Source organism: Phoenix dactylifera, chromosome 8 (genome assembly GCF_051530095.1).
Source record: "Phoenix dactylifera cultivar Ajwa chromosome 8, Ajwa_hap1_PhDact_Kaust_v1.1, whole genome shotgun sequence".
NCBI lineage: Eukaryota > Viridiplantae > Streptophyta > Magnoliopsida > Arecales > Arecaceae > Phoenix > Phoenix dactylifera.
In genome coordinates, this window is record NC_143197.1 from 8,291,048 (window position 1) to 8,433,530 (window position 142,483).

General features: G+C 40.1%; 10 protein-coding genes across 15 annotated transcripts in view; 4 read left to right on the forward strand and 6 right to left on the reverse strand.

Annotated features, from left to right (window-relative positions):
* The first annotated feature begins 1,594 nt into the window (after nt 1–1,594).
* On the forward strand, nt 1,595–3,199 carry LOC148702644 (uncharacterized). The gene is made up of 2 exons (XM_088702677.2): nt 1,595–1,924; nt 2,341–3,199. Exons 1-2 carry the CDS (start codon nt 1,688–1,690, stop codon nt 3,022–3,024), a joined length of 921 nt encoding a protein of 306 aa, XP_088558803.1. The 5' UTR covers nt 1,595–1,687; the 3' UTR covers nt 3,025–3,199.
* Nucleotides 3,200–14,959: 11,760 nt separating this feature from the next.
* LOC103720028 (RING/U-box protein) lies at nt 14,960–22,976 on the reverse strand. The gene is made up of 4 exons (XM_008809544.6): nt 22,924–22,976; nt 21,331–22,659; nt 17,320–18,130; nt 14,960–15,899 (listed from the first exon to the last, which is right to left on the reverse strand). Exons 2-4 carry the CDS (start codon nt 22,642–22,644, stop codon nt 15,661–15,663), a joined length of 2,364 nt encoding a protein of 787 aa, XP_008807766.4. The 5' UTR covers nt 22,645–22,659; nt 22,924–22,976; the 3' UTR covers nt 14,960–15,660.
* A 4,881-nt stretch (nt 22,977–27,857) lies between these two features.
* Nucleotides 27,858–46,378, forward strand: NDT1 (NAD+ transporter 1). The gene is made up of 9 exons (XM_039124513.3): nt 27,858–28,524; nt 28,649–28,744; nt 37,398–37,504; nt 39,076–39,124; nt 39,232–39,341; nt 44,910–45,004; nt 45,092–45,180; nt 45,320–45,414; nt 45,581–46,378. Exons 1-9 carry the CDS (start codon nt 28,455–28,457, stop codon nt 45,815–45,817), a joined length of 948 nt encoding a protein of 315 aa, XP_038980441.3. The 5' UTR covers nt 27,858–28,454; the 3' UTR covers nt 45,818–46,378.
* Nucleotides 46,379–49,179: 2,801 nt separating this feature from the next.
* On the reverse strand, nt 49,180–67,503 carry LOC120108414 (lysophospholipid acyltransferase LPEAT1-like). Of its 2 annotated transcripts, XM_039122013.3 has the most exons (9): nt 66,603–67,503; nt 61,886–62,005; nt 61,726–61,763; nt 58,106–58,170; nt 57,159–57,227; nt 55,571–55,704; nt 53,308–53,448; nt 50,040–50,103; nt 49,180–49,641 (listed from the first exon to the last, which is right to left on the reverse strand). In XM_039122013.3, the coding sequence occupies exons 1-9, from the start codon at nt 67,131–67,133 to the stop codon at nt 49,622–49,624; spliced, it is 1,182 nt and encodes a 393-aa protein (XP_038977941.3). In that variant the 5' UTR covers nt 67,134–67,503; the 3' UTR covers nt 49,180–49,621. The 2 variants fall into 2 exon arrangements, with proteins under 2 accessions (XP_038977941.3, XP_038977940.3); XM_039122012.3 differs by lacking the exon at nt 49,180–49,641 and having other exon boundaries at nt 49,723–50,103.
* Nucleotides 67,504–70,270: 2,767 nt separating this feature from the next.
* Nucleotides 70,271–73,279, reverse strand: PEX11A (peroxin 11A). Of its 4 annotated transcripts, none has more exons than XM_088702679.2 (2): nt 72,377–73,279; nt 70,271–70,288 (listed from the first exon to the last, which is right to left on the reverse strand). In XM_088702679.2, the coding sequence occupies exon 1, from the start codon at nt 73,136–73,138 to the stop codon at nt 72,380–72,382; it is 759 nt and encodes a 252-aa protein (XP_088558805.1). In that variant the 5' UTR covers nt 73,139–73,279; the 3' UTR covers nt 70,271–70,288; nt 72,377–72,379. The 4 variants fall into 4 exon arrangements, with proteins under 4 accessions (XP_088558805.1, XP_088558804.1, XP_038980437.1 ...); XM_088702678.2 differs by lacking the exon at nt 70,271–70,288 and adding an exon at nt 71,500–71,518; XM_039124509.3 differs by lacking the exon at nt 70,271–70,288 and adding an exon at nt 71,830–71,969.
* Nucleotides 73,280–90,638: 17,359 nt separating this feature from the next.
* On the reverse strand, nt 90,639–104,269 carry LOC148702645 (peroxisomal membrane protein 11A-like). The gene is made up of 5 exons (XM_089924621.1): nt 104,234–104,269; nt 102,794–102,923; nt 102,503–102,646; nt 91,695–91,747; nt 90,639–91,570 (listed from the first exon to the last, which is right to left on the reverse strand). Exons 1-5 carry the CDS (start codon nt 104,267–104,269, stop codon nt 90,782–90,784), a joined length of 1,152 nt encoding a protein of 383 aa, XP_089780747.1. The 3' UTR covers nt 90,639–90,781.
* Nucleotides 104,270–105,578: 1,309 nt separating this feature from the next.
* On the forward strand, nt 105,579–115,022 carry LOC103720023 (kinesin-like protein KIN-14F). The gene is made up of 19 exons (XM_008809537.6): nt 105,579–106,103; nt 106,931–107,097; nt 107,227–107,370; nt 107,863–108,117; nt 108,199–108,270; nt 108,361–108,429; nt 108,691–108,786; nt 108,973–109,110; nt 109,200–109,281; nt 109,381–109,476; nt 109,560–109,733; nt 109,817–109,923; nt 110,103–110,281; nt 110,549–110,710; nt 110,806–111,059; nt 111,155–111,318; nt 111,428–111,619; nt 112,386–112,906; nt 114,580–115,022. The coding sequence occupies exons 1-19, from the start codon at nt 105,986–105,988 to the stop codon at nt 114,716–114,718; spliced, it is 3,129 nt and encodes a 1,042-aa protein (XP_008807759.4). The 5' UTR covers nt 105,579–105,985; the 3' UTR covers nt 114,719–115,022.
* A 12,332-nt stretch (nt 115,023–127,354) lies between these two features.
* Nucleotides 127,355–137,408, forward strand: LOC103720021 (putative protein phosphatase 2C 33). Of its 2 annotated transcripts, none has more exons than XM_008809535.6 (7): nt 127,355–128,275; nt 128,361–128,532; nt 128,611–128,828; nt 128,922–129,029; nt 129,116–129,241; nt 129,347–129,585; nt 136,943–137,408. In XM_008809535.6, the coding sequence occupies exons 1-7, from the start codon at nt 128,057–128,059 to the stop codon at nt 137,169–137,171; spliced, it is 1,311 nt and encodes a 436-aa protein (XP_008807757.2). In that variant the 5' UTR covers nt 127,355–128,056; the 3' UTR covers nt 137,172–137,408. The 2 variants fall into 2 exon arrangements, with proteins under 2 accessions (XP_008807757.2, XP_088558806.2); XM_088702680.2 differs by having other exon boundaries at nt 127,371–128,275; nt 137,105–137,408.
* Nucleotides 137,409–137,510: 102 nt separating this feature from the next.
* LOC103720022 (uncharacterized) lies at nt 137,511–138,945 on the reverse strand. The gene is made up of 3 exons (XM_008809536.6): nt 138,444–138,945; nt 138,018–138,298; nt 137,511–137,863 (listed from the first exon to the last, which is right to left on the reverse strand). Exons 1-3 carry the CDS (start codon nt 138,597–138,599, stop codon nt 137,626–137,628), a joined length of 675 nt encoding a protein of 224 aa, XP_008807758.3. The 5' UTR covers nt 138,600–138,945; the 3' UTR covers nt 137,511–137,625.
* Nucleotides 138,946–139,116: 171 nt separating this feature from the next.
* Nucleotides 139,117–142,483, reverse strand: part of LOC103720020 (protein SAR DEFICIENT 1-like) — a 7,740-nt gene continuing 4,373 nt past the window's right edge. Inside the window, exons 4-8 of the mRNA XM_008809534.6 lie at nt 142,475–142,483; nt 140,981–141,141; nt 140,698–140,895; nt 140,041–140,200; nt 139,117–139,943 (exon numbers count right to left, since the gene is read on the reverse strand). The exon at nt 142,475–142,483 is cut by the window's right edge and continues 488 nt beyond it. Of these exons, the coding sequence (XP_008807756.4) occupies nt 139,414–139,943; nt 140,041–140,200; nt 140,698–140,895; nt 140,981–141,141; nt 142,475–142,483 (1,058 nt within the window). The 3' untranslated portion in view covers nt 139,117–139,413. The remainder of the gene's footprint in view (nt 139,944–140,040; nt 140,201–140,697; nt 140,896–140,980; nt 141,142–142,474) is intronic.

Below are 142,483 nucleotides of genomic sequence, written 5' to 3' on the forward strand. Positions count from 1 at the left end.
ATGGTTTTGTTGTTGTAATCAAATCATCCGATGCAGGTACCATTTCTAAGAAACCCAGAATTACGTTAGGTTGTGAGAGGGGTGGGACGTACCGAACCAAAAAAGAAAAGCGAATAAAGACTGCCTGTGGGACAAAGAAGTGTGGATGCCCTTTTGCATTAAGAGGAAAGAAATTGGATACTGCGGATGATTGGATATTACTGGTCGTATGTGGAGTGCACAATCATCCCGCTGCAGAGAATCTGGAGGGGCACTCATATGCAGGGAGATTATCTGAGCAGGAGACGGAATTGTTAGTGGATATGTCGAAGAGTTTGGTTCGTCCAAAGGACATATTATCCACATTGAAGGAAAGAGATGCCCTCAATGTTACGACTATCAAGACTATCTACAATGTACGTCAACGGTTTAAGGTTGTAGAGAAAGCCGGGAGGTCTGAAATGCAACATCTATTAGGTAAATTATCAGAGGCTAAATATATTGAGTGGCATAGGAATTGTACTAATACGGATGTTGTGCATGACTTATTTTGGGCACACTCTGGCAGCATTGATTTGTTCCGTGCATTTCCCCGTGTGTTGATAATGGATTGCACGTACAAGACGAATAGGTATCGTCTTCCGCTCTTAGAGATTGTGGGGGTGACATCTACTGACATGACATTTTCAATTGCTTTTGTATACTTAAATTCTGAGCGGGAAGAAAGCTATACTTGGGCATTAGAGAGATTGCGCAGTGTCATAGCTGATGATGTTTTGCCTGAGTTGATTGTTACAGATAGAGACTTGGCTTTGATGAATGCAATTCATAGAGTATTTCCTACTGCTAGACATTTATTATGTAGATGGCATATTAGTAGGAATGTTTTGGCCAAGTGCAAAAAATTTTTCGAATTGAAGGAGAAATGGGATAAATTTATTATGAGTTGGAATGTACTAGTGCTGTCCTCCACGGAAGACGAGTATAATGATCGCTGGAGTGCACTGCAGAGAGAGTTCGGTACCTATCCAGATGCACTACAGTATGTGTCAGATACTTGGCTGAGCAAATACAAGGAAAGATTTGTTGCGGCATGGACGGATACATGCAGGCACTATGGAAATGTGACGACAAATAGGTATCACAAATAAAGACTCATTTAATTTTAATTTGCCTCAATTGTTATATCTAACTTTCATTTGTTTACTAGGGTCGAGAGTGCACATGCAAAGCTCAAAAAGCAGCTTGGATCAAGCCAAGGAAGTTTCGAGTCATCTTGGACTAGAATACATGGATTGATTGAGTTGCAGCACAGCTCCGTTAAAGCCTCATTGGAGAAGAGTTTATTGGTAGTGCAGCACAACTTCAAGCCAGCTGAATTCAAAGAGTTGCGAGGTTTCATATCTATAAGTGCGTTAAATCATGTCCTCACCCAATCGAAACGAGCCAATTCAGTTGGGTTTGATGATTCAAATTGTGGGTGCGCTATTCGACACACACATGGTATACCATGTGCTCACCAGATTGCGCGGTACAGGGTAGAAGGTCGGCCCATTCCTCTCGACTGCATAGATCCTCATTGGAGGAAACTTGATATTCTGCCTACCCCCCCCCCCCCCCCGTGCAGCCAATTCAGTTGAGTTGTGATGCAGAGTTAGATTTGATTGCGCTACGATTCAAGAAGTTAGATGGGGCTTCTCAATTGCAGATGATCAAGAAGTTACGAGAGATTGTAAGTCCAGATAGTACACCTCTTTTAGAGCCTGCAAAACGGAAGACCGGTTCACGTGGGCGCGCTTCAATGAAGGTTGATACGTCTACTCGACGTGACCCGTCTGCGTTTGAGTTGGTTCTATCTGGACAGGATAGTTATTCACCTGGTGTTGAGAAAGTTACCATCCGCAATCCATCTACTCAGATTCAAAAGAGGCGGCCCAAGCAAAAGGTAAGTACCAAATATTTATTTCCTTACAATAGGTATCACAACGTCTACGGGACGGTCCGTGCCGTGCCGGTATGTGATGTGCCGATACGGGACATGTCGGGACGTGCCGTGCCGAGATGTGCCGATACGGGACATGTCGGGACGTGCCGTGCCGAGATGTGCCGATACGGGACATGTCGGGACGTGCCGTGCCGAGATGTGCCGATACGGGACATTTCGGGACGTGCCGTGCCGAGATGTGCCGTGCCGAGATGTGCCGATACGGGACATGTCGGTACGTGCCGTGCCGAGATGTGCCGATACGGGACATGTCGGGACATGCCGTGCCGTGCCGGTACGGGATGTGCTGAGACGGATAACTATTTGGATATTTCTGCCATTGTTACATATTTTCTATCATTTGATATTATTTGCAGGTTTTTCGTACTAGAGCCCAGTCACATACGCCCATTATCTATATTGATGCTATTCCTTCTGCCTTGAGACCATACATCCAGCATATCAAGGATGTAAAAGCTGATGGGAATTGCGGATTTAGGGCAATAGCTGACTTACTGGGATTTGGAGAAGATGACTGGGTGCGTGTTAGGAAGGATTTATTGCAAGAGTTGCAATGTCATTCGGACCACTATCGCACATTATATGGTGTGGAAGGGACGATTGCTGAGATCACTCATGCATTATCATATTATGATGATTGTCCACCATATGACAGATGGATGACTATGCCGGACATGGGTCATCTTATAGCATCCTGCTATAATGTTGTCCTATACCATCTCTCGTTGCAACAATGTCTGACCTTCCTACCTCTCCGTTCTGTGCCAGTACCTCTTCTATCCCGCAAAGATATCGCTATCGGATTCGTAAATGGAAATCATTTTGTTGAGGTACTACGTTCACAACACTTGCGAATATTTAATTTTGCTTATTTAATTTTGCTTATTTATAATTTTGTAGCTATTAATATTTTCTTATTTCTAATTTTGAAGGTGTTCTTGTTGCCGGGACATCCCGTTCCGCCAGTAGCGACCAACTGGCGAAAATATCATCTTCCTTGTGCTACCGGATGGAAAAATTCATATGAAGCCCGGATTTAACAGTTCAAAGAGAGCATCTCACCTAATGTTATAATTAGCGAGACAGTAGAGTTAGATTGATTGTTTATATATGTACAATTTTTGAAAGTTGTAAATTTTTTTGGGCTCTTAGAGTCATGTACTGTGAAACTCCATCATCAATATAAATCAAAAAATATCTGTCTTCGCATTGTTAGATTGATTGTTATGTGCACTGTTATATTTGTGTAAAATAGAACGGGCCAGGCTTTACAAAGATTACACGTAAATGTACCAAAAATATATATTTTTCATTAATATCAAAATAAAGGCTCCATCATCAATTCCTATGACGCCGTCGTCGACGCGTGTACTGCTGTACGTCCGAATGAGAGGGTGCTGGATCCGAATGAGAGGGTGCTGTACTCGGGCCAGGCTCATCACCCAGAAGTAACTGATGCATCTGACAAATAGCATGAAATAGGTGCCCGGCACCTAGTGACGTAGCCTCTGAGGGACCCATCCGTACAATGTCGGTACTGATACCGAGTGCATCTGCAATACGCCGCCGGTGCATGTCAGCATCATCATGACCTCCCCTATCTCCAGAATGAGTACTCGAGCGCAGATGAGGAGGCTGAACTGCAACGTGCGTAATACGGAGATACCACTCCATGTATCCCGGTACGCTGTCTGATGGCCGGGTAACTGGGTGGCTCCTGCTCGCCTGGCTCAGCACGTGGTCCTCCCACCGCTCCCAAAGCTAATCCATATAGGAGTAATGTATCCGGTACGAGCCTGCTGTGGAACCTCTGTTGGCTCGCGTAGGGGCTAGTGGCGCTCGAGGGATGGTCTGAATACGACCAAACTGTCTAAGAACCCTTTCTGAATGATAGGGTTCTACGATATCAAGGCACTTGATGGAGCCACTAAAAAATGCGATATCAACATATGGGCGATCTCCCCGAAGCCGATGATGGGGATCCCAAATAACCTGCAAAACAAAAGGTCCATTTCAGTTTTATACTATATCGCATATTAAAAGTACTGACAAACACAAGCAAATGGTAATATGATACGTACCTCATCGATGCTCAAAAGGTCCAATGACTCACGTAGAACCACTAAATGGTCCATCGTGGTACGGGATGGAGTACCGGGCATCCAGCGGTGCACGCGGGGACTGGCATCAGTATACTCAAGCGACGGGTGAGGACTGAGTGCTGGAAAATGCTCATAAATCCATGCCTGCAGAAGCGTCATATAACCACTGATCTGTCTCACTGATGACCTCGACGCAATCCCCAACTGCCGATACAAATATGCTAAGGCAGCTGTACCCCAGGCATATGTGCTCACCCTATCCAGATCCCGCAGTAAACACAGATACGCTATAGGCACCCTGGTCCCACTCTTATCAGCAAAGAGTGTGCAGCCTAACAAAAATAACAAATAGGCTCGTGCTGCACACTCTATCCTCTGCTGGCCGTCTCTATCAGATACAGAGTGAAACTGAGTCCTCAGCCACTCCATCCTCACAGACTGACCGCGCGATGACAGTACCTCCTGACGCGCGTCTCCAGCTGACACCCCCAACAACTCCACAAGTAGCTCCTCAGCATCCCGATCACTCATCCTCTCAAGAGAAACTGCTACTGAGGCACCTGCGACAGGAATCCCTAAAATGGCGGATACATCATCCAACGTGATAGTGATCTCGCCAAATGGTATATGAAAGGTGTTCGTCTCGGGCTGCCATCTCTCTACGAAGCCCGAAATCAGAATCTTATCGGTGAATCGATAAGAGCACTGTACTAACTCTATGAGGCCCGACTGCCTCAATAGTGCTTTGAACCTGGTATTTGGTTGGTTTGAAGACCACCACTTCCATTCACCAACCTTGGCAGTATGGTTCATGCACTTTAGTGGAGCCCGTTCCTGTAATATAAATGTATAATTACTACTACTTTATAAAACATCAATAAACAAAATATAATGCTATAACAAATAAACAATACCTGTTGCCTCCATATGGAAGCTGCTATATGCGTCCTGAAACTGATCAGGACGGACTCATCCTCTGGACCTCCTGGACATGGTCCAACGGACTCATCGTCTTCGCCCCTAGCGGGCATATCATCATGCTCTGACTCAGGAGAGGGCGATGGCATATGAGCAGGCTCGGGAGAAGCAATCCTAGCACGACGTCTCCTAGCTGACGCCGTAGGTCTAACTCTGAAGGGACCGGGATCCATGTCTGAAAATATAGAAATTCAATGTTAGGCTATATCAAAGAAAATAATTCAATTGCATACATAAATGAGAGGATCTGTTCGGCACAAAATTCAGCACGGCACGCGATTTGGCACCAGAAGCCTTCTGTTCGGCTGCACAGTGCCGAACAGAAGGCTTCTGTTCGGCTCAGAGCCGGACAGAACCCTTCTGTTCGGCTGAACAGTGCCGGACAGAAGCCTTCTGTTCGGCACTGTGCAGCCGAACAGAAGGCTTCTGTTCGGTTGAGGGTTGCCGAACAGAAGGCTTCTGTTCGGCACTGTTCAGCCGAACAGAAACCTTTTGTTCGGCGATCCAGTGCCGAACGGAGCACGAACCGTGAAAAAAAAAATGCCGGCGGGGGGGGGGGGGGGGGGGGGAGCTACCTCGAGGTGGTCGTGGAGGCGCCGGCGAGGTGCTCGTTGCTCGGGAGATGGCCGGGGAGGTGGTTCCGGGAGAAGCCGGCGAGGTGGTCGGAGATCGGGAGAATGCCGGCGACGAGAGGGAGAAGGGGGAACGGGGGGGTTTTGGGCGTTGCCGAGGTGCTTTGGGCGGAACAGTTCAAAGGGAGACGGAGGGGGTTTGGCCGCCGGCGAGGTGCTTGAGGCGAGGTTTTTTGGGCGGAAGGGAGAAGCCGGCGGGTGTTTTGGAGGGGAAGAGTGGGGTGGGGGGGGTTTGGGGGGTGTAGAGAGCAATTTAGGTGAGGGGGTGGGGAGGGTGGGGGGGGGGGTTTGGGGGGTGTAGAGAGCAATTTAGGTGAGGGGGTGGGGAGGGTGGGGGGTAATTTAGGAATTTTTAATTTTTTAGGGGTGTCCTTAGCAAATGGGGGGGTGTAGAGAGTATTTAATTTTTTTTTAATTTTTGGGGGGTGTCGTGAGCAATAGGGGCGGTGTATATAGAACCACCCGAAAGGACGCTATCGCGATCCCTTGTAATAAATAATCATCCAAAAACTTCGACAATATTACGGAAAGATCGTTCCCATTTATTTGAAGGGGGGGTTTTCGGAGTGGTACTCAGTACTCTTGTCAATATGCAATAAAGGAGCAAACGTTTTAGATTTTACGGATAGGGGATCCGATAGGAGTAAGGACTAGTAAAAGTGGCAATTGGATAAGATAAGATAATAAGATATGGATCAGAAAATAAGGTTCGAATTGGATTGGATAAAAGATAGAATATAAATTCGTCAATCTAAATTCAAATTATTTATTAAATATATCAAAAATTTGGACTTGAACTCATCTATTTTATTAAACATGGAACTTAATCTGACCTATAATGAGTTAAATCAAGTTAATTAGGTTAACAGTTAAGCATTAACATCTCCAAGGATTAGTCCACATCCGATGTTGATAGGCCATCTCTCATTTGCCGACCGAGGCCTCATCTTTTAATTGGATAATGATAGAATTGAGAGAAGCCCTAGCTTTCATTACTTCTTAATAAATTGATGGTGAGATTCACTGTATAAGTCCTCTTTGTTTTATATTGATGTATCCATCTAAATGATGCGGTGTGTTCACCAAATCAATAAAAAATGGTCCACCTTGTGCGATATTGTTTGGTGGCCACATCTTGGTTCCGTGAATGTGGCATTGGATTATCCTCACCATTCTTTTAAAAAAATATGGTTTTGGATTATAGGACACTATAGGAGATAAGTGGGGCACTAAGGAAGTGGGGGTGGCGACGATACCTTTAGATAATCCTCTTCGTAGAATTCTAGAGAAATATTTGCGATGATTTGGTGACACGTAGACACAAATAAAAAAAAGTAAAAAAAAATATATGAAAAAATAAAAGTTGTTGACAATCCCATTGACTTGTGCATCTGTTTGTCACCCAATCAAATCAAGTTAATATTAAGCAATAATTGGAGTTATTAGTAAACATGAGTAAGCCAAAAAATACTTTTTGAGTTTTTTAATTCTAGACTGAGTTCGCTTTGATACCATTTATAATAATTCAAAATTTCATTCAAAAAAAACCAGCCAAAAGATATTTTTAGAGTTTTTTAGTCATGTATAAATATACAAGATTTTTTTGGCGAATAACCGATGCAGAATTAAACACATTGGTACTTGAGCTTGTGGAGTTTTCTTTTAATGGATTTTAGTAGTTGATGCAAATATTGCTTCCCAGAACCTCGCATTCTTAAACAAAATAGCTAGCCCGAGTGCTCCCAATATGATGCAGAGAACTTGCACCGGCAGTATCCATAGATGACAATGCAATGATAAAACTCAATTTTGAAACTAATGGTATGCTTTTAAGGAATGAATTTACACAGTAAATTCTTTATGGGTAAAAAAAAAAACTTCAGCGTCAATTTGGGAGAAATGATGTGGGAGAAGTGACTTTTCTTAAGATTATGAAGGCTTTCTTGTCTGCATATTATTTTCCAGGTTACAATTTCTCCATATAGTTACATAGAGAAGAAAAAATGATAGATGAATTACCTAATTCCATGACTTGGGTCGCAGGTGACATTGGATGTGAAGACATTTCTTGATCCCGGAACAATGGAGATGCAATCGTCACCGGTTCCAGTAATTGAATCAACAATATTAATGTGATTCGTAATTCGGACGTGAATGCCTTGCTATTCACCAGATTTAGTCATACACCACCGAGTTTTTGACTACGTCGAACTTTAGCGTCTGCCACAGCAGCTTAATTATCACTTCACTGATCAAATTATTCTACAAACATGAAAGTGAAAACCAATTCTTTGTGGGCACATGAAAGATAGCATTTTTAATGTTTATTTCAAGATTTTTTTTTAAAAAAAACAACATTTAATCTTTAGAAATTCGGAATTCTATGAGTTGGGAAGGAAAAGTGTGTGTACTGTAAAAATTTATACGAGCGTATATTTAGTCCCACATAGGGTATGTGCTTATGTAAGGTTAAGGTTCTAAAATAATATTTTTTGACTAGCTTTTTTGAATGATTTTCTAGATTATTATAAATGGTATTAGAAAACTAGACCTATGGTTTATGTACACTAGGGGATACTGCAACATGAATCTATTTTGAGAGATTACACGTTGATATAGTATTTGTGATTGGATTTAAATGAATTTGGACATAAACAGAGAGAACATACAGATCCCACATAGGGTATGTACAAATTAAATCTTAAATACTTATATAAGGCTAAAGAATTCAAATAACATGTTCTTGCTGATATTTTTGAGTGAGGTCTTAGGTTGTGACATAACCTATAAATGATGCTAGTGAAGAGGGAAACGCTCAGTTCAAGCCACTGAACTTGATCCAGAATCATCAGGGAAGTCCTCCATCTCAAGAAGAGCCTTCACCATTCCCTTGGTCTTGACAGCCGGAGATATTCCAGTTTCGCATGGACCTTTGAACTCTACCGGACCGAGCACAAAGGTCCCTTCAAGGACCAAAAAGGTTGCATTCCCTTTGAACTTGCATGCCTCCATCCAAGCAACCAATTAAGAAAGCCAGGCATAAAAACTAGGATAGGAAAATTGTTCTAGGACATGGATACTTGAAAGTATGTCTATGTTCCAGACTGAAAAAGAGAGAGAGAGAGAGAGAGAGAGAGAGAGAGAGAGAGAGAGAGAGATTTTGTAAAGCTACAATTAGAATATTTCACTATATTAAGTCATATACTGCTGCTGAATTATTCAATATTTTTTTTAGGTGAAAAAAAATGTTACTAAATATTAGCAATATTATATTTGTGAATACATGTCTATTTATATGCGTATGTCTCTATGTGTACTTCTAAACAATTAGGCGAGAAAAAAACTATGTTGAAGAGAAAATAGAAGAAAATTTGTTATTCTCTTCCTATCTTCTCAAGTTGCCTGATCACCTAATTTAAATCGATAACAACAACAGTTTGGAAGCTTAAAATTCTAGCAATCTTGTTCATACCTGCACAAAAAGGTATGTTAATATGTTCCAATGTTAAAGTATGCCACTAACATTTATTTATAAATGTTAGCTCAGACCTATACTTCGCCTTCTAGCTCAAGCCACATCTAAAGACTTGGCCAAACAGAGAGCTTAGTTTGATTAGAAAGTAAGAGCTCAAGCTTGCATTGAGATTTTGCATGTTTAAGTGATTTATGAGCCAATGTCAAGTATGTATATATGAGCCTAGCTTGAGCTTGAGCAAAACTTAAACCCTCATGCAGGGCCGGCCCAACCCTTAGGCGACTGAGGCGGTCGCCTAAGGCTCCGGCCCAAAAAAGGCCCATCGTAGAAAAGGCTTTAAAGATAAAATGGAAAAAAAAAAAGGTCCTCTTGCAAGTTCACCTTAGGCCAACCTATTGCATGAAAGGCCTTACAGACAAAATGGCCTTAGGCCCCCAAATACATTAGGCCGCTTCTGCCCTCATGCTCAATCTTATACTTAAAAGCCTAATCTTGCAATCCTACTTAAGCTAAAACAATTTTGTTCTCTGAGAGAGAGAATTTTAGAAAGCATCACTTACTTTACCATTGTCTTTCTCCCGGGCGTTGCTCCAAACTGGGTTACATCGAAAACCCGAGGGTTGGCACAGACTATGGTGACAAAAGAGTACTATTACCGCCGAATCTAGACCAAAGTGGGAATGCAGCTCAGACGATCCTAAAGTCTACTAGACAAGAGTTAAGTAGGATGGTTAAGAAATCAGGTGCTCGTCTCCTCTGCTAGGTGGCCTGCAAAAAGTTCACTTGCCAGAGAGTTTCTGATGGAGGACCCTCCGATGCTTAAGACAGAACATGGAAGTGAGAGGGTTTCAACAGAAAGTCGCTCTATGACTGATATTGTTTATATGTATGTTGTGTATTGTATACTGTGTATTTGAGGTCTCTGGATTGCCAACCCTTTATATAGGAAAGCCAGTTTTGTCATTATCTGGGCCGACATGGCATATAATGATGGCTAGGCAACGACCGATGGTACGATCGTGATGCGGAGGTCAGTCTATATGGATGGCGTGTGGCGCAAGCCTAACGCAGAACGTGGTGCTGCCACGATTGCGGACTAACAGAGCTATCGGTTGTTAGGATTGTTAATCCTTGTAAACGCATGCTAATTATTCTCCTCGGTTGGTGGTTCCTCGATTAGTTTGCTCCTCGGTTGAGGTAGAAGTCATTTGCCTCGGTTTATATCCGAGGTCAAGAATGTCAGTCTAGTCCAAAATTGATATACAATATTTCCCCCATCAAGTACAAATAACATAGAGGAAGCTGCTCTAAGGCCAATGGTTTTGCAAACATAGGGGAGTGAAGTCATGATGTATCTTTTAGCACAAGAGACAGGAATGGCTCGTGTATTTTTTTTTTCTTTTACATCTATACAGAGTTCGTCATACCGGCCCAAAATGAATAATATGGAGCATACCATGTTGCATAAGTTTGGTACCAATATCCATATGGAAGGCGTACCAATAATCAGTATACCAAAAAAATTTTGTCCCTTATCTTTACCGATATAGTACCAGTATGGCATCGGTACGAGATATAGTACCATAATACCAAACCTTGATACAAACCTTTTTCTCTACCTGCTTGCGCTATTCATATGGTAGGGAAATGAATCAATAACTTCTGCTATTGTTATAACGTTACAACGAACGCTTCTCTGTGTCAATGTCCTTTTGAACGCAAGCGAGAGTAACTTCGAGAACCACTAATGGTTTATAAATGATGCATTAATAATAGTTGCAACCTGCAACATTAGGCCATAAACTATGGTTATGTTTTCTCAAAAAACTATGGATATGAAAGAGTCATAGGGTTAGATTATGGAAAATATATAAAAATAGATATCAAGTATGTTTTCTTAGATTTAGATCATCGGATCTAAGGAATGGGCAGTCTCATATACAATGGAGATATTGCATTATCACCGCACCCAATTTAGGACCCAATCTAAGGTCGGATGATCTTATGGCCATTTGGAAATTAAATTTAGGAGGAGTAGATTTAATTTATTTGTAATTCTGAACGGCCCCTGCTTTGTATTATCACTGGACTTGACTCCCATTCATGGCTTTTGGGTGCCATTTATGCAACTTAGATCGAGGCTTTTGTAACGCTCAATGGTTGTAAGTTGTGTTGGTTACAATTCCGGCGAGCTCTTAGCAATGAGTTGGTGAGGTTACCATGGGCTCAAACCCATGGGCTCAAACCCATGACCACAAGGTTAGGAGCCTTGCGCTCGCCCGACTAAGCTAGATGGGCTAGCTACAAGTTAGTAAAGTTTATTTTCAAAATTTTACAAATTTGCTCGCATTTAATATTAACAAAAAATGATCATATCGTGATTTATGAAATTAATATCGAAAATTAAATTACAAAATAAAATGCATTCATATTTGTCTATTTAAAACCACTATTTTTTTGGAATGTATGGTAGGTTTAAATTAGCAACCACTATCATATGTTTTATGGCTTATGTGGAGGCCTTGCTTTTTGTCATGAGATATTGCGATTTAGTTGTCATATTACAAGTAGATTTATGGTTACAGATTGATTATGTATACAAGGGTGTCAAACAAGGACTGCCCTTGAGATGCAACCACTTGGTGTACGCTAGTTTGATTGAAAGTAAAATTGTAACTGTGATATTAGCAAAGTGAAGTGAATAAACATAAACATAAAAGAAGTGTCAACATAAATATTTTCTAACATTTCATTTAAAAGGTGAAAAAGGGACTTGCTGAATAAATATCCAAAATCTCTCCGATGAATAACTGATATGGAACTAAACACACACCTATATGGGTCCTCACGATATCATATAGCTGCCAAAGCCTTTTGCACAAAAATATCCATGATATATAATCAATCAACAATCATAAATTTTATTAGAAAAACCATCTATATCATCTCAAAAAAACCTTCTTACATTTTTTTTTATTATTATGGACTACATAATAGGGGTAGCCTATCCCAGAAACTCCCAAACCGTCGACAAAGCTAAAATTTGGTCATAAGCAAACTAATCAGCAAACTTATTGTGACTTAAAAATATTTTTCTACTAGGCCAACACATCTCAATTTATAAAAAACAAACAGACCAGACAAAAAAAAAAAAAAAAACGTTTGTTCAATCCCTTGTAGAGACAGCTTTGCCTATGCCAAAAAGCCATCAATAAGAGAGGCTAGCTAGGAGTTGTAATCGCCTGGAAACCGTTATCACCCCAAGTCTTCTTGCAACATCACCTTGTCCTCCCCTTAGACCAACAGCAATCCATTTATATGTAATAATGCTGAATGTGGGCCCCTTGATGAAGGTGGAATGGATCCATTTCTTTGTGACATGGAACTACCGAACCCTTAAAAAAATATATATTACAACAATGCAGCCACATTTTCCATTGAAATAGAATATTTTGCTTCAGAGAATTTTTCCATTAAACAGATTGCAGCTGATGATTGTTTTTTCATTGATCAGAGATCATGAAACAAGAATTTTTAAACTTAATTAAATTACGAGCAGCTAGACCATACCATCATGGTAAGATTATGTCGGAACTATTCCCATTAAGGAGTGCACCTAATCTAATAGTAGTGGAAAGGTTGGCATGACCCTCTATCATTAAGTCTTAATAGATGTAGTGCAAGAATAACGTGCTATCTACCTCCTAACCATATTCTATCCCTTTAGTGCAAACTCTCTTTGATTGGGCGCTAAGCCAACTTTCTCGAAAACCTTTCTTCTTCATTATCATTTTAGAAAGGAAAGTAGGGATTTTTCTTCAGCCGATCTTCAATGGTACAGCCTTCATTAGTTTTGATTTATTTCATAATTTTTCAACTTATTTTCTTCAGTTCAATTTGTTGATCTTTCCAAGTATTTTATCAAATCAAATTTATGGAGAGGGATAGCATTGTTTAAAAAAAGTGGATAGTGCATATTGCTTTCCTTTACTAGAAGATCATCCTAAAACTTTCACTAAAATAGATCTGGTGAACTTAATTCTATACTCCAGCGAGCGATAACCGTAGCACCCTATAATAAGCTTTTCCTTTTTTTCTTAAAAAAAACAGAATCTAGATATTTTTTATACTCAGAGGCCTCACCGGTATGCTCTAAATCAAATTGTGGCGAGTCTAATATATGAAATATTATCTAGCATAAGTAGCTATATTGAGGAAGTGAATGCGCCCTTTAAGAATCAAACTTCTAATCTCTAGATGCTGCTAAGCCCTAGATTATGGTTATTATTCTCATTCAACATATTATTATGAAAAGTACAAATTTTGTGAGTAAAAAGTCTAAAGGTTGGGGGATATGGGAAGAGATTACAAGCAGGCCAAGCTCCAAAAAGTATGATGCAGTTGATTTTTCTGCCTCACGTCCGGCTTTGTGGGAGGCAACATTCTTGAGTGGTGATAATGCCAGAGCTAGTTAAGATCGATGGCTAGCCTATTCTTGAGTGGTGATAATGTCAACATGAATATATTCCAACAATTGATAGAGAAGGTGAAAAGTGAATATATTACATAGCTACCAAGGCCTGTTTCACTAATACTTATAATATATAGTTAGTAAACAGTCATAAGTTTAATTAGACAGCTGATTACAGCATTTCAAAAAAGAACATACTTACATTTTTTTTAATAACGAACTACACCATAGGGGTTTTTTTTCAATAATGAACTACACCATAGGGATAGCCCTTCCTGAAATTCCCACATCATGGGGATGAAAATATGAGAGGTGGAAGAGAAAGAGAATATTAGAGATAAATTGGAGAAAAAACATAAACAAATTAGGATTTTTTTCCTGGGCTGCATTCTTCCCTTACTTAGCATCATTACATACGAATACATGATAGAAAATCAATCAGTCATGTACATATGGCAGGTAATCTGGTTAACTTGTCATAATTACAAGATTATTTGGCATCCTCTAATTTTGTCAGGTGGCATCAAACCGTGTCTGAGATGGTACCAAATCATGTGAGATATGGAGATCTCCAATCATTCAAATAAATTACAATCTTTAACCAAAGATTCTAAACCTCCCCCTCAAGTTGATGCATCGAAACTCATTACACCCAACTTGCTTAGTATGCTCTTCGATCTGTTTCTTCTAACAGGTTTGGTAAATATATCTGCCAATTGATGTTTGGTAGCAACATATGGGGTATAAATTATCCCAGGTTGCACCTTCTCATGGATAAAATGACAGCTTAAGGAAGACGGCTTTGTAAGAGGTCCGTGAAAGAAGATGCAAAAGTGGATGAATCTCAAGATGTTGATAGTGAAAGTGATTCCAGCTTGTCCTTGCGTGATTGCAAAAATATTAACGAGGAGGATGATGACTTCAATAATTCAATCACTGAGGCAGAACTACTTGAAGATCAAAGAGATGAGATTGGTGAAGCAGATGAGTTAGTTGGCAAGATACCCGAATTAGGTGAGAATGATGAGCTCAAAAGCCTAAAGAGCTCACCACATCCAAAATCAATTCAGGTCACATGTGAATCATAATGAATTCAGAGCCTGCAGCACCTCAACAATTTGTTGGTTATACATCTTCACACTAGCACACCTGTTCCACTATATAGTCTCTCACATTAAGATCAAAAGTATCCAAATACATAGCATCTTCAAACTAGCACGCATCCGCTGCACCATACAATCTCTTGCATGACACCCACATAACTGCAACCACCAAGCAAATTTACAAAAAGAAGACCAAATAGGAACCCACCAGACAGCAAAGAAAAGAATAAACTTTATTAAAAGCTCTATAAAAGCAGAGCTTATAGAACGGGAATGGTATCTAGTACATTTTAATTTGAAGAAGGTATTGTAGCAAAATCAACTGATACCCCAGCTATAAACCAATAGTAAGACACTACTAATGAGTGTAAATTGCCACCAAATACTGTTTCCAATCGTGTATGAGTTAACTGAATCTGTTACAACAGGAAAAAAAAAATAGCGTACACCACCTGCACGCAGGAAATCGATGGGGAGGAAGTTTGATTAAAGAACAAAGAACCTGAAACATAAGTCTTTTGACCTACAATTTCTCCTTTCCTTTGATTTACCTCCATAATTCTTGAATTCAATTGCAGCATCTTCACGGGTTGAAGGTGACAATTCTAAAAGCATCTGATCCTAAACAGGCAGGCTCTGCAAGTAACATTCAGAAACCAACCCCCATATTCATTCTCTCCACTGTTCTTCCTTTAGGCATATACAATCTTCAAAGCAAAAATTGGCTAGGGAGAAACTGGATTTAGCCCCCCACCTGCAATTCATGCAGTTCTAGTCCACATAGAAACAAGGCCTCTCTTGGGCTTCAAAACTGAGAATCACAAGCCAAGTTCCCCAACAATTGAAGATAATTTTATCAATAATAAACACTAGCTATCCAATGGTAATGATGATGGCGAAGCCATCAACTATTGGTCAACTCTGGTTTGAAGTTGTATGCACAAGCTTCAGAACAACATCTTTAACAAAGGAGCTGAAGCAAGACAAGCAGCAACCTTTCATCAGATATGTCGATTCATCATCATTTATTGCATGGGTACAATTGCTGGGAGACGGAACAGGGGCAGCAACCATTCTGCTGCGGTGCTCGATTCCACATGCTGCTAAAATTGTGTGGGTCGAACGCCTTGCGACCTCCTTGAAAGTTGCATGCTCTTCAGAAAGATTTTAATGAAAAATCAGTATTGAAAGGTGGAGAGGGAACAAAGTAGCTACTTGAATGTGCTCAGACTGATCTTAATTTTAAAAAAATAAAAATAAAAAATAAAAAGAATCTTCAAGAACTTAAAGACCTAGAGCTCTAGTACAATAGAGAGGAAAAGAACACCAAAGCTTGTCGAGATGTTTTAGGCTACGATTCTGTTATCACGCCAAAAATCTGAGAAATATAAACCAGAACAGATTTCTTTAACCATGCTGTCGGTACTCATGACTTTTGTTCTGTAATGAATGATAAACTCTAAGACAGAAGGTAGTATTAAGTAAAATCTTAGCTTGCATTAAATTTACGAACCATGAACCTACACAAACATTCATGTGGTAAAGGGCGAATGAAACACAAAAGAAAACACAGAGATTCCAAGGAGTAGGCATCTAAGGAAATAGAGAAGCTTAGCAACATCCCAGTTATTTTTTCTGCTCGAGAAGCAACGCAGAATTCATTTATGCAATCAGCCATTTAAAGATAGTCTTGCTGATAAAAAAGATGACTAAAGGCACCATGAGAACTAGGTTTCAACAGAAGCCATATTTGACCCAAGTCACCAACAGCACCACATAGCAAAGTTACCCTAGTAGCTTTTACATCAAAGGGACCAAGCAGCAAGCAGCAAGCAGCAAAATACTAATAGTATAAATGCATATAATATCCTTCTTAAAGTAATATCAAATAGCAGCAATCTTTCTGGTAAGTCACCAATCACCAGGATAAAATATCAAGTTTCCTGGCGACAGAAAACCATGTTCACAGCCAAAAAAAAAAACTAAAAATGACCTTCCAGAGCTATGGTATGGATGAGAATAGATTCAGAGATATAATTATATGCATACACACAATAACTACATACATCTAGAAATCCATACACCTGATAGATAGTTGCATGTGCAACATGTACACTTGCAGCTTTTCACTGGGCAATGAATGCATATGAAACACAAGCACTTGACATTCAGAATTTTACATGCCAACATGCATAAAAATTAAAATCTAACTATATTCCTTATCTCAGTCAGCTTTACATATTACAAACTATCCTGAGCAATATTTTCACATTAGTTATCTGTATATATGTGCATATACACAAACAGCTATTTAAATGCATATGCACATATTGACTTGTAGTTTCTTATTATGTAGCCTTTTAGTTTCTTATTTGGTGCATATGTTCTAATGTTAGCTTCATTCGTGACCTGGTATCTGGATAACATACAGCTTCAGGTAATATGTTATGGTTGAAAATGGAATCACATCAGTCCTATCATGCAGATCAACTTTTTGGAGGCACGGAGTGGGGGAGAAAGAAGGCATTATGGAAACAAATTCCTGATAATATAAAACCAACAAGCTCAACATACCTAGTGGAAAATCCCTGCATAAGTTTCTTAGATGGCCTTTTACGATTGACTGCACTTCTTCCTTCGCACCTTGCACATGTCGGAAACTGTTTCCTTCACCGTATGTGCATGGAGCCAAATTAGCACTGTTCTGAAAAGGTCTAATGTTCTGCTGATGTTGTTCAATACTTGATACTGGGTGCAAGGAGTTCACTCCCTTTGTACCATGTGGTGCTTCCCCACTTTGTTCAATTCCTGAGGTCATAGCATCACTTTCCCCGTTGTGCAGTGGTCCATTAACTCTAGCAAAGATCTGCCTCGGTCTACCATGTGATAGCAAAATGCGTATATGTCGCTGTATTGCACGCCTTCCAGAAAGAGTTGATGCCCCACCACCAGGTGCCTGTGATGCAGCTCCATGATCATCCTCAGTAAAATGTCTAGGGGATACATTTAAATCAATTCTTTGTGAAGACTGGCCTCTCAATGGTACCGACATTTGGGAGTTCCTACTGGTATGCATGTCTCTACTAACATCTTCTGTTTCCCGGAAACCAGGAAATAAATCAACATTACTTGCTCCTTGATCAGTTGGCATATCCTGAACTTGAGAATGTGATGATCCTTCACCTGCGGATCTACATAACTCACAGTACCAGTTGCCTTCAGGTACTTCCCTTCCAAGCCCAACACAATATGTATGTGCAGGAGAGTCACAAATATCACACAGTAGCATGAGTTCGTCATCTCCACCTTGCTGGCATTCTATACATACCACATTCTCATACGGATCTAGGAAGCCCCTCATTTCTTCTTCGGATGGTTGATAAACCTGTTAGACATTAGGGAAACATTAAGCAGGCAGAATTTACAGTTGAAGACAACAGCTGAGTACAATATAAGCATATATGAACACCATATTCATGATCCCATAAAGATAGTGATTTTAATTGTATTTAAAATCAAGATAAAACCAATGAAATAAATGTTTTCATCTACAATAAAATCTCAGTCTGCAGCTGCACAAGCAAAAAGGCAAACATATTTAAGAGCATTTGCTCATGAGGAAATAGAACATCCTAAAGCAAATGGACACAGGGTTAGCATCCTCCGAGAGCCAAATCTCAGAAGAGTATAAATTACTTCAATCTGCAGCACTGGTCGTATGCATATTTACCTTGTGTAAGGATACTAAAAAGATGTTAAAGTACATCAATAGAAACAAGTATAATAAAGCATGACAATGTGTAATGACTGTGAAACTTCTGTGTTTCTCTTTTAATTTCATGTTACTTCTACAGTTTAAAGCATGGACTTAGAATATCTTGTCAAACATATATTCATTAGCAGATTAACTTGGAGAGACTGTTGTGTTGGTACAAGGACATACTGAGATCAAAAGAAAGAAAAAAAGATGAACTTGCTTCAATGCGAACCAAAGGAGAGAAAAGATGGAAGTAAATAGTTTCAGAATGGCAATGATTTAATACACAAATCCAGATCATTTATGTAGTTGGGAGTTTAGAAAGCTATTAACCAAAAAGTCAACTAGCATAGTGGCATGCAATAATCTAACAACAATCATCGAGCATAAGAGAGTTGTTGGTCTGATTTCATTGGATACATCATAGTTTTATATTTCATGAGTATAGAAATTGAATAGTTAATCAAAAATAAGTTACTTGCTCCTTTCAGCTTTCCAGTATTGCATACACCATCCTAGTCAAAATCACAACTTAATAAAATATAATCATCATTCTGAAAGCAATTAATAAATTAATTCCAAGTGCAGGTAGGCATAAGCACGGCGTTGCTTTAGAACTTTTGATAATGCTCAACTACAGGACTTTATCTCCATGCAAATCAAATAGCAAGTAACTCATTCTTGATCAACTATTCAAAATAGAACGACTAGTTCGTTGGAGAATAATGTTTTTATATGCACAACTTGTGTGTCACACAGTCTATGAGCATGCTCAAATTCTTTTTATTATCACAGCGTCATATGCACTCTAAGGGCAATCTATTAGCCTTCAGTTGGACTTAAGGGCATAAAACATCCTAGCAAATGCAAATACTTACTTTCTCTTGATAATTTATCTACATGCTTGTAAGCATCACTTTTCTACCTCCAATGCAGTATTAACCTTTCAACTAATACACACATAACCATCTTAAAAAAAACATTTCTTACAATTTCATGAACAATTAAAACAAGAACATTTACAAATCTAATTCAGAGTTCCTTATCTCTGTCCATGGGCTTTGCAATATCACATGTATGGATTAATCTCAGAAATCATAATTTAATAAAAAAAGGCATCATATAACCTACTATCTTTATCATATGATTCTAGTTGCTCTTTCTTTCCTTGTGAAATGGTAAAAGAAATTAGAAGGTGCTAGCCCAAAAACAGAGTCACCGCACCTCACTTTTCTCTCTATTTTTAACCCTGAACATCATATATTGGTATCTTCGTGTATGTTGAGCACAAAGAATGTTATCCATGATGATTTAGAGATCCCACTAATGGGAAGACACCATCTTTTGATAGGTAGTGCCCAGATTACAATAAGAGACTTTTCAACATTTGCTGTTGATAGCACAACGATGATGGAACAAAACAATATATCACAAATTCATTGACCTTTTATAAGCAAGAAAGGCATTTTAGCAAATATTCTAAAAAGTTAAGCACATGTAACACCCTTCTCATCAATTTCCTGGCTATCAGCAGAAATTATCTTCAATAAAATTAGGCAGCCAGAAGCCTGTTGACGGGTCCCTAAATTACTAGGTAACTGTCACACGAGAAAAAAAAGGGTATCCCAGTGATTATGTCACTCATACTTACAAATGTGTATGGTCGATAATCATGTGGGTTGTGGACATAAACCTAAAGAAAATCACATAATAAAGCACACCGGAATTGCAGTGTAAAGAGTCACCTCAAGTACACCAACGAACAAGTTCCAAAAAAAAAATTCGAAAAAAAATGTTGACAACCTATTAAGATTAATGGCACCTAGTGATGAATGTTCTTCACAAAGTGGCATATTAGCCTTTGATGATAATTATAAGCATAATAGCTCATGCATAATTTTCTGATATACAGAATGATTAGGGCCCAAGCATCTTAACTAGGCATAATATGTTGCTATCAAGTTATTAAAATTTTGTCCAACTTTTTCTTTGAAGATGGAAGAAAAAAGAAAAAGCATTACTAATATTAAGATGTGCTATAAGAAGACTTCGGTCTGGAGAAGCCAATCCCAAAGCTTTGTGTCCTTCCAATCATGAGATCAGGAAAAAAATAATATAAGAAGCCATTTCTTTTCAATAATGAAGGAAACATAAGCCAAATTTTCAACCAGTCCAGTATCTTTTTAACAGTAAGAACAATTATAGCATAATCCTCCAAAATGGAACATCGAAAACAGAAGTTAGCATAAGAGTTGCAAATGGGTATAGATGAGATCCTTTTAGTCTAGTTTTCTTTTCACCAACAAACATATTGCTTAAGTCCAATGTGATGATAATGCATCTTTTTCTTAAAAAAAAAAAAAAAAACCTCATCAAGATGAGAGACCAACCATGAATGTGACCATAAGCTAGTAGTATGCTTAAAAACCGAAGGCATAACAAGCATATCCAGGCACCATTTTTGCATAGCAAAAGCACAATGAGAAAGCCCTGAAGACTAATGAGTAAATATCTACCTAATTAAACTCACTAAACAATATAGGGAGGGACCAAGATTTATTAATTAAAAACAAAATCAAAATAAATTGTACTAGGAGCTTCAACAAAATATGCATATGGTGTAGACATAACTATCTAAATAGCTAGATAACAAAACATGGGATTTATCTTTTTTCAAATTTTTTGTAGAATAATTGACAATTCATTCATAATCTGATCAAGGGCATAAGAGTGATTAAAAATTTAAGGAATAGAAAATAACCAAAGCAAACAAATCAAGCAATCACTTCATATTAAGAGAAACAAAATAAAGCAAAAAAGTCGAATACCTGATCTCGCTTTTGAACCCTTATAACTGCCCTTCTTAACCCAAATCCTGGGTCTGACCTCGAGGACTTGGTGATAGTCATGAACCTCCTCTTGCACACCGGGCACCGCGACTCCACCTTCGACCACTCCATTATGCATGCAAAACAGAAATAATGAGCACAACAGTTCAGCACCCCTTGAATTGTCCCCTTCTGCTCCTCTGACAAACATATTCCACAGACGTGCTTCCCGGACTCATCAGCTTCTTTCTCCTTGCCCTTCACTTCGACCTTCCTTCTCGCGCAGATCCTCTCTGGCTGAGGCTGGCTCAGAATCCCGGCAACTCCCAGATCCCTCAATTCTTCCTCTGAAATCACATAATCACAATCTGACGACTCCAAGTCTGATCCAATTGATGATGATGACCTCTTCCTCTTTGTTCTCGGTGCCGCCGTCTTCTTCCTCCCTTTCTTGCTCTTCTTCCTTTGATAATCTAATGCTATTCTATCTTTCTCTACGAAATCATCATCTGAAGTCATGAATTCGAAATCAGACGTCTCCGAATCCACCAGAGATATCTTCCTCGCTGCTCTAGATGCTGTCGTCTTCTTTTTCCTTCCTTTCTTGCTTTTCTTCCTCTTCTTATTTACCGCAATCCGATCCTTCACCATAAAATCATCATCATCCTCATCAGAGATCCGTGCCCTCCGCTGCCGCTTCCTCGCCGGCGCCTTCTTCTTCCCCCTCTTCTGCTTCAAAACCCCGAATTTCCGCTTCTTGCTATCCTGTTTTGAACTCCCTTTTCTTCGACAACCGCTTTTCCTGCCATAGATGAAAGAAACATCTTCCTCCTCGTCCTCTTCTTCGTCCGGCGAGAAATCCTCATCATCGTCGTCCTCCTCCTCCTCGTAATCCGAATCCCTAGATTTCTTCCGGCGAGATCCGCTCCTTGCCCTCTTTCTCGGAACCGAGACCTTCTCTTCGTCGTCCAAAACCGTAGGTTTCTTGATCCTTCTCCAGCCATTGGAGGCTCCGCTCTGGGGCTTCGATCTCACGAGCTCGATCTCCTCCTCGTCGTCGTCCTCCTCCACCTCTATCTCCTCCTCCTCTTCGTCCGAGCCGCCGCTCGATTCGCCGAACTCGTACTCCTCTTCGGAGGCATCAAGAGACGAGGCGTAGGATTCCTCGAAGCTCTCCGAATCCTCGTCTTCCTCCTCGCCGAAGACGTAATCCTGGTCCTCCTCGTCATCGTCGTCGTCGTCGGCGGCCCTGGATCGGCTCTTTCGCTTCCTGCCGCCGGCCCTTTTGTAAATAACCCTCCCTCCTCTTGCCATATTATTTTTCAGTCCCTACACAAAAATTAGGTCAAATTTTCGGGGGCTTGTCATAAATTTCCTCTGAAATTGGGTGCACGAGTATGGAGATGTATGGTCGAAGACGATTCTAGAAATAGTGGCACATAGAAAAGCCTTCTAAAACTCTTTTTTCTTTTTGCCCGTCCACGATTTTTTATAATTTTTTAGCTGTTTGAAGAAACTTTGAAAAATCGAAATTTACGTAGGAGAGGGAGGGGGCCAGAGAGAGTGAGAGAGGCGGCTGCGGGTTTTTCGTACCTGAGAGGAGGTTGAATGGGTAGCCGAATCGGAAGGCGCAGCGCAACAACGCGAGAGAGAAAGAAGAGGAGGTGGGTCACGTTTTATGCATCGCGTGCCGACTTGATTGGTTTAGTAAAATGTCTAAAATACCCCTATCATCTCATCATTCTGTCATCTGTCGGGCGACGGGAACGGGGTCCTGGAAGCCCGTTCGATCGGTGGTTCGTTAGTTTGGACGGCACGTGATGCGTCGTCTGGTGGGGTAGGTTTGACGATTCCGGGGCCTCCGTGGACATGACCGGAAGAGTTCGTGTCTACGGGCGGGAGGCGGTTTGGCTCGCAGCTTGCACGGAACCTGCGAGCGCCCGCTATTTGGTATTGGAATTTTTTTTTTTTTTTTTTTGGGTACACCGGTTCCCCATCCTATGAGTACAGTTATAAAAATAGAAAAACTTTAACATTAGTCAAATGTTTGGATTCTAGCTCCATTTAGGTTCTTAGCTTAAGCTGGGGGTATTAGTCTAAAAATTCAGGTTATATTAGGTTCAGGTGGGTTAGGGCAAATCTCTAATTTAAAGCTTAACTAGAAGCTAAGCCTGGCCCATGCTATGTACATATTGCCTCTAGCTTGACCAAACTTGAAGATGAAATATAGAGTGAAAAGTTCGCCATTTTGGTACCGGACATTTTCGATGTACCGAGTGTCAGTATGCGATCCGTATAAGATATTGGTACCGATCCAGTATGTATGATATGTTCCGTACCGTCCGAATTATGATAGGGTGATTTGGAAACAAAATTTCATACTTTGTTACATCAAACCAGTGATTTTGAAACAAATGTTGAAAGCAGTGTTTGTAGTTTGAACGGGATTTTAAAGGATATGGAGTGGAATTGCTTGGCCTTTGGTTGAAGGGCCTGCTGATAGATCAAGGGTGGAGAATAGAAATTAAAGTTGTTCATGATGGATTAAGAGTACCAAAAGAGATACATACTTGTGTCTTCCATATGTAAGATTCTTATAGATCACCCAATGCACCTTCTAAGCGCTATTGTGCCAAGCATATACAGGATGTCTTGCTTTCTTCCAATAGATGGATGCCTGGCAGGATTCTTAAAGTAATTGAACGAATGGTTGTCAAGTTCTTAATGGTAGCCTACATTTCAAGAACCAACTTCTTTACCCAAAAAAAAGGACCCGACTTCATGTCCCAGATGAAAACAATGGAAATTAGGGTCACAAGTTGAAATCCAAACTAGTGAGGCAATATCAACAGCATAGAGATGGCCCAACCATGGAAGCTATTGAATCTTTTAGAACTAGAGATATGGGAGGACTTCTAAAATCTCTTATGAACAATCATGAATAAGGGCTTTGGAAGGTTTTCTAGTCCATCATTCAACTAAAAGACTCGAGTGAATTACTATTGATAAAATATACTCTCTCTCTTTTTTTGTTAACATGGACTGGCGATAACTGGTCCAAGTAAAGGCAGTGATGGAGGATATGATCTTATTCAAAACATCCCCTGTAAAGTCAGGCGTAAGTCCATATAAGGTGCTCTTAAAAAAGGGGTAATTACCCGGTGCACATTATAGCCTAGCTACAAACTTCAGTTTAGGTTCATCTCTTGTATCCAATGTTTTTGTTCTAAAATGAAACAAGAGAGAAAACAAAAGAATGGTGCGAACCTTGTGACATGAATGATATTACAAAGTCTTTTAGATGTTACCGAGATTTTTGAAGTAGTAAGCTTACTTGCAAGGATGCAGTCTTTCATGATGCTTTTTCCTCGATAATATATTTCCTCAAGAAAATAGCAGGAAACTACTGTAGTGGAAGTTTCAAGATGCTTTTGCTTTTTTAAAAGGAGAAAAGATGAGATCCATTCTTCACTTGATTATGCACTATAAAATGATTGTGGTATAAGTTTCATCTAGAATTTAGAATCTGATTATGCCATTTTATCTAGAACTTAGAATTTGATGATGCCATGCTTCTAATGGGTGGGGTAGAATTGCTACATCATCCATGGCATGGTGGTTGAGGAATAGAAAGCTGCATTAGAAAGAAAAGAGAAAGTCATTGAAGTACTTGACTAGGATCAGTTTTGTTGCTAACATATGTTCGATCCTAATTTTTGAGAAACATAATTAGTAGTATACAATTTCATATTCAAATAATTTCATGTATTTGAAACCATAAGATTGCATCAGGGTCACTTACTGAGCCGCGTAGCTCATATGTCTCTCGTTGTTTTTTTTCTTTCAAATATATAGGGTGCTAGGAGTAGAGAGCTTGAAAATTTTTGGGTGGAGAAATTCATTTTGGATGTACAAATTTAGAGTTCTGTACTGCTTCATTTTGAGAAAAATACTTTATAAATGAAATGACACTTTTGTTTATGTATTATTATTAATGAGGCTTCATATTATTGTGAGCAGTAGCTTTCGGTAGCACGGCTGTGTCACAGGCCTAATTCGGGGCGCGACAAGTTTGGCTTGGAAGTCTCATCATTTAAATATGGGTTTAAGTTCTTATTAATCTAAGATGCTTGAGACCTCAATCTGGTTTTGATTCTACAAAAAATTATATTAAAAGTTTTGAGCCCTAATCCACCTTAAGTAAGTGCATATTGGTCAGTGCATTCCAAATTGGAAGCTGTGCTGGATAACTTTCTGAATTTTTGGTGGATTAGCTCATGTTGGAACCCTTAAGGGAGTAATTAGTTATAAGGACCCCAAAGGAACAACCAGAACTAGCATATAGGTAAGTACGATACATGTTTAGTAATTTAAAAAATTAGATAACATTATAAGAAATAATTATTATGATTTTGAGTAAAGGATAAAATATCAAATAAAAATAATAAAATATTTCATAAATAAAAGTAAAATAGAAAGGCATGGATTCTATAAGTTCATCTTAATAAATAAATAGAGAGGATAAAGATTCAGATTAAATTAATTACTTCTTATTCTACAAAATTGCATGCATGGCAACAACCTTTTTCTACCTAAATATATGCCTAAATGCATCGAGATATATTAACAAAAAGTTAATCCAAAGACTACCTTTTAAATGCATACAACCAATTTATGGTGAGAGTTTGGTTTATTTGTTAGAGTTCTTGAGAATAAAATTTTCTGCATGATGGAGTACCACTAGAATGACCCAAATAACATTGGAATAAAAAATTTGAAGCTGACGATGAAATTGCATGGGCTCCATATCGTACTATGGATGCATTCGGAGATATAACTTGACAGTCAAGATTCTTGGTGGTTCAACCCATGTGGAGCTAAAAGAAAAGTCTATATAGAACAGCCCAGAGGCATAGGTCATTCCTTCATCAGCCTCGAATCACCAGATTTGCTAAAGGTGCACAACTACTTGAAATCTGCAAAGAAAGAAATTGAATCCTTATCAACTTCTTTTGATATCACTCAAATGTTTATGAATAAATCATAACCTTTTTTTTTATAAGAAAAAAAATGCTAGAATAATCTAATAGCTAAATGCTGGAACAAATAACTTCACTTATCTTAGAAGATACCTCTTAGTCAATCATGCCCTCACAAGGATGAAGAAGGCCCATTTGGAGTCATCAACATTAATGAGAATCTAGGGTTGCATGAGTGTAGGATGGAAGTTACTTGTCTTATTTAGTACCTTTTTATCCATGCCACAAATGATAGTAGAGGGCTCTTTCACTTAATGCAAAGCTTATACAACCAAACCCTTTGGAGTACTGTTTCGCAATCCACAATAGCCCTAATTGCACAAAGGAAAATCTTAATTAATTCAAAAGCACATAAGAAAAAACTTATTGCTACCATAATATAAAAAAGTAAGAAAAATAAAATAATTGGATTGCAGTGCTTGCTTTCAGTTACGTCACCATAGCTATTGAAGCTTCTTTCAAGATCTCATCATTCGTGCTATATGAGAACCTTATAAGAAAGGAATATACGATACTGAGAGCTGCAAGATATATGAAAATCAACAAAAATTAAAAAGAAAATTAGATTGAAAGTCATATGGATACCTTCGATGGAGGGCTTTGACTTTGAGATTGACATGCATTGTATTGCTTGGTAAATGGATGGATTGAAAATATAGTTTCCTTAATCTCTTTTTTTTAAAGAACGAGAGAGAAAAGTTATAGTTTGGGTAATCAAATTACCAATTTATTAGAAAAAACCATTGTCCACAATCTCTAACTAATGCCTATTACTAGTGGTCTCTAAGCAAAGAAGGGCACATAAGAGGCAGTGCCACTCATGCCATTAGAGGCAGTGACAGCGACAAAGAATATAAGAGGGTGAGACAATGAGGAAAGGTGAGAAAGGATGGAGGAGAGGAGGTGGAGAATGTGGCTACCAAAAGAACGATAGATAACCACATCCCAAATAGGTGGGGATAGAGATTAGTTTGGTCTTTGATGAAAAAGGAAAGATGTGATCAGTTATAATATGATTGGTGAACATTTTACTTTCTTAAAAATTAAGTACCGAGATAAATATGGTGAACAAATTTCTTTTAAAAAAAAGAGAAGACTGTGAGATTTTTATCTCATTACAAATTTAAAACTGATTTATCTTCATTAGAGATAGAGTAGTGTTTATTTGTTTATTTCTATTCCCAATCATCCTTGCCCACGAGGACGTCAATTAACTAACTAATCAAAGCAAATTACATCAACAAACAATCAAAGAAGAAAAAGTTGACCGAACTATTCAAAGTAATTTACATTTATAACTAAAGTTTTTTTTTTTTTAAAACGGATGTATTATACATAGTAGGCATGATTATACTTCAAAAAATCAAAAAATAACAGTTCCCTAACGGGTAAGTCCTCGCCCAGCCAATAACTAAAGCTTTTACCGCGTCATTTCTTACGTTACTCGACCAAAATCTGAATGTCATCGGCCACAGCCACGACAAATCCATGGACCTCATTTCAAAATAGTCAACTTGGGGGCTGGGGCCGATCAAAATCCCTCAAAAAAGGGTGGCCAATTAGATTTGCAATACACCGTCGTGATAAGCGTTAAATCGCAGCGGCGAGAGGACACCGCGAGAAACGAATCAACCCACAATCACATCAGACCGTCAAACAGGGAGCTTGGAATTCCTCCCACGGTCACGATGACCAAAAACAATGGCCAGGATCGCTTCTTCTCCGAGTTTCGGTGATCACAATACCTCGTTGTCCTACCTGATCTAAAAGTCCGTCAAGAACGGGAGGGAGGGGGAGGGCGCGAAGGAGTCCGACCACGCGGGGGCGAAACAGAGCTGTCTATTAATGGCGTCGCCTCTCTCCCCTCCGGTCTCATCGAAACCCTAGGTTTTTTTTTTTCTTTTAGCGGCTGTAGCTACGGATTCTTCTACCCATCTCTCTTTGCTTCGCGCCGCCGAGGAGCTCGCCGCGATAGCTTTCTGGCCATGCGACGCTGGATCGCCACAATCTCCCTCTCGAGAGAGGAAACCCTAGCTTCACCGCGAAACCCTAGCCTATCTTGGTCATTCGAATCGGATTCCCGCGATGTCTGCCGAGTCCCATAGCCCCAGCACTAGGGGCCTTCTCTGCAATGCTGCAGCCGGCGCCTCAGCCGGTACTTTTTTGGATTCTCGCCGTTTTATTTGATTCCTTGAGATTTTTAGGTTTTTTGAGGCGGACAACGGAATTTTTACGAGTTTATCGAAGTTATTTGTGTTTGATTTGGGTGATTTGGATAGGTGTTATTGCGGCTACTTTCGTTTGCCCGTTGGATGTGATCAAGACGAGGTTTCAGGTCCATGGATTGGCCTCTCTCAAGAACAGTAGTGTTAAAGGTATGACATTTGCCTTCTTATGCACTGCTCTTGTTTGTTTTATTGTTAAATGTTGTTAAGAAGCGCTGCCGAGGTCTTGTCTGGTGTTTTGAAGGATGCTTGTCCTATCAAAATCCTTTTTAATTTTATTTTTCTTTGCTACGTGGATGATTTTTATTCTAGTTGCTTAATTCACAGGGGCACCAAACCATTTTTTAGATGTCGAACTGCTGTGCATTGATTCCTACGTCATCTCTATCTTGAATTTATGCATAGTTATTGTTAAAGTTAGTCAAGATTCTGAAATCTGTGTAATTATGTTAAAATTCATGATTGTAAAGATTTTGTTTCCCCAATAATGTTACAGTTGTAAAATATCTTTTAAATGATAGGGTATCTTAAATATGGTCTTTTATTTCCTCATACCATAATTCTTGTATTCCTTTTTCTAAACTTGATGGGGGGCAAAATTGGTCGTCTTGCTCATAACATGGGACCACTCCATTCCGTCCAAGTAGACCTCGGCGTCGACCAAGCGGGACTTCGGTCCCGCTAAGAGCCAGTTCGACCTCGGACCTTGCCGAAGGCTAAGCCGATCTCGGTTAGATCTTTCTACTACACCGACTTACAACGGCCTCTTCTGGAGTCTACAACGACGACCCACCTCGGCCAAGTTCGGGGCACCCTATACGACGACGCGCCTCGGCTCGAGCTCGAGGCGCCCTATCGAGTTGACTTCCAAGCCGAGGAGGCTAGACCGACCCCAGCGTCTGCCGAGCCGACCTCACCAAACATGTCACGGCCCCTAGGTCGGCCCGACCTCAGTACTCACCAAGCTCACTTCATCAAGTAAATGCTGCAGCCTCCAAGCGAGCCCGACCTCGCCCACGGCCGCATCCACATGCGCACCTACGCGCACCCCTACGCCTGCATATGTGGCCGTATATTATAACCCCACCGCGCCATGCTTTGCTTGCTGGCCACTCTACGACATGACGACCAAAGGCCATACCTTAGTGCCAAGGGCCATACCCTGTTAACGCTCGCAACGCCATAGCGTGCGTAGAAACAGCTCAAAATCTGTGCCCCAAGCAAGCCGTGGCCACGCGCTACCTGGCCTTCGCCATTCCCTCCCATGATGAGGACCGGCCATACCTCCGCCACCTGGGCATCTCCACGGAGACTATAAATAGCTCCATCAGATAACGTCTAAGGACCTTTTGTTTGGCTGAACCAGTTAAGATTCACTATAACTTAAGCATCGGAGGGCTCTCACTGGAATCCCACCAGTGAGACTTTATGCAGATCCGCCGGCGCGCAAGAAGCAACGTTCTTCCTCCATCCCGATCGATAGCTCCCCCGACTCCTCCGGCGTGGTCACCCTTAGGCCAAATTTGAACCACAATATTTGGCGCTAGAAGAAGGGTCTGAGTCGTGATCATGAGATTGAGGAGCCACAGAGCTTCAAATACATCGAGTAGCCAGGCACTAACTTTCGGTAACTCGCTTCAAAGTCCACCCCTTGCAGCATCTGCACCGGCGGATCAAACTCCTCAGGTCCAGCCAGAGCAGTTTAATCTGCTCATCCAACAAGTTCAAACGCTTACTGCGGCCATTCAAGACCTGCAGCAGGCGGTAGCCCAGTCTACACCTCCTCTTTGCGGGCGCGAGCTCTCAGGACGACGCTCGCAACATCACTGCCCTGCCCCATGGCATATGATTGTTGACGAAAGGGAGTACGACCGACCAAGGAGTAGATCTTTCCGACTTGAGAGAAATCTTCCTTGGCCCAAGAGCCCGGCTCGCTCGAGGCCTCTCCTCCAGAAGTTCGGAAAATACACTCCCCTTACCTCTACCCGGGCCGAGATCCTTAAGAAGATCGAGGGTCAGGCTTACCTCCGACTACCACCGAGGATGCGACCGTTAGAGTCGCAGAAGCGATTGGGCAGATACTGCCGCTTCCACAAAGATCACGACCATGATACGGAGGACTATTACCAGCTCCGAGATGAGATCGAAGCACTTATCCGCTCCGCCGAGGTATGTTGGGTCGGTTTATTTGTGCTCAAGCAGACCAGGGGGAGCCCGGGGAATAGAGCCCAGAGCCGTGCGAGGGGCAGAACGACAACCGCCCCATTGCGGGCACCATCAATGCCGTAGCCATGTATCCCATGTGTTGGCGGCTCCTTGACTTCGGGAGCAGTGGCAAAGGCCTTATCTCCACCAGCCCGGGTCTAGCGGCTTGGGGCTCACAAGCTGCCACCTTTGAACGAAACTTTAGCTCCTCGAGGTTGGAACTCTGATCTCAAAAGTATATTATCAATGAAAATTGTCTTTTAGGCCTTTTTAAAAAAACGTCTCTGAAATGCTTTAATGGATTCGACACGGCTTGGTTGTTTCCATGGCACGAGCCCACAACTGCGACATAACGACGCTGAATATTATCGACGATGCGCCCCGACCCGAGCTCGGGGCACTAAATATTATCGATGATACGCCCCGACCCGAGCTCGGGGTGCCCTGTATTGTGTCGATCACGAAACAAAGAGCTCTCGCGACCGCAGGAGTATTCGACGACATTCAACGCCATTTGACGACGCACGGCGACCTCAACTAAGAGCTAAAGAGGCCCATCAACACAAGCGTCCTGATTTGAGCGGGGGCGTCCTGCAGAATCTATTAAGAGTCGAAGAAGCCCATCTCCGAAGATGCTCCTCGACTCGAGCTCGGGGCACCCTACGTTGTGTCGATCGCGAGCCAAATAGCTCCCGCGATCGCAGGTATTAAGAGCCGAAGAGGCCCATTGACCGCAGACGTCTTGATGTGAGTGGAGGCGCCCTGCAGAATCTATTAAGAGCCGAAGAGGCCCATCTTCGAAGACGCGCCCCAACCCAAGTTTGGGGCGCTCTGCGTTGTATCGATCGCAAGCCAAAGAGCTTCCGCGACCGCAGGTATTAAGAGCCAAAGAGGCCCATCGACCGCAGACGCCCTGATCTGAGTGGGGATGCCCTGCAGAATCTATTAAGAGCCGAAGAGGCTCATCTCCGAAGACGCGCCCCGACCCGAGCTCGGAGCGCCCTGCATTGTGTCGACCCGACCAGAGAGCTTCCGCGACCGCAGGTATTAAGAGCTGAAGAGGCCTATCGACCGTAGACGCCTTGATCTGAGCAGGGGTGCCCTGTAGAATCTATTAAGAGCCGAAGTGGCCCATCTCCGAAGATGCGCCCCGATCCGAGCTCGGGGCGTCCTGCGTTGTGTCGGTCGCGAGCCAAAGAGCTCCTGCGACCGTAGGTATTAAGAGCCGAAGAGGCTCATCGATCACAAACGCCCTGATCTGAGTGGGGGCGCTCTGCAGAATCTATTAAGAGCCGAAGAGGCCCATCTCCAAAGACGCGCCTCGACCCAAGTTCGGAGCGCCCTGCGTTGTAACAATTGCGAGCCAAAGAGCTCCCGCGACCGCAAGTATTAAGAGCCGAAGAGGCCCATCGACCGCAAATGCCCTGATCTGAGTAGGGGCGCCCTGCAGAATCTATTAAGAGCCGAAGAGGCCCATCTCCGAAGACGCACCCCGATTCGAGCTCGAGGCGCCCTGCGTTGTGTCGATCGCGAGCCAAAGAGCTCCCGCGACCGTAGGTATTAAGAGCCGAAGAGGCCCATCGACCGCAGACGCCCTGATCTGAGTGGGGGCACCTTGCAGAATCTATTAAGAGCTGAAGAGGCCCATCTCCGAAGACGCGCCCCGACCCGAGCTCGGGGCGCCCTGCGTTGTGTCAACCGCGAGCCAAAGAGCTCCCGCGACTGCAGGTATTAAGAGCCGAAGAGGCCCATCAACCGCAGACACCCTGATCTGAGTTGGGGCACCTTGCATTGTGTCGATCGCGAGCTAAAGAGCTCCCGCGACCGCAGGCATTAAGAGCCGAAAAGGCTCCGTCAATCGTTAGTAGAATAATGGCGTCTCGAGCCCGAGCTCGAGACGTCCTAAGGAGTCGACCGCGAGCCGACGAGACGACCTCAAGGAAAATTTAAAGGCGACCCGGCCTTAGATCGAGTGCCCAAGTTAAAGCTTACAAAGATCTACAAAAGCAAGAAGCCGTCGAATTTCACGACGACCTTCTACCTAGAAGGTCCCCTGGTATACTACAGTACGGAAGTTAGGGGAGGACCCTGAGCTCAGTTCTCGTGAAGGGCCCAAAGCAGGCCCAACGCCCGACCAGGATGCCCAAAATGCCCCAGCGGACAAGCTTGGTAGCAGCATGCCCTTCAACTTTGCGAGGTTATTTGGCAGCATAAAGGCTAAGCCAGCATCCAAGTAGTTCGGATTCTGTTGACCGAACACAAAAATCCATCACAAGACATGGCAAGATGAGCTCAAATTCAGACTTCAACAATGCAAATTACCAAAAAAGTGTATTTTATTGATGTTAAAAGGCCAAAAGCCGAGTACAAAAGAAGCCAACCTTGAAGTCGGCATGAATACAAAGGTAAACTACAAAGAGGCCTAAGTGGTCGACTTTACAAGAATAAAAGAAAATAAAAAATAGGCGGGAGAAAGCTCAGTTGGCTTGAGCGGCCTCCGACCCGACCTCAGCAGCGGCCTCCGACCCGACCACGGCAGCGATCTCCATCTCAACCTCAGCAGCAACCTCTGTCCCGGCCTCAGCGAGCTCTTTGCCAACTTTGCAAAGTTACCTGGCAGCATAGAGGCTAAGCCAGTACCTAAACTATGCAGTTCGGACCTTGCTAGCTAAATATAAAGCTCCAAGCGAAACGAGTTCAAATACTTTGTCAGATTTTAAAATGCAAAATGGGGAAGAAAATGCACTTTATTGATGTTGAAAGGCCAAAGGCCGAGTATAAAAGAAGCCGACCTTGAGGTCGAGCTAAATACAAAAAGGCCTAAGTGGCCGATCTAGCAAAAGCATAAGGGAAAAGAAAACAAGTAGAAAAGAATTGTCGGCTTGAGCAGCTTTTGATCTGACCTCAGTGGCGGCCTTTGCAGCGTCCTAGATCGTCACTCGGCGACGAGCTCGCACGCCTCGACGAGCTCGTTCGCTCCAGACATCATCCACCCTGGCATTGGCGGGCTGAGACGAAGCACATCTTGTAGCAGAAGCCCTTGGTCACGCCGGTGATGAGATTCTTCGACCTCTCCTCAGACCGAGCTTCATCCGATGCAACCACCTCGTTGTGTCGGGCTATCAGGGTCTTATTGCTGAAAATCATCTCTGCAACTTCTTACAACGAAGATGGCAGCCAGAAAAAAGAAGAAAACGGGGAAAAAGAAGAGGGCCGCCGGAAACTAGAGCAGAGTTCGTCACAAAGTTCGCCGAGAAGGTCCAAAATACTCCGGAAGCCTTCCAGAAAGCTCGAGAGCGACGATGGCGGCCAGAAAGAAGAGAAGTAAGAAAAATCAAATAAGGGCCTTGGGGTCTCTCTAAGGTCTTATATAACCTACCTCAACGGCTCAGATCGGGTTAACCAAGCGGCCAAGTAGCCGGATCTCGCCGCGTGGCAGGTCCAGAAGCTCCCTCAGCGAATCTTTCTGGAACATAATATTAAAGGCCAAAACAGTCATGAGAGCCGCTTCGGAGAACGGGACATTAATGATTGACTCCTCGCGTTCCACCCAGCGATGCCTCGAAAAGAAGCGTGAACGCAACACTTCAAAGAGCTCTTGCAGCCGCTCCCGCTTCAATTGACGTGGCAGCCTGATCCACTCAAGCTCGGCTTGCAGTACTCGCCCTGAAGTAATCAGCCCCTAATTATGCAGTGTACCCAGCTTAGCGCGCACATCCTCATGAGCACTTGGTTATGACACAGAACGACCAACAACCTAGCTACTTTCTTCGCCCGAGCCAAAGAGCAACTCGATCTCGGAAGGCGGGGGCAAATGATGGGTGGCAAAATGGGTCGTCCTACTTACAACATGGGACCACCCCATTCCGGCCAAGTAAACCTTGGCGCCGACCAGACGGAACTTCGGTCCCACTAAGAGCCAGTCCGACCTCGGACCTTGCCGAAGGCCAAGCCGACCTCAGCCAGATCTCTCCACTACTCCGATCTACAACAGCCTTCTCTGGAGTCTACAACGACGATCCGCCCTGGCCAAGTTCAGGGCGCCCTATACAACAACGCACCCCGGCTCGAGCTCAGAGCGCCCTACCGAGTTGACCTTCGAGCCGAGGAGGCTAGGCCGACTCTAGCGTCTGCCGAGCCGACCTCACCAAACATGTCGCGGCCCCTAAGTCAGCCCAACCTCAGTACTCACCAAGCTGACTTCACCAAATAAATGTTGCAGGCTCCAAGCGAGCCCGACCTCGCCCACGGCCGCATCCACATGCACACCTACGCGCGCCCCTACGCCCGCATACGTAGCCGTACAATATAACCCCACCGCGCCATGCTTTGCTTGCTGGCCACTTTACGACATGACGACCAGGGGCCATACCTTGCTGCCAAGGGCCATATCCTGTTAACGCCCGCAACGCCATAGCGTGCGCAGGAACAGCTCAAAACCTGTGCCCCAAGCAAGCCGTGGCCACGCGCTACCTGGCCTTCGCCATTTCCTCCCATGATGAGGATGGGCCATACCTCTGCCACCTGGGTACCTCCGCGGGGACTATAAATAGTCCCATCAGGTAACGGCTAAGGACATTTTGTATGGCTGAACCAGCTAAGATCCACTCTAATTTAAGCATCGGGCTCTCATCGGAATCCCACCGGTGAGACTTTGTACAGGTCCGCCGACGCGCAGGAAGCGACGTCCTTCCTCCATCCCGACCAGTAGCTCCCCCGACTCCTCCGGCGTGGTCACCCTCGAGCCAAATTTGAACCACAACAAAACTACTGTTAAATTCTTCATGCCTCTATATAGAATTTGTTCATGAGTCGCAGAAAATGGGCATGTTCCTGGGAACTTTTCATGGATTTTGTGAGACCAAAAATAAAGAGCACAAATGGTTGATTCGTAATGTAAACTGGGTCACGAGGTTGTTAATGAGTTGTATGATATCTGGAATTTGTCAGGCAGTCTCTTATTACCCTATTGTTTGGATGGAAGTCACCCTTGAGGTAGCCAAGACATGGTTGTTTCCACAGTCTGAAAAAAAAGGAGAATTTGAATCCCACCCAGTTTGATCACTAAGAAGAGGCTGTCATGGACCCATATTGGAAATTAGCATTATGTAATAACAGTCTCTTAAACAGTTGTTATCAAACAAAGAATGTAAGTATCAAGCAGTCAAGCTAATCTAGGTATCTATAATCAATCATTTGATTCTCTCCAAGAACCAGTGTGGATTTAATATTGTTTGAACTTGGTTTACTAGTAATCATAAACACCTAGCTGCTTGTTGATGCTTCTGCTTTATTGCTGTACATAGTTGTTGCTATGTATTGCAGTCTATTGCTAGTAATAGATCAAAGCTTGCTTTGATGCACATGGAGTTCTTGTCAAATAGTCATCTGCTTGTATCTGCTGCTTCTAGAAAGAAAAGAAGAGAAGAAAGAGCAGTTCAAAGGGAGGAGGGAAATTGTTTTGGGCCTTTGGCTGTCTAAAGGAATAGAAAAAAGGGTAAAGACAGAAGAATGGATACGAAGAAGACAATAAAACAAGTAAATTGAGGAGAAGGAGGTCCCAAGTCATAAAATCCTAAAAAGGATGAAAGGTTGAGGGTTATAAAAGAAGGAAAGAGAGTCAAGAGACACTGAGCAAGGGGAAATGAGAAGGAAAACCAAGAGAACACAACAAAAGCCTCTCGAGATAGAAGAGATGGTGACGATGATTGATTTTCAACAATTAAACTTCACTTTGAAATGGAGGCAGGATCAATTGCATATTGCTCCCTTTGATTCCAAATGGCAGCACCAATGATCAGAACCACTTTTCTCTGATAGTACACACTCTATTGGATCAATTTTCTTCATTCCTTCTATTTCGAGAATTGGCAACATCATAATCTGAAAATTAGAACACATGTTTATCTTCAATTGCCCCTTTGTCTGGAAAATCAAGGGTGTGGATCAGAACAACTTCTTCAAGTCTGAGATTCTAGAATGCAACTTGATTTCTTCATGAAAGCCATACAAACAATGCATGATGGAGATCTATCTCGTCAAAGTTATTTCCTTCATATAAAAAACCAATTCATCTACCAATACACCTACTTTCATGGTTAGAGTGTTAATCAATTAATGCAGGACCTCCTCATCTTCATTGGCATGGAGTCAACCACTTATCAGTTTTTATTCGTAGTCTTGTGATATTTCTCTGTAGACTGGTATTTGACCTGTTCATGGGGGAAGTTGGTCCATGTGGGTTACTGCCAGCTAACTGATCCATGTGAATACATCATTTCCTTTATATTTCATCTAATGATTTTAAGAGGGTATCATATCTTCTCATCGCTTGTGTTGCTGAACCTATGAGACTGCCTCCTGATCGAAGGTTAAGAAGGAATTTTGTGTTACACCATGATATTGGACTTCATTCAAGCTTGAGTTTATTTATCTCATCTAATTACTCAAATGTCTTGGATATTTGTTTCAGCTTGTAACTCTTGTAACTCTCAACATGCAGTGGTCAAAATGCATGGCTTTTCTTTTTTAGATGCATAAAACTTCTCATTTTTGTGCTCTGCCTTCAGAAAAGTTATTGTTTAACTTTTATTTCCAGGAAGTCTTATAATTGGGAGCCTGGAACAAATAGTTCGAAAGGAAGGTGTCCGTGGCATGTATCGTGGTCTTTCACCAACTGTGTTGGCATTGCTTCCCAACTGGGCTGTGAGTTTTCCGTTCTTTTCAACTCAGCATTATAAATTTATTGCTGCTTATCACTCTTTTGCTGTTAACCATCAAATGAATCTCTTGAATCTTGAAGAAAGAAGAATTCATGCTTGTAAATAATTGTGTTGGTCAAACAACTTCCAATTATTTTTTTTTCCACACTTTATGAATGTAAAGTGGACAGAATATACTTCTTTAGACTTCATGATATATGTATATATGCATTTATGTACGTATTTATGCATATGCAATATGTATGTGTCTACATATAGACATTTTTGTGTATATATATATATTTATACACGTGTATGACTTTGAGGGACATAGTTGAGCAGACTGATTTTCTTCTGCTTCATGCTTTTACATTTGTTAGAATTGACCTTGGACAGAAAACATGTTATTTCTAATAGCACCACCTTTGTTTTGCAAGTGTCACTACCTACCTTGTTGGCAGCATCTTATTAGTAGGAGAAGATTCTGAGCAGGAAGAACTAGTCGGCGTTTCTATGCTTTTTAGAAGAGAATCTTGATACAATAGAATTTCATCCATCTAGAACCACTAAATTGGCGGACTGACACAACTTTTTAAGTGAGATTTTAATGTAATATCTGTTGCTATATTATTTATTTACTAAATCTCCACTCAAAGAGCATTGGCCTTTCTCAGATCTAAGAGTTTAACTGGCTTCAGTTGTGACTTGAGTTTAGCCCATCAATGACTTATCTTATTATTTGGCTGGTAAATCATTAGTTAATGCTCTTTATTATAATTTTCTTTGATATGGATCATTTTACAGGGTAGATAAATTCACATTTCAGGCGTTCCAATTGTAAACCCTCCTTTGATAGTGTATAACCCGGGTTTATTGCCCTACCTTAATATCCTGCTACAACATTTTTTATAGCTATTCTTTATTTCTTTGATTGCCTAAGTAGCAAAATTAAATTGAAGAAAGGCGATAAACAGTGCTTTGCAAAGGTCAAGCACATTCTTTTTTAATTTTGTGCCCTTTGATGAGTGGTAATTTGAATTAGATATATGCATAATTCATGATTGTGGTCATCTAAATGTTCATAACATAAAAATATATAAGGTTTGCCGTACCGGTCGGTGTCGGTGCGTACCGACTGTACTGTACCATATCGGTACCAAATTGATATGTGGCATAGAGGATGTACTGACAATCGGTACCCTGAACTAGATGCCATACTAGACGTACCGATACTGCAATAGGATGGTATTGGTATGAGGTCCGATACTGAGATGGCGAACCTTGAAAATATGTGTATATTTTGTTTTTGAGGTTGCAGTATTTTTCTCCTTTGAGCACATAACTTGAGGATGCATGTATTCCTTTCGAGTTTGCAGTATTTTTCTCCGTTGAGCATATGTCCCCGGAAGCATACTCATTGGATACTTTCATTTTTACTAGGCTAATTTAGTAATAGATAATTTTCTTCTGGTTTAATTTAGAATTCCGGAAAGGAATCTCTTAACTCTTTGTTTCTCTCCCCTACCCTTCTCTGTTCTCTTTGTGTGATTTAATCATTTGCTTTAAATTTTTCAGGTTTACTTTACTGTCTATGAGCAACTCAAAAGCTTGCTTTGTTCAGATGGTCAGTGCATATAATTCTCCTCTGGGTGGCAATGAACAAAGAAGCTGTTAAAAATGATTTACAAGATACTGGCATGCTGATGTTTTATTAAATAATTTTTTTCACAGATGGAAGCCATCAACTCTCTGTAGGTCACAATATGATAGCTGCTTCTGGTGCTGGAGCTGCAACAACCATTGCCACCAATCCACTTTGGGTTGTCAAGACAAGATTTCAAGTATGTCATGCATGGGTCGGAATAATTTCTGTGATACGATGTCATAATTGAAATAAGCACATAATATTCTATTATCAGAACTACTAACATTAATCCACTCTGGGTTTTTAAGGCCGGACCCCAAGTATGTCACACATAATGGACTTACATCTTTTGGGAGTTACAACCAAATTTCAACTATGCAGCTACTTTTTTCATCTTTTTTCAGAAAAACTTTTTTTTGATACTTCTTTGGTTGCATTTTCTGTTCTATATTTTGTATAGTTGAAAATTATTGTTAGTTGTTATACATAATGATCCTCTTTTTAATGTTTCCTTGTTTTTGGGCCATATCTTCAAGACCCAAGTGTTCTTCAAGACTTACCTCTGAAGGATTATTGTTGTTTGGGTCCTCTTGTGCTGGCTGATGAATATAGTGGCTTTGCAACTCGCATGTCAAATAATTCAGTCCTGCAGTCCTCTCTCTTCCCCCTCCTGCAGCTTTCTTCCTTCAGTTCTTTGTAATGCGAAAACTTCACATTGTGAGGGTGGTAAAAGTATGAAGAATTTTGGTTGGTTATTTATGAAGGCTGAGTTTGCTCATAGATGCTAAAGTGCTAAATCGCATGTTGGTGCATAATGTTTTATGTGCTAACAAGTTCCTTAATGGTGGGGCTAGGATTTCTCCTTGGGTAGGCAACATTAGCAAATAATTTGTAACGCATTTCAAATTCTCAATAAATATCAAACAGGAGAAACAAAATTAATGATGAAACAATGGAAAAAGGAGCATTAAACACATTTGTGAAACAAAACAAATACGAAGTTAGATAAAAGAAGGTAACTAGAAAAAGCAGTTAGATAAGTATCACTCTCGTACACACCTCTTTTTAATAGCATCAATGAATTCAATACAAAGGATGTACAATTGAGCTATATAAATGATCCATATCAGGTATTTAAATGCTTAAACACATTGAGATGCAATTAAGCTGCAATGAAATGATCTTTCAAAATACTAGGAGTTTAGAACTTATTCTTCATCTAAAGATGTGGTTGCTAGGTGCTAGGATGCTGTTCATAAGAAGGTAAAGGTAAATGTGACACTTGAACTTGAGGTGCTTAATCACCTTGCAGACAATGTGTTGGGAGTATTAATGTTCTCACAGTAAGGCTAGTGTTGCGCCAGTGTTCTAGAGGTAGACAATCAAATAATTGAAGCTAAAGTTGCTTGCTCACAGCATGGAGACTTGTGTGCAAGTCATGATGTTCCACACAAAATTTGGTAGCATGAAAGCTCTTTGGTGAAGGCGATTTTTGCGTTGTAGTACTCGAGTAGAAATGTTGATTTGCTTCAAATGAATTTATGATAAGCTATATGATTAAATTGAAAAGGTCATGTTTGTTAAGGTTGCAAAGCATTGGACTACAAACTTGAGGTGAAGATGGGGCATGACGAATAAAGTTGGTTGATACCATTGCGAGTCTGAGGGCTAGAACTTCAAGACTCAAAGTTAATTGTGGTCTATGAAGCGCGGACATGGATACAGGATATGGCATGATATGGATACAGTGATAGAACAAATCTTAAAAAGTAGCCTACAATAAATATGACTAGGATATCTCAAGGAATAAACATGCATATATATATATATATACATACATATTTATACCTATATGTATTATATACATACATGCATGCATAGTATGTAAAAACATTCATAAAATATAGTAAGCTATCAAAATAATATAGTCCATATCTTACACAATAACATTAACTTTTACAAGCTCATTGTTAATCATTGCTCAATAGACCATATTTCATGCTTTTTAATATTAATATCCATATCATGGTCGGCGGAACCATCCCGAACCGCTCAGTTTGGAAAGTTCCGAGCCATACTAGTAGCGGACCAGGACGGTTCCGGCAACGACAACGAGACCGGCGACAGAGGGGGAGAAGGAAAAAAAGAAAAAGAGAAAAAGCGGGGGAGGGAGGGAGTGGGAGAGGAAGAGAGGAAGGTGGAGGCCGGGGAGCTGCCGTGCAGAGGAGGTGGAGGCCGAGGAGCCACGGAAGAGGGTCCGGAGGGGGCTCTTTTTATTTTTGCGACTTTTAAGTGAAAGTTGGCAAATTCATTGCCTCTGCCTCCTCCATGCGGCGGCTCTCCTGCCTCCGCCTCCTCCAAGCGGTGGCTCTGTAGCCCTCTGTTGGCTCTCCGTCGGCCTCCTCCTCTCTCTTTTTCTCTCTTCCGTTCTTCCTCTCTCCCACCTCTTCTATTGTATCGATACAGGTTCAGCACGGCGCGGCATGGGCCCATACTGACCCATGCCACCAGGCAACTGGTCCGGGGCTCGGTACCGGTACACCAGGCATTGATTCTTATGCTACAAAATTGATCCTCATTTCTCTTTTTTGAGGTATTAGGTAAGTACCCAAAGTGTATTTAGGAAGTATTTAAATTTTTTTTAATTTTGAAAAATAGAATATATAATATAAGTATTAGATATGTATCCAAGAAGTATCTGATGAGCATTATCAAGGTTCGCTGTCTCTAGCACAGTATCAGTACGGTACAAAATTTTTTTGGTATACCGAGTGTTGGTATGCTACCTGTATCAAATACTGATGCCAAACTGGTATAGTATCCTCCATACCGCCTGGTTCGGACCGGCACAACATACCATGAGTATCATTGTTCAATAAAGTTACGAGATGGATACAACATGTGATTTGAAGTATCTGTCCTTCTTAGGCGGTGGCTTAGATGGGAGCATGTGGGTGCCACATGGTCCAAAGCATTAAATTAGTATTACCATGGAATGTGACTTGTAAGGTATTTGTTGCAAAAATGAAATAAGTTCATGGTAGAGCTATAGAGGTGTGGGTGGTGCTTTTTGAAGAAGAGCATAAAAAAAGGAGGATCCTGTAAAATGCTTGAAGAGTTTGTGATTATAGGAGTTTTTGAGGATTCAAAGCTGATTGCTAGGGGCACATGGAAAAGTAACAAGTCAGGTCAAGCTTGGAATAGAATTCACACACAAGATATCATATATAACGTTGCAACTAATATAGTTGGCGAACTTGAGCCAGGTTAGGAAGTTAATACATGTTGGCATCTCTTATTTTGAAAATCAAGAATGAAGCCTTGAAAGAGTTCAAGGAGTGCCATTTTGTTTAGGATGGAATATTATCAATTTTGTGGATAGGATTGCTTGATTTAGAGACTATCGAGCTTTGCTAGTTCCTTATTTTGTACAATACTAGAATACACACATTTTTTGTTTGAGTTAATTGTGGTTTTGACAGATGGGGATCTTGTGGTTTGAAAAAGGATTCAAGTGACCAAGTTGGAAGGGTTCTAACTTAAGGAAGCCATCTAGCCTGTTAATTAGTTGTGGTGATAAATAGGAGTTATTGGTAGAGTATAGGATGGATGTTAAGGTCTTCGAGTGTGGGAGTTTTTTGGGACCGACATGTGCAGGTATAACAGAAAATAGTAATAAGGGCCTCTTGATACCAGCTTTTCGTTGTGAGAATTTGGGTAGCCCATTTATATTCTTATAGAGTGCCTTGGGGGGCAAAGGGGTAAATGCTATCAAACAAAAGGGCCTTGATCTTCGTTGATGGTAGAAATGAGCAATACTATGATGCATCTGTAGGTTGGACTTTACATGCCTAAGTGTTCATCCATTGAGGAGTGCTCAAATGATTTTTGCCTAGATGAGTTAGCTAAATCCATGCGAGGAGTTTTGAGGTTGCATTTGGGGTATCTATTTGGATATTTTTAATGAATGTACAAGCATTAGGAGAAAATTAAGCAAAGATTTGGCCTAGCTTAATGCAAGTCTTGCTAAAACTGTTGTATTTACTTGATGTGGCAAATTTTGGCTCATGATATGGCACTTGCACCTTTGGTTGAGCAAGAAGGGACAAGCAAAGAAGTGTTAGGATGGTAATTTTGTTAAGGCATGCAAATTGTGTGCTAGATGTCGCAAGTATCTTTTAGGTAGGAAAGTCTTGAGAATGCTCAGGTTGTGGTACCATGGTGGGCTTGAATATTCATAATTGCTTTTATGCACTGTCGATGCTACAAGGCATGTTCCTCATGTTTTGTGCTTGGTGAGATATGTATAGCGCTCTTTGAGGAGTCACAAAACATGCAACACCTAGCTGCTTGTGATGTGGTTTTGTTGCGCCTTCTGAGTAACAACAATGTAGATGTGTCTTTAAATATCATGTGGTTCCATGTTGGCTTTGGAGGTGATTGGATTGATGATCTATAATGTGACTTGACTAACAATGTGTCAACAGCACAATGGAGAACGGTGGCATAAGAATATGATGTACTTCTACAGAGGTGGTGCAATTTATTAATATTAGATTTGTGGGGCAAGACTCTGTACTTAGTTGTAGAACACTGTTGGATCTTGTGATATGGAGGCGGGCAGCCCCTTCAACCTTCTAACGATACTGCACCTGCAGGTTTTGATTCTGGTTTTGGCATTTAAAATCATAGATGAGCCTATTTCATTACCTCTTTTTTCATCCCCTAAGCATTATTGGGCCACAATAACCTAGATTTCTTTTACTCTTTCGCTCATACTTCCCCCTTCTATGGCCCCCTTTCTCTCTCTTTCCATTTGTACATGATATTTGGCATCTTTAGGCTTCATCTTGGCAGATATCATGCAATATTTTTTGAGTGTTATTCTTTTCCATATACAGTTGCAAAGCTGTTTCAGGCTTCATTAGAAGATTATTATCTTTAGGCATATCCAAGATTTTTACTAAAGGGCGAGCTTTGGTGCAACAGTTAGGTTGTTCCATTATGATTTAGGTGTCACAAGTTAAAAACACAAAAACAGCCTCGCCACATGTGGTGGTAAGGCTGCATAAATTTGACCCTTTTGGACCCTACAATGGTGGGAACCTCATCCGCTAGAATGCCTTTTTTTTATATCCAAGATTCCTGCTACTTTGTTAGCACTTGGAAGTTGAAATATGATTCATTCTTGTTTTAAGAACCATATACAAGTGATAGTTTAAAATGTACCATGCCATTTTTTTTTATTTTTTTCATCTTTTAATACAGAAACTGTTAATACCAGTGATTTCCTTTGAGGGAAGTTTAAACTAACTATTTATAAGATTTTTCCAGAAAACATTACAAGATTTATAATGTGGCATAGTTGCATGGTTTTCTAAAATCATGTGTTACCAGCCATCTTGGGGTCAAAAAGGCTTCATTTTGGTATTGACCTCTGCATGAAGCCAAAATTTGGTACCATGTCACAATGTTATAGTAGTTGCCGTGCTTTCACTGGGCTGGAAGTATACTGCTAGTGAGCAATTTCCAACAGCGGCTATATATCACTCTATACAGGCTGAATGAGGACTGAGGTATAGTCAACCCAGGCTAAACCATGAGGATTTTGAGAAGCAAAGCATTAATCTGCAACATCTATCAGTACTATTTTCTTGTATTAATGATCCTAAGCTGGATTGTTCTTTTTTGTAAGATCCACATTAAGATTACCTGGCTTTAGAGTAGTTGATTTTCTATAAATTATTTGCTGCCTTTCCCACAGACTCAAGGAATGAGAGGTGGGGTGGTGCCATACCAGGGTACGCTTAATGCTTTGAGGAGAATAGCCCATGAAGAAGGCATAAGGGGCCTGTACAGGTTTTGATTTTCCGAGGCATTATAATACATTTTTAATTGAATTGTCAATGTCTTTTTGACTGTATACTTATCTAATGTGGTGAACAGTGGTCTTGTGCCTGCATTGGCGGGAATCAGTCATGTTGCTATCCAGTTTCCTACATACGAAAAGATAAAAACCTACCTGGCCAAGCGAGGTACTACTTCATCATTACTTATAAATGGAAAAACGAATCCTTTTATTGCTTTTTTCTGCTAAAGAAAAGAAACTGCTTTGTCTCTTAATTTGCATACTTTACAATCTGTTGCATGCCTTGATAAATGCGGTTGTATCAGATAATACTACCATCAATTCACTCAGTGCTGGAGATGTTGCTGTTGCTTCATCTGTCTCTAAGATAGCTGCATCGACCTTGACATATCCACATGAGGTACTTACATCAAACGTTCAGTATTCCTTAGTTGATCAATTTTTAGGCATATCATATGCACGAAATGACTGCTGTCATAATTTAAAGGTGATAGTAATTATTATCCTTTTGTGCATTTCTGTGCACCATCTTAATTGAACATTTTTGGTTCATCCATTAATGCTAGGTGGTACGTTCAAGACTTCAAGAACAGGGATTTCATTCGGAAATGCGATATATGGGCGTAATTGACTGCATAAAGAAAGTACTTCAAGAAGAGGGTATTCCTGGTTTTTATCGTGGTTGTGCCACAAACCTGCTTCGAACCACTCCAGCAGCTGTAATTACATTCACCAGTTTTGAGATGATCCATAGATTCCTGATTACGTTATTCCCTCCTGAACAACATCCACATACACTCTAACTATAGATTATACCCGGTTTGGATCATTTGAAAGGGAGTATTCCAATAAATCAATCCACCAATTTGTTTTTCACTGTTCTTGACCTGCTACCCATTCATTTATGGGAAGGCATTATATCTTCCAGTTTTTACAGTATGATTGGATCACTACACTTGCATAGCTGGAAGTAAAATATGATTTGGGTACAGTGAAAGAAATCCACATGCTATCCAATCGACGAAAAGCTTTCTTCATTGAAGTAATACCATCATGTGGAGAAAGGTGTGCAAGGTTTGAGCGGTGACATTGTTCTTTTTTGGAAAACTGAAACAGATACTGCAACAGATTAATGATGATGACAACCGTTGAATATACATTAAAGCAGTTATTGAGGAATTCATTTACTGATATGACATCAGTTGCAATTTTCGCCTCAAGTACAGGTTGCTTCATTGCAAGCTAAGCTTGCTGGGCTTATTGTCTTCTGCACTACATTGTATTGGATTATTTACCACTACGGTGGTAAATCTGTGAACATGTCCATTGTATTAGTAATCAAAGTTAATTTTAATCTGGATCAAGCTGCTTTGTCTCAGCTAGGTAAGAGCTTGTGATTTGGCACACTGGAGTTGTTGGATGTGGATGCATGGCATGGGATGCAATAATCAAACCGGATGGTTGTGTTTTTGCTCCACTACAGTCTATGAAAGTTTGATCCGCCAGTGGAGTTCCGTATGACATCATGCTTCCTGGAAAAATGTTTATTAGTTATTAATGATGCCTGGTTCCTACAAATCTTAGAGTTAAGCAATAGTTAATGGAATATTCGTGACATCTGAGCAAGTTGCAAGGTAATCCATGAGGGGAATATCTGTTTTTTGGCTTCTGCTTTTCCTTGAATCGGTCAGAGCCAGCTGATGTGCACTTCAAATGTGCAGTTCAAAAGGAAGGAGATGGGAGGGCTTGCCGATAGCCTGACCAGAAGGATTTCAGTCAATATTCAAAAAAGAAACAAATTGGAACGTCAAGCAGGAGTGTGAGTGTGTTGGGTTTTACTTACCATTATGACAAAAACAATGTCATTTGTTTGCCAATTTGAGCCCTTTCCCAGGATTCTTTGGAGTAAGATAATAGCTGTTACAATTTCTTTTATATGCTTTTATGATATAAAATAATGAAAAATAACTGTTTGTCATTAATCAAATAAAAAAACAAAACTTTTTAGCTGGTGTGGATGTTTGAATCAAATGTTATTTCATTTGATTGAACAGTGAAAGAATCACACAATAGTGGACACCATCTGGGAGAATTTGGCTTCAGCCCCAGATCAGCTTCGGGACATTTTATATTCAGATTCTTTTTTTTGCTAAGTTATATTCAGATTCTTCGAGTTGTATTTTTACCAGGATGATATGGCCCACCTGCTTTATCAAAAAAAAAAAAAAAATCACGTATCAGTAATTACAAAGAAATAACAACTAAATAATGAATATTATTTATCTACTCATATGCTAATATATGATAGCAAAGCCTCCCTTTAACCTCATTTCGGCCTCTGCTCCCAGGAAAAAAGAATAGGGAAAAGGTCTTGTATAGCCTCCTCCTTTCTTTTTTAATGTGTCATGATTTTTGAAAAAGGAAAAATCATGAGCAACAAAATCCGATACATGGCCTAGAACTCTGCACCTTCTCCTCGAGTCCAACAAACATTTCTCTAAAATATCATATTCAAAATTTAAAAACAAACAATTGTTCTATTGTAGCCAGATATCTCTAGATCTAGTATAATATAATGAAAGATAAATAAAGGCCTTCAAAACCATGTTTAAGGCTATTATGATGTTACAATTAAAATTTGCCGTCTTGGTACTGAACCTCATATCGGTGCTATACTAGTACTAAGTATAAGATCTTTGGTACGGTATAAAATTTGTTCAACGTAATCGGTTTGCTATCCATATCAGATATCAATACTGGACCGATACGCCTCATATTATCTAGTTCGAACTAGTAAAGCAAACCATAGTTACAATTATCATTATTTTCAACCTTCCACTAGATTGGCTCCAATCAAATAATCTGGGCGAGCTTTCGGCAGAAGCAATAGGCGTTCCATAAAATAATCGAACAGATATGTGAGTTGTCATGACCTAATATTTATTAGTTAAAATTCATGTGAAATCTTTGGTGCTTTAAGTTTTTTAAACCCCTGGTCAAAGGAGGAAACCAGTTTTTACTAATGGCAGATCACCTGCTCTATATTTAAAAGCAAAAGGATAGGCCTGTTAACGAGCCGAGCCGAACCCGAGCCTCGGCTTATTTTGCAGAATCTCGAGCTCGGGCTCGGTACCGATTCTATATTAGGCTCGAGCTCATAATTGAAATGAGCTTTAAATTATTGACCAAATTATTGACAAAATTCACCAAACACAAATTATTGATTCATTCCGAAGTCAAAAATGAAGAAGAAACACAAACATACCCACAATTCTGATATCTGTTCTCTGATTTTCCTTCTACTTTCCAACAGCCAACAAAGCTCCAAAGATCACAGGGGAGAGGGAAAAGTTCACTCTTGGGAAGAAGAAGAAGAGATTATCTCAGCTAGGGCTGTGGATGAGCGACGAGTTCTGCGGGGAAAAGGCAGCTCAATAATGGAGGTGGTTTTGGAAGAGACAATGGCAGCACCAAAAAGGGAGGGGAGAGCAAAAGCTAGGACAGATGGAGAAAGAGGTGGGGAAGAAAGATATTCGAAGGTGGGCAGCAAGTTGGAAGAGGAAGATGGTTGGAGAGGAGGGGTAGGAGAGGGCCTTAGCCCTTGGGTTGGATGCAGGATTTCCAAGTGAGATCCAGATCTAACCGCCCACAGTTTCATCGATGGCGCGATCTCAATTGTCGGATCTCCAAGCCTCCCCTTATTTAGTAATCGGTGGGCAGTGTTAAATCACGAGATCCGTTTGATCTTGTGAGCTGTTCAGACTCGAGCTTGAATTTAAATAAACTTCATTTTAGATTTGAACAACGAGCCGAGCTTTTACTGTATCGAGCCCAAGCTAAATTCGAGCAACTCGACTTGTTAACGGTTCTACATATGGTACTACGTGAGGCCTACATGCGGATACGGGATACTACATGCTCGGGTGCCACCTAGCGGCCGTATATAATTTTACCCAGGCGTAGTTAATTCAAACCCCTGTTGACTTGTACCATAGATCTTAAGCCTGGGTACTTTCCATCCCTTGGAAGAGACGCAATACGGTCTGATATCACAACCTAAGTTGGTCCAGTATAGCGCTCAATAAATAGATTGCCAGGACAAGGCTCGACATGGGAATCCTAACCATCAACGTCAGCTTCACTTCGACAGGTGCTGGGCAAAACATTGATGATAAAACACGAGCTCATTTTATTGAATGTGAAAAGAGTTAATAATTATTGATGCAAACATCATGACATATCTTTGTGACATTAATGAGTTGGTCGATGGGTCACCGAGCAAGATGCCAAAAGAATCTTTTTTTAAGTTTTGTCGCATTCTATTTTCTTCTCTGGCTCGCACACTTATCTGAGGATTTTCTGAAATTTACTGACAAACATCAAAAAGAAATTTCAGAAGACAACAGATATTTCCTTATTGATGAGAGCCAGTGAATGATATATATCAAGCGAACCGTTGCCCTTGGAAATTCCCTGAGCATATTGTAGAGCTTAAGAGGATCTGAGAAAGAAATACTCATCCCAACAAGCTGCTTTCTGTTCTATTCTTTTCTGGGTTTTTTAAACTACAGAAACATCTATGAAGAATATACAGGCGCAAATCCGAATTAGCTTTGACATAACAAACCTGCAGGAAGACCAAACAGAGGATTTAGTTCTGGTGATGCTGACCCAAGAAAATGGAGCACAAGAAGATGGTTCGCAGATATTAGACATCAAAGTGATTCATTAATTTATTAGTTTCCAAAGCTGTATAAGACTGAATCTTAAACCATTGGATATGGTTCATGTATATGCCATCCTTTAGACAAACGATTTGCAGTCAAAACCACAAATATGGGCTGTTACAGCATAATGACATGCATAGTACCCATCTCTCTCAAAACAAAACGAGGAAAACTAGCACTTCTGGCTATAGTTGTAATGCATAGAAACAAGCAACTCGACTGATTATACGAATCCTGCGAGCCAGGTCAATAGTTTTTCAATCATCTTTCTGATGTAAAACACGAGGTAGACTATTACCATTCAGCGCAGCATGGTAGACTCGCTTCTCAGCTAACCCAATATCTGAGAGTATTAAATTGCCCTGCAGGAAATTGACCAACAAACTAGATATCAGAAACATGAAAGATTAGCAAATGCACACTTCGATATATCCATCAACAAGGATTAAATCCTTTGTGAACTCCCTATTGTAAGAGGTCGGCACCCCTCTCCTCTTTGGAGAGGTCTGTGGTTTGACTTGGTATGGAGGCACTCATACCAAATTTCTCAAAGACAAAAAAAGAAAGTCTTGTGTGTAATCATCAGATATATACAACTAGGTAAAGTTTACTATTAGAAAAAGAAATCAGAAACAAAAACTTATTAAACTATAACATTTATACCACTAAAATCAAAAAAAAAAAAAATATTAATCAACAATATGAATAACAAACCAATTACTTTTTCCTGAGCAAAGACAAATCAATTACCAAGGGTCTATTTGGAAAATCCAGCAGGATTGGGCTGAATTTCCCATCGGATTCATAAAGTGGGCAATCTATTTGAGTAGGCCAATATTAATCCAATACCACCCCAGCCCAAATCATGTGGGAGGGGGAAAAAGGACCCATGGGGACCTTTTTCTTCTTCCTGAAGGCTAACAAGCCCACAAATAGGATTTAGGCAGAGATTAGGATGGGCGTTTAGAAGGATATGGGCTAGGCAGGCTAACAGGCTTGATTTCTGTAGGAAATCCAGCCCAATCCTATTGAATTTTCCAAACAGGCCCTAATTTAATATGATGCCAATAGTATTAAACTCTATTATTATACAGATACTATATATGTAGCCTCTGGGCTTTTACAAATCCATAGGCATTATTTTGCAGTGTTTATCTAGCACAATCCTTACTAACTAGCCTATGGAAAATGAAGATTGTTCTTGATTGGGCCTAATAGTCAAATTTTGATCAAGGGTAGAAATCTCAAGGATGAGAAGATATTAGTGATAAACAATCATGTTGATCTTTTAAATACAAGGACTCAGGATACCTTTTCTTTATTATCATTTGGGAATATTTACCGAGTCCTTTTGCTCATCAGGATAATGCATTGGAAGATGCAAATTTCTTATATAATAAAAGAAAACCTTCACTCCTCTGAAAACCTAAAAGAACACGGTTTAGACAGTAAGTACAGCTAACAGGAAATGATAGAATAACACCTTTTTGACTCATCTTTTCAACAAATTTTCCAGGGAAAGAACTAGGACCAAGAACTTTGACCCACATCCATCCGCCTAATTGGATTCAACCTAAATGTGATCCAATTGTTCTACCTGTCAAGTTTGTCTATCTCGACATAGGCAATTATTTTTGTACGTTTGTTCTATTCTTTTCTGTTTCCTATATCAATCCAACTTATTTGGTAGTGATGCAAATATGATTATACAATTAATAATATTAATCTTAGAAAAATACTAATCCTTACCCTTATTTCCCCCTCTCCCTTACCTTCTTTCTCAGCCTCCCCCAATCCATCTGCTCCCCTACTCTCCCTTCTCTCTCTCTCTCCTTTCTTTTGCCTCTCATTGTCACCGTTAACCTCCTCTCCTTTTATTCTCCTACTCCTCCCCAGTCCACTTCTCAGTTGCTCTTTGCCCATTGGCCCTTGATGATGCTTGCTATCATCATTGCCTCATCATGGAACACCACATCATAGTCATCTGTCTCCTGTTGTAGCCAGTGCTTGTAGTCCCGCTAAGCCTACCATCACTCGCCTGCCTTCTCCCCTCCATTCTCCCATCTTCCCTCGTTTCTTGCTAATCCTTACTAAGGTCAGGTTCAGGTTCTGGTCAGGCAAGATTAAACAATGGCTGTGTTGGATTGTTGGTCTTGATGATCGAGGTTGACCTGACCCAACGTGACCAATTGCCACTTCTTATAGTACCTTTTGGATTCTTCATCTAGTATTTTCCCTCATAGAGTTTCCAAGGATATTGTCAAGCACTATAAGGGAAAAAAATATGATCTTGCAAGAATAAGTTCCCTTTTTCCCCTTTAGAGAAGGAAGAATTGGATTATAGCTCAAGTTCAGTTGAAGTTTGTAAGAGTATAACAAGTGCTTCGAACTTTTAATCATGAATGTCTACCGATGATTTTTGGCTTGTTTATTGAATCTTTTCATGAAATCATTAGTTGCTCTTCATCTAGAGGTCATCAATCTCTTTTGCCATATCTTATCATTTCATTGATTACTTTTTATATTTTGTCCCCTTTAATCCATGTTTTCAGGTTTTTATATAATTTTAGATTGGGCATGGTTTTTCCTTTTACGAGGTTTGGGAATAAAGTACTATTTTCCCATCCATCAATCCATTGAATATCTGCAGGTGAATCACCAATCCTCTGAAATGAGATTTTTTTTGCAATAGGTAAACAACATTAAGTGCAACTTGATAAACTTTGAAATATAAGATCTTGAAATTAGATATTGTGTAATTACTGTTACACATTTGTGGAGAAATAATCTATATAGAAGATTCAAACTAATAATACCATGTTTTGGTATTGTATGAGCATTCTAAGGATAATATCTCCTTGGCAATATACAGAAGTAAAATGGATAGGTTGACTCGTAACTGGTCCGTAGCAAACTTGAAATTTAGTAGACCTGACCAAGGCTAGATTAACACTCTGTGCGCCCATGTACAACCATGATATTTGGAAACCTCATTCAAGTTTCTGAAAAGCAATCCATTCTTAATCTAATATATGAACAAGAATAAGGCTTGGAGCCACTTCACCACACCTAAATATCCAAATACCCTATTACTCCGAATGTTTATTTCCTCACTTTCTCAGTTTTTGAACTCTCTGCCATTCTTTTTTTTTCTGCTGTCTGGACATTGCTCCCTCATTACCAATCAACAATGACTCAACAGCGCTAGCACTACTCCCTGCTAACAATCAATATTACTGCTAGCACAGTTAACAGAATCATGCTAGGTGACCTGGCCTCCATATCTAGACTCAATGCTTGTGGCAAGATCTATGCATGCTAAAGTACCCAATTGGTGTAAGAAGTGCATTCAAGTCCTGACCCCAAGTATTCCCATTAGTAATTTTTCAGGTATGCGTTGTTAGAGACTAATTCCAAACCTAACCCAGCCCAAATGCAGCCCTATGTTTGAAATGTCATTTGGGGAAGACCGGAGCTTAATTATGACCTATATACATACCTGATAACAGCAGAAATCCACATTTGTAGTGAAAAAGGAAAAAGGAAAGAATCAAATGCATGCATACCTCACTAGCCATTAACTTCCGAACATTACTAGCATAAAGTTTAGGGTCCTCCTTTTCTTGCTCAGAAGGATAATATACAGGCAACTGGATCACCTCGATATAATTAACAAATTGACAAAGAAGCAAAAACACATGGCGTACCTGCAAACTTTTAGAATGTTAAATGAAAACGAATTTACTAGTGTCTTAGAACGTTTAACACAAGAAAATTTTCTTCAAAAGTTGCAGCTCAGATAAAACAAATGTAAGAGACAGCACAAGGAGAGTGGCAGAGACAGCATGGGCTGGATGCGCAGAAGTAATTACAGTTTGGCAAAGTAATTACAGTTTATTATCAGTTTTATCCAAAAAAGTGAATAATTCACCTTTTGATAAAGACATATCATAGGAGAGAACAAGAAGAATTAAGAACATAAGGTCAAGTAACTACAAATGGCAAACTAATTACAGTGGGAGAGACAGCGTGGGGTGGAGGTGAATGAAGGAAGCAGTTTGGCAAAGTAATTACAGTTTGTTATCAGTCTATCCAAAAAAGTAAATAATTTACCTTTTGATAAAGACATATCATAGGAGAGCACAAGAAGAATTAAGAACATAAAGTCAAGTATCATGAGATCATACTCATGTATCTGTTCAATATTGCTTCTCATAGGGAAGGATGGTGCAGCAAAATTCATGCACAGTATAACAAAAAAGAAATGAAGCACCTCTTCATCACAAAATTTATTAGCATGTCAATTCCTACTCTCTTTGAATAAAGCTGAGAGAACCATTCCCCTTGACTCAAAAAACTAGCTGGTTATAAGATATTGACCGATTGGTCTATTAGATCAGAGAACTTGTCATTCAACCTATTCTGGTAAGAGTTAATTGAATGCCCGAGAATAAAGAATTAATGAAGAAAAAAAGCAGGGTGTACAAAGCTTTTGCATCAGTCAATATTGTTTGACCACCAATCTGCTGTCTCTTCCTTCTTAGCCGTGTAAGCTTACCATTCCTTTATTTCATTTAAAGTGGCTTGGCCCAACAACTTTAAACCTATACTGCAAAATGGCTTATCAGTAATTTATGAAGAAGTTAACATTAGTCCAGCAATCCAGTAATGATATTTGAATCTGAGGCCTCCTTCTAAACAAGATAAAATTAAACAAATAACCTTCTAAATAAAAGAAAACTTGATCATCAGTGAGGGTTCATTGTTGACGGGACTGATCTCTCCATATGCAGTTACTTGTAATTGCTAGAGAAGCCACCGTAATCAGACATGTGACAAGGGTGCCACGTTTGTCCAGGTTCCCAAAAGAAATAGAGTTGGGAAATTAAAAAAACCTGCATGGTTGGACGTCTGTATCTTGTAAATGGGTCAATGTAGACATGCATGAATGCATGCATCGATTATTAATCAGTTGGACCAACTAAATTCCAGTTTTCTATAGGATGGATACCTTTAAGATAGAAGTTATTTTTGCACATGATATCTTTTATGTCAATCTGCCAGGTGTTGGCATGGAATGTCAGCTTGCTGATTTCTATCATGAAATGATCAACAGTTCAATACATAGACAAGCCTAACAATATACTTCAAATATGGAAACATAAAGCGAGAAAGGAATTGGCAACAGATTCAAGTATGAGCCCGGGGAAGTGATGGTCCTGAAATATGTTGGGAAGAGGGAAAACCTAAAACATCTATAGAAAATATTATATTGCATCAAAAGAAATTTACCATGCATTGCACATGATTTCAAATATACAGATGGTCCAAAAAAATAGAAAGCAAAAAAATTCACGGTTAGATGAAATATGTACGAAACAACCAGTGATCACAATTTGAAGACTCAGAGTTGGGAGCAAAGTGGTCCTGGGACAAATTATCAAAGGAGTGCAACACCCAACTAGAAGGCTTCATGACATTGCTCATGCATAATCTAATGTGTCATTTATCTTCATCTATACTTTAAAAGCATATGCTTAAGACATTATAAAATGATTTAAATCCACTGTCATCCAAATGAAGTCTTAAAAATTTACTAATCAAACCAAGTAATCTACAAAGGCATTAAGTCAATAAAGTTTGCTGTACTGGTTTAGCCCATTAAGTCAACAAGGAAACAAAAATGTATTATCAGTAATTATACAAAATTGCTTTATAATAAAACAAAGAAAAACCTCAATTATATATTAGTTGAGTATTACTAAACTAGGGAACAAAAAACAAATTCTGGATTTATCAAAGCTAATAAAAAGCTCAGAGATTTCTCACCCCTGATATGGTGTCCCATGCTGGACTGAATCTATTGTAAGGATATTTTAAAATCACTGGAAGCACTGGTTCTTTAGCTAGAAAGGCACCAGTCTTGAATGGAAGAAGGTAATCTCCATTTGTGGTTGTACCTTCTGAAGTTGGCAAAAAAGGCCAGTTAGAGCATGGAAAAAGAAGAGAAGCAACAGACTGAAACGAAGCCAAAAGGAGATAAGAGGATAGAATTATAACCAGTTGAGTATTGCACATGGGATTACCTATATGTTCGTACAAGACTACTTGTAAATTTGATCATTTAATCACTAAATTACATGAATGCTTGAATAAGTGGCCTAAAACTTCATACTGTTTAGATCATTCCCATCTACATACCTGGATGCAGAACAGTTCCCCACGGTTGGGTGACAAGCTGGTGCAAGCCTAAGGCTTCTTTTTTTTTTTTTAATAGACAATATACCTTCATCCATTTCATCAAATTATGTAAGCAATAGGTTGGCAAAGTTCTAGGCCTTTCCTCAAGAAAAGAGCTGATGTCGTCTATCCTTTTTTGAGTTAATTACTTCAACAAATGGACTCATTGTTAGGTTCTCTAGGTGGTTTTCTTTATTTGATTAGCTCCATTGATGTTTTATCCAAATTGTTTGGCGATTTTATATGCATCTAGAATCTGATGCCTGTCACAGTAATAAACGACAACTGTTATAATTCCTATCAGGTTCCATAAAGCCATCAGACTCTTCCAATTTTTACAGCACACATAAGTATCAATTTAAATCATAGACTTCTCTCAAGGCACCATTCATGAGTAGTCATGACCTCATTCTTGATCTAAGTCTTGTTACAGAAAAAAAAAAACATTGTCACATCCTCAAAAATGTCATTTTGGTTTCTACTAGATTACCAAATAAGTCAATATCCACATACTTACCATCCCTTGGCAAGGCAAATAACTCGTTGTCTCTTTTCTTGGAGCACCTAAGGCAATGGAGAACTATAAATCTCACCTAATTCTACTATAATTAAATATCCTTGTAGCCTTTCATAAAGTGTAACTAGTATGGGCCATCATAAGCAGTTAACTCATGTAAACATTTTTGTTTTTTTCTTTACTCAGTTAGATTTCCATAGTTATTTTATGCATTGGTTTTTTTGGACCTTTTTCCCACCTCACTACCTTTTAACCTTGGCATCCCACTAGCAAGTTTCTTTACATGTATATATCCTACCTTCCAACTCTCAAATAATTCCAAAATGTGCTTTCAAAAAATTGGCATGTGATCCCGCATCGTATTGGTATAGCAATAATCATAATTTGGGCACTCTAAGAATTTTCTCTCAAAAGATTGATGCATCTCATACTCAAACAGAAACCTAAGAAATAAAAAAGAAAGAGGCTTGGACTACCAAATACTGAATAAGATTTATTATATAATTTTTAATCAAAAAATCAGAATTCATTGTCTTAATATACTGAACTTAAAAAACTGTTGATGTGTGTGGACATCAAACAGGTAGATAACCACAATCAGTTAAGCAGTATAAAACAGTGAAAGAAGAAAATCATAAAGAAATGATGGCACATGTTGACCTGGAAAGAGCAACATCATAGGGTAAAGCTTGTTTTGATGGGCCTTTTTAATTCTTTCTGTCAGAAGACCTGCATGTAGTTGAAATTAAATTCAGATGCAAATATACCACATACTATAAGGCTGATGCAACTCACGAGTATTGTGCTGGTAAGACTACCAGGAAAGTATAAAATGAGTGCATATACAACCATTACCTAATAAAGATCAGAATCAATTTCTTCTCTTACAACTATATATAGGATATTGTCAGTTTCATATTCCATGCATTTTAAAACTCCAACAGTTAATTAGATGAACAGACGTATGCTTGCTTCAAACTTCTTATTTATTAACTTGAGGACCTAAAGTCTCTACAATTTGTTGGTAATGTTTCTTAGTTTATTTGACAAAAAAATTCTTTTAGTGTTACTTAGTTGAAAAAATTGATCACTTGCAAGAACATGATTTTATACAGGCCCTAGGCTCTCATGCATTCTTAATCGCTATCCAATTTCTGCATCTCCATGGACAGTTAGTGGTTCTATCACAATGTGAAAAGTCCTGCACATGTCTGTAATATCATCTTCTTATATTTTCATGTGTTTTATTTTCTATAAAGGTTGGTCATGTGGTACCTTTGTGTATGATGGACATGGTGGAGGACAAAGATTTCTTTAAACGGTACTCTTAAGGTTGAACTAGAGATGTTCATAGATTTAACAGTGATGGTAACAGTTCACAAGAACAAAAACCATTTTTTTTAAATTTCAATGGTGCATATATTGTTACAAAGATGTAACCCAATCAATACCCAAATTGCCAAGAAAACAAATCACTTTGCATGCTCAACAGTTGAGCAGCAAAAGTAACACATTGAATATAATGGCTTATGTTGAATATATAAAAATATAAATTGCAACAAAGAAATGCATGTACAAATGATTAAGATTTCTGAATGCTAACGTACCTGAAACACCCTTAAACTCGGAAGATTTAGACTCTCGTTGAACATAGACACAACCAAGGCACTTGCTGCAAATAAAAGCAAAAATAAAGCCATTATTTCTATTTAGCATATTTAAGCTTCACTTATGAACTAAAATATACAGCATGAAATGTGCATATTATGGTGCGAAACAACAATATGAGGATGCATCCTTCTAAGAAAGATAATGCATAAGTTTTAGTAAATTGATAGAAATATAATATCTTTAACACAATACATGATAGGAGGAAACATAATAAAAATCTGCAAGGTAATATGGTAAAGGGCATAGGATTTTTTAACTTCTGTGCAAGGGAAATCTTGGCAACTCATAGGATCTGAGAATATGACATCAGCAAGAAAACTACAGTGACATGAAGTTATCTATGTAGGTTTGCATATGGAAATAGCAAGTTTAAGAAATAGTTTCCACAATTATCACAGGAATGCTTTGAACCTAAACCAACAAGCCTTACCCTATTTATACGGTATCAGATTTACAGGTCAATGTATGATCATTCACAGTTTGAGAACATTATATGACTAGTAATAATAGAAGCTAAATGGAAAAGTAAAAGGAGTGACAATATTTATGTTTCGTCATAGGGAAAAATGACATTAAGAAATATAATGAGTAAAATGTAAGGTGCAAAGGAAAAAGACTTAGTTCATAGGGTAACTGAACACTCAGTCCTTTGTTTGACTATACCTTACATTTAATCTCTGTATGCAGTTAAGGTCATTAGGCTTGTGTTTTGTACAGAGTGAGGCTTGTTTCTCCATACAGTTAAATCCCTGTTTTGCAGGCACATAGCCATCAAGATCAAGGACCAGGTGTAAAAAAATTTCATTCCATGGGGATTAAATGTAAAACGGCAATCAATCCAGGGGGCAGGGCCTCAATTACCGCTAACTCATACATGTATCAACCACAAATAGAAATAAGTATGAATGATGAGTTGCTAGCAAAGGCCACCCTAACTTCTTGAAAGGCTCAAACTCATTACTAGGAGGCTGTTACAAATTAAAACAACAAAATGATATTTAAACGACATCATTAGGCAAGGAGCTTGGAAGCTATCTAACATTGGTCAGCTATGTTATAGCAGCAGCTACAATTTAAATAGATGGAAGGAATTGACCATGGGATAGGTGCATAAATTGTTATTAAAAATCGTGCAGATCAATTTGCTTAGTAAGAACATCTACAGGATTGAGCATATCTTGAGTAAAAGCAATATAGAACTTGATGAGAGAAGTATTCATGCAGCAACTTATCTATTTAATATCATAAAGCAAGATCCACCACTCTTGTCTGTTTTAAATTTTTTGCAATAAACTACAAAATTCTAAGAAAAACATATAATAGAGTAGCACAAGATGAAAAGTGGGAAAAGGCACCGAGATGAAAAGGCATGCTTAGAGCAATAATTAATCAAACATGACAAGTGTGAAAAAAAGTGTGGTCGGTTAGGGGAGTTTGAACAGCCAAGTATAAAACTGCATGAAGGGCCAATTGGAAGCCTTATGCTTGTCTTAAATGAAGTAATTTTTGATATTTAAGTTCTCATTATTTATGCAATTTGCAAATAATGTATACCATTAGTGGATGGGATGATAGTATGAGAGAAAATAAAATGTGAAAGAAAGTTGTCGAAGGTAAGGGTCCAAAAGAATTAGCAGAACTATATGAGTTTAATTTTACTAGAAATATTAATATAAATAGGAATCCTTTGACAGAGAGACCACAAAATTATAAATTCAATCCACTGGAAGATATATAGATAAAACTGTAAACAGAGATGTGCTTCGGGTGTGGTTTCAAAGTTCCATGTTGGTCTGAGTTGATCTTGTGTGACAAACAGTTAGGCAGATGATGATGGTTGGGCCTAATCATTAGCCAATGTAGAGCGCACGTGCACAAAATGGGTGTAGCAAAGAAGAAGAGAGTAAGAACAGTTTGATGGCATAGTGATAGATTTAGGAAGGACAGATGAGTATTAAGTACTCTAGGACTTGCACTTATAAAGCAATAGAGAACTACTCAAAGTAGAGTGATCGTGCATCAGTGAGCTGAGAAATCCTTAAAAAACTTGATGGCCTCAGATGGGGAAGGGTCAGATTCCGGAACCGAGCAAGTCTGGATGAAATTTGTGAAAACTAATAAAAAAAGGTTCACAAACTTTATGCTCTTACAACAATGAACAGGACAGATTTGTTAAGACTAACTTAATAACAGAGTTCACTGTTTTATGGTTATGGCTAATTATAGAAGTCAAGCCAAAGTCAAAATTACTATCTAAAAGAGACCGGCGCGGGGGGGGGGGGGGGGGGGGGGGGGGGGGTGCGGGGGAGGTGGGGAGGGCAATATTTTGGTTCTTCAGCTTCTCAATATGAAAGGACAAGGTGGTCTAAAAATCGAGCAAGGTTTAAGATGCAATTGCTAATGACACCACCAAGCTTAGTTTTCCTCCATGAAATTTGATTACATCCCTTTGTTTATCTGATATTGTTTTCTGTAACTCAATTAATTAAGACGTCGTGATTCATGATGCAGAGGAACTTAATACATTAAATGAAGGATCAAAAACTGTAAGTCAATTACTCAAGATGCTCTAGATCATGATGCAGATGAACATGACAATCATCAAGGATCAACAATGTTACAATAGTGTGGGTTGCAACTGCTAAAGCCACCAGGCTTAGTTTCCCTCCATAATTCCTGCAGTGCTTCTTACCTCTTTCCCAGATTTTAATGCATCGTGAGATTTTAGTTGCATGCACATCACCCAAATCCCTTTGCTAATTAGTATCTAAAAGCAATTTTAAAATCCCTCTAGTTATTCATTTTATCTAAATCTCTTGACAGACATATCAAGTCCCTCCTAACTGATACAGTTCAATAAAACTTTATGAGCTTCCTCCTAACTGATAGAGTTTATTAAAACTTTATGAACTTTTTTAATATTAACCATGTGTTTAAAATATCAATCATGCTTTTAACATGATCAAACTAAGACACTCTAAAACTACAATTTGTTCATATGAAGTAAAGGAACAGTGACCTCAGTTTGGGAATTGGGATAAGAAAGGGGGAATGGAAAAGGATATACATGCAAAAGTAGGAAACAAGCAGGAAGGAGGGAACAGATTTGGATTTTTTTATGGGGCTCATCGCTCAGACGCTATTTTTTTATATCAACCATGTTGCTGGGACCACCTTAGAAGAAAGTCTACTCCTGCCCCTATTTATAATTATGCTGCATTAAAAGTTGAAAAGCAAATAAGAATCGACATATCTTAGTCCCATCCCAGCCTCTCAATGAGACAACTACTTTAGGAATTTTGACAGCTAACTGTAAGACAGTTTTAAATTTGATAGCACACCATGTACTAAATTAACAAAGAATTGAAAAATATATTAACAGAACATCACTACAAAACTATACGGGACTACTGCAATTTCTTCTTTAAATATTAAAAAAAAGAATGGTTGAACTTAAAATAACAATGCATAGACATAAATGGAGAAGTTACAAAAGCGAGGTCCAGTAGCATAGTAATTTACCACGAACAACTAAGGAAACAATATATGTAAGTACCTGATGAGACCAACAAGGGGAAGCCTAGCCACTGATCTCTTCAGCAACAAAATCCAAGTTTTTTTTTTTTACCAATAGGAGAGTATGTCAGAACAATGTCACCATGTATACAATTTCTGGTTTGATGTTGCTTAGATACAAAGACAAGACATTGACCTACCTTTGCAACAAAACTTGGTAAGCATGATGACATATGATAGAGAATATCCACATATGATACGTGATTAGAAACAATCACCCCCGGTCTTTCAGATTCATCAGATTGTTCTGTGTGCTCATCCTGAGATAATTGAAAAGGGTGATTAATAGGCATATCGAGACCAATGAATAATATATAATACCACAACATCTCTGAAAATCATACTCTGAAAAATAATTATTTTCTTACTCCTCAAGTATCTGAATTTATATTATCTACATTGGGGTAGCATTCATAGTATAAAAAACTATCAGTTTGTCTTTATAACAGATCAATCAAATAAAAGCATCCTAAAGTTTTTTATCTTTTAATTCCAAGCATGAGCCTTTACAATCAGCAGCAAGCAGAAGGCAGAAATAGAGAAACTGCAGTTCGTAATCCCTCTACACTATGACTAAACAATAGTGGTTGAAGCATGGTTTGCCGTACCGTACCATCCCGTACCGCCCAATATAGGGCGTACCATACCGTACCAGGAAAAAATTGGTATGAAACTTAATTTTAAATCGGCAAGCCCCATACCGAGGTGTACCGACCTGTACCGAGATGCACCAAGATGTACCGAGGTGCGTACCGGCCCATACCGAGGCGTACCGAGATAAAAATTGAGAAAAATGGTTAAAAAGCTATTTCGGTATAGGGGTGTACCATACCGTACCAAACTGATAAGATTTCGATATGGTACCCAATACCAAGATTGTGGATTTTGGGATGAAGAAAAACTTCAGAATTTAAAATGCTGCAGTAATCCGTTAAAATAAAACATGACTAGCCAAAAAAATTTCTCGCAAAATATGGAACATAATATGGGCCATGACGAAATTGTGAGTTCTACAACAGTTAAGTACAAGGGCTATGGTTATGTTTACCAGCATTCTAAGTATTCATCAACTAATCCAAAAAAACAAATTGAATAGGATTGGAGAGAGCTCAATTCTCAAAATTTGGGTTTCTTGAATAATTTGGCCTGAGATTTCAAGAGATTTAATGCCAATATCTTAATGTCTCCCTTTAAATCTCGTTCTGTAACTAAATATATCTTCAAGTTATGAGTCACCTAGTCAAACTGTGGGCCAAACTCAGGAACAGCCAGCAGGAGCATGAACATAGGCCCTCAAATAAAACAACTTTTTTAGTATTTTATTAATTACTTATTTATGTATAATTAAGTTTCCATTTAGATAATCATCTGTTCTCAAAAAGCACACCCTGGATATCCAACCTTCCTTTGCTGAAGTATGTATCCAAAATAGGCAACCATCCAGATAAGGCACAAAACCTCAATTCAAGAGTTATCAAGAGAGTTTACATAATTCCTTTAAAAGCCGCTCTATTAATCTCTTCATCTATTCATGGCAAGTGACTTCCAACATAGTTGCAAAGATCTGCCCTTGTGATACTCCCCATGGATGATCTACAACCATAGTCCTCGAATAATGTTTCAAAGTTGATTTGCTTTTAAGTGAGAAGATAGATAAAATAAGAAAGACGTTGGTTATTCTTATAAATTTGGCATCGGTCTCTTTCTCTTCTCTCTTAGAATTTTATGCATAAAAGGAAATCTTGCCCCCAAATTTTCAGTGACAACGAATGTTTCTTCTCTAATAGAGAGGCTGACCATCCTTTTCCTATTTTAACTCTTGATCCTTTCCTCTTTCTCTTGAACGCCATCTTAGGATGAGAGAGGCTTGATAGCATATCCTTTCTAATTTCTAAACAAGGATGTTGGAAGAGAGATCAGCCAACAATTAATAGTTTGTGTAGGAGGGACAGACTAAACTCCATTGTTTATTTTCTTACTTTTCTCCATGTGCTGCTAGATAAGAAAGAACTAATTCTCTTCCTTTTCTCTTGAGAATCCGGGGCTTTATCCATTGGAGAACAAGAACAGTCCCATGTAAGCCCATATCTGTTGTACCCCCTTTTCCTTTTCAACCATCCTCATAATTTTCTTTTATTATCTCATTATTAATATTTTCTCCAAAGCGATAATCATATAAAAAATTTTAAAAGTCGGATCTAACCCTAGAAATTTTGTTTCTCCATCTTTCTGCATATTTCACATTAGTTCAAGTCTTCAACACCTTTTTATTTCATCATATAAATTAGTTCTGGCACAAACAGTTAGCAGTTCCAATCTCAACATGCTAACCATTTTTTCATAAAAAAAAAATCAGATGAGAAACTCATTGAAGACAATCCATCAAAAGAAGAGGTAGAACCACCTTTAAAAGAGGTTAAACATAGAGACAAAGTGATTAGAGGTGGAACTCTTCGCGATCATATTGATGTAAAAGGAGAAACTGTAGAGTTGGACCCAGCATCAAAGGAAGTTCTATCAAATGGAAATTTCATTAACAAGATATCAACATCCGAATATCTATATGCACCAGAATAAAATTCATTATCATTCTCTATAACTTCAGTAACTCTTGGACCACCACAGAGGGATCAACCTTCAAGATTGAAATTGAACGATTGTCCTATTTGACAACCTACATTTAGGAGAAAAGAATATGCATGACCTATTTACCAGACCAGAATTTATATATGTCAAGGCCATTGACCGACTAATAAAACTGATTGCGCCGCCAAGAAAGCCAACATTTAATTAGTGGTGTAAGACGCGGTTGATAGTGGGAACAATGTAGTCGTATTTGTTGATAGTCTTTTAAGAGCTAAATTCTAGTTAAAGGATTTTGCAATTAGCAAGATGAGGAAATTTAAGAAAAAAAATCTTCTTTTTTGTATACAGACACTTTAGGAGAAAAGAAGAAATATTTATTTTTAGTTTTATTATTATTATTAGTCTGAAGCCATGTGACCCAAAAAGGTTAACAAATTCCAAGACTTTCTTTTTAACTATAGGCATCGGCACAGGCACAACACAAGCAAAGAGGAAAAGAAGCAATCTACACCATTTAGGATATAATTGCTCACCACTGAATAGCAAGGGAAGGAAACTATTTCTTTGCCTCTGGTTAAGCCCCTTTTTTCGTTTCAGTATAGAATTAAAAATTACAGCCTGCACATTCCACACATGAAACTGTACATAACCTTCAATAATTTAAACGATGAAACTTCTCAAACCACAAAAGCCATCCCATTTTCCTGTCCCACTTCAGCCACAGTCATTTGACCACTGAAATCCAAGAATATCATGTTTCCCTCTCTACTCCAACAAGAACATAAAAACCAAATGTCTGAAACGCAGTTCAAAGCATTCTTACAAGGGAAAAACAAGCATTTGAAAAGTGTGAGTTCTGGGAATGCATTGATCTCGCTTTCAAGGACCACACATTCAAGTATTTGAAGAAAAAAGAGCTTGTGCACTCCCCCTGGTGCAAATTTTCTAGATTTGGTCAATGTCTCAACTAAAATCCTAGTTGGAAAGGAGATGCTAGCTAACTCTTCTCTTAAGGTAGTATTATAAATAAAGTAGGAAGTATAAAGAGTTTAAAAAAAAGAAGAAGAAGAAGGTCAACATAGTGGCACAAAGTTTATGAGAAATTCTTATACCCAAAAAAAAAAAAACTAATAAGAAAATTGAAAGGAAGGCCTCAAAAAGACTTTACAGGGATGATGGCCCTCTTTTGTTACCCTCTTCGAGAAATAACAGAACTCTATGTAAAAAATATTATAATAACCATGGATTTAATGCCACAGGTTGCTTCACAGGGCATAGATTCATAGAACAAGTAAAGCTCCTTGCAATTATGCTAGAAATTAGTTCTCTAAGTTTCAAATGAAAGGTTGTTTGGTTATCAGACATTGGTAAAACGGGCTTATCTAAAACCTCAAGAAATGGGTCTTATGAAAATGCTTGTTTAATTGATTGCCATAAAATTAGTTTAGTAAAAATTGAGAAATCATGAAACCTGAAAAATGAGTTTTTCTAAAAACAGGTACTTATTCATATTCATAAAACCTGTTCTATATAATATCATGTTTTATAATTACCTATTTTAAGTCGATAACCAAACAACTCCCAAGGGAAAAAGAGGCATTTATTTTCTTCCCACTTTTGTATACTTCTTGTATTAGCAGGTGGCTCAATAACATCTAGTAATACAATCTACTTCCTGCCAAAAACATGAAAAAGAAAAATGTATATCGATCTCTTCGTGGCATGCTTGACAATGTGTTAATAATTATTTACTTTTTAAAATTGTTGTTTAGTTGCTAACTTGAGAAAGCAAGAAGAAATGGCAGAAGAGCATGATTTGTAAATTGCAACAGATAAAGAATAAGCTAGTTCAGCAGATGAAGATCATCTCGATTATTTCATAACAAGTCTTATATCACATACGATTCACTATAAATGTACTTATTCTTGTGAGTTCTCCATTATGAACATTACTTCGCATAATATGATCCAAAATTTGGCTACGGGGATAAATGGAGTAAACTGTACCTGCCCATGGAATGTAAACCAACTACTTTTTCAAGTAAATGCCCTCTAAATCAACATAAGATGGCTTCAACTTGTCCATTCTCAGGGTCTCGATCAATCAAGAAAGTCACTTTACAATGTTCATACAAATTATAGTTAATAATTCTTCAAGAAGTTCCGAACATGATCAAAAACTAATCAAAGAAAATCTTGACACCATTAAATTGACTTCAAACACGACAATATACTAATCGAAGAAAATATCTGATATCATTGAATTCATACCTCCACGGAGAAACTCCGACGGGGCTCGCGAATCCGATAGAAGCCGAGCACGAACAGCATTAGCCTGGAGAGGAATCTCCCGGTCCGGACCACGACCTCCCTCCTCCACCCGACCATGTCGGCGTAGTCCTCCCGCCCGTCCTCCCGGTTCGGAGCGTAGAACAGCGTGCAGAGCCGGCAAATCAGGTAGTACAACAACATCAGAAAGAACCCGACCACGAGCCGGATCGGTACCAGCGTCACGAGGGCGACCCCGAGGAGCACCTTCTCCGCCGCCGGCAGCTCCCCGCGGCCCATCGTCCCGTATACGTCCTTCCGCGCGTACGGCGCGTACTTCTTTTCCAGCTCCTCGATGCTCTCCGAGAGACGGGCCGCGCCGTCGCCGTCGGATGCGGCGGACCCGGGCTTCAGGAGCGGCCGCTGGTCCTTCGCCTTGCCGGAGGATTCCCCGCCGCCGCCGACGCGGGGCGACTCCTCCTTGGAGTCCAAAGATCCGTTGGACCCACCGAGATCCTTCAGCTCCGACGCCATTGGGGAGAACCAAAACCCTAACCCCAACCCTAAACCTAGTCCTCTTGCGGGTGGGAAGCCATTGGTGGGAGAGACTTGGAGAGGGAGAGCGGGTAGGGGGTGGTGGCTTCGCGAAGGCTGTGGAGGAGTTGGGGGCGTGGCCCTCAGCCGTTATCAGTGGCGTCGTGGGATCGTGGCCGTAGATCAGAGATGATCGCGGCTCTAACCGTATGGATTTCTCTCCCTCGGCTAATTACCTCATTCGTGTTTATCCTGGATAGACTGCGTCCAAATCCCGTGTTGAATGCGACCCGCAGCCGCACGGAATCATGTGAGTTAAAAGTTTCCATGACAGGGTGGATATTTTCCCAGGATGCCATATACGACACATCTGAATCCAAAATTATTAAAAAAAATTTTAAAAAAAGAATGATTCAAATAATTTAAAAAAAATTAAAAAATAATAAATTTTAGAATATTCGGGACAACTTCTTTTCGATCCATAGGACATCCTTGAAGTACTAGTAACATGCTATACGGTTCACTTCTTTACTTTTTAAACACATACTTGGCCTGAAAAGTTACACTGCCGCTGATAATTTCAAACCTGCTCATATTTTCATAGGGAAGTCTTATGAGATTCAAAAATATAAATAAATATTTTTCTGCAGTGCTGGCCGACCACAAGGCAAGAAGACATAGGTTTGAGAGCACTAATTTGCTTTGCGTTCTTTTTTCTTTTTTTCTATACATGGTTATCAGCAGTGTTCCAAGTGCAGAGAATAGCATTGGTTTGGGCCACATAGCTTTACTAATTTCTAGAAACAAGCTTGAGGAGTCAAAATGAGGAATAGCATACAATAAAGGAACATGGAATATGCTGGTTTTGATCCCATTGAATATATGAGTTTTGATTTGGAGGAATACTATAGTTTTGACATTTTGTGGTAGAGCTGAAACTGGGCCCATTAAAATGGAATACAGACAGAGTGTGATGTGACGGGGGAACGAACACAGATTTCGTGGTTGATGGGGATGTAATAAGCGGTGATGCGTTTGATCACGGATCCAGCATAAAAGAAAAGTCTACGCCTCCAAACGCAGCTCACCTGCCAATTATTTATCGCACGTGGCTTCGTACCTACGAGTTTCACACGTGAAGATGATTTGGGGGCTTTCAGTCGCTGGGCCAAGGTCTGTCCCGGGCCAATCAAAGTTGAGCGTTCTTACAAGTTCGGATCCAAAACAATGTCGGATCGGGAACATAATTCTAGATTTAATTCTTGAACAAGATTTCCAGACATTGATGCTTACTTGGGAGTTAGGAGTCTTAGGACAAACTACAAAAGTATTCACATAGGGAGATGGCCTGAAAATTCTGGACTTCCTTAAACCTCTCCAACTTTATCCTTGCTTTCTTTTCTATAACCTACTCAATGTAGATGCTCCTTAGCATCAAACAACCCCAACACTCACCATTTTAGTCCTGGGCAGTCTCATTTGTAACTTCCGATGTTTAATTAGATAACCTTAGAGTTAGTTAGAATTTCACTCATAGCGGGTAGCTTTCTAAGGGAGAAGTCTCATGTTCAAATATGACTAGGCTAAAAAACGGAAGAAAAAAAAAAGTTTCCCCATGGAATATAATTAACATTCGAAGAGTTTCAAATTCTGTGTGAGAATTAGATTCGATTACAGATTGATAATAAATGACTAGGCTAGCTGTGAATTATTTTCTAACATGCAGTACAACCTCAATATCAAACTCCCTCTCAAGTTACCACTATTCATATTTCCCATGAAAAGAGCATGCTACAGTGTGATTGTGAGGATCTGGATGGGTGTGCATTTGCCTATACCTATACAAGTTCAAAAAATCCAAATAATACCTTTTGATTAGCCTTCTTCGATAAGGTTGTAGGTTGATTATAAATAGTATCAAAATGCTCATAGCTCATGTGGACTAGAGGACATTATGGCATTGACACTTTAGGATTGACCACGGGACCATCATGGTATTTGCGATTAGATTTGGATATTTAACCTGACAAAGAGATGTGCGCATGAAGACTTTTGCAGACATATTTTTTATACATCGAAGAGATCTTGAATATCTATACAGGACTTAAAAAAAAACTAAATAATACTTTCTCGCTAGTTTTTTTTTTTTGGATAAGTTCTTAAGTTGCTGTAGCGATATACAACAGTGTGTCCACAGAACCCTAGATGTTTTAGTTGAAGATTAGATCAACTGACATTGATGACCTTTCTACTCTGAAGCATTCAAATAGCATGATGATCTTGAAGCATATTTTATTTTCTATATTCAGAAACTAAATTAATTCTTGAGCCATGTAAAATAGCCAAGTTACCATTTTATTTCTTAAAAAAAAAGCATGATGATCTTCAGATATATTCTCAAAATCTGTAACTTGACAGTTGCTAGATATTTCGAGTTTTATGAGCAGATTGAATACTGAAATTACCTTTGAGTAGCCACTATTAGTGGTAAGCAAATCTTAAATCCGTTGAACTTATATCTGAATATTAGCAACCGCAAAATAGGTAAGCAAATGCGATACAGAAAGCAGACAAAATAATCCTTTGTAATCTTGATTCTTAAATAAGGTAGAACGTAGCGTGTGGATTCAGGTCCCAGACATCCTGACTGAATTTTCAAAATACCTCCTACAACCACCTTCAGCTATTGTGTCTGAAAAATGGCTCACTTACCTTATGAAGTTGCAGAGTGCTATTATAAACTTGTTAATAGGTGGTAACCAGATGAAAACCTGCATAGCTAATCATTATGGAAACCAAGCTTGATAGAGAAAATGATGAAGGTTGTCGACATTGGGGTGGAAGAGACAGAGAGACTTTCCTCGCATGAAAAATCAAAATGAAATCATAACCTACCCTCTTAGGGAAAATGATAAATTTGTTCCCATGTTCTTTTTTAAAAATTCTAGCTCTTTCATCCAAGTTAACTCATCACTTTTTGTGCAGCAGTGAAGATGGTATTAAACCTCAGATACACTATAGAGATCTAAGCAAAACTTATTAAACCTACATAAGTCTGTTCATCATTTGAAATATTAAGGGAATAACCAAACAGAACTCTCAACAATGTCGAATACAGTTTCCCTGCAAAAGACTTACCTGAACATTCTGGATACCTGCTCAGCCAAAAGTTTAAAGAAGAGCATTTGTAAGTCCTTTAGAATATTATGGTGTCTTAAAAATTTGATGTGGGACAATTATGCTGATGATCAAACCATAGAAGGGTGATCTTGAATAAAATGAGACATGCTTTCTTAGTATACCATATAACATTAATGTATCTGAATTTGTCTATGCAATCTTGAACATGGACGTGTTATCAAAACAAGGTAATGATGCAAATGATCTCAACCATTCCTACTATTAAGTAGAATAAGGAGTTGATCTGTAGTTAGGTGTTAATGCAATAATGATACATTGGATTAGTCATCCAGTTCCTAAATGGGTTATGAAGTTGCGAATTCATTAAACCTGTAATACATGAACATCAGCTGCCTTGCCATCAACCATTTACAATATATCAAGAAATGAAAGATCCAAGATGTCTTTGAACTTTTACTTTTCAACATCTCTTCAATTAGCAATTTAATTTTACAAGGGTTCAAATACTTTCTTCAACTTGACAATTTAATGGAAAGTGCTTAAAGTTAAAAAGCCCAATTTATTAGAACAATCGTGAAGCTGATGGGCAATCACAAGTCAAAGGGTCTTCCTCTTCATGAAATTCAAGTACTGAAACCAAGCTTCAAAAGGTAATCAGGTGAAAAGAAGCAAGAAGAAACGAACAAGCATAGGCTATTAAATATGGGATGTACTAGGAGGATTTTTTTTTTTTTTTGATGGAGAGGCCAAATTAAATTTTTGAGATACGGGGAGAATTCCAGAAGTTGATATCTAAGGTTTCACTAATAAATTTTAATGGATTTTAAAGTTTCGCTTTGGTGGCCAATATATATATGCTTGCATGTGCATCAGTTTCAGTGAGGTGGTGTAAAGTATGTCTTGTTTGTCTGGTCGAGGAACTAAGCAAACAAAGTAGATATGCATGGCTCTACCATGTAGTATGCCAGAACTAATTTTCTGATCTAAGTTTCTGAAGTTCATTCTGTATCTTCTAAATCCCTGCCATCTCACCCTCTTCTCGGTTCTCATGCATGGTAAAGTATTGAAGATCTCAAACCCAGACTGCTCTCCTATTCATTCTGATCATCATATTTTATGTGGCATTTGAGACCCAACTACAGATCACTGAGTGGTTCCCTGATATTTGAATCCATGGAGGCGACCCACCACTGAACAAGATGGAAGGAGACTTCAAGAAAATTGCTTTTTCCCTAATTTAACCCCTGCATAATTATTAATCTCTACATCAATGATCAAAATAGCTACTGCCAAGCTGCGCAACTCATTATTGCTGTAGGACTCATGCCAATGACAAGAGGATTTAATGCAATGCTTCCTCTTATGAAGGGGCAGGCAGTTGCAATACAAACAGGATCAAAGGACAGAATCATTGAAATGTTAATGAACTAAAGAGGCATAATACCAGTGCCATAGCACCATGCAGTGAATAGTCTTCTTGTTTTTTTTAAAAAAGAAAAAGAAAAGCCATCATTACCCAATTTGCTGGATTACACCGGATATCAAAGTCTACATTAAAACTGTTAAGATTCTGTAAAGAGCCATTCAGTATCACTACCGCCTTTTTTATTTATCTTCTAAATTTCTTTGCTTCTATTGTCACTTAAAACTGTCTCCTTTCTCATTTATCCCTGCATTCACGTGAACATTGATCACCTGTTCAAATCGGATAAATTATATACCCAAGTTATTTAGAAAGAGAAAACTAAGAATGCAACCAGTACTAAGATGAAGCACATAATGAACTAGCACATAAATGAACTAGGTAACCACAGTTCTAAGATAATCAAAGGACACATTTTTGTACAGCAAAATAGAGAAGTAGAGTCCCTTCATAAGCCCATTCCATTTCAGTGCATTTATCTGTTGGAAGAAGGAAAAGAAAAAAAACTGAATTGTATTGATATCGGTTTTACATCATTAGAAACCAAAGCAGCTTATAAGATTTCATGCAAAATGTTTGGAACTTCATCTCCCATAACTTATACTCGCTATCAATGAAAAACACAGATAAAAACAGGGGCTTTATTCCTATGAATCGGAGAACAGAGCGAAAGGCCTACCCCTCAGCAAGAAGTCCAATTCTTATGAGTGCTGATTAGAGCCGAAAGAAGGCCGGCCGAAGCCATCAACAGAGGATTCGAGAGAAAACCCTTCCCATCGCTCACATCCCCGAGCGCCATCAGACCATCCGCGAAGTCTTGGACGAGCGATAGTTGTTTGAGCAACAACTTCACCCGCAATTTCTGTATCTCATCGTCATCCTCCGATGATTTCGTGCTCCGAACCTTCGACTCAAGCAAAAATCGGATCTTTCGCAGCTCTTTGGCCTTCAAGGAGATGCTCCCGAGGTACCCCACGAGCTCCGCCCAGGCGCTGATCTTTTGGAGCCGCCGCAAGTGCTGCGACGGTATGAGGCCTGCCTTGGAGAGCCAGACGAACTGCTCGACGAAGTAGTAGAGGCCCTCGCCGCCGTAGGCAACGGCTGCGAGGAGGAGGTCGGCGGAGGAGGGGGAGCCGTCGGCGGATCGGAAGGCGTTGACGTCCTGGACGAACTTGCCCAGGCGGAAAGCTTTGCGGCTGAGGCCAACGCTGGACTCGAAGGCCTTCAGGCGGGGGGCGAGGGCTTTTGAGGGGAGGGAGGTGGAGAGGACGATCTTGGCGGCGTAGCGGGAAATCTTGAGGAGCTTGTCGACGCCGTCCCGGCGGGCGAGGTAAGCCTCGAGATGGAGAAGGAAGTCGCGATCGCCGCCTTTCGCCGTCGCTGGAACCGGCGCCATCTGAGGGGTTTTAGGGTTTTGCGAGGGTTTGGTCTCTTCCGCCATGGATTTCAGAGAGCGCGAGGGATCCGGCGAGAAAAGATCAGTCGTCGCTTCGCGATCAAATGATCGAATAAACGGGCGTGTCGCGGGAGGAGAACGGAAACTAGACGAAGTACATTGAAAGTTATTTCGGATCTCCGTAGATGGAAGGTCATGAGTTATGACTCATGAAATTTATAAAATCTCGGAAAACTTTTTTTTTTTTTTCCCACTGGTTAGATCCATCCATGGACCAATTGCGGGGCAGGGCATATGGTGGTACGTGTTATCGATCCTAGAAAAGCTTTAAAAAGAGAGTTTGGTAGGACTATTATGCTTAATTGCATCACAGTGATTCTAAATCATTTTTACTTCTTAAATCACCCCAATCTAATCTAATGATGAAAAATTTATTTTTTAGTTCGAATATCCAAAATTATTTTAGAATAGAAATCTTAATTTGGCTGAAATTTAAAAATAAAAATATCTCTTAATTCAGCATAAAAAATTAGTATAGCAAAATACCTAATATATTATATCAATATGATTTATATTATAATATATTATTTAATTATAATAAAAATATTATTATACTTTGTTTTCGTATTATCAAATTATTTAATATATTGCTTTTAGTACTTTATTTTTAGATCAAAATAAATAACAGTATCAAAATATATCATAAGTACGAATGAAATCCAACTTCTCTTAGGCCAATCCTTTCAAGATTCTGATATATATATATATATATATATATATATATATATATATATATATATATATATATATATATATATATATATATATATATATATATATATATATATATATATATATATATATATATATATGTGCAGAAAGTTTACGTAAAAACAGACAAAGACATTGGACCAAACTCTTAAGAAACTAGCTCCATAAGCATCAGCAACACTAACATGGGCAGAGAAGGGGGTGCAACCATGAAATTGAAGTAGAATGGTTTGGACTCTGCTGGGAGAGAGAAGATTGGCTCCAGCGCCTTGACTGAGAAGTAAAGGAATGCAACATCTGATGCTTGAATGTATCATTACAAAGATGATGGGTACTCCTTACTAAGTCTGCCGGCGAAGATTGCAACGCTCGAAATAGCCTCTGATTTCTGGCGGACCCAAGACATGTACGCAGCAATGGATTGAATCCCTTTCTCTACCTGGGATGCGACTTAAAAATTTCACCAAACCCAGCAAAGAAGAAGGTACAAATCCAACAGTGAGCAGCAAGTCCTCAAGTTGCTGTGGGCACAAGTCACAAGTACAAAGATCCAACGGAAGGATGCCTCTACTGCATCAAACAATTCTGCAAGAAATTTTCAGCTTCAACAGTTTCCACCCAAAAAAAACTTAACCCGAGAAGGAACATCCATATTAATGAAGGTCGGCTTATGACTAAAAGGGATGGGGGTTAACCAAGGGTCATACAAGGCATTGATCTGTGTGCCATCACTAATGGACCAAATAAATTGCCATTGAATCATAGTTCCATAGCTGCAGATTTTGCTCCATATTGAAGAGCAGAAAATTTGTACTTTGCCCTTGCCACTTTGGCCCATAATGAAAAGCAGCATGGGCAGCTGGTTTACATAAGAGTGCTTGCTGTCTTCTTTTGAGAGCATGCAATCCAAGGCCCCCAAAGTCCTTTGGAGTACAAACAGCCTCCCAAGAAACAAAGATGGATTCCCCTCCCTATCAGCATGGCTGGGTGGCCCCAAAGAAAAGCCCTCAATACTTTTTCCTAGACTTGAATGACAGATGATGGAACACAAACACAGGACATAAGTAGGTATAGAAGGGTTGCTCTGCCAGCCATGGACAAAGCCCTCCACTTCCAACTAGCAACCTTGAGAGCCACTTTATCCAATAAGAAGTTAAAATCAGAAGCCCTTAGGGCCTTAGGCGCATACCTGACAATGGGACCCCGAGATGCTTCCAAAACCCCCTCGTAACATGCATCCGAAAAAGGCTTTTAATTTGATCTTTGACGAAGCTTGGTGTCAAAGGACTGAAGACGATACGTGACTTTGATATATTAAGAGCCTGCCTAGGGAAATAACAATAAGCATCTATTATTAGCTTTAAACATAGAGCATCTCAAGTTGTAGCTTGAGCCATAAGTAGACAGTCATCTGCAAACAAAATGTGAGAAATGGCCGGTCCGACCGGATTAGACTGATAACATCTTAGAGCATGAGATAAAAAGTTAACGAGGACAAGAGGCACCCTCACGGAGACAACAAGCTATATAGCAAACCATTCTAAGGGATTGTCATCAATCAATAAGAAGAATTTTGGCTGTATAACACAAGCATGCACCCGTCGAATAAATTTTTGATTGAAACCAAATTGAATCAACACGTATAGAAGGTAAAATCATTGAATCCTATGCTTTTACTATATCAACTTGGATCCTCATTAGATTTTTTTTTTTTTTTTTTTGGGTAAAAACGGCTACTCATTCAAATAGATCTAACATGAGTACAACCCGCCATGTCCGAAGAAATAAAAGACAACAAAGGAGAAGGAGCGTCTATATTAGACGTCCACAACACATCCCCGGAATGCCGGGCCACAAAAGAGGCGACCCAGTCGGCGGCCCTGTTCGCCTCTCTAAACACATGACCCATCTGGAAACCGGCCATCATCTGAGCCATCCTCCGAGTCTCCCGTATCAGAGGGTGACCGTCACCGTATCTGTCCATCCTCCGGATCCAATCGATCACCACCGCAGAGTCTCCCTCGAGGAACACTCGCTCGGCTCCAAGGACCTGCCTGGCATAGGATAAGCCCTCCCAAGCAGCCCGCAGCTCCGCACCAACAACTGTAATCCCAGGAGTCCGACGCCCACCTGCAGCCACCAACCTACCACCGTGATCCCTGATCACAAAGCCGACCCCTCCAGTCAACCCGTCTAGTGACCTACTGCCATCGAAATTTATTTTGAGATAGCCAAGGGGTGGGGGTACCCAAGAGACAGTAACGAAAAGGGGCGCTGAAACAGCGTAAGAAGTACCCCAGGTGTCCCTGACCATCCCAGAAGAAATCTCAGTGGCAGCCGCCATAACCTCCCTCGCATGTCGTGCCGCTCTGTCCACCACCGTCCTCGGAGACTCCCGCCTCCCCTCAAATATGCCTGCGTTCCTATCCAACCAAATGTGATAAGACAGGTACGCCCTCCGTATACCCTCCGCCGCCAGCCTGGGCCTACACATGGAATCTCTCAACATCCGCAACAGATCCTGAATCGAGACTGCCGCATCAAACAAGGGGACCGAAGAACACTGCCATATCTGTCGAGCTCTAGGGCACAGCAGGAGAACATGCTCAATGGTCTCCACTATATCACCACACGCCTCGCAAAACTGCGATACCCCCATCCCACGCCGAACAAGCAAACTCCTAGTCGGGAGACATCCCCAAGCCACCTTTCAGATGAAAAGTGCCACCCGTGGATGAATCCGTAATCTCCATATCCATCCTCCCACGATCTGTCACGCTGGCGTCCTGCAGAACAACGCAGAAAGATCCCTGGCCCTCACCCGCGACCGCCCCGTCGGAGTCCAGAGCAGCCTGTCTGACGACCCTCCAGAGGGAATAGGCAAGGCCAGAATCAACTCCGCCAACTGCTCACCAAACACCTCCCTGATCATCCCCACCCTCCAATGGCTCCCCTCAGCATCCAGCAGATCCCTCACCCTGCACCCAGCTAATCTCGCAGAGTCCACCATGGTCGGCAAACGACATAACGGCCAATCGGTCACCCAGCTGTCCTCCAGCACATCTATCGAGCGCCCATCACCAATCACCCATCTCATCTCCGGAAGCACCACCATAGCCCTGGCACACATCACACGCCATATCGGAGAGTGGTGACGCTCCACCCGCCCTCCAGGCACCAAGACACCATATTTGGCCCTCATCAGTGAGGACCACATGCTCTCTGGCTCAAGCACAAATCTGACAACATGCCTCGCCGCTAACACCTCCCGTCTCGTCAACAAGGACTGCACTCCCAGCCCCCCTGCACTGGTCGGCTGGCATACACTCTCCCAAGCCACCAAGTGGTTCCCGCCTCTGCCGCTCCTCCTCCCCCAGATAAACTCCCTGAATAACTGCTCAAGGGACCTCAAGACTGCCACCGGAATATCGACGTGGGATAGAAGATAGATAGGAACAGATGAAAGTACAGAGCGCACCAGAATGATCCTCCCCATCATAGACAGTGAATGAGACTGCCATCCCTCCAGCCTGCATCTGACTCTAGTCACAAGGGACACACAATCCCTAACCCTCAGACGTCGTCCACATAAAGGCACCCCCAGATAGGACATCAGGCCCCTCTGCTCGCCCACACCTAGAACCTCCAGTATAGATAGCTTCAGCGCCCCACACGTCTTCGGGCTAAAGATCACAGAAGACTTGTCCAAATTGACCTGTTGCCCGGAAAGAGCACAGTAATCCCGAAGGGTCTGAACTATAGCTCGAGCCGACTGCCTCGAGGACCTGGCTAAAAGCAAGCAATCGTCAGCAAATAGCAAATGGGAAATCGCCACCGCTCCCTCCACCGGTCTGTAAGCCTCCATCTCCTGACTCGACACTGCCTGCCGCAATAATCGAGACAACGCATCCGCACAGATAATAAACAACAGAGGAGAGAGGGGACAGCCCTGACGCAAACCCCCAGAAGACGCAAAGAAACGGGAGGGCGTACCGTTCACCAAAATAGCAAAGGAGGGCACCCTGATACAGCCCATCGCCCACCTGATCCAAGTCTCATGTATCCCAAACATCCGTAGGGACTGCTGCACAAAGTCCCACCTCATCCTATCATAAGCCCTCTCCATATCAAGCTTGATCCCCATCAAGCTTCTACTCATCGGTGCTCTGCTAAGATCAAACATAAACTCCTGAGCAATGAGCACATTGTCAGATATACTCCGTCCCTCCAAAAAAGCCCCCTGCTCCGGGGAAATAAGTCTAGGGAGTACCCCCCTCAATCTGATGGCGAGAATTTTCGCCGTCACCTTGTACAAAGTCGTACAAAGGCTGATCGGACGAAAATGACTCGGCTCCATAGCATCCTGCCGTTTCGGATCAAAGCAATGAAGGTCCTCTGCCACTCAGCTGCCATCACTGCTGTGCTGAAGAACTGCTGTATAGCTGCCGTCACATCCCGTCCAACTATCCCCCAATATCGCTGAAAAAACACCGGTGGGAACCCATCCAGCCCTGGCGCCTTGTCCCCTCCGAGGGACCACACCGCCTCCCTAATCTCCCTCTCTGATACAGGACTAATCAAATCAGAATTCTCTTCCTCTGTGACCACCACCCCTGGCAATGGGATCTCTGCTAGACTCGCTCCTCCAATCTGCTCTGTCCATCTGCCCCTAAAGAAGCTCACCAGAATCCTCTGTATCACCTCCGGCTCCTCCGACTGCTGCCCCTCCTCATCCCTAATAACTCTGATCCTGTTCTGACTCCTCCTGATCACTGTCGCCTGGTGGAAATATCTGGTGTTCCTGTCCCCCTCCATGATCCACTGTACCCTCGCCTTCTGTCTCCAGAATATCTCCTGCTGTCTAAGTAGACCATCATGCAAAGCAAGTAAGGACCTAAGCTCCCCAACCTCCTCAGCTGACAGACCCCCCCCTCGGGCCTCCTGATCCTGTAACCTAACAATGGCCACCTCAGACTCCTCAATCCTCCTAAAGATGTCTCCCACCTCCTCTCGATTCCATCTCCTCAGCCTCCTCCTCGCCAACTCCAATCTCCGGGACACCCGGTACATGGCATCACCCCTCACTGGAGTACTCCAGGCCTCCCTAACCATCTCCCATGAACGGGGGTAAGAAAGCCATATCTTCTCAAACCTGAAAGGGGGATGCACCGGAACAAAGGCATCAGTACTCACCAGCAAGGGACAGTGATCAGATGCAATCCTGGGTAAATGAGACACACGATGATCCGGGAACCTCTGGACCCACCCCGCTGTCGCACAAGCTCTATCAAGTCTCTCCCAGACCCTAGCCGGGCCCTGTTGATTGTTGCACCATGTGAATCTTGGACCAGAGAAGCCCAAATCAATCAACCCATTTGTAGACATAAAGTCCTGGAATTCCTTAACCTTCCTCTCGTGGGAAAAAGGCTTGCCCCCCATCTTCTCCTGAGGATCGACAATACAGTTACAATCACCCGCCATCAAAAAGGGGAGACCCTGATCAACCAACTGTGATGCCTCCTCCCACAGCCGTCGCCTCTCCCTGAAGTCAGTGCTCGCATACACCGCCGCAAGAACCCAGGGATCGTTCATGCCCTCCGAAATCACCAGAATCACTTCTTGGCCACAAACATGGAAAGAATCCAATCTACACGACTCCAACCTCCACGTGACAATTATCCCGCCCGACAATCCACGGGACTCCACAGCATAGAAACCCCATGTCCGAGGGAGCACCCTCCTTGCCTTCTGAAGGCCCCTACCCGATAAGCGGGTCTCAAACAAAATACAAATATCCGGTCTGTTCTGCTGCACAAACCTTCGGAACGCCGGGGCAAATGAGGGCTTCCCCGCACCACGACAGTTCCATAGGAAAACCTTCATTGTTCACCCATGAGAGTATCACAACCCGCCATCCCGGGGTTGCAATCATGAAACACCACCTCATTCACAGCACCATCACTACCCAATCCGCCTGTGTTCACCTTCCCCACTGCATCCTTCAATTTATCCAAAGCACGAAGGTGAACATCACAAGTCACCGGCAAGACCTCCTGTCCCGCCACCACCCCCTGGTCAACTGCAGCTTTCCCCCGACCCTTAGGCTGCCCACTCCCATAGTCCACCTTCTGGCCGCAACCCCTTCCATTAAGTTTAGAATAAGACTCTGCTGCCGGCGGCAATGAAAGTTCCCCCCTTGCCTCCGGTTCCACTTCTACGTGCACCGCCTTCAATGGCAGATCGGGCGGCCCGACCGCACCCCCCAGCCCCACCACACATCTGTCTCCTCCCTTCGACCCAGTCGACCATACCCCCAAGACAGCCCCCGAGTCCGAGACCAGCGCCGCCATCGAGAGAGACCGGGCCATCGTCAGCCCTGTCGCCACCCCGACCCCGCACCGGGATGGACCGCCACTTTTGGGTTCCCGCTCCGCCCGGGGAGGTCGACCGCATACCACCGAGAGAGGCGGAGGGGAGCTCTTGCTCCTCCAGCGATGGCTTCCCCCCGGCCGCTCCTTCCTCAACAACCCCGCACCTCCCCCGGGGGAGATCGAACGGAGCATCCCCTTCTGTCTTGCCGGGCTTCTGCTCCGTTTCTGATTCCGACCCACTCCCCCACGAGCACAGAAGGCGTCCCTGTCCACAGTCCGGACACGATCAACGCGATCAACCACAACCCGAACAGGGTCAGGTCCCACCTCAACCACATCATCGACCCCAGCCCGAGTCGGACCTGGGTCACTCCCCCCTGAACTCGGACCCGATTCCGACTCAGCTGGCGCGTCAGCGACCTGAGTAGTGTGACTCGGCCCACCCTTGATCCCGTCCCCGCCGGCTTCGGAGACATCCTTCTCCGGCGTTCTTCGGCGAGCGACCTTGGAGGGTTTTTGCCAACCATCGAGATCTACCGGGGAAGACTCCGCTTCAGTCCCGGTCACGCCTGGCTTCATACCGGAACGCGGAGAGTTCGGGCCAGCCCCCGACTTGCCCGTCGTCTTCCTCCGAGCCGGCGCATTAGCCGCCCGCGACGCCCGCGAATGGCCAGTGACCATCCACGGGCCGAACATAGCCACATCCTCCGGCACATCACTGCCCCTGCTCTCCTGAACCGACGGCGACCTCGGTGCCTCTGTCCCGTCCCCCTGAACCTCCCCATCTTCCGCCACCACGACCTCCGCCATTGAAAAAGCACAGCCCGACGACCCATGCCCTATTCGCCCACACTTGGAGCAGGGAGCCGGCAGGTTCTCGTAGACGAAATCCTGCCAGAAGACCTCCGCCACCCCCTTCGATAAGCCCCTCACTAGCGTCCCTGGTTTGAGAGGAGCAGAGCAGTCCATCGCTATCTTCACCCTGGCGAAACCACGCCGCCTCCCCTGCTCTGTGACCCCATCCAAGGCCAGAGGAGTGCCGGCAGAGGCAGCAATCCTCATGATAGTCGTCTTCTTCCAGTAGTCCAAGGGTAGCCTTGGCATGCGAAGCCACACTACCACCCGGCTCAGCCCCACATCGCCCGGAATGAAGTTCGGGCGCCACCGGTCCACTGCAAGGAGCTGACCGGCTACCATCCACGGCCCGCTCGCCATCGCAGCTTCCCGATCGGCCTCGTTCGCGAACCGGACGGCGAGGAAGCCATCCATCAAGGTGAAGCACTCCACTTCGTATCCCAAGCTCCCCACCCTTTTGATCTCCCTCGCCACCCATTCCGCCGGAACGAACCTCCCAAGACTTCTCACCAGAATCGAGGAGGACCGCCATTCCGACCGGTTGCCCTCTAACTCCTCCTCCGGGACATCGACCACCTCGGAGAACCGTTTCTGCAACAGTTCCTGTACCCGAGGGGAGGAGCGGTTAGGGGGTCCATCATGCCGGCATTGCTCACCCTTCGCCACATCCGCCCAAGAGCGGCCCTCCGCAATCCCGGCGCCTGCATCCTTCCTCCCTCCACCTGAACCCGACCCAGAACCGGTCGATCCTCCGGCCGCAGATCCACCCCCCAATCCAGACATCCCCACTCCCTCAACCTATTCGACACAATGCCCCTAAGACCCGCCCGAAATCGCGAACATTGATGCACCCGCTCTCTCTCTCTCCTCTCTCTCTCGGAAAATACGTGCCCGTTTATAGGGAAAGGAGGCCAATGGTGGAGACGGCGAGAGACGCGGAGAGAAGGAGACAGCGTCCTTCATCCACTTCTTCCGCTCCTTGCATCGCGTAACAGCCTCCTCGTTCTCGATCTTCGACTGCGCGCTCATTAGATTTTTTTTCTTGGGAAGCTTTCGTAAGTGAATGCATTATTTCCTAGGCCAAAAGTATGTTGTCAGATATTTTTCGGCCCTGCCCCTAGCTAGGCTGTTGAGATCAATAAGGCAAAATAGGCTTGAATCTATTAACCAAGATTTTAGCCACAATCTTGTAGACTGTGTTACATAAGCTAATAGGCTGGTAGTCGATGACCTGAGCAAGGTTGGTGCATTTAAAAATAAGGGCTATGTATGATTTCATCCAAGAGTTTGGCATCACTGTACATCGGAAAAACTACTAAACAATATGTGCAACTTCATTTTTGATCATAAGCCAAAACTTTAGAAAGAAGAAAGGTCGAAAAACAACTGCGCCCGGGGTCTTATCAGGGTTCATGCATCTAACTGCAGCTTCAATGTCATCCTCAGTTACTGCAGGGATAAAGGCTTTATTGTGCTGAGCACTCAGTCTGGTTGAAACTTCAAGTAGCCGCATATTTTTTAAAATGATTTAAAAGTGCATCCATCTCATCTCTCTCAAAAAAAATCCATGTCTTATGAGAGTCTCGACCCAATAAGCTCTCTATTACCTTTTTTTTCAAATCTTTCTAGATGCAGGCCTTGCCAAGGGGGAAAGCCTTTACAATGTTCCAGCATTTTAACTTTCCTATATTCAACCTCACAAGAAAAAAGAAAGAAGAGTGAAGAGACGAATCATGTTTCTGTTAATCTAAAGGATCGGTTTCTAATTAAAAGAATTTTTTTAAAAAAAAATCTTAGTGGCGTTAGTTGAGGCTGTTAAGAACGAGGAGTACATCATCTTTGTTCGGAAATCGCAACTGATCGTGTCGTGATCACCACCACCAAATTGCTCAAAGATTGTGCAGTAGACGGCGGCGACTTTTGCTGACAATATCTATGAACATATCTAACATACCACGAAAATCCAGTGTCATCTTGATGAGGTTTAGACCACTAATACACCCATTTTGGACGCCACCTCATCTTTTAGAGCGCATGTTGAGCATAAAAACGAGAAATTATACTTTACACCAAATGCACCACGTAGCATGCACCATACCAATCATATATCTCTATTTCAATAGATTTCATTCATCCTATGTTCGTCTCGAATTGCCGCCTTGATGACGCCTCATCTCAGTTTGGTCCTGTGGTGCTCTGTTGATGTGGTACAGCGTGTAATTTCTTTGTAGAAACTTATCCCTTTCCTCTATGAAAATCAAAACTAAAGGAAGGAACAAGGCGGAAATCTCTAAACAGAAAATTCACAGACCTTCCAATATTCAAATAGTTGTATACTTTCAAAATTTATTAATTTTCAATAAAGTAAATAAAAAGGTTCCTGAAAAATTGCAGGCAATTTCTCTTTTGAATAAAAACAACCTTGAGATTATATAAATGGAGGGCGAAGGATTGAAAAAAAAGAAAATGGTAGCGCCTTTATATGCATGCATGCATATCGGCCACTATTGAAACTATTATTGATGATCGTGATGATGATAAAAATAACATCAACGATGAGAATAGTAATAATAATATATTCTATTTTATATAATTTAAAATATTTAGTGATAGAGAAAATATTAGACATCTCGATCTCGAAAAAAATCAACCTCGACTTCAGACAATTTTGGCCCTAGTCGAGGAGCCGACCGCTAAAGTGAACAACCTCAGCTCCAACCAAGAATCCAACCACGCAAGGTGAGCGACTTTGGCCCTAACCGAAGAGCTCATCAGCGTCAACAAAGGCTGACAAATTCTGATAGCCGACAGCTCTAACAGCTCGCAATCGTATCAACACTACAATCTATGCCCAATCAGCATTGTACGCTGCCCATGCAAACTGACTTCAATCAGCATTGCTTCTCTATTCTAACTTAGGCATCGGAAAGTTCCTCACCGAAAACTTTCTGCCAAGTGGACTTTTTGCAGGCTATCCCCGAAGGAGACCGACACCCGACACTATCACCAGCCTGCTCAGTTTATCTCCAACAGACCTCAGTGTCGTCCAATCTGAACTCCAACCTCAATCTGAATTCGGCGGCAACAAGTATTAAAATAATGATTATTGTAATAGTTGTTAAAAAATAATATTATGACAAAAATAACAAAAAATAATGGCATTATTATCCAAAAATATTAACTGTTCAATAATAAATATAGTAGCACAGACTCTTTTAGTCAAAAATTTCATCAAATTCGAAACTAGAAAGTTATTTTTCTAGAAAAACAGTAGGAATACAAATAACAACTATTTCTTTTGTTATATAACAACTATTATAATGGAATAGTGGTAACTATAATCATTATTTGATTAAATATACACATTATTAATATGTTTAATGTATTGATTCCTCTACAAAACTGTTATAATGACCAGTGTCTAGACTAAATTCATGCAAATCATTAACAGCAAATGGGGGCGCATGCGTGTTTATGAATGCATAGTATAATAGACTTTATTTGTTTTCTTTTAATTGTTTAGTCTCAACCACCTACCGTGGAATGCGAGAATAGGTACGCAAGACTTCATCGACTACTAGGCTTTTTCTTTTTCCTTATTTAGTGAATACTGATAGATAAAGATTTACAGTCATATTCTCTATCAATGTAAATGGGCTGCTTGCGGGCTAGCTTTTAAATTATTTGGGATGGGCTTTTGGGCCTGTAGAAATTTTACAGGGCCTTGGCCTCGGGCCGGCACGTTGGCACCCCTAATGTTCTCTATTTTTTGGTTTTCTTAATCTGTTCCCTTCTCCTTCCCTAACTTGGCTGCAAGGAACTAGGATCTAAGGGACCTAACCTGCAAGCACTCCAAGGAAAGTGGGTTAAGTTTGATAAACAAATCCAGCTCGTAAGATAATTGACCAAACTTAACTTGTTTATTAAATGGGACGGATTTAATTTTATAGTCCTAACTCATCTAACTTATTTCTTTTTTACTTGTAGAAAAATAAGACAAAGGTCGATACAATTACGATTGAAACTATTTAAGATCCATTTAATCCATTTAAATTATTTAAAATAGTTTTTTTTAACCTATTTAACTTGATGGGATCTGTTTATTAAACAAGTTATGCAAGTCAAGTCAGATTCTATCCGATATGACCTAACCCATTGCAATCTCAACTCTCAATGCACAATCATACATTGCAAGCCAGTATAAGTGGCAAAGGGCGCACAAGGTGAGCTAGCAAAGCAAGCCGCCACTCTGATCCGTATCCAATGTATTGTGAGTATAATTGAGAGGTGAGTGACAAAAACAAATTGGATCTAGGAAGCATGGTCGAGATGCAGTCCATAAAGCGGGGGATTTGTTGTAAGACCTCAAACTGCCAAATCTTAAAAGCTAGAGTGAGGAAATTGAAAAATGAACAATGAGAATTGAATAATTCTTGAACAAATTAAGAGAGCAAATGAAAGAAACTAGATAGCACTAGCATCACCATAGAGAGGCTGCTCCAAGTTGAGTTAAATACTGGCAGTTCGGCAATCCGAGATCACTTAGAAGCATGTCATCTTCTACGCACACTTTATTCTATCAGCATTGTTGTGTTTATGTTATTGGAAGCTAATGCAGCCTAGGGCATGTTTTGTTGCACCAAATTGGGCCACTCAAAGTCTCAAACTGTGGTTCAGCTCCCCCCGCGCCCCACCCCAAAAAAGAAAAAAGAAAAAACCAAAAACACAAAAAAAAGAAGAAAAAAAATCAGAGGTAATAGCTTAGAACCTCAAAAAAAAGGTTTTCCTTTCTTTTCAAAATTCTCCCGTTTCTTTGATGTTGATGCTCAAGTCTGTTATTGTCTTGGTAAATAATGCCCAGATTTAGATGGATCTTTAGGTTTATATGTGCTCTCACTCTCATTAATTGACTTAAGAATTTCTGGGATGATAAATTCATTTTCTTCCGTAGAAAATAGGGGTTATCCAAAGAATTGCAGATATTTACATTAAAAAGTGTTCCTTTACCGGAAAAAAAGGGGCAAAAATTGGATATCTTTGTTCATTTTTAGAATTACATCAGCTGCTTTTTTGATGAAAGATATTCATAGTCATAAAAATGTTAAGATCTATATTTTTTTTTATAGCATCAAAGTACAAAAATCTTTCCAATAAAACTAAAAAAAACTTTTTCACTCTTTGTTCAAGAAGATAAAACAACAGACTTCGTATATAATTATATAAGTCTCGTTTCAGTAAAAATGACTTCTCTGCTTGCGATTTCTAATTAATTTGCACAAATAAAAAATTATTTTATAAATTTATAGAAAAATAAAAAATACTAATGCTAAATTGTACGAAAATTATGTAAAAAAATATAAAAAATATTTTTGAATTCCGAATCGTATTTTTTGAGCTGATAACTTTTGATAAACCTTTAAATTTGATGTTGGGAATTTTTTGTCCAAAAATGAAAATATCAAATTCCGTGAAATAATACTGCTTAAAACTCGAAGCTTTGACCCTGGCTTGAAAGCAACATTTGTACGATTCAGCAAAAATATTAAATATCAAATTAAATACGAAACCAAATAACAGAGCAAGACAAGTTAAAGGGGTAATTAATTCCCCACCCTCCAAAAGACCACGCTATAACAAAAAGTCCCGGTTGACTGGTCTTAAAATCTTCCATCCAATATCTTTACCAAGTTTAATTTCCGGTCCTTGAGCCCTTTTTTTTTTGAAAAGGCCGAAAATGCCCCTGCCCTCCTCATCTCCCATTCCCAAAAGGAGAAGAAGAAAAGGACGCCACCGCCGACCACGGCCCGCCCCCGCCCGAGCTCCCTCCTGTGGCCGCCGCCGGCCCCGGCTCGCCTCCTCCCGAGCCCCCTCCCGCAGCCCTGCCCCCGACCGAGCTCCCTCCTGCGGCCACCACCGGCCCCGGCTCGCCCGCTCCCGAGCCCCCTCCCACGGCCCCGCCCCCTCCCAAGCCTTCTCCCGCAGCCGCGCCGCCAAGATTGCCCCTGCCCCTGCACGAGCCCCCTCCTACGGCCGTCGCCGGCCGCAACCCGCCCTCCTCCCACGTTTGCCACGGACCGGCCCCTTTTCGGAGCCGCTAGCCTCGCGGGAGGAGAGGTGCTTTCCGCTGGCCGGCCGCGGCTGCCGCCGCCGGAGGCCCCGCCCCCTCTCGGGCCGCCTCCCATGGCCCCCTCCTGCAGCCGCCGCAGCCCGGCCCCCTTCCGGCGCCGCCAGCTCGCGGAAGGAGAAGAAAGAAGAAGAAGGGAAGAAGAGGAAAAAAAAAGAAAAAAAAAGAAGAAAAAGAAAGAAAAAGAAGAAAAGAAAAGAAAAAAAGAAAAAAAGAAAAAAAGAAGAAAAGAAAAGAAAAAAAAGAAAGAAAAGAAAAATAAATAAATAAATAAATGCATCAATATATATATATATATATATGAATGAATGAATAAATAAATAAATAAACAAATATATTTTAATGACATAAAATAATTATAAATAAATAAAGCTGTTGTGGCTGGACCCCCTCCCGCGGCCGCCACGGCCCGGCCCCCTTCTGGCGCCACCGGCCTCACGGGAGGGGAAAATAGAAGAAAAGAAAGAAAAAAAAAAGAAAAAAAAAAGAAGAAAAAGAAGAAAATAAAAAAGAAAAATAAATAAATAAATAAATTCATAAATAAATAAATACATATATATATGTGATGAACGAATAAATAGATAAATAAATATATAAGATATATTGTAATAAAATAATAAATAAATAAATAAAGTGGCTGCGGCTGGGCCTCCTCTCGCTGCCGCCATGGCACAACTCCTTTTGGCATCGCCGACCTCACAAGAGGAGAAAATAGAAAAAAAACAAAAAAATAAAAAAATAAAAAAAAGAAAGAAAAAAAAATTAAGTGTGTGTAGAGAAGATTTAATTGTATACAGAGAACACTTAACTGTATGATGCACACAGTTAAGTATTCTCTGGATACAATTAAGTTTTTTTTGCACATACTTAACTGTGTGATGCCGAGAATACTTAACTGTATGCAGAGAAGGAAAAAAAGGAAAGAAAAAAAAGAAGAGAATGAAAGAAAAATAAAAAAAGGAACGAAAAAGAAGAAAAGGAAAAAAAAGAAAAGAAAAAGGAAAGAAAAAGGAAAGAAAAAGAAGAGAAGGAAAGAAAAAGAAAAAAAAGGAAAGGAAAAGAAGAAAAGGAAAAAAAAGAAAAAAAGAAAACAATAAAAGAAGAAAAAAAAGAAAGAAAAAGAATACTTAAATGTGTGATGCATAGAACAGTTACTGTGTGCAGAGAAGATTTAAGTGTGTGTGCAGAAAAGACTTAATTGTGTACCGAAAATATTTAACTTAAATGTGCGATGTACAGAATACTTAACTGTGTACAGAGAAAATTTAAATATGTGCATAGAAGATTTAATTGTGTATAGAGAACACCTACCTGTGTGATGCACACAGTTAAATGTTATCTGTATACAATTAAGTCTTCTCTGCATACACTTAATTGTGTGATGCAGAGAATACTTAACTGTATGCAGAGAAGATTTAAGTGTGTACAGAGAAAATTTAATTGTATATAGAGAACACCTAATTGTGTGATGCACACAGTTAAATATTCTCTGTACACACTTAACTGTGTGATGCAGAGAACACTTAACTGTGTGCAGAGAAGATTTAATTCTGTACAGAGAATACTTAACTATGTGATGCACACAGTTAAGTGCTATCTGTACGCAGTTAAATATTCTCTGGATACAATTAAATCTGTGTGCAGGAAAGACTTAATTGTGCACAGAGAATACTTAATTATCTTTTTTTTCCTTTCTTTTTTTTCTTTTTTTTCCTTTTTCTTCTTTTTCTTTCCTTTTTCTTCTTTTTTTTCCTTCGCTTCTTTTTCTTTCCTTTTTCTTCTTTTTTTCTTTCTTTCCTTCTTTTTCTTTCCTTCTCTTCTTTTTCTTTCTTTTTTTTTCTTTTTCTTTTCTTTTTCTTCTTTTTTTGGTCTTTTCTTCCATTGTATCTATCAATATCAAGAAAAGAAAAGAAAAAAAAGGAAGAAAAGAAAAGAAAAAGAATAAAAAGAAAAGAAAAAGAAGAGAAGGAAAGAAAAGAAGACCAAAAAAGAAAAAAAAGAAAAAAAAAAGAAAATAATGAGTGAGTGACAGTTAGGTTTGTAAGCTTGGTATACAAGTAATATAGCATGGTTAACTTAACTGTGTACAGAGAAACCATACCTATGTGCAAAAAATAGTAAACTGTGTGCACAGAATAGAACACTATATTTCGAGGTTAATTAAGTATGTATCATCGTTAGTTAAGTGTGCTTCAAGTTTAATCGACTATGTGCCATGCTAAGATAAGACTTGGCTCACAAGAACAACCTATATTAAGTATCTACCACATCATTGTAATTGATTCGAAATATTCTACAAAAATCAGATTGCTTAACTTAACTGTGTGCAGAGAAACCATACCTGTGTGCAGAAAATGGTAAACTGTGTGCACAGAATAGAAAATTATGTTTTGGGGTTAATTAAGTATGTGCACAGAACATAAAATTATGTTTCCTTTTTCTTCTTCTTTTTTTCTTTTCTTTCCTTTTCTTTCCTCTTTCTTCTTTTTCTTTCCTTTTCTTCCTTTTTCTTTTCTTTCTTTTCTTTTTTTTCCTTTTCTTCTTTTTCTTCTTCTTCTTTCCTTTCCTTTTTTATTTATAATTATTTTATTTTATTAGAATATATTATTTGTTTATTTATTTATTTGTTTATTTATATTTATTTATCTATTTATTTATGTATTTATGTATTTATTTATTTATTTATTTTTCTTTTTCTCTTTTTCTTTCTTTCTTTTTTCTTTTTCTTCTCTTCTTCCCTTCTTCTTCTTTCTTCTTCTCCCGCAAGCCGACGGCACCGGAGGGGGGCCGGGCCGTTGGAGGGGGCCGCGGGATGGGGCGGGGCCGCCGTCGGCAGCGGCGGAGAACACCTCTCCTCCCGCGAGGCCGGTGGCTCCAGAAAGAGGCCGGGCCGCGACAGATGCAGGAGGAGGGTGGGCCGTGGCCGCAGGAGGGGGCTCGTGAAGGGGCGGGGTCGGAGGTGGGGGCATTCATGGCGACGCGGTTGTGGGAGGGGGCTCGAGAGGCGGCGAGCAGGGGCTGGCGGCAGCCGCGGGAGGGAGCTCGGGCGGGGGCGGGCCGTGGGAGGGGGCTCGGCTGCGGGAGGGGGTGAGGCCGCGGAAGGGAGCTTGGGAGGGGACGAGCAGGGGCCGGCGACGGCCGCGGAAGGGGGCGAGGCCGCGGTAGGGGGCTTGGGAGGTGGCGAGCAGGGGCCGGCGACGGCTAGGCCTTTTTCTTTTTCTTTTGCTTCTGAGAACGGGAGATTAGGTGGGGAAGGGGCACGGGACGGGGCGGGGCCGCGGGATGGGGCTCGGGAGGGAGCGAGATGGGGCCGGTGGCGGCCGCGGGAGGGAGCTCGGGCGGGGACGGGCCGTGGTCGGTGGCGGCTGCCTCTTTTTCTTAGGGGGTATCAAAAGGGACATGGGCATTTTAATATTCTTAGGGGGTATTTTCGTCTCATAATAAAGTATTGAAATATGGCTGGACTGATTGTTAAACAATCAGTCAACAGGGATTAAACATTACAGTCCGGTCAAAGAATGGACCGGGCATTAGTTTCCCCCAAGTTAAAATGATCAAAAACACATGTCAGCAACAAATCCAGTTCTTGTAAGCGCCGATTACTGCCGAAAGAATGCCGACCGAGGCCATCAACAGAGGATTCGAGAGGAGGCCCTTCCCATCACTCACGTCCGCGATTACCATTAGACTGTCCGCGAGATCCTGGACGAGCCACATCGCTTGGAGCGACAGCTTCTCTCGCAACTTGCTCGTCTCCTCATCGTTCCCCCTACCATCCATGGATTTGGCGAGGCAAGAGCGGATCTTCCGCAGCTCTCTGGCCTTCAAGGTGATGCTCCCGAAGTGCGCCACGACCTCCGCCCAGGCGCCGACCTTGTGGAGCCTCCTCGAGTACCCCGAGGGGATGAGGCCGGCCTTGGAGAGCCACACAAACTGATCGACGAAGAAGTACAGGCCCTCGCCGCCGTAGGCGGCGGCGGCGAGGAGGAGGCGGTCGGCGGAGGTCGGGGAGCCGGCGGCAGCGCGGAGGGCGTTGACGTCATGGACGAACTTGCCGAGGCGGAAGGCCTTGCGGCTGAGGCCGACGCTGGACTCGAAGGCCCTGAGGCGGGGGGAGAGGGATTCAGAGGGGAGGGAAGTGGAGAGGGCGATCTTGGCGGCGTAGCGGGAGAGCTTCAGGAGCTTGTCGACGCCGTCCCGGCGGGCGAGGTAGGCCTCGAGGTGGAGGAGGAAGTCGCGATCGCCACCTCTCGACGCCGGCGGCGGCGGCGGCGGAGGGGGCTTGGGGTTTTGCGAGGGTTTTGTCTCTGCCGTTATGGATGCAGCGCTCCAGCGAGGTGAGTAGAAGAATAAATGCTCTCAGCCGATTAATGGACTGGGAAATAAGAAGGGCTGGAAATGGATACGTGCCGTGTCTTCTCTTTTCTCTGTTTTCGTAAGACAAAGAAGTATTGCCCCCAGATTCGAGAAAAAGGAGAACCATGTTTTGTTTGGGGTAAGTAAGACGAGGGGCATTGCTTCTAGAATACGAACCTGGAAGAGAAGAGTTACAGGCATAAGCAGAAGGAAGGGAGAAACGATAGGCACAAACTCAAGTCAGAGAAGTCTTGTTATTATTATTTTTGTTTTTCAGCGCAACTTCGTTTTGCTCTCTGTGGATGCGAGTCCCAAGCGGCGCTCTCTAGAGCTCCGCACGAAGTATCGCAGAGATAGGGTGCAGAGAAATGTCGCTGCAGTCGTGCCAGGTTTACTAGGCAATGGGCAGGTAATACAAGACCACCTCGCTAGCTTCGAACCAAGCTGTTGTCTCTGGCTCCCTTCATAGCATGTAGAAATACATGGTGTTGCAATATATGGAGGTTTTGGTTCAATTCACACAAGTTTTGCCGTGTGCAACGTGACGTAAACCTTTGGACTCGCGCTTGGCACGGTATAGTCTTAGTTGGCTAGACATGCACGTTGGGAACTAGAAGAAATTATATCCTACACTGTGTGCACTATTTGGCCGTGTATCATGCCAATCATATTGTCTTCTTTCTTTGGGTCTTATTCATGTTGGTGCCAGGATATAACTTGACCGAGCACATGGTATATGGCTGACTTTGTTCTAATTGTAGAATGTTCAAAATTCAACGTATTGGTGCTAGTGAAACCATAATTAAGTTGGGTTGAGTGCTTCAAGCTAATGATGTGGCGAATCTTTAGTCTTGTCGTGCTAGCTTGGTTTTGTCAGTACATGTTAAGTGTGTTTCCGTTGCGGTTGTGTAGTTCGACCTTAAGTTTAACCCAACAAGGGTTAAGTAGTAGATCTATCATGCAACCCAATTCTGGTCGGTTACGTCACGGTTTGTGGTCCATTTGCATCCCTCTGTTCACCATCCATAAATTTTATGAGAAGCTTTGGTAAATCGTTGACTCCCTAGTCCTAGCAAAAGGAGGGGGCTGTAGCTTTGGATGGTACTTTGTTCCAGATAATGCTATAAGGTCTAACTACTTCGAGAATAGCCCAGCCGACTGGGCTTAGTTAGGGACCTTAAGGTTCATATTGATTGAAATCAATCCCTTTGATTACGTCCCGATTCTATGTAACCCAACTTGATTTAGGTTCGTGATTTTTCCAAGTCAACCCTATCTCTTTTTTTCTTTGAAAATTAAGTCAAACCTATTTTAACCTAGGTTCATATCAATTGAGTTAGTCAGTCCCGTTCGGGTAGAAATAGCGATCTTTGATAGAGGAAAGGTTTGGAAAACTCGGGCAGGATTAATGTTTGATTGGCCTTCGTAAGGAGCATGACAAAATAGAAAGTGTGAATCTCAACTTAGAATGGTTACGTTTGTTTATACCATGCTTAACTGTGCATTGATGGTTGGTGGAAATCAGTCCAGGCCTTGCATTCAGAGATCACAAGTCTAGCCATATCTTGCTGAGGGATTCAATCTGCTCGCTTGAAAAGGGGAGTTCTTATTTTTTGGGGGGGGCTTAGCACCGTGTTTGCTTAAGAAGTCTGTTTTGTTTGTTTTCCTCTCAGCATTGGTTTTCTGCAGGGCCGGCCCTATTGGTGATAGGCTCAATCTCTGCCCAATTAAACCCCATTAGACTTGGAACTTTTGAGCCCACACCCAGCTCAAGTCATGCAAATATCGGCCCAAGTTAATCCAATCAACAGATTGGGTTGGTTAGATTCAGGCCGAACATGCAGTATAAGATGCACAAGACTAAGGACTGTCTGCCTCCATGCCGCCAGTATAAGGTATCCGGTTGATATCTCCTCCAAATAGGAATACAGTGCCGGGGGGTGAATCAGTCCCTGTCGGTAAACTTGAGATCACAAATTCTCGCAAAAACTTGTAGATGAAAAAAAAATCGTTGTAAGAATCCGGTATCTATAATTTGAGAGATTACACACTCCAAGGAAGACCGGAGCACCTACTTGGATTGTGTTATCCATTAAAAATAGGGACTGGAGCAATCTTTGGACTCCGCTTATCCCTCCAACTTTCTTATCCTTTGCCTAAAGGAAATTTTTGAGATTTTAATGATGAATTATATAAGGAATGTAGGTAGATTCTGCCTTCCAATCAAGTTCTTATGTAGTTTTTGGTAGGCATTCTTTAGAGCACAAGCCCCACTCAAGTTTGCAAAACTGGGCCCAAAGTATTCAAGCTTCAGGCCCTCCCACAAACAGTAAGAGCCACATCTTTGAGTCATCAGTTTCCAGGGCAGAGCTTAGAACCGTCTAGGAGGGAGTCTCTTATGCAAGATGAGTTCTGGAGGCCCGAAGCATTATTCTGGAGGGGAACTCTACGGAGGTGATTGAGTGGATTCTACAGAATGAGCTGGGGGTGCTCGACCACCCGCTTTTAGAAGACATTTGGCAACTATCGAGGAAGTGTGATGTCTTCCAGGTTGTGCATGTGTTCTGGAAGACGAAAAGAGCTGCTGATTGGGTTGCCTCCTTTGCTACTCATTATTCTGGTGATATTCTATAGACTTGTTTTGTATCTGTTCCTCTACCTCTATGTAGTATTTTGTCTTTTGATTCAGATAACAATACTCACGCGAGACTAGTGTAAGCTATCGATGTACCAAAAAAAAAAAAGCAGTCCTAAGGTCCAACCTTCCCATTTGATGACCTGTTGGATGAAATGCTTGCGAGTTGGCACATACTTGTTGCGTGGACACAGGACAATGTGATCTAAGATTGTGTAGTCTGCACTGGCATGGATGTACTAGGTCTTTTCTTTTATTTTTAGTCCTTCAAACTCAATCTACAGATCGAGTGAAGCTTAAAACCTCCAGCATCAACCTAACTAATAGATGCATACAGCAATCTTTCCTTGACATATTTATTTGATCAAAAATCAATCTAACCTGAATAGACCTACATTGAAAAGTTTTCGAGTTGTTGGACTCGAGGTTTTATGAGAATTATCATCAGTGAGTAAGAAATTAACATTAAGAAACATAGATTGTATATACTTTGAACCATCTTCCCAAAAGTGGAGTCTTCTGTAGTTTGGATGAATAAGAATCTGTTTATGCGTGTTCGACACGTGGTATGATGTACAGCTTATAAAAAATCGATCTTCGCACCTACATGCCCTTAATTGTAATCAAACTCACATACTCCTTTCGTCGTCATGGATGCATTACAGTATCCACCTTGGCAACTTAAGCACTAGCTAAGTCATACAGTGGATGGAATGTATATGGGCAATATTTTTATGCAAATAGAACTAAATATAGAAGTTAAAAGGCCAGATAGAAACCCTGACCACTCCCTCAGCGACAACCCACCATTCCTTCCCTAGCTTTTGAGTGGGTTGAGTTGTCCAATTCAATGCAGTTTGCATTAGAAAATTACATGCCAATGAAGCTGCTTCCTTTTCTTTTGTGTTAGACATGATGTTCAGTCTACCTGGCCATCTCGATGCATTCATGAAGCCAGGAGTGGAGATTATATTAAAGAGGGATAGAAGTAGCTCACATTGTTTTCTTTTCAGGAGTTATATACAAGCATGTGCCTCGAAAAGGAAGACAGGCCCACGTAGAGAAAGCTAGTTATGGAGCCTGGACCATGAAGCCTAAGAGCCTGGACCATGAAGCCTACAAGCCTAAGGGCCAATGCTTCCATATCATGGCTGCAGGTTGGCCTGCACAAAGAGGCACGACAACAATCCTTTAACATTTCGTGCATTATGGTGGACAGTTAGGTTAAAGTGTTCTAAAATGATGAGATCCACACAATCGAGTGGCTACTACTATATTATTTTGGCTTATGATTCTGTTGCAATAAAAGGAACAAGATCATTGGCTTCATATATCTAGCCTTTTACCTCATCTTCATTAATATAAGTTTGGATCCTCTGCGGCGCAACTTCTGCACTGCAGAAACCCAGTGTAATCATGGATAGCTGCCATGTCATTCATCTTAAAGATAGGTAGCTCTCATCCGTTCTCGAAATACGACAAGGCACCGTTAGTGCAGTACATGAAGCATTATGGTGATGAAGGAGAGCCGTCCATCTATGAGACGGACAATATGGTGGGCATCCGTGATAGGATAGGACTCTACCGTGCAAAAAGCACACTGAGATCCTCTAAACCTGAGGAGAGGCCAACCACGGGCTCATGACAGGTTATCCAAACATCATATCCTATAGGTAAGACTTTACTTTGCTTCACCGCGAGTAAGCACCATCGTTCTGGAGAAACCATTCGCCTTGGTCGGTTCATAAAAAAATAGGAGACAACTAACTAAAGAGGAAAGGGAGTGACAGCAGGCCTTCATGATTTAATTGAAAGTGAGGAGAACCCACGCTCGTGTACTCATCAAATTGTTGGTTGACAAGATTAAATGGAAGAGAGTCACCAAACAGCATATATTATGACTTCATAACCACTAGACTAAGCAAGCCTAGTTGAAGGCCTGATCTTGATCTAATGCCCAACTTGAACCATCAAAACCTAGGGAGCTCCACCATTGCTCAATGATTGTATCTTTGGTTGATTCTAAAGTGCAACAAGCTAATTTTTCATGCCTCCATTTGGTGATGCATGCACAAAATAGAGAGCAGAGTGATTGCATGGTTCTTGGACCGCTTGATGGTGCTCCTAGGAACTCTATCATCAAAAAGGAGGGGAAAAAAATCTTTGGTAGACCAACAATCCTATAAACAAATGGCATCTTTTGATCATTAGCAATTCGATCAATTTTCTTAATCCAGTATAATAGTATATCAATTGATCATAAAGTTGCAACATCGTCATAATTACCTACCTCACAGATGATCTTTTCGCATATCATGTTTCCATGCCACAAAAATTGTGATTGAAGACATCAAAAAGCCCCTCATATCTTACTAGTGCAGTAATTTAATCAGATTGATCGACAAGGTTGGTCATTGGTGTCAAGATTAGTATAATTGAAGCGATAGGGGCTTCATCATTCTTATCATTTTAATCTATCGATTCTTTATTATTTGGATGCATAATCCAATTATTTTATCCTAAACTTGAATGCTTTCATATTATATGATGTTAGATTCTCTTCAATAGACACCTAACTTTGTGTATTAGGTGTTGCCTCAATGGTTACACCCTCATGCAGAAACTAAAGGTTATAGAATTTTTTTTTAAAAAAAGACAAATATCTGACTGCAAATTATTGAAATTTTTAATTATCAAATATCATCTTAATAGCTAGTCCACCTATGAATCACACTTGCGTTTCCTTCTTTTTTTAGTTCAAATCCTTGCCTAGTGATTAAGTTTGTTGAGATTTGTTCCAACAAAGGGTCAGCAATGAATTTGACTTAGAATATAGTGCTTTGGTTGGCATGTGAAGCTGGGGACATCAAAAGAGTGTTCATATTTTGGCTAAAAATACTCTGTTGGTTAACAGCAAAATAGTTTGCTTGGAAACACCAATTGAATCAAATTTTTTTAAAGATGCTGCAGGTGGGTGGCTAGGCCGGCCGGTTATGGGTGGGACCATCCACTCCTCCGAGACATTTGAAATATTATCAAAAACCTTGATGAATTCTAGGCGATCCATGCTTATTGCGAGGTGAATGGTGCGGCTAGCCGGGTAGCTTTCTATATGACTGAGCATTCGGGAGACATCAACAGGAAGACTTATGGTGATATTTCATTTTACTTTTGGGGCTCGTTTGGTTCGCAGGAAAAGGAGGGGGGAAAGTGTGGTCAACGGGAAAGTAATGAAATGCCTCTTGTTTGGTTGGAGTTTTCAAAAGAGAGAGATGGGAAAGTTGTATTCCCATGGGAATATGATTCCTACATTTCATGGGAAAGTCTTTCCCATGAGAAACATGGGAAAGTTACTTTCCCATGAGGTGGGAATCACTCCTTTTTTATTTTTTCCCAAAAAGACCCTTCAGCATTAAAGAAGCATTAAAGAGGCATTAAAGACCTAATTTTTATTAAGGGCATAATAGGAATTATACATAACTTTCCTAGGAAAGTGGATGGTCAACCAAACATAAGCACTTTGGAAATTTGTCACTTTCCCATGGTTAACCAAACATGCCAAAAGTACTTTCCTAGGTATCCTCTTCCTAGGAATCTGATTCCCAGGAATCATATTTCTAGGAGGGAAAATACTTCCCGCGAACCAAACGAGCCCTTGGGATATTTCATTTTCCGATTATCTTAATACATCTATTCTAAAGTTGTACGAGCCAATTATTTCAAAAAAAAATTCATAAAATAACTAAAAAAATTGAGAGTTTCTTATTGAAAAAATTCCATGTATAAGTGACCAAAACAATTGTACAGTAAGCTCATCATTTCTTATACTCTATTTAGAAGGGTTTCATTTTATCTGGAGTTTTTTATATGCATTGCCGTCTTCTATCAGCAGGCCGCATGAGAGAAATCTTTGCTCGGCGGGGGGTTCATAGTGTTCGGCCGCGGGTCCCACCCAGTCTTCCGGCGAAGGACCCGCCCCTTGCAAGCCGGGTGGGAGCGGGGCCGGCTGCCTTTGGCTTTGCCCTTTCCCTTTGTCGTGGCCGGACAGGGGTTGCATCTTTCGCGCGAAACAAGGATTCACCTTCCTTCGCGCAAATCCACCGTTGGATCGCGCTTTGGCCGCTGATGAAGAGTTCGGACTGCTTTGAGAGCTGTTCAGGGAGAGATCCAACGGCCATCATTCTGTCGCGCGAAAGATACACCCAGGCCGGCCGGCGCGAGGAAGGTGGGCCCCGCCCATCCCCCGAAGACGCGCCTCTCGGGCCCCACTTGGAACTTTCTCTTTTTTCCCCATCGATTAATCGAAGCTACCCACTCAAAGCGGGAGCTCCCGAGTCTCGCTGGTGCCGAGCCCGAACCTTTCTGGTTCCGACCCCGAGCCTCCGTTTGAATTTTTTCGGAACGTTGGGACGTCAGTAGGCACGTGCACGGTCTGCGCCTTCTTGGGATTGTCTGTGAAGTGAACATGCCAAGGAGCCGCTTCGTTACCAGGTTTAGTGATGTGATGAAAGGAAATATTAAAAATATTATTTTAAAAAATCATCATTTTCTAGTGAATTGTACCCGTGCCCGTATAAGATATCGAAGAGAAGTTTAGCTAAGCGGCACTCTTGATATTAGCCTATGGGCGGGTTTTTGAATCCATTGGTTGTCAACCTGCAACTACTCTTTAAGGCTGACCAGGCTGATCTGATAGTGACCTGATCAATAGAGCATGACAGAATCTGATACTAATAATACTGCTTCCGTAGAAAATTTATATATTAAAAATATTTTTTTATATAATTTGATCTCATTCAAAATAGCTATTTAGAAGTAATTTATAAGTACCCAAAATTTTTTGACGGATAAACAATATGGGACTAAACACACTCTCATATAGTTTCTCACATATTTCCCCATTTAAATCCTAACGTCCTCGTCAGACTAAGAGTTTACATGTATTCAAATCTAATCACAGGCACTACAATCAGCCCGTGGACAGCCTCCATGAGCCCATGCTGCAGTGCTCCTTAATCTATATCAGTCATCGGTCAGATCTGCTTTGATACCATTTATAACAACTAAGACTTCATCCAAAATAGCTAGCCAGAAGGTATTATTATAAATACTTAAGATCTTCCCGGTGAATAAACGATGTAGAACTAAACACACACCCACACTGGTCCTTATAGTATATCTTTATAAATATTTGAAATTATAGATACATTCTCACAAAATTGTTATTTACATATATATCCTTATAAGTTAATCTTTTTTACATGTATACCATATAAATATAGGATATATATATATATATATATATATATATATATATATATATATATATATATATATATATATATATATATATATATATAATTTAAGAGCATATATATGCGAAAAATCCTTTTCCCCTAATTTATCATGAACTTGACATGCCGCTAAGCTTGAGTTTCACATCCCAAATTAGGGTACACATATAGAGTCGATCATCATTCAAACTCATTCTAGAATATTGTATTATTATCTAATAATTCTAGCTTAATAATTGACTTATGGAAGTTGGTAGTTCAAGAGGTCTATTGCCCTACAATAATTTTCTGTCCGGTAAAAGTGGAGCCATCTTCGACTTCATATTGATTATTTGTTGTATGTGAATTTTGTCTTCAATTAATCATAAACTGCCCAATAATTAGATGATCCATGATTTCTTTGTTCTAAATGATTATATTGATTTGATAAAGAACCCCTGTAGCTGCTGGGAACAATTCCAAACCAGGCACCTAGTTGATGGCAGTCGCTGAAGTTTCCAGCTTGTCTGCCATCCGGAACAAAGAGATCGATTAGGATCATTACACACCTCTACGACAATAATCTGATAGAGTTGGATGGCGAAGGAATGGTTTCGGTAGCACTCTAATGCTGGCTCCAACATGAAATGATTCGAATTAGAGAGATCGAATAGGACTGTTACACGCCTCCACGGTGATGATCTGGTGGAGTTGGAAGGTGGAGGAATGGCTTTGGATAGCGCTCTAACACTGGCTCCAACCTAAAACAGCAAAAATAAGAAAGTTCATTCATCAGAGCATGTCCGACGAGTAACTCTCTGATGCCTAAGTCAGATACCAACTCTTAGAAAACAGGAGGAAGCCTGAGATAAGCATATGCAACACAAGAGAATTGAAAGAAAACCTACCTAAAGAACCCAGGAATGCAATATATAGGCAAGGGCCAGAACTCATCGCTAAGTAATTTGAGGAAGATACGTCATTTGATAAGGTAACAAATCATATATCTCGCCTGTGAATCTCTCCTGTATTTCTCGATAGCGGGATTTCCTCAGTTATCACATTTGTTAGAAAATAGCTAGCGATACGGCCGAGTTGTTGTCATCTGCGGAAAGAGTTTGAAATGTAGAGAACTCTTCGCACGTCTTTTGGGTGGGCTATGTGGCAAGCTTTAAATTGTCAACCCGTGGCTAGGTGGCGAGCTTTCATTGGTCAATTCATCTTATCAGCTTAAGTCGGTTCCAAAATGTCTCAGCTAGACATTGAGTCCACCATAGGCATACAACCTTGTGGTCAATGGACATTATACCTAACCACAGGGCTCGAACAGCCTCCAAACCATGTACCTAGATCACACCACCAATGGGACTGCACCTTAGAAGGTCCAAAAGCAACCTGGTGCCTTTAAGGGAGAGAGGGTACCAACTTCTTCGAAACCAGGTCCCGGTCCGCAAATGCTTTTCGGTAGAAAGAAGCAAACAGACTGGAAAATGACATAACAACAAACAACAATTACAAAGTATGTTAGCACTTAGATGAATGCGTTAAGAGGTTAAGGACATGTTCTTTGGTGCCGGCCCACCATAGGCAATGGCTTTGAATGGATTAATAACCCTGCCTCATTGGGGTCGATTTGTTTAGGGTTCTCAATCCCATGTTGCCCTTAAACATTTTCCTAGGGATCAAACAAACTTCCATTAGAATATAAATCTTTTGCATTTGGCTCGTGATCCGAGATGTTTATGGAAAAATTAGATACATTAGATTTTTACTAAAAGTAGTTAAATTTATATGATGTTTGAGTAAGAAGCCAAAAAAGGGTTTGTAGGCAACAATAGAAATACTATCATGTCAAATAGGGCTAATTGGAAAGATGACTTATAGTGACATGAAATCAATAAACCTATAAACTTTCGATAGAGCAAGTGTCAACACACCTAAGTTCGAATCTGGGCTTGTCCTAATGATTACAACTTTAAGTTTGGGAACTAGGGATTTTTCATTTGATTTTTTGATGGTATTTTTAAAAATATAGACATGGATAATTATAATATAAGTGGATCCTCTTTTTTTTTCACAAAATATAGACAAGATGATTATGGTATGAGCGAGTCTCTCTCCTTTTTCTCAAGAAAGATATAGCCAGCTTCAGTTTTTTTTTTTCACTGATTGAAACTTTTGAACCTTTGATAGTTTAGAGAAGTACTAAAATGATATGGGGCAGTTTGTGGAGAATCTGATTAAACCACTAGCTGGAGACGACAATTATCTGGTCCAAATATCTTCTAAATTATGGATCTACAAAAATAACATAACAAAAATATCATCGATCTTGGAATTATTTAAGGACACGATTATTTGCATCATCATCTCCTCTCTCTTTTTCTATAGCAATTGAGTGGTAATGCGCCATCCTGAACCTTCTTAAGAAGAAGATCTTAGGAGAAGGATGCCAACCAAGCTAATAGTTATTGTCTCTCTATCTTTTAACAGAGGTCGATAAACTTTATCTTCTTTATTTTTCTTGCTCACCTTAGTCTAACAACTAGAATCATGCTGTAGATGAATCAAATTATTGGCTAAAAAAATTATAAAAATACTATGACATTTCATTCATGCCTGCACAATTTTCATGCCAACTTTATTTCCATAAAAAAATGTTGATGTAGCATATCATGATCAGCAACCTCATGAACTGCACTAATCTCAGCTTGTCACAAGGATATGAGCAGGATATTTTAGTATTGACATCTTGACTGTAGTGTTTCTAGTAACCTAATTAACAGCAAAATAAAAGCATGTCATGTTGTCAGAGGAAAGGGCACTGTTTGGGATGCAGCCAACCACCAAGGATGAGAGGGTAAAAGGTACACGAGGAAAAGACTCTAATCATTGTTAACAGTAACTCAAGAAGTAGAGATGTTGATTTCCTCAAAAAAAAAGGTAATGATACTGAATTTTCTTCAGAATAAAAGGAAGAATATTGAAGTTGAAAAGCTAAGAGGGAGGAGTGAACTTGAATACCTGCAACCAGTGGAAGATCCTTCTTATGCTTCTCATAATTAACAAGAGAAGCAGGAGAAGACTGCTTGGGTCTGAATCCAAAGAATGGAAGCTTGTCCTCTACCTGACAAGAGGGCCATTCTAAATCAAGGATTCTTGGAATTCCTTTTCCAAATAATAGGTGATTAACATGTAATGGAATCAACATAATTTATCATTTTTCATATAATTAAGTCTTAGGAGGATAAGCCTATATAAGTTTATTTATCAACTTAAACAGGTACTTAATTTTTTTATTAAGGAAACAAGTACCTAATTCTGATAGATGAGATTGCAACCAAGCAACAACTTCCTTACTTTCAGGAAATTGTTCTAAGGACAGGGAAGCAGCATCATTTAGCTCACCCACATATGATCCAACAGGTGAAATTAGCAGAAAGCTCTAGAAAAAGCAGGATACCCAAATGTCATATCAGGAAATTTCCATGCACTGCTGGCTTGGGGCATAGAAAATCCTTTCCTTTTTCCTTTTTTTTTCCTCCTCTCAGGGTCTTGTTCCCATGAATTCAGCCAAGCAAATATTTGTTGTTTTTTTGGTGCATATAGATACTAGTTGTTTAGGTATTCCTATTAAATGTACCTTTCACTTATGAAAAAAAAGAGTTTAAGAGATACATCATAGCTCAGCTAAATTGCTATATGCCCCCGTCTTAAATGCGAGAGAGATTATTTCCAATTACTGTATTGAGTCCTAACCAATGTGTCCCATTTAGTGCAGAGTTGGCTATCCTACAATTGAATCATGACCTTCTAGTTTCAGTATCTTGTGCTGCTAGCTTATCTTTAAGATTGTCAAATTTGTTGATTTTGCTTTCATTCGATCAAATTTATTTCCTTTAATTAAACATTATTTTTTAACACTATATCTGCCATGGATGCATAATATATTGAACTTTATCCTAATTTATAAGTCCTCTAATGTGGATGCATTGAAACTTCACATGCCCAAACGCAGGAATGCTTGTCTTTGTGTAATGCACAACCATAAGGTGCCAAAAAACAAAGGCAAATAAGAGGTAATAACTCAAACAATTTTGCTATTGCTACTTGTATCGATGCTTGCTTGATATATTTAGTGAGATTTTACAAGCTTTGCATGTGACGTAATTAGTAGACTTTGAATCCTTTGATGTATATTAAGGCAACAAATCATCTACATCCTTGGATTCACGATAGATTTCATAGGCCAAAATGATCTATATGGAGTTCTCTTACCATTTAAAAGAAATAAAGTTGTCCTAACTTATATGCAATAAATATTATTAAAAATTGAGGGTTTTCATTCTCATCCAATTCATATCGGTCTATTATAATCAAGCATGCACTCAAATTCTATGAATTTTCAACAAGTGTAGCTATACTATATTAGTGAATTAGAAGTATAGTGAAGTAATTACTACTATCAAGTTTAGTTGGGTTAAGGAAAATACTACATGTTTCCATTTCAAACCGCTTTATATATACCAGAGTTTTTGGAATTTAAAAAATAGCTTTGTTAAAGCATTTTTTTTTTGGTATACCGGCTCTTCACACTATACATATATGAGTACAGCCATTGAAATCAGAAAAGAAAAAAAAAAGCGGACTAAATAAATAAGGTACATCTACCTGGTCTACCCAAAGAAAAGCTCCAGAGTGATGTGCCGCGTAGGAGGCCACGTAGTTGGCCGCTATATTGGCCTCTCAATATACATGAGTGGCCTTGAAGTAGCCACACTCTCCAGCCATCCACCGTATGTCACGGAGTAGGAACTGCCCACTATCAACCGCGGACCCTCTCGATCACAGGGCCGAGTCACCCTCCAGGTGGATGCACTCCACACCTAGAACGCGCCTCGCGTAGGAGATGCCCTCCCATGCTACCCGCAGCTCTGCTCTAAAGATAGAAGTATCGAAAATCTGTCGTCTATTAAAGCATTTCAGTATCCTATCAAAACCTAGTGCTTATAGCAGGCAGTTTGAAGCGGGGATTAAGCTTATGTTTAACATCATTTTAATTTTTAGTTCTAAACTTTTCGCATGAATACCCTTTTAAAAATTCAAATTTGCATAAATACCGTCTTAAAATTTATATTTATTTATGTACCCTCAGAAAACATTGTTTTTGCACAAATGTCGCTAATCTAACGGCTCTTCTAACACTATTAAGAAAAATTATATTTATTTTAATTAAAAATAAAATAAAATTTAGAAATTACTTTTTTATTCTCTATCACGATTGCCTTATAAATATTTCTTTTTACCAATCTATCAATTAAGGATATTTTAATCATTTTAATTGAAACCGTTAATTTTTTAACGACGTTAGATGGCGTGAGTACGTATGCAAAAATAAGAATAAAAAAAAAGAGTAGAAAGCAAAACAATTGTTTTACGAGGGAATACATGCAAATTATCAATTTTGGAAGATTATTTATACAAAATTTAATATTTAGAAAAATATTCATGTAGAAAACCTAAATTAAAAATAATTTTATTTATTTATATTTAAAATAAAAATTCAAAATTTGTTTGCTAGTTACTTGTATTGGGTAGTGGTAGTGACGGTCGGTTGAGATGGTAGTAATAACCATAAATAATTTTAATTTTTTAAAAATAAAAAAACAGAATTTTTTTTTGCTTTCACAATGTTTGGAAACAAAGAAAATATTTTTTAAAAATTAAAAAAAATAAACTGGATCATCAAATAGACCTTAGTTTCAGTTTCATAGAGGATCCAAACTATCAACATTGCCTTGAACCACAAGACTCCAAACGAAACGAAAGAAAAATGTTTCTAGAAACCTATCTTCTCTGCCACGTGGCATGACAGCTGCAGAGGGAAAAGTTCGACCGCGAGGGCAAGCCCGTCATTCGACATGTTAACGGCACAAATCAAAAGCCGACGAGGTGAAAGACGAAACGTTAAAATCCGTCAGTCTTTATTTTTTTTTTCCCACCACTTCACCGCCTCCTCCGGAGAGAAACCGATCATCATTTTTTTTTTTTTTTGAATATGTCCTTATTAGAACTGTTTGATTCATCCAATAAAAAAAAAGAAAAAGAAAGAGAAACCGTTCGGCCCACGGGTGGGAGGTTCGGAACGAGGCCTGGAGTGGGGTGGTGGGGGAGAAACTAGAAGGGCTTTACAGTAGAAGAGTAGTAGTTGTCTTCGTGAGAGAAAATATTAAGAGCCAGCGGAAAGAGCTCTCCTCGCCCTCTCGTCCCCTTTATCCTCTCACCCACCCCTCCAAAAGAGGCTTCAGCTCTCCTTTTCTCTCCTCCTAATCTCAATTCTATTCCTAATCCCTTGTATCGAGAGTTTTTATTGTTTGTTTATTAGAGGTCTTTTGAGCTTTTTTTATGTTGAGAATGGAAGGGAAAGCGGGGATTTTTGCCTGATTTAGCACTGGAGGCTCTGTTGTTGTGATTTTTTTTGTTCCCGCAGTTTTTTTGGGGTCGGCAATGGCGTCGGAGGGGCTATTTTCGATATCGGTGGCTTCTGTGGTGGAGGATGTTCTCAAGCAGCACGGGACGAGGCTGAGCGACGTGGATTTGGCTTCGAGGAAGGCGGAGGAAGCTGGTGGGTTTTCGAGCTTTTGATCATTGTTTTTTTAATTCTCCCTGGGATGGAATAATGCTCTTGTTGATTTGATATGTACATGAATCTGTTCTTACTGCCGTGTTGCGATGTAGAAGTGAAAGATTTTCTGCTCATTTTCCGTTAAAAACGAGATCTTTGTACTTTATGAAATTTGTTGTTCAAGATAGTTCTAATTTTTCTTTTCTTTCTTTCTTTTTTTTTCTCTCTTGTTGATTTAACACGTGTAAATTCTACTACTTTTTTTTCTCCTTTTTTCTTTGAGATGGTCAGATGATCTACAATTTTATCGAAAGATAGGAGGCAAAATGCGAGCCATGGAGGAAGTAATTTGCAAACTAGATACAATAGATTTGGTCGACTTTGAATTTGTTTATTTCCTGTTCATTGCTTTGCTACAGTGGATTGGAAAGTTCGCTGCTTCTTTTCATGATCTCTTCTTTTCATGGATTCAAGTAAGACACCCTGCGTCTGGGTTTTTTTTAAAGGAATTTCCTGATCAAGATAGCTCTTGAAATTGATTTTTTTTGTTTCATTTTTTTGTATATGTTTCTCATGTCAACATTTTATGTTTTTGTGCTGCTGCTACTTCTCTACATCATGATAATGTTCAACAAAATTCATGTCTTAATTTCTATTTGCTGGTTGGTTGAAAATTATCTTCTCTTTTGGATCAAGCTACAAAATATAGCATGTCTCATGATTTCCTGCGTGACGGGTTTTAATTTTTGCGTCTTAACTGATGAATAAATAGTTCTTTCTGTTCCTTTTTAAATTTTTCGTTTAATTCATTGATTTATATTTTCCAGCCACAAGAAGGTATGAGGCAGCTGGGTGGCTGAGAAAGGTGGTTGGTGTAGTCCTTGCAAAGGATTTGCCAGACCAACCTTCAGAGGAAGAATTCAGGCTTGGATTGAGAAATGGGTTGATTCTTTGCAATGCACTCAACAAGGTTCACCCTGGTGCAGTGCCAAAGGTGAGTCTACTTCGACAAAGATATTGAAATCTCTGGCTTCTATGATTTTCCTCAATTGAATATTAAGCTATATCTTGTTCTTTTTTTTAGACTGCACCAGTTTATTTTCTCAGGTTTTGCGCTTTTCAGGTGGTTGTAAATCCAGGAGACTCAGTTCTTCGCCCAGATGGTGCAGCCCTATCGGCTTACCAGTATTTTGAGAATGTAAGGAACTTTCTTGTGGCTGTGCAAGAGATTGGTCTTCCTTTGTTTGAGGCTTCTGACTTGGAGCAGGTAGGAATGACATTGTAATTCTTAGATACTAAAAGTTCTTGTCTAACAATCGTCCCTCCTTCACTTTAATTTATGATTTGGTTTTGATCGTTCACATGGGCATTTTATTCAAGAATCCTTATGTTCTATTTTATATCTTGATTTCCAAGACCCTTACTCTTCTTCCTAAGTGCATTTTGGGGAAGTCGATAGAGTTAACCAGCTTTTCATTTATTTCTTCTTTCAAATATTGTTCTCCATGGTTTTGTTTCATTGAATTTTCTTGATTTGGAACGATTAGTGAATGTGGATTCAGTAAGTTGCTTCAATTAGCTGCAATAAGGCTTGATGGATATTACAATGAGTTTTCTTGAATTGCATTTAATTTCAACCTGATAATTATGTGGCTTTGTCAAAGTTTTTCAAGGTGTTGCATTATAATTTAATGATGAAATATATAAAATACATTTTAACCTTGTGTTCTCTATGCAATCCTGCTTTCTGGAAGTTCAGGGAGGGAAAAGTGCCAGGATTGTGGACTGCGTTCTGGCTCTCAAATCCTATGGTGAATGGAAACAAATGGGCGGCCATGGTTCTTGGAAATATGGTGGGAATTCTAAACCTTCCAACTTAGGGAAAAATTTCTTGAGGAAAAATCCGGAATCTTTCAAGAATTCCTTGTTAAGGAGTCAGTCAATGAATGAGAATGATGTTTTATGTGTGGAGCATAATTTAAGTGGCGACATTTCAATTGAATCCAGTGAAATGGTTAGTGTGCTAATTTTGAAATTCATTCTACTGAATGATTAGCTTCACCTTGCTTAGCATCCTGCATATTATGCCAAACAGACTTCTTCGCGTCCACTGAGTATGCTTGTACATGCGGTCCTATCCGGCAAGAGGCCTGAAGAAGTTCCACAGGTAAGATTATTTATTTTTTCCCTGTTAATTAATTGATTGTTCTTAGTGAATGCAGAAGGGGGAGATAAGACTGTTGTTGTCTATTTGCAGCTTTTAGAGTCTATGTTAGGTAAAGTAATGGAAGAATTTGAGCACCGCATAGCAAGCCAAAACGAGCTGGTACATTCTATTCCAGTGTTTTTCTAGTATGCAGTTTTATTTGAAGGAAAAAAAGTAATATTTTAATTTCATATTCCAATAAAATCCTTCAACCCTCCTATTTGGCTGTCATTTGTGAATATAGTGTGTTTATTTGAAGAAGGTGCTTCATTTCTCTTCATTATATTATCCCTTCTTGAGTTGTGACTCTTTTATAGCTATAAATATTTATTGATGATGATATTCATGACTATAAAATTATTTGTATTGGAAAATCAACAGGTGAAAACAGCTCTGAAGGGTCTTGCTGACAACAGTAAATCTTTTTGCAAACAAAAGGTTTCAATAGATCCCCCCTCTGCTTCTTGTGAGATGAAGGTATGTATTAGATTGATTTCAAGCAATGTTCTCTCATGCAGCTTATATGAAATACTTTTTAAGCATGAATAGTCATAATAAAAGAATGGAACCATTACATCCTGTTATAATATATTTGCTCCAATAGCTTCGTCCTTAAATGAGTGTGGGAATGACCCAACCCTATAATACATCATCATTTTTAAGATGGAGAAGGAGGAAATTACTTTCATGAGGTCAAAGAAAGAGGGCTATGTTCGTAAGAATGTGAAAGAAGAAGAGGCATCAAAAGAGAAGATTTTGAAGCAACATAAGATATTTGAGCAACAACAAAGAGATATTCAGGTAATAACACAGCTTCAATGGTGTTCCTGGGTGGCTTGATTTAAATGTGAGATTAATCAATTTATATCCGTATTCAATGCCTTCTGTAGGAATTGAAACGTACTCTTCAAATTACAAGAGCTGGTATGGAGTTCGTGCAAATGAAGTACTCTGAGGAATTCAGTAAGCTTGGTAAGATGGAAAGCATATCATTAGGGAACCTGTCAAGGTTAAATGAACTCATGGAAAGAAATATTTATGTGTTCTTTTGCGTCACATTTTGTATAACAGGAAAGCATCTTCTCAGCGTTGCTCATGCAGCTTCAGGTTATCACAAAGTACTTGAAGAAAACAGAAAGCTATACAATCAAGTGCAAGATCTGAAGGGTAAACTTTCTATCTGTTTAGTTATTTTTGTATTGTGTGAAATAACTTTTTACAGTGTTAACCTCACTTTTTCCCGTTAATAGGAAGTATCAGGGTCTATTGCCGAGTTAGACCCTTCCTACCTGGACAACTAAGTAGTAGCACTATTGGTTGTATCGATGATGGAACTATCACAATCCTCACCCCTTCAAAGAATGGAAAAGAAGGACGTAGATCTTTCAATTTCAACAAAATTTTCAGTCCATCAGCAACCCAAGGTTTATGAGATGCTGTCTTGCTTCTTACTTTTCATACGTAAATATCTTGAGCAGCCAGTCACTTCTTTCTTATCATACTGCAGAGGAGGTATTCTCAGATACACAGCCTCTGATTCGATCTGTTCTTGATGGTTATAATGTTTGTATATTTGCATATGGCCAAACTGGATCAGGGAAAACATATACTATGGTAAGAAATTTGACAAAAACTCATCTTAGATAAAGAATTGCATGACTAACCAAAAGCTTTCATTTAGATGATTTTTCATGATATTTCAATACTTCGAGCATTTGAGATGTTACCCTTATAAAAAGTTGACATTTAGTGGACTAACTACCTCAGTTGAGCTAATTTTATATGTTATGCAGAGTGGGCCTAGGAATCTGAATGAGCAAACACAGGGAGTGAATTATAAGGCACTGAGTGACCTATTTAAACTCTCAGAACAAAGAAGGGGCGCATTTTATTATGAAATCTCTGTTCAAATGATTGAAATTTACAATGAGCAAGTGAGAGACCTTCTTGTCAGTGATGGTCTTAACAAAAGATATCCTTCCCACTTTTATTTGTTTCTGCTCCAAAATATTTCATTAATGTGTTTGATTTCCTTTACAAGTAAATGTTTCAATATGTAAAATAGTTCATCTTAGATTTTTGTTTTGACTTTGTAGTTGGACGTCTGTCTCAGGTATGCGTAGTAGTAATTTTTGGAACAAATTTAGATGTACTTTTAAGCATCATATTTATTGCTAATATGTTCTCATTCTTCAACTTTTTCTGACAGTAATACTAAATTTCCTTAACAAGTAAATACATTAGAAATTCGTAATAGTTCCCAGAAAGGACTTAATGTGCCTGATGCAAACTTAGTCCCTGTTATGTCAACATCTGATGTCATTGAACTAATGAACATTGGGCAGAAGAACCGTGCTGTGGGTGCTACAGCATTGAATGACCGTAGCAGCCGTTCTCATAGGTGTGTTATGATGATTTAATGTTGCATTTGATTCACTATAAATTAATATAATTCCATTTACATGGGTATGTGATGCCAAATGATCTTGCTTGCAGTTGCTTGACTGTTCATGTTCAAGGAAGAGATATGACATCTGGAACGATCCTTCGGGGATGCATGCATTTAGTTGATCTTGCAGGCAGTGAAAGAGTTGATAAATCTGAGGCCACGGGAGAAAGGCTAAAAGAGGCGCAACATATAAACAAATCGCTCTCAGCTCTAGGGGATGTAATATCTGCTCTTGCCCAGAAGAACTCGCATGTTCCTTACAGAAATAGTAAACTCACGCAATTGCTTCAAGACTCTCTTGGTAAATTTTATGCCTTCAATGTTGTTAATTTGTTAATGAGAATTAAAAGAAGTTCTATCTCTATTTCACTGAGCTCTATAAGTTTAAATATTCAGGTGGGCAAGCAAAAACATTGATGTTTGTCCATATAAGTCCTGAAATGGATGCTGTTGGAGAAACGATTAGCACGCTCAAATTTGCTGAGCGGGTTTCTACTGTTGAACTTGGTGCTGCTCGAATAAATAAAGAAAATGGAGAAGTTAAAGAGCTCAGGGAGCAGGTTTTTTGCCTGAGCTTTTACCTCTAAATTGATATATATGATACACATCCCTCTGTTTCATATTTCTTTGTCCTTTCAGATATAAAGATCCCTTTTCTCTTTATTTCAGATAGCCTGTCTTAAAGCAGCATTAGCAAGGAAAGAAGGAGGATCAGAGCATCTTCAGAATATAATACCAAATCCTGACATGCTCAACATGAAGGCACCATCACCTGTAAACTCAAATCGGCGGCATGGTGAAGAGTATTTAAATACTCAAACTAACCGCAGACAGCCTATGGAGGATGTTGGAAACATAGAGGTATCGTACTTAGGACAGCTAATACTAAATTAGGGATTGTGAATGCTCTCACTATATTAAATGTGCTGTGTTGTTGGATTATAATTTCTCTTTAGCTATTCATTTCATCACTATCAAATTAAACAGTTATATTCATACACGTCCTCCCTAATGCAATAAATATGTTTAACTTGCATATTAGATGCTAGATATATCACTTAAATATTAAGACTTTGATTTTTCACTCAAGATTAATAATTATTAAATATAAGTCAGGCTTTTGCTTCAGTTCATAGGCATAGATGACCTGTATCATCTCTATCATTTTCATCAGTCCTCACAATTTTAAATATTTTAGGGATCTATATTTTGGATTCAGCATCTTGAAAGTGATTTGACGATTTTATATATGTCAAGTAGAAAATGTTATATAAATACTGTGATATCAATTATGTATTTTCTTCCATGTATTATATCATCTATAGGGGCCAGGTTAGGACTGACAAGAAAAATGCTAAACGTTAGGACTGTCCCCAGTTTACCTCTCACAGGATCCCAGATTGCTGGGACCATAACTGGGTTATGGCACTTTTTATCATATCATCAGTGCTTGAATAGAAACTGGTTAATTTCTGCTCAAAGATCTTTATGGCTTCCCAGAGATGATGGTTTGATTTGATTGGTTCTTATGACCATGAAATAGATTATTGCTGGTAATTTATCTTGACTGCATTTTTGCTTTGCCATATCCTGAAGCATGAATTTTCTAATAATGATATATTTGTAGATGTGGAGTAAACCTTCGTTGAAACAAAAGAAACCAAGCTTTGATCTCCAAGAGTTGTTAATGGCAAATGATTCCCCTTGGCCAGACAGCAATCCCAGAACAATTTTTCAGATGGGAGAAGATAAAGAAAGTGTTCCTGGAGACTGGGTTGACAAGGTCATGGTGAACAAGCATGAGGCTGTGATCAGAGATGATGATTCCTTAAGGGATTGGGAAGGAGATAGGGCACCCCTGCCTGACTTTTTTTACCAAAGGTATGTTTCCGATGTGGGAGCTTATCCAGAACAATACCTCAGGAATGCCACTAGGAGAAAAGATAGTCATGATTTTGATATGCAAAGAAGCCGGTTTTATTCTGTGGGCACTGATGATTCAGATGATTTAGACATTGCAACAAGTGATTCTTCAGAAGCGGACACTTTATGGCAATTCAATCTCCAAAATGTTAATACTGCAGTTAATGAAGGTGGGTCAAGGATCAAAAAACCTCAACAAAAGCCAACAAATAGCCCAGATATAAGGTAATCATTGACCAGCAATTTAGCTAAAGCTGTACCTTTGATTGTGCAAATATAGATATTTTAAAATGTTATGAGTCTAGATGTGAAAGAAAGTTTCTTGTTTTTAATTTTTTTTATCACAGGATTATTGAAGTTATGTTTGCATCCTAAAACTCCTCTCTTATGAGTTCTGGTTGAATTGCCAAAACCAATACGGCTAAAACTGCTACATCAACGAGTCAATTTAGTCAGTGATAACATATTCTAATTTTGTATGTTTTTTTTTTGTTTCTTAGTATTCTAAAAATAAATTATACTTTTCCCTTTTATTGTAGGTTGAGAACAGATGACCAAAATTATGCATATCCACGATGTTTTATGATGGTGGCCTTTTGTTTGAGATCTAAATATTAGAAATTTGTTGTTTAGTTGGGGAAAATTTCTAATGTTTTATTGTTATTAATTTTGCTATATTGAAGGAACACCATCCTAGGCTACAGTAACTGTTGAAAACAAAACCAGCATGGTATCATGCCATATCAGAGATGCGGCAGATGCCAATTCTTTTCCCTAATAATCCTTTTAGCATGCATCACTCACTGTATAGTGTTGTCTAGCTGCAACCAATAACTCTTGCAGCAGACTAGAGCATTGCAATTTGCTAGGCAAACAGCTGGATATGTTCAGATTGGAGATTCTAGGCTACTACCAGCTTTCAGTGATGGCAAGTTTTGCTGCAGTTGTAGGAAGTGCAGGTTTACTGTCTGGAATACTCTTTCTTTTTGTTATATCCTTCTCATCACAGCTAGGCATTAGAAGTGCACCCACTTTAGGGTGCTTGTTAGTCAGAGCTTATTTGTCTCCATAAATGATCTGTGATCATAACCAACAATCTCCAACCCTTTCCAACCGCCCTGGCATTGAACTTAAAACTCATGCTTTAGGGTTGTCTTTCATTTGGCTTACTTGTCTTATAGTTGGCCCCTTTGAGGTCAGTATGAAGTTCTTTGGTTTACATGCTTGTCACTGATAATATAGTCTTGTTAGTCAGAGCTTATTTGTCTCCATAAAAGATCTGTGATCATAACCAACAATCTCCAACCCTTTCCAACCGCCCTGGCATTGAACTTGAATCTCATGCTTTAGGGGGGGTTTCTTTCATTTGGCTTACTGGTCTCATAGTTGGCAACTTTGAGGTCAGGATGAAGTCCTTTGGTTTACATGCTTGTCACTGATGATATAGTCTTGGAGGGTCTTCCTTGGTTGCATGTGTTCAGTCATTTCTTTGTGTGCAAGTCTTTTGCATCTTTTTTGTTTAATGAGAAGGGAGGATAAAACCACCCAAATTTATTGAGAAAGAACTGCTCCTTTGCATAATATTTCTCGACAATCTACGAACCGTTGATGTCACATAAGTAGAAATACAAATTTCAACCCCCTTTTTTTTTGCTATGAAGCTGGCTTAATTAAGCTAGTATTGTGAGATATATAGACTACCATGTTGGGATTCATATATGACATATAACATGAATTTTGAATTTTCTGTACTTCTAAATTTTGTTCGAACCTACTCCTCAACAGAGCAAAATAAGCCTGTCTGTTTCTGTTTACTGCATTACTTTAAGCACATTCTTTTTCAATTAAATCATTCTGAATGCTTCTAATGGTTCCTATTTTCCTCTACTATAATTTAGAACTCCAAACCATGCACACCTCCCTTCGCCATCCAGGAAAGTGTCGAACGGGTCTAATCGGACAGGGAGGCAGCCTAATTCTATCAGCAGCGATGGGAAACGGACTTCATCTGGTGGGAAAATGAACAATGCGAAATAAGGACGGTTCTTGAAAGGATGCTGCGTGTTTCCTGGCTTTCTTTTTAGATTTTCATGATAGATCGAGGGCCTTGTCCTCGAGTATGGTAATGAGTGCCAATAACCCCAGTTGCTTGGATTGGTTTGGTGGTTGTAGTGAAGGGTGGTGGGAGTCCTACCACACCCTCTTTGCTTTTGCTTCAAGTGGTCGACATGTATCATTTTCAGATGACCATTCTTTATCTGCCATGTTCATAATTCATAAAGGAAAGGAAAAGAAAAAGTTGGAAGAAGAAGAAATGCAAAAGAAGAGATGGTTCTGCACAGGTGTATAGTTGTTGGTTCTTTTTCCATGGATGCTCATAATTACTTCTTTTCTCATTTTCATCCCCTCTCATGATTACTGCTTTTGCTTTCAAATAGCCATCCCATGTGAGGGCCATCATCTATTTCTCAGTCTCCCTCTAGCTTTGCTTTCACTTCACCTATTGAAAATGTGGGCAAATAGTTTACGTAATAGTACCAGAGCCGGACCAGGCTCACCAACTGGAAGGCAATGCGACTTTTGTGTCCTCAAAATCTACCTTGTCGCACTCATGTATGTGAAATGGGACTTTATGCTTGGCCTGTCAGAGATGGTTCTTTACAGCATTTACTCATTCTCGTAAACAGTGTGAACTAGGACACCAATAAGTGATGTCCAAAACCCCGAATTTTGGGTGCAACATGCAGGGCCCGTTTGGTTCGCCAAAAATAATAATAATAATAATAATAATAATAATAATAATAAAATAATGTTTCTGTTAAAATTTTAAAAAAAAAGAACGAAAAAATTGTATCCTCATAAAAATATAATTTTTATATTTTATAAAAAAAATTTTATTATGAAAAGTATAAGAAAGTTTTTTTTATGAGTCGGAAATTATTCAATTTTTATTTTTTCTAAAAAAATTCTTCAGCATTAAAGAGATATTAAAAATCTAATTTTTGTTAAGAATATAATAGAAATTATACATAACTTTTTACAAAAAATTGATGGTCAATCAAACATAAGCACTTTACAAATTTATTATTTTTTTATGATTAACTAAACATATTAAAAATATTTTTTTAAATATTTATTTTTTAAAAAATTTATCAAAATTTATATTTTTTATAAAAAAAAATATTTTTCGCAAACGGAACGAGCCCGCAAAGTTTTTGGGCGATGCTAATGAGCTGAATTTCGCCTCCCCATCCTTAGGTTTAGATTTTATTGTTGAAGTTGGGGAAACGAGGGTGCTCTCTCTCTTTATCGTCGCTCGCATCTCCTTCGTCTTCTCCTCTCTCGGATCCATGGCCACCACCCCTCCTCACCCCAAGTCCGAACGGCGACTTTGCCAGGGACGGAAGGGGAGGAGGGTGATTCGAGATCCAGGTGAAGGGTGGTCTCGGTGCTGGTATTTTATTGGGTTTGTGATACCTGGGCCCCGTGGACCAGGTTTAAAATATGGAGGGCCCGCCCTAAGGCAGTGACCTGCGCCTTTCTTCCGTGACCATAGCTCCCACCGCAGCATACCCTCTCTTCTTCTTTCCTCCCTCCACCCTCCTTTTCCGCTGAACCACCGGCCGGTCGCCCTTCCGGCATCTCCTCACCGATCCGCCGTCTCCTCCTCCTCCTCCTTCGCCATCTTCCTCTCACGCTCTCTCTCTCTCTCTCACCCATCCTCCCACTCCCACCCTGTCTTCCTCTCCTTCTTCTCTTCCTTTCTTCCTTCCGGATTCTCTCTGGCAAAAAATAGGAGGAAAAACAAAATGAAAAGAAAGAGAGGAAAGGCCCCCCTCTCTCTCTCCACCCGTGTGTTGGTGCGCGAGCGTGTTAAGAGGGTAAAGGCTCGCACTCTTTCTTTCTTTCTTTCTCTCGCTTTTGAGCAAGCCCGGCGCAATTTTTACCGTACCAACTCTCACCTTCTGTCTTGTAACTAGGTACAAAGAAATGTTATAACCTGAAATTTTAGAATTTTTAAAAAAATAAGAAAAAAATGGAATTCTTTTAGAGATTTTTAGAAATTAATTTTAAAATATGATTGTACTAATAATTCGATACATGCACGTGATTTTGGATTATTAGATTATGAGGAACCCCAAAGAAGTACTTAGATCGTTGAATGGTTCATATCTACAAGATAAGTAACATTTCCACTTTATATTAATTAATTAAAGTTAATTAAATTTTTTATCATTAAAATTATAATTTATTATGGTAAATTCAAATTTAATAGTGTTTGAAATCTCTATAAATACGATTAATTAATTGGTGATGGCTTTTCTGTTATCAAATTATATGTTGATACCTATTATAATGAAATCAAGCATTAAAAAAAAGAAATACTTAAATTATACATATATATATATATATATATATATATATATATATATATATATATATATATATATATATATGTATATATATATGTGTGTGTGTGTGTGTGACTCTCAACCTTACTATATATGAGTCCAGACTTGATTATATAGTGATCCTCGCCATGGGGATGATCATGGTAAATATAATATGGCAACTCCACCACAAGGGCGATCGTGGTGATCCCCACCATGTCGCTATGGGGATGATCATGGTAAATATAATATGGCAACTCCACCACAAGGGCGATCGTGGTGATCCCCACCATGGGCGACATTATAGTGACCCCACCACGAGGATAATTATGGTGATACTTGAGCAGCATAGTATAAATACACTGCAGTCAGGGTTATAGAGCTAAAAAGATTAAGTATCCCACTTAAACATATAAATATAAGCATGATTATGATATTGGACACGTATTGTACTCTGATATGATGTATCAATTCTTTATACCAATATTATTGAAAAGATGGTATGTAATTTTGGTATGTAGATATTATTGATAATAAATACTATAAACATTACTTGTAAAGATGTATCATATCTTATGTGATTTAATTGAATTACATTATTAATATGGCTTGAAGTAGTTTTGTAAATTGTATTTGTCACTCACTGGGCATAATCTTTACCAATATTTTTCATATCCAGGATCCAGAGGCTAGACTGATATCAGTATTTTAGGAAAATATTAAAGGCAAGGCCGTTCTTATGGATGGTAGAACTGGTTTGATCAGCATACATATATTATAATGTTTTCCGAATAATGTATAAATAACTTAAGCACTAGAAGTTTTGGATCGTAAAATTTAGAAGAAGAAGCTCTATGGTACAACTTGTGTGGCATGTATAATATATGCAATATCTTAGGTTAATAGTTTAGTTATTGTAATATTTAGAATTTTTTTGCAGATGAATTGTATAATTTTCAGATTATATTGAATTGTTGACTCTTCCTGAGAGGAGGAAAGGGGGCATGCACTCGGGCCTTTGATGCCCTTTGTTGCAAGGTTATCGACGGTCAATACTCTGCTGCTGAAGCATAGGCATCTAAAGATCTTTGCTTTCTCGGGAACAGAAAGTCAGCAAAAGTTTTACCGAGTGGAGAGAAGATGTCGCCGTGTGATGAGAAACAAGAGCAACTTCGCCACTGAGAGGGCTCCAGAGGCGTTCCATCTCCACACTCTGGCGTCGTTACATTCGGGCATTGAGGCATGATGGCTGGTAGCAGTCGGAATTCTATCAAGATCTGGGAGGGATTGTTTGGGTGTCGAACAAACTCATCCAAATTTTGGAGGGATTGTTAGACATCGGAAACAGGTTTTTAGCGGCTCGTTCCCCTGTGTCATGCCGGAGGGAAGTCTATTGTCCATCGCCAAGTTTTGCGATAAAGCCTGATGCGGCGGCGCCACAACCGGAGGCCATCGACGATAGAATATCCAGCGAATTAAGTTGCTCCATGGTTTGCCAGTGGTCGTTAAAGCGTTTCCACTGTTAGACCAAGTTTGCTAAGGTTGTGGAAGCTATATCAGAATCAAGAGTTAGCTTGAATGCTCTGATACTATGTAAGTAAAATAATATGAAAAAACTAGTTTGGCCCTCACTAAGAGCTGTTTATTTGAATATATAGAGTTACAAAAACTATCTCCAATGAATGTGGATGTTACAACTTGTCATTTAAAGTATACAATATTACATAATGTTGCTATTGTTATAACTGAAATTAGAGATAAAGGAAAGCGGAGACTTTGCAGCTGAATTGTTGAGATAGCTTGGATGGGTTTTTGGGGTCATAAATGATTGGCCCAAACTAGGCCTAACTTTATATAACTATCGTTGTTGTTATTGATGTTGTTATTGTTGTTACTCCTATTATGACTGTTATTATTATTATCACTATTATTATTACTATTGCTACTATAATTATTACTATTACTACTACTATTAATACTATTACTCTAGCCACTCTATTATATATTTTTCCTTATTAAAAGATTGCTTATAGGGGCTAAAAAAACTCTTTCCTCTCCAAGAATTTGGAAAGATAAACAAAATAGAATCTCAGATTATCTCTTGCGTAGCAAACAACAAAATTCATCTACAATTCTTTTTTTATTTATTAAAAATAGGCCAACAATACATAATCCTCATTTTATTTTCTTTTTTTTATCATGGTTTCCCTATTCACTTTCTTGGCAACTCAACACTGCCTTGGTATGCGTGTACATGTTTGATATGTGCATGTTGCATGGCTGCAGTGAAGCTTTAATTAATATAGCGATCCAGGGCCTTGAAACAACATGATGTTAGAGAGGCGCAGCATGTACATACCCAACATGCATATATGGGATGACTTATGGAACTTTGGTTATTAATAAACTATCTCTGACATCCTTTTAGAATACTTATGCAAATAATGTTACCAAGAATTTTTGAGATAACAAAATGATCCACAAGAATTATAATTACCAGGAACTAAATTCCTGTGAATACACTATCCAAGATTCAGATATATTTATTTATTTGGCAAAGAGATGAGAACACTAGGGTATCTCCTAGTTCACAATGAATAGCATAGCATATAGAAAGTGTATACAGAGATATATTATGCGGGTTATGAAACTTAGTATCTCATCCATGTACTATTTATACAAGCACTAATTCAAGAGCCAGAGGCTGGTGCCCATGAGAGCATGCCCATGCCTAGTTCAAATAGGTTCAGATGGGAGTTATTACATCTTGTATAGTTGTCAGAACTGCTACAAACCAACGTAACCACCTAATAGTAAAATGAAGGGATAAAAAATGAGAGAGATTATTGGAAGAAATTCCTCTCCCTTTTTATATAGACTCTTGTGAAAGAGTTTAATTTTCAATTACAAACAAATTTCTGGCCACGAATTTTCGATACAATAAGGAAGAAGATGTTCAAGAACACAAGGAGACCAAAATATATAATTCTAGCTGAAGATGAACTTTGGAAACTTTGATCACATGCTTTCGAGAGGTATGTTATTGATCTTCATTCTGACCGAAGATTTGATTTCTGTCATTGGTATCATAGCCTTTCATGTTTCTCGAGGCTCTAAAGATGTTGAATATACTTTCGAAATTTTTGTTTATATGGTTTTCCATAGGCTGGCTATTAGTAGGACCTCCATATCCTTCAATGGCAACTTTTGCTATGCTTGGTGTTTGAACTTTCTTTTCATATAGCGCCTATTGGGGTGTGATCATTTCTGAAAATTTGCAGCCAATTATAACATGTGGTTTGAGAAAAAAATGAATCACAAGTTCTATTATAGTTATGGACGTTTTTTTCTTGCAGACCATTTTTCTCTCAAAACAAAAATATCATATGATCAATGGCCGCTATATATTCGAAGGCCATCATTAGGTCTTTTCTACATTCATATGCCCAATTTGGCCAAGAAACAAGAAAGTTATAAGGATTGAAAGGTCAGTGATCGAATCAATGCTGTGGGAGGATGCAATGTGGTGTTAGAAGCAAAATATGAGGGAGAGAACAAAAGATAGAGCTTGAACATTATTTTTTGGTCTCAAGATCTTGACACATGTGATTCTTCTATGTTTAGATTTCTTGGCAAAATCTATTCTTATATTTTCTCCGAATCATTTTTTCTCGGTGAGCTCTCGCATACTCCATTTGTTACAGTGGACCTGCCACTCCCTCAGTACTTATAACATAGATTTTAGGTGAACCACAGTCAATCTTGATCTACCATGCTCTTTTATTTTCTATTACTTTTGTTATTTTATTCAGCTATTCCTGGGTACTAACATGGCGCAAGGAGATGAATTTTCAAATATAAAATAAGAATAAAGATGATGAACAAGATCCATCTAACAAAAGATATTTATCCAATATGCAAGTGGCTTAGAACTTCCTATGGTGGTGGGATTTGTCTTGTAAATTGAATGGATAAGTTCTTGCCTTCATTTTTTTAATTTAAAAGAAAGGGATGCAAGCTGAGAACTCAAATCATCCTAGACTTTTCTACTACCCAACCATGAAGACGATGGTCTTGACAAAAGAAGTGGACAAATTAATTAACTAAAACTTCTTCTTGTCTGCATCATATCATCATATTACTACGGCTGAATTGCTAGAAAGAAACACCTGCATCTATCTGACACCTCGATTTTCGGTGCTGAACTGTTGAGCTGCCTAGACTCAAGAGGAGAAGCTACTTATGACATTTCACGATATTTTGTTTGTTTATTTTATTGGATGTGTCCATATCTATATCCATATTCGGCTCGTCCGCTTAAAAAAAATAAAATAAAAATAAAAATAAAATAAAAAGCCCCGCACCAAGCTTCAGTTAGATGTTTCATTGCGGAGGAAAAGCGAGTTGAAAACTGGGAGCGAATTCGAGAAAAGGAGGCTTCTTTCCGTCAAACCTACAGCTAGGGGGCACCTGAGCCGATGAGTGGACGAGCCCCGTGTGGGGCCCATCGTCACATGGCCACGTCACCGCGTCCCGCCGTGTCGCCTTCGCCATCTAGATACACCCCTTTGCCCGCTGCCGTCCATATCTCGACGCGTCGAGCAAATCCACCGTCGAAATCCGATCCGACGGTCCGGCTCTTGTGTGTCTTTTTTAATCGTGGGACCCAGGACTCGGGGGATCGTCTCCCGTAGAACTCGACGGGGTGGGCCCGGGAGCTCCACTGGATCCGTTATAGAATCCAACGCCGTACAATAATGGAAAATCGCACGCTTGGTTTTATCCCAATGACCTGATTTCTCCCTGCTCTTATCAGCAATGTCGAACATATCCTTAAAATTATTTTGAAATTTGCAGCTTCGATCACCCACAGTTATTGACAATTATAGATTGACATATTTTTTTTGCCTCAAAAACAAGTGTTAAATTTTTAATATCACAATAATCTTCAAAATAATGGCTATTATAACAGTATTATGACAGAAAATATCTTGTCTTAGCAAAAAGATGGTGATATATTGATGCTATATTTTCTTTAATTTTTATCTAATAAAATAATATATTTTTTGGAAAGCACGATGATTTTTGGAAGGAATTTTTAGCAGAAATTTTGAAAATCAAAATAAATATATTGTTTTATTTTTTTTATTTTTTTTGCTAACTCTGATGTATCATATAATGTGGGTACGGATACAACCAAACAAAAATTAAAAAACAATAGCTCTTGGAGTGCACTAGGTAACTCCCTCTCCTCCACCTACAGAGTATTTCTGAAATAGTTGGCCACATACGATGTCACCTAATCTGCAGCCCCATTGGCCTCTCTATATGTCTGTGTATAAATAAAGAAAGTATAAATAAACAACATTCATAATTTGTGTTATAATGCTTGTTATTAAAAAAATAGAAAATAACAGAAAATAATACAAAATAATAGCTATTATATTTCTTCATAATAAGGGTGTATTAAACTGTTATAACAGTTATATTGCCGTTGTTTAAAACCATACATTCACCATATCTTATCATGAACATATCTTGTGTGACGTCGAAGGCTTAGTCTGAAAAATTACAATGAATCTTTATAACTTATATCTAGTAAGATGATGACTTTGTTGCAAGTAGTTATCCTTTTAAGTTGCATTTTATAAGATTAGCTTCTCACGAACAGTTGATAGGCGAAGAGACTAAATCATATATGATTATTTCTTGTTCTCATGTTCTACTGATCTAAATGCATCAAGTTGCACCACTATTGTGGACTTTTCCCTCTGCTAATAATGAGAAGAATTGTATCCTAGAAAAGTTGCCTGACAAAAAGGTTTTCTCTACAGTGGTTTAGGTCAGTTTGTCTCTTTGGTACCAACTACCAACTTGATGAAGAACAGTCTTATTGGTTGAAGGGGTGTGAAAGATGGTATGCTGAATCAATCCGTTACTTGAAATAGTGAGAGTATTAGTTATCCATGGATTCAGGGTTAATGCATTTGGAGGGTTATTATGTAGTTTAGCCTTTTGCTTATATTACTTCTAAGCCTTACTTTGTTAAACTTTTACTTTTCATAAAAGATTTGTGATCAATCTTACAAATTTACTGCGATTTACACTTGGTTTTAATTTCAAAATATGTTGTTTCTCTACGATATTTATTGTTGCACAACTTTTCCAGATTTTTTAGTGCTTGAAAGCAAAAGAGAAAATCCAACAAATGGTGTATCCTAGACCCCTAATTGCCTGCTTCAATAGGCGAATAATGGTGGCTAGCAAACAGAACAAGTCTATCATAGTTTTGGCGTTCGTAAGTGGCCTCATGTTTTATTTATCTGGCACCTATGATTTTAAATAAAGATGACTCCGTTCCTTGAAACATGAGCAACATTTCATGATCTCATTGCACATTCTCAAGTGCCAATTTAAGAGATTCCTAATGTGTATGGAGGGTGGTTATTGGTTAAGTCTCGAGTGTGATTCCTAGGTATCACTTGACGTGACGAGCATTAGTTGGTGTTTATATGGAGGAGGGAAAAGCTTCATTCTAGCATCATTGATCCTTTGTTTATCAAAACATTCGTATATCTGATCTTTATAAATCCCTTTGGTTGTAAAGGTTCTTTTGCAAACAACTTAGTGCGGTTCCACTAGCTCTATTGTTGGACCATGCCTCAAGCCATGTGGCGGTACATATAGACATTCTTGATCATATAACAATATCCTCGAACCATCTTTCTATATATCCTTCAACGCGAGTTTAGACTTTGCTTCATTATTTATGTCCCGTTTAGTCCAAATATCCATTAGCCTGGTAGATAATATACCTAATTTACTTTTGCTATGAAAAGGTGACACTACTGGATCAAATACTAGTATATCGATATCCATATTTATTTTATTTGATGGATACTGATATAGATACCAATATTAGTCTGTTGCAAAAATTTATATTAATATTTATCTTAAATAGATGCAAATACAAATCCGATACTAAAAATATAAATATAAATACGAATATAAGTCGGATAATTAAATTTTGTGACCACAGAATCAAAAATATTATAAAGTAAATGATAAATTAATTTAATAGTATACTAATACAATCATTTATTTTTCTTAAAAAGTCATGAATGCTATATAAAATTAAATAAAATTACCAATAAAAATAGATATTCAGATAGTCTATTTATTTTTTATCTATTTTTCTTTAATAGATATGGATATGAATACGCACATTAATCTCAAATTTTTATTCATATCCTAATAGATTTGAATTGAAAAATAGATCTCGATTGATATCATCTGATCCATTTTCCCCCTATCTGGTAGGCTTAGCAATGAAATTGGAATAAAAAAACAGAAGGATTACTTATTCTTTCTAACCTAAAATGGCATTGTTACCACAAATGATGTATGTTTGGTGGGACACTAGTTACACTATAATATCATGGCGCTGGTTCACATTGTGGGGATCCTCCCTGCGCAGGTGCCGGGGCATGTGCCCCGTGTGTGATTGGTGCACGTGTCGGAACTCCCATACCGCATCAACGTCCCCCGCGGGCGTGGGGTTTTGGCTGATTCGGTGTACGGATCACTGACAGCGGTCTCGTTACAAAGCCGGACCCGGCTCGAGGTACGGTTCTCCGATTTCACGGTCTGACTCACCGCTTGGGGTTTGGGTTTGATAACCACGGCACGTTCCTCAGCACGCGCATAAATTGCACGGTCGGCACGGTGATCTGGACTCTCCCCTGCTCCCCTTGTTATCTGCCAAGCGCGAGTGGCTTGAGATTATCGTGAAATTATTTGAGTTTGTTTTGCTTGAGAGGGAATAGCATGCACAACTACTGTATGCGGGATAACTATCATATATTTGGCAGGAATGGCACTTAACTAGCATGCATAGCTCCTAAGTCTTGAGGGAGGTTTGGAGTCAAAAGACTTGTTCTTACAGACCATCTGTCGGTGGTCGGATAATTCACTGATACGTCAGAAGGCTGTTAGAACGACTTGCACAGTATACCAAATCTGGCTGACAAGGAATGCTCGAACTTTTGACAAGCATAGTTTGTCGCCGAGGCTCGTAGCGGAGAGTGTCAGAGCACAGACGGTGGAGATTAGTCATGTCTCCTGCGTAGAAGGGTCTTTGACAGCTCGAAATATTTGAGGTTGCCATTCTGCCTTAGCAGTACCCCATACGATGTTCTTTACCTGGGAGCTTCTATCTCCAAGCTTTCTTAAGGTCAACTTTGATGGGTCTGTGCTGAATGGAGGCACAAAGGGAGGCATGGGTTTCGCAATCAGAAACTCATGCTCCAGAGTAGTGGCAGCAGGTGGTTGTCAGTTACTCGACATTATGGTCTCTGGTGTGGAGTTGAGGGCTCCATGGGCGGGCCTTGGACATGCTTGGCGAGTGCTACTAGCTAGTTCAGTCATCCTGAAGGGTGACTCGGCTACGATCATCAGATAGATCCAAGAGGGTCCGAGGGCTGTCGACTACGACCATCCTTTGCTTCGAGACATCTGGATGATGATGATGGATGGTGGGACCGTCCAAGCTAAGCATGTATTTAGAAAAGCTAATGGGATTGTAAATTGAATGGCCGCCTATGTGGCTAATTATGCTGGTAGTACCTTGTGGGCTGGAAATGGAAGCTATCTTTGGAGCTATGTGATTTTCTGTTTTCTGATTTTTTTGGATGTATTTATGTACATCTTGTATAAATTATCTGTCTTAGTAAAAAAAATAAAAAATAAAAAAGAAGAAGAAGGAGAAGAAAAGGAAGGAGAAGAAAGAACGAGCGAAAGAAAGAAAGAAAAGGAAGAAAAAAAAAAGAAATTCTAACCTCCTCAGTCCTCATTACAGTATTTTTCTAGCCGGAGGATATCTTAGGGCTCGTTTGGTTTGCGGGAAGTATTTTTCCTCCTAGGAATATGATTCCTGGGAATCATATTCCTAGGAAGAGGATACCTAGGAAAGTATTTTTAGCATGTTTGGTTAACCATGGGAAAGTGACAAATTTCCAAAGTGCTTATGTTTGGTTGACCATCCACTTTCCTAGGAAAATTATGTATAATTCCTATTATGCCCTTAATAAAAATTAGTTCTTTAATGCCTCTTTAATGCTTCTTTAATGTTGAAGGGTCTTTTTGGGAAAAAATAAAAAAGGAGTGATTCCCACCTTATGGGAAAGTAACTTTCCCATGTTTCTCATGGGAAAGACTTTCCCATGAAATGTGGGAATCATATTCCCATGGGAATATAACTTTCCCATCTCTCTCCTTTGAAAACTCCAACCAAACAAGATGCATTTCATTACTTTCCCGTTGACCACACTTTCCCCCCTCCTTTTCCTGCGAACCAAACGAGCCCTTAGTCTTTTTTGTTGCCGTTACCTGGGCGCCCACAGGGGTGGTTCTATATACACCCCCCCTATTGCTCAGGACACCCCCCAAAAATTAAAAAAAAATTAAATACTCTCTACACCCCCCCATTTGCTAAGGACACCCCTAAAAAATTAAAAATTCCTAAATTACCCCCCACCCTCCCCACCCCCTCACCTAAATTGCTCTCTACACCCCCCAAACCCCCCCACCCCGCTCTTCCCCTCCAAAACACCTCGCCAACGCCCAAAACCCCCCCGTTCCCCCTTCTCCCTCTCGTCGCCGGCATTCTCCCGATCTCCGACCACCTCGCCGGCTTTTTCCGGAACCACCTCGCCGGCTTCTCCCGAAATTTTTTTTTTCACGGTTCGTGCTCCGTTCGGCACTGGATCGCCGAACAAAAGGCTTCTGTTCGGCTGAACAGTGCCGGACAGAAGCCTTCTGTTCGGCACTGTGCAGCCGAACAGATCTGTTCGGTTGAGGGTTGCCGAACAGAAGGCTTCTGTTCGGCACTGTTCAGCCGAACAGAAGCCTTTTGTTCGGCGATCCAGTGCCGAACGGAGCACGAACCGTGAAAAAAAAAAATTCGAAACAAGGTGGAACACGTACCTTTGCGGCCGATTCTTCGTCCCAAATCACTAGTTGCTTGTCCATGCTTCGAATGCGGCTTAAATCTCCTTCAAAGATCGCCTAAACGATGTAAATGGATTGAGGGGTTTAAGGGGGGTTCGAGGGGTGTTTTTTTTTTTTTTTCTTTTCAAAACGAAACGGAGGAGGAGGAAGGGGGATGTATGAGAAAATTTCAAGGGCAATATGGTAATTACACTAAAGGTTAGTTTGGGTTTTTTCTTTTTTGGTTTTTGGGGGGTGTCCTTAGCAATAGGGGGGGTGTATATAGAACCACCCCGCACACAGCTTCTAGCGATTGGAGAGAGAGAGAGAGAGGGAGAAAGTTGAATGCGCAGCTGGAAAAGCAAAGCAGAAATCGAAACACCTTCCCCCTTGCCCCTCCCCCAGCCCCCACTCCCGCTGCAAACCAAAACAAAATACCAACTCTTTTCTTTCTCCCGTTCTTTCTCGTTTCTTTTAAAAATTTATTCCCCCGTATTTTATCCATCATTACTACTTTCTCTCCCTGTCTCTCCTTTTTCTACGGTGCCGCAGAACAGAGACGACGCAGGTCCCTTCCCCTCCTTGGCCTCCGCAGTAGGTACCGACATCCCATTCCCCCCAACCCTTCCCTCCCTCTCTCGGATTTTTTCTGCCACAATTCGCAAATCCCGAACCCGTGGGCTCAGTCGATCTCTCGCTATCCCTCCTCGATATCTTCGCCCCCATTGGGCCCCACGCCCACTCTCCTTCCCTCCCTCTCTTTCCTTTTTCTTGATTCCTCCATCGCCGAGATCGACTTCTCCGACCGGCATTGGGGCCTCCGATCCCCTCCGCCGATCTCGCCTAGGGTTTCCATCGATGCGTTTCTTGATCTTTTACTCTATGTTTTCTGATCCGAGTGGTGGAAGAAATATACGGTTTTTGAGATGAGATTGGTCTTCGAAGGACCGGCACGAGCATGTGTTAGGGTTTTGAGGAGACCGCGGAGTCGTCGCTAATGACCGACGCCCGGCGGCACCGGGATCCGAGCATGAGACCTCCCCTGGTCCCCCTCGCCACCCTCATCGGCCGCGAGCTCCGCGGCGACAAGTCCGAGAAGCCCACCCTCAAGTGCGGCCACCACGCCTTCGCCAAGCGGGGCGAGGACTACTTCCTCATCAAGCCTGATTGCCTCCGGATCCCCGGCAACTCCTCCTCCTCCTTCTCCGTCTTCGCGGTATCATCGCCATCTCCTTTAACTTCCTCCCGTTTCTTGTATATTCTTTTTGGTTTCGATTACGGGAATCAATGTTTGTCTGTAGATCTTCGATGGGCACAATGGAGTGTCTGCGGCCGTGTTCGCGAAAGAGCATCTCTTGGACAATGTTATGAGTGCGATTCCTCCGGGGCTGGGCAGGGAGGAGTGGCTCCAGGCCCTTCCGCAGGCTCTGGTTGCCGGCTTCGTGAGGACGGATATAGATTTCCAGCGCAAAGGCAAGTCTTGATGCGTGCCCTGCTGTTGGTTTTTGTTTATCTGATGAGAAAAATCCGATCGTTGATTGTTGTCATCAGGGGAGACTTCGGGGACGACGGTGACCCTTGTTGTGGTTGATGGGTGGAGGGTGACGGTCGCATCGGTGGGCGACTCGCGGTGCATACTGGATACACAGGGTGGTGTGGTTTCTTTGCTGACCGTCGATCATAGGCTGGAAGAGAATGCGGAGGAAAGGGAACGTGTTACTGCTAGTGGGGGAGAGGTTGGAAGGCTTAATCTCTCTGGCGGGCAGGAGGTATACAATCTGAAGAAACTCTGTTGCAAATTTTATGATCAAAGTTCATTTCTTGATGGGGAAGTGCAAACTTGTTTTGTGCTGCCTTCTCAGGTCGGTCCGCTCCGCTGCTGGCCGGGTGGTTTGTGCCTTTCAAGGTCAATAGGTGATACAGATGTGGGTGAATTCATCGTCCCGATACCACATGTTAAGCAAGTGAAGGTGAGTGTAAATCAAACTTGGTGTTTTGTTGTATTCCATATCCCATGGAATAATAGTTTTTTTGTTGTTGTTGATTGGATGGTTAGCTTTCAAGAACCGGAGGACGGCTAATAATTGCGTCAGATGGCATATGGGATGCTCTGTCGTCAGAGGTGGCTGCGAAGGCGTGCCGAGGGATACCTGCAGAACTTGCTGCAAAGCTTGTTGTTAAGGTGATGCCAATCATTAATGGCTTACGTCTTTTTACTTATAGATATTTGTTTTAGTGCTTTTTTTAAGCTCACGTTGCTTAATTCTTGTGGATTTGGTTTTTTTAGGAAGCTTTGAGAACAAGTGGCTTGAAAGATGACACCACTTGCTTAGTTGTTGATATCATTCCACCTTCATCTGATTGCTGTGTCCTACCATCATCTCCAAAAAAGCATCAGAATAAGTTTACATCTCTTCTTTTTGGGAAAAAGTCGCAGAACACTGTTGGTAAACATACGAACAAACTTTCATCAGTTGGTGCTGTCGAGGAACTATTTGAAGAGGGTTCTGCAATCCTGGAAGAAAGGTGTGACTTCATTGAATCCCATCTAGGATCCCATTTTGTTGTTAATGATGTTATGATATATAACCTATTATGCTTCATAACTCAAGTGGTTGCGTTATTTGTGCTGGGAATGTCTTTTCCAAATAGCTTAATGAATTTCTTTCCTTTGCGAGCAAAAAGATCTTCCGCTATTTTCATCCAGAAATTCGTAATTCTTGTTGAGATTATTTTTTACGAGATGGGCTGGAAGCATTAGCTTGTTTTCCTTTTCTAATAGCACCTCATAATGCATGGCAATTTGTAAATTTTGTAGTGTTAAACAAATTCTTCCATGCTTTCCTATTATCAAATTATATTTAGAACCATATTAAACCCTTTCGATAGAGCATCATATTATGTTTGTGGAACTCCTGTATTCGTGTCTATTTGATGAAACTCCCTGACCATTATATAAGCATTGCTAAGACCCTTTTGTCTTTCATGAAATTTGATTTTTGTCTTCAAGACAACTGCTGGCACCCCTTTAAGAAGAGATCTTTTTTTTTTTTGGGAGTTGGAGTGAGGGGACTTATAAAAAAGTGAGCAGTGTTTATCCAAACAAATAAAGGGTGCATGGGCTAGGTAGGTTAGAGATGATGAGGTTCTAGACTACGCTAAGCATATTTGCTTATAGATCACTTTGTAAGATCCTATAGCTAGTCTTTTGATTAAATCATCCATGGTTGCCCATGATGAAGTATGCTTTAGTAAAATGCTTTGTTGGGATGTGCATTCTCCCCATTTCAGAAGGTAAACTCATTCCCTACGCACTTATACCTAGCTTCTTAGAATAAGTATAAAAGAAATGGTCCTAAATGAATAGAAATGATCGATTAATTGCTGTGGTGTCTGCATCGCAATGTTAACCTTTATGCCTTAGATTCTTGCAAGCCTAGATATAGCATTGTAATTGTTATTAGGGAAAAAACATTTGTGCACCCAAGCATTGGAACCCATGCGGTAAACAAAATCTGGTTTTTTCTAACAAGGGGATTGGATGGGCATGTGACTGAGGTTTAGAGTTTTAAGAAATTTATGTGACAGGAAAGATCGACATACCGCAAAAAGATACCTGATGATTTTCAATGGTTTCCCATATGCATTCCATTCTTCACAACGTCGTACCTTGATTACCACGTTGAGAATTTTTTCTTCACATGTAACTGTTCCTACATCAGTTTCCCAACTAACAGTTGTGTTCTATCATGTCTGTGAACTTTAGTGTGCCTCCCACCCTCAAATCAATGATTCACAAACCATAGCATAAAGCAAGAGCCTTTTTCTTTCTAAGAAATTTTAATTGGCTTCAAGTAGATATCAAACAATCAAGAATATAATTTACAAATTCAAGTATTAGGGCTTATGTGGGCACACATAAAGAATTGCTTCATTTATGTGTTACATTTGATGTTTAATCTAAATACCTCTTAGCCTTTAATTTTATATACTGTAAAATATGAGATTTGTGTATTCATTATATGGTCATATTCAGTCACTTAATAAGAGGGGAGCTGTCCTTCACATATCAAACTAATTTATCTCATAGTTTGTTGTTACATTTTAGTACAAGTCCCTAGTGTGATCTTAGTATCTTAGGTAGAGTGTCCATGTATCAAAGGCCCTTTGAGTAGATCTAGCATATTGGTATCTCTTGGATCTTGTGACTAATAAAAACAGGATGTGGTTTACATATTCATATGTGTTGGTTGATCAAGATAACATTGTAACAGAACAAGGTGTATGCGTGGCTTTGATATAGTTTTAGTTTCTATGGTATGCCAATGCTTACAACTGTATGAGGAAGAGGATGTGTGTCATGTTGGCAAGATGTTGCCATAAATATCATGCTAATGGCGTTGCAGTTCAAATCAAAGTGATATTTATTTTTTCCATAATCCATAATTCACAAGTAGAGAGTATCCAAGTTTGATGTGTGACAGGAACCCATGTGGTAAACAAATTCTGGTTTTTTCTAACGAGGGGATTGGATGGGCATGTGACTGAGGTTTAGAGTTTTAAGAAATTTATGTGACAGGAAAGATCGACATACCGCAAAAAGATACCTGATGATTTTCAATGGTTTCCCATATGCATTCCATTCTTCACAACGTCGTACCTTGATTACCACGTTGAGAATTTTTTCTTCACATGTAACTGTTCCTACATCAGTTTCCCAACTAACAGTTGTGTTCTATCATGTCTGTGAACTTTAGTGTGCCTCCCACCCTCAAATCAATGATTCACAAACCATAGCATAAAGCAAGAGCCTTTTTCTTTCTAAGAAATTCTAATTGGCTTCAAGTAGATATCAAGCAATCAAGAATATAATTTACAAATTCAAGTATTAGGGCTTATGTGGGCACACCTAAAGAATTGCTTCATTTATGTGTTACATTTGATGTTTAATCTAAATACCTCTTAGCCTTTAATTTTATATACTGTAAAATATGAGATTTGTGTATTCATTATATGGTCATATTCAGTCACTTAATAAGAGGGGAGCTGTCCTTCACATATCAAACTAATTTATCTCATAGTTTGTTACATTTTAGTACAAGTCCCCAGTGTGATCTTAGTATCTTAGGTAGAGTGTCCATGTATCAAAGGCCCTTTGAGTAGATCTAGCATATTGGTATCTCTTGGATCTTGTGACTAATAAAAACAGGATGTGGTTTACATATTCATATGTGTTGGTTGATCAAGATAACATTGTAACAAAACAAGGTGTATGTGTGGCTTTGATATAGTTTTAGTTTCTATGGTATGCCAATGCTTACAACTGTATGAGGAAGAGGATGTGTGTCATGTTGGCAAGATGTTTCCATAAATATCATGCTAATGGCGTTGCAGTTCAAATCAAAGTGATATTTATTTTTTCCATCATCCATAATTCACAAGTAGAGAGTATCCAAGTTTGATGTGTGACATTATTGGCAAAAGTTTCTGTAGACTAGCAACTGCGATGACCAGGATAAATACAAAACATCCAATTGCATCAACCTATAGGACATATACAGTGATTTGTCAAGCATTTTAGTCCAAAGAATTTGCCGACAAAGCAGCCAAGAATACAGTTTATTAGAACATAATCGAGAAAAAAAGTACTAAGTACTACTAAGCAACATAAAAGTCAATGGATTTGTTTGGGGAAGCTGTAGCTTTTGGCCAAAAGCAGTGTTTGAAACTGTGAAAACAAAGAAGAGGCTGATAGAATTTAGAGTTTGAAGCAAGATGCTTCAGCAGTCTGACAGCAAGCTCCTCTTCACCAAATAAAAGCAAGAGAGGAGAAAAGGGGCTGACAAAAATAAAACAGCAACCTTGATTCAGCAACCAAGAACATTGAAGAAGAGGAGGAGAAGCCTTGATTCTCAGTGGTAGGTAGAATTCAGCAACCTTGATTGTGAAATCATCCAGCAGCATCTGTTGTTCTTTATATGGAGGACTGATAGACCAACCCAGTACTTACAATCAAGATGCCCGAACATTAATGATGCCTGATACTTACAATCGAGATGCATGAACATTCATGATACTTGTAAATAAACAGGGAGGAAACTATCCTTATTATTCTATTGTTCTTCAAACTACATAAAGTTGCATTCTTCAGATCCATGAGAAATCTAGTATGAAATCAGCTGCACAAGAAACCTCAACATCTAACAATGTTCTCCAAGAATGAAAACAATGCCTTTCTAAACCCAAATTTCGAATAAAAAAAGGAACACAAACAGGTAAATAATTGAGATCGGAGCAAACCAATAAAGAACGATGAGGCTTTGGAGCTTGATCGAATGAAAGAAAGATGAAACCAAACCCTAGGTACTCGGAATGGATTGAAATTCATGGAAACGAGGGAAAGGAGACGGACGTGGATCGTTGAGGACGGGCAGAGGGTTTTGTGCTGGGAGCTCTAGGTCCCGGAAGACTGAGAGGAGAAATTATTGCTATAAGAGGGGGGAAAACAGAGGGAGATGGCCTTTGGAATTGGCTAAGATCCACTGCTGCATCGCCATTGCCGGTATAGAGGGAATGATCTCCGATGAGGAGTTGATCCTTTTGGGAGGAAATTAATCTGAAGAAAAGATGTTCTGATATGTTGGGGAGTTGGGAAGGAGCGGAGATGCGAGGGCATCGAGAGACAATGTGCTATTTTCTTAAAATAAATGACTTCCCGCAAATGCGATATTAAGCTTGCAGGCCCTTGTCCATGGGAAACGAGAGAAGGTCAGCTTTACGTAAACTACATTTTGGAGGATTTTTAACATGGCTAAGAATTACTTTTGGGTTGTAGCCAAACACTCAAAATTATGCTTTTGGACTCAGAATCACTTTTGACGAGTGCAAACACACTCCCAAACATGCACAACGAAGGGTTGAAACGTTTGTGCACTATTTCTAAATCCTATTAATCAAATGGCATAAACACTGTCACCAAAATTTTTAGGTGTTCAAACGCACTAGTGTGGTAATTCTCTAAAAGTTAATACTATAGTTTTGCTAGTGGATGTGGATATACTCTAGATGGTTTCTAGTTTTTGTTGTTCTACAAGGACTTGGATATGATGTATCGATCAAATATGGGAGGAAGAGAGCAAAGCAGTAGTAGGTGGATAGAATCAAAGTTGGAGTTGGGGACCTCCCACCCAAAATCAATTCGACATCATGCAAAAGGAGAGGAGAGGAGGGAAATTGCATCATATGATTTTAGGAGCCATTTAGCAAGGACCTCATCTTAGAAACATGGACAAAGAAAGCATCTGGTTGGAAGATTTGTTTATGTGGATACCATCAAATAGTGCTACAAAATCATAAACATGGATTGATTTAATACTTTCTATCATTTTTGAGATGTAGTGAAATAAGACCTTTCTATTTTTTTAGTTCCATATTTGCTGCAAAGTTGGAAATAGAAATAGTCAATTACATTGTCATTTCTTGCATCCCCTTGAGTGAAGGTTTGAAGGATATTATTTCTTGTAGCCTATTTAAGGTTTTGTTTCTTGGGAGGAAACATGGATGTGATGGATATGAAATCTTAGGTGAAGCCAGTGCTGTTTAAATGCACATAAATCATCTGAATTACTTTCTGAGCTGGGTAAAGTTTAAATTTTATGCTTAAAGTTAAACTATCATGTATGAATTAAAGATGTCATGACATGGATGTAGTTCCATATATATTTTGTAGCAATCGTGGTATATTTTGGCGAAATTGGTCATATAGATAACTATCTAACAATACATTGACTTGTAGGTTGGCCAATAAGGCCTTTTTTATGCTTGTAACCACCTTCATGATCTGGTTACTACCTCAAATTGAAACAATAAATCCTTTTTAGGGACAAAATAGATAAGCAGCTACTTTATACATTTGGAAATGAGGCTGGCTCAAGTCCCTGAAGTATATCAGGTGAAAATGGGTGACCAATACATTAACACGCTCAATAGTGAAGTTTTGGACACCCTTATCAATGGTCCTATATTTGCATGATTTCTTTATTTGTTTTTGTAACAATACTTGTTACCAAGTTCTTTACCATCGTTCTGGAAGTACAAGATTCAATGAATTACGTGTCTGTTTATAGTGATGCAGAGGGCTGTTCATTTCATAATATTTCTATAAGATGGTGGCAATCTAAATCATATTAGTAGTTGGATGAGGTCCAACCTGTTATGAAACTTGTGATATTGGCATGGAGGAGAAGGATTCTGTTAGAGCTAAAAAGATCTAGATAGATCAGGGTTGTCTTTTGACTTGGCACTTAGAAGGCTAAGTTGGAAAGCTTTCTGATTTGTCCAGAAGGGGGTTTTGGTTGGGTAGGCAGGCGACCTTTTTTCAAAAATTTGATTTTGCATTAGAGAAGGTCATGTCTCGAGATGGATAAGTTACGATCACAATGCTTCTTATTTGTTGCTCGTAATTTATTGCAAAAGTGGGTTTCTAATGGCGCTCTTTATCAAGACATAGTTGTGTCTCACAGAACTTGTAGCCTTATGCCTTGAATATTCGAACATTAAAACTAGTTGGTTTTTACGCGACAACATTTGAGAGAACTAGAGAAGCCTGATCTATGAATTGATGATGATGTTCGCGATTTCACAACAATGACATCGCCTATTCGTGAGCCAACTGCCCAAACTGTTTGCCTGAAGTTGCAAGTCTTTTTGGTAATTCCCCCTCCTTACATCCGATAATTCTTTGGCATGTGTCTTAAATTTTTAAAGGTACAAACTTTCCTTTTCTGTGTGGAAAAGGACTACATGAATCATATTACTAGCACCTCTTTTGTCTGGAAAGCACCTCTTCTATGTGGAAAACATTAGATTCTGGAAAGTACCTGTTTTGTGTGGAAACACTAAATTGTTTTGTGTGAAAGCACTGTATGAACCATATTACCAGCACTTCTTTCCACTGCTAAATTTCTGAAGTATCCTAGATTCCCAGAGAGCTGCAATTGAAGTTTATTTTATGATCTTGACCAGAAGGCTCTAATTTTTCTGAGGTATATTCTCTCAAATCTTTGATCCTGCCTACTGTTGCTTTCAGGACAGCACCATAGCTACACATTTTTATTACTCTTAATCTTGTCAATAAGGTCATCTATCATTTTATAGTCATCCTTTAAATTTTGATGTCACACATCTCATTCCCCAAAACTTGTAATATGGTAATCTGTATCCATATTTCAACAAAATCATTGGGAAGATCCATGTATATGTGTATAACAAATGAGATGCCCATCTGGCAGAGATGTCTTGCTCATTTCTCTTTCTATGCATCATTCATGCTAAAGGTTGAACCATTGAAGGATATCAAGTTGGACTTTGGTGGCTCTAGGTCCTATTCTTCTCTCTGAGTTTTTGATGGTGCTATTGTATAATGAACTTGCAAATGTGATCATGTAAATGGGTCAACTCAATTTATTGAAAGCTTGAAAGAGGAATCTCGGTGCATACAAAGAGGGCCAAGAAATTCTTTGTGATGTAATATGGAAGATGCCAACAACTGCTAGCTCTGGTTGGAAAGTTAATTTATCAACCTAGTTTAACTGATTAACGTATAACTATTTTGTATCGTAACTCGAATGAATGTGGTTGATTTGATGAAAATTTACTGTGTGTTAGTCATCGTTGCAGTATATTTGACTTTACAAGTAGATTTTTTCTGTGACAAAAGCCTCTTTGTAGACTTTAAGATTATTATTTGTGTTGTTGAGTGTCCAGTCAACCAGGGGATCTGGTTTCACTTGACCCTAGCATGGTTTCCATTTATGTTCAGCATAATATGATTGTCAATTTGTGCGTTAGAGTAGATGCTCACTCTAAACCTGCTTTCATGTAGATTGGGGAAAAATTTCCCATTGAAGGCGAATTCATCACCTTTCCGGTGTGCAATATGCCAAATGGATCAAACACCAAATGAGGGTTTATCTGCCACTGCGGGCACACACTTTTCACCCACGTCAAGATCATCTGAGGGCCCTTACCTCTGTGTTGAGTGCAGGAGAAAGAAGGACGCCATGGAAGGAAAACGACTAAGCCAGTCGACAGTGTCCAGGCGAAAAGAATAGTGAAATATTTTTATGCTCTCTCCAAGCAATGCAAGTATTCGGTTACTTGGGGTGGTTTGCCGGTAACATGTAAAAAGTGAGCTGAATAAGCTGTTTGATGCTTTCTGTAAGTTGCCACTTTATTGTTTGGTGGTGAACTAACTCCAGTGCACTCTCAGATTGGGATAGTTTGATCGCTAACCACTCGGAAATTTGTATGGAATACTAATGGCATAGTAGTGTTATTTTGCAGGAAAATCCTGTTGTCTATGCGCTCGGCAGCCTCAGGCTTTTGGTTTTGAGGGCTCCAAGCTTATGAAGTAGTGAAATAATGGATTATACTGAATCCAATTACAGCGAAACGATTGCAGGGCACATGGTTGTGTAATTACCCAAAATCCATTTCAAGTCATGCTGATGTTGAGGTCTTGTCGGGGTGACGGAGTCTCTTGTGGGGGCTGGCTTTCATTTGCCCTCACTGTGCTGGCGGTGCGCTTGGTGTTGGGCGCCTGTGCGCATATTGGTGCCATGTTTGTGTCCGATACAGGGCGATTCCAAGGAGGACCGTTAGAAATCCAAGAACTCCTGCTGCTGCAAATAACCCTGGTCGAACTACATGGCAGCTGGACCTTGGCTTTGTCCATTGGCATATATGACTTGATTCCACGGCCATACCAAACATCAGAAGCACCTCAGCAATGGCAAAACTGATCCTGCAAGTACAATACAAAGGGTCGAGGTTTCAATGCCCTGTTTAACGCACTCAAACCACATCTGCATGCAGGCTTCGATGGTTGGATGCTATGGCAGTGTATTGATGATAGGTGCATTTTGAATTCTGATGCACTGGTTGAAGGTTCTGCTTACCAAGTTGCGAGAAAAAGGAAACGGGCCTGCCGTGCAAGAGTTCTTATGCGTGATGTCGAGGTTAGCATTACCGTTGATGGAGCTGGCGAGGGTATTACCAATGTCGGCGGTTGAGGACTTGTGATGACAACCAACATGTAGGCAAGTTCTGCGAACATGGCCACCACAAGCAACAGGAATGCACCCACAGCAAACGCCAGTGGTCGGAGACCACTGGCGTCGTAGATGCACTCAGATGCGTCGCTGCCATGACCCCAGTTGCTCAGGATATACCGGGTGGCCTGACAATGTATTCATGATGAGTCACAGGGTGATACAGACTTTATGCATTCAGAGGAAAGTTAATAACCAGATTTAAATACGGCTATCATGATCATAATTAACCGGGGAGAATCTGTGCATCACATGGGATATTTTAATTGTTACCTCAGTCCTAGAGCCCTCGGCAGCGAGGCATAAGACAAAGGTGAAGAGGCCACAAACCACGGATAGAACCACGAGGAACAAGGCCAGCCCGATGCTGACGTCGGAGCTCCGGGGGATTCTGTGGCAGTGGCACAAATCAGCAAGCGTCATGGCCATGGTGGATAAGCACTCTTGGATGCGGCTTGCAATGAGCCAGCACCAGAAATATAGGGCTCGATGGGAACCGAATTAGCTTGGAAAGTGGGAAGAAGAGAGGAATCCATGAGCGACATCCCTTGCAGCCGAGGCCGAGAGAGTTGGCGTTATGCGGGAGGGATTCCCGTGCTTTTTTAGCACGTCATGTTGGTTCACGCCTTGCGAGTAACCCAAAGAGTTGCCACCTACTGAAATAATGCGAGCTGGTAAGATGGACGGACAGCGATGAAGAGCATCACGGAATGTGGCGTAGAAATTTCTCCATTTCCTCCTATTCTCTTCGCTAGTCATGATGACTCTCTACCCCGGTGGGGAGGGGGGGGGGGGGTGCGTAGAACTATGGTGACCCTTGAAACGACACAGTTCGTTCCCTATTTACATATGATTTGCAGTCCGACAAAGCATAGAACAAAGTGGAGTCCAAGGAAGGCAGGAACAACTCGGGAAAAAGGCGAAAAGAGCTCCAACAAGAGTGTGCTGACAAATAAAAGCAGTTGAACATATAAATACTGAATGACACACACAACTTATGTGCAGATCCAAGAACAGTCGCAAGCTAAAACTACTTCTCCCCTACACTACGGTTATCCAATATACAGAAACTGAACAAGTTAAATAAATTAATTTACTGCCACATGACAAACAGTTCTAAGAAAGGTTCCTCTGCAGGAGAGAGACTGAGTTCCTCTGTTTCGGCTCCATCTCAAGCATGGTTCAAAGCTCTCAAGACGAACGTGAAAGTGTTTTGCATGAACTTGCCATGACGCCCTCCACCTCACCAGCCTCTTCCGCGTGCATCAATCCATGTACCTATAGTTGCTGCCGGGTAATCGATATCCAGAGACTGTGCCCTTCTGGCAGCACTGCGCCTCGAAATTGCTAACCATTTCAGAGCTGCTATTAGCTTGATCCATCTGCTTGATGTAATGGGAGCACCAACAGCAGACATGCGAGGTGCACAGCTTCTACTTGTTTCGCCAATTGATGTCTGAATTAAGGAATTACTATGATCCCAAAGCAAGGGACGGGGAGAAGAGCTCAACGTACCAACCTCTTGAGCATATCCCATCATGTGCTCGCTTGTTACGGCAGGCCCGGCTGACCCACTTATCTGGAAATTGCCACACGGCATATCGCAGAAATCCCTCATGCCGAAACTATTTGGTGGGAAGGAATCCAGCCGTTGAACCATATGAGCGAACTGCCCAGAAGTAAACATGTCTCTCCCTGGGGCTAGCTCTTCAAAGAATTCATTTCCTGGTGAGCTAGCGCGTTGCAGAAGGCACACTTGATCAGAAGGTTCATCTGTCAAAAGTCACGACATCAGTGGATGGCCACAATATGAAGGAGGCCTAAGAGTGAAGGACGAGACGGGCTCATCAAGCGCTCTGATTCCACTTACCTTGATTTGTGGCAGGGAGGTTGCGAATCTGTGGGTCCAACATGCTTGACGCTGGAACGGTAGGTAACAGTCTGGGTCGATTGTCAAGCAGTTGTTCACGATACTCGAGTATATGGTTTGGGAATCTATACGCATCTTGTTTTAATTTGTTCACCACTGCCTGCATACAAATAAGAAAATTTATTTTTAAATGAATGCAGAAATTTATAGAAGGCACAACAAGCTGGAGAAAGAACTAGTATCCACTGCACAGTGCCATTTCAAGTTTCCCTGGATGCATCACTTGGTCTATAAGCTGAGGACCGCTGCATAAAACATGCAGGATCAAGTTTTGCCAGTCGAGTCTCTTTGTGAGAATTTCTTTAAACCGATTAATCAGCATAGGTTGGCCCCAACCAACGTATACTGCGGGACTAAGTAGTGCAGTATAGCCATATTGCAAAATGAAAAACTGAATATATTAGTAATGTAAATTCAATATACAAGACCAAAAGGCACAAGCACCGGTTTAAGGAAGTTTGTCATAAGTGAATTAAGGGGGAGTAAACAGATGCTGCGTAAAGTAAAAGGTCAGACAACAATGGTTAAAAAAATTGTTAGCAGATTTATGTAAATAGCTTGACAAAAACATAAATTTTCTGGATCATGATAATCTACCTTATGAGTTGGAGGAAGTTCATCTAACTGGTAAAAAATATGGTGAAGCATTGCCCCTACAGGCCGATATACAGAGTTGAACAGAAGCATGATTCCCTGTCCATCGCAGTAGGAGTAAATCTTGTCATCTAGAACGCAATCCCAAGCATGTTCAATTGTTGCATCCCACATCTTGTTTGACATCCCACTACCAAGGAACTACAGGAAGGAAGCAAAGAACGTTAGCACTATAAATTTGTGCATGGATATCTCTCAAAAGAACTACTTAATATGGCTATCTTACACTGCGTAGTCTGTCTTGATCCATAACCAAGTTCCTTAAGAAGTCTTGGACAGTGTTGATCCCATTGTCAGCAAGCTTTTTATGGAAAACACCATCTTTACCTATCTTTTCCAGACGCCACACATCATCCCCCAAAAAAGGAGGATGATGCTTTTTATACACTGAAATTAGAATAAAGTTAGAACAGAATTAGTTTTGAATGTAATTAGTTTTCTTTTAGGACAAAAGAGAACTCTTAAAAGCATATGCTACTGGCATACAGTGAAGAGTAACACGAATTTATGTAAGATATGCCAGAACTGGGCCATGCCAACAAAATGTTTTATATGAATACCTATCTTAAACAATCGTTAATTTTACATCCAATTAAATAATTTTCTAAAATTGGTTTCAAGGTTATCTGTGTCTTTAAGCAGATCACAGGAAAGGACTTTCAGGCTAAAAAAGAAAAAAATATTACCCCAATCATACACATATGGCACTTATAGAGAAGGAACTTTTAAATTTTTGATAAATCGGAGCATGACAAGATGGTAATAGCAGCGGCAGTTCCATATTCGATACAAAAAGCTATACATAACCTTCAAAAATCTAATGCATGCGCATACCATGACATTATTGGGAAGATGACTCAATAGTCAATACCAAGCAGTTGCACAAATATATTATACTAGAAGGTATATATATTAGGCAGATAATATCCACATAAATGTTTCACTTAAATTTTCTCAGTTCCCATCCTCTTTGATCAACCTAATGACGACAAATGTCAAGTCCTGATACCTAGATATGCAATTAGGTGTTTGGCATGCCATAGCTGATTATGAATGGCAAGAAAAGGAAATAACAACAAGGTCCAAATAATATAATTCATATGCATAACTGCAAACAATCAAATCGCAAAGCATTCTGCAGATGTAAAATCAACAGATGAGGTTTAGACAGCTAAAACTAAGAAAAAATGATGACACAAAAGATTCTATATAATATGTATTCCAGATTCAATATTCTGATACTTCATTCATAAGAATAAATTTTGGTACAGCTAAGAATATATTCTTAAGAAATAGCTGCAGCAAAAGTCAATTAGAATAACAAGCAAAGAATTCTAGTATGCCGTCTCGGAGCCGGCCTTCATACCGGTGCCACCCTATTACTATATTGGTACGCCCAGTACAAGAGCCGGTTCGGCGTACCAAGCGTTGGCACACCCTCTGTAAAAGCTCAAGCTTTATTAGAGCTTATCTGCGATCAGTCCAAAAGCTATCTTATCAACTGAACTGCAGATGCAACATGTACATATAATAGCAGTGTTACTCCAGTATATAATTTGCAATGGTGAATTTTTATGGCACGTGGTATTTATGTTGCTTGTTGGCATATAATGCCGACATAAGCTCTTGTCTGCTCTCATTGTCACTCAAATAAATTTAGCTTCAATCACTTTCCTAAATAAAATTTCAAACAGTTGAGCTTAGACAGGAGAAGACTTACATTCTCCAC

What these genes read in the sequence shown, in the direction of transcription:
- LOC120108414 (XM_039122012.3), bottom strand. Translation starts at nt 67,133, where the DNA reads ATGGCGTCGGAGCTGAAGGATCTCGGTGGGTCCAACGGATCTTTGGAC. An exon ending in TACCAAGTTTTGTTGCAAAG is followed by an intron (nt 61,764 to 61,885) that starts GTAGGTCAATGT and finishes TTGTTGCTGAAG; the next exon opens with AGATCAGTGGCTAGGCTTCC. An exon ending in CCCCTTGTTGGTCTCATCAG is followed by an intron (nt 58,171 to 61,725) that starts GTACTTACATAT and finishes TTTTATTTGCAG; the next exon opens with CAAGTGCCTTGGTTGTGTCT.
- LOC103720021 (XM_008809535.6), top strand. Translation starts at nt 128,057, where the DNA reads ATGACCGACGCCCGGCGGCACCGGGATCCGAGCATGAGACCTCCCCTG. An exon ending in CCTCCTTCTCCGTCTTCGCG is followed by an intron (nt 128,276 to 128,360) that starts GTATCATCGCCA and finishes GTTTGTCTGTAG; the next exon opens with ATCTTCGATGGGCACAATGG. An exon ending in CTGCAAAGCTTGTTGTTAAG is followed by an intron (nt 129,242 to 129,346) that starts GTGATGCCAATC and finishes TGGTTTTTTTAG; the next exon opens with GAAGCTTTGAGAACAAGTGG.
- NDT1 (XM_039124513.3), top strand. Translation starts at nt 28,455, where the DNA reads ATGTCTGCCGAGTCCCATAGCCCCAGCACTAGGGGCCTTCTCTGCAAT. An exon ending in GGCATAAGGGGCCTGTACAG is followed by an intron (nt 45,005 to 45,091) that starts GTTTTGATTTTC and finishes TGTGGTGAACAG; the next exon opens with TGGTCTTGTGCCTGCATTGG. An exon ending in AACCTACCTGGCCAAGCGAG is followed by an intron (nt 45,181 to 45,319) that starts GTACTACTTCAT and finishes CGGTTGTATCAG; the next exon opens with ATAATACTACCATCAATTCA.
- LOC103720028 (XM_008809544.6), bottom strand. Translation starts at nt 22,644, where the DNA reads ATGGCAAGAGGAGGGAGGGTTATTTACAAAAGGGCCGGCGGCAGGAAG. An exon ending in GGGTTCAAAAGCGAGATCAG is followed by an intron (nt 18,131 to 21,330) that starts GTATTCGACTTT and finishes AATGTCTAACAG; the next exon opens with GTTTATCAACCATCCGAAGA. An exon ending in ATGCAGGGATTTTCCACTAG is followed by an intron (nt 15,900 to 17,319) that starts GTATGTTGAGCT and finishes ATCTTTCTGAAG; the next exon opens with AGCATGCAACTTTCAAGGAG.
- LOC103720023 (XM_008809537.6), top strand. Translation starts at nt 105,986, where the DNA reads ATGGCGTCGGAGGGGCTATTTTCGATATCGGTGGCTTCTGTGGTGGAG. An exon ending in GGCCTGAAGAAGTTCCACAG is followed by an intron (nt 108,271 to 108,360) that starts GTAAGATTATTT and finishes GTCTATTTGCAG; the next exon opens with CTTTTAGAGTCTATGTTAGG. An exon ending in CAGGGAAAACATATACTATG is followed by an intron (nt 109,924 to 110,102) that starts GTAAGAAATTTG and finishes TATGTTATGCAG; the next exon opens with AGTGGGCCTAGGAATCTGAA.
- LOC148702644 (XM_088702677.2), top strand. Translation starts at nt 1,688, where the DNA reads ATGATCAAGAAGTTACGAGAGATTGTAAGTCCAGATAGTACACCTCTT. An exon ending in AGAGGCGGCCCAAGCAAAAG is followed by an intron (nt 1,925 to 2,340) that starts GTAAGTACCAAA and finishes TATTATTTGCAG; the next exon opens with GTTTTTCGTACTAGAGCCCA.
- LOC103720022 (XM_008809536.6), bottom strand. Translation starts at nt 138,599, where the DNA reads ATGGCCATGACGCTTGCTGATTTGTGCCACTGCCACAGAATCCCCCGG. An exon ending in CCGAGGGCTCTAGGACTGAG is followed by an intron (nt 138,299 to 138,443) that starts GTAACAATTAAA and finishes ATACATTGTCAG; the next exon opens with GCCACCCGGTATATCCTGAG. An exon ending in TTCCTTTTTCTCGCAACTTG is followed by an intron (nt 137,864 to 138,017) that starts GTAAGCAGAACC and finishes TTGTACTTGCAG; the next exon opens with GATCAGTTTTGCCATTGCTG.
- LOC148702645 (XM_089924621.1), bottom strand. Translation starts at nt 104,269, where the DNA reads ATGGCTGGAGAGTGTGGCTACTTCAAGGCCACTCAT. An exon ending in GCTACTTCAAGGCCACTCAT is followed by an intron (nt 102,924 to 104,233) that starts GTATATTGAGAG and finishes TGCTTTTTCTAG; the next exon opens with AGCTTTCTGCTAATTTCACC. An exon ending in GGATCTTCCACTGGTTGCAG is followed by an intron (nt 91,748 to 102,502) that starts GTATTCAAGTTC and finishes CTTCTCTTCCAG; the next exon opens with GTTCGTATTCTAGAAGCAAT.
- PEX11A (XM_088702679.2), bottom strand. Translation starts at nt 73,138, where the DNA reads ATGGCGGAAGAGACCAAACCCTCGCAAAACCCTAAAACCCCTCAGATG.